Source organism: Ranitomeya imitator, chromosome 3 (assembly GCF_032444005.1).
Source record: "Ranitomeya imitator isolate aRanImi1 chromosome 3, aRanImi1.pri, whole genome shotgun sequence".
Classification (NCBI taxonomy): domain Eukaryota; kingdom Metazoa; phylum Chordata; class Amphibia; order Anura; family Dendrobatidae; genus Ranitomeya; species Ranitomeya imitator.
Genome location: NC_091284.1, coordinates 704,784,097 through 704,886,343, shown reverse-complemented (window position 1 = coordinate 704,886,343; position 102,247 = coordinate 704,784,097). Strand labels below are relative to the sequence as shown.

Sequence of the window (102,247 nt, the reverse complement as noted above, 5' to 3'; positions counted from 1 at the left end):
TCTTGGTTTTGCAGCAGTAGCAGGGCACTATCAGTGTCAGATTACGGCACCCCATGGACATAGGAGATAATAGACCGGCGAGGACCCTATCTGTAACATTGCAGCAGCATTAGCAGTGAGCTGGGCATGCCTCTGGGCTGCACAACTCACTGCTGTAGGTGTGACTAGCTGCCATTTATTATAGCCCTGTGCTCTCTATCTCAGGACAGAAGAAGCCCTCACTGCTCCTCTGTACTCCAGGCAGGCACATCCTCTGCTCCTCACATGCTGCCCTGTGTGCTTCTCCTGCTGTGTCTCCCCCTCCCCCTCACACACAGTCCCTGTGATCTCCAGTAAGCTGCACTCACAGCCTGCAGAGAGGGAGGTGACACCTGGAGGGAGAGAGCAGGGCAGCTGACAGGACAAGGATTAAGGTGGGGGAAGGGGGATGGCAAGAATGTTATTCACAAAAAATGCTGCTGAGCCCACTGTGTTCTGCTCCTCTGTAAACAAGCTGTGCCTCTGATGCAGTAACTGCTGGTGACAGCAGGTCACAGGGCAGTCACACACAAAATGGTGCTGCCCTGTGATGCTGCTCTTCATTCTTACTGTTGGAGCAGTAACTGCTGACATCAGCATTTCCCTCCCCTTTTGGGTGGTCTAATATCCCTGGGGCAGAGCTGCTAAATCTTACTATAGCTGCTTGAGGTCTAAAATGGAAAATGCTCCCCCTAGTGGTAAATATGTATATTTGTAGAAAAATATATAATATTTTTCATATAGAAATGTTTGCAAACAGTGCAAACATTGCATTAATACATTTTAATTACTATTTTAAGCTTAATTTCACAAAAAAACAAAATACAAGAAAACTGGTGGCACCTTCCCTTTAAGATACAAACAGAATTGTGCTTTAGAAAGGTAGTATAAAAAGGAATTACAAGCGTAGCTACCAGGTGGAGGGGGGCAGAGGGCCGCGCGCTCTGAGGGGTCCACCCGGAGCTACGCTACTGTACCGGTATGGGCATACGCAGCGTGCTCTTACGGTTCACTCTGCGACAGAGCAGGGGGGCTCGATTTCCCTGCATTGCCAACTGACCGCTATGGGATCGTTGAGCAAGAGGGGGAGGCCTGGTGTCAGCACATGTCCCCTGTCCATCATCCCAAGTTCAATTGTATTGGCTGGATAGTGATACAGTTGAAAGCAATTCTGAGACGTCGAGCAACATGCTCCCTCTCCCACCATTCCCCCTCTGCATCTGATGTTACTGATGAGTGGGCACAATGACATCATTACCTGTCCCTCGCTGTCCTGAGATGTACGGGTGCTCGGAGCAGCAGAGAAACGAGGAGGAGGTGAGTGTTGTATTTTTATTTTTTATGGGGAGTGCATTATACTGTATGGAGGCCAATGAGGAGTGCACTATATTAATTAGCATCATATAATCATAGAATATTAGAGTTGGAAGGGACCTCCATGGTCATCATGTCCAACCCCCTGCTCAATACAGAGCAGGATTCACTAAACCATCTGAGATATCTGTCCAGCCTCTGTTTGAAGATTTCCATTGAAGGAGAACTCTTCATCTCTTGTTGCAGCCTGTTCCACTCATTGATCACCCTCACTGTCAAAAAGTTTTTTCTAACATCTAATCTGTATCTTCTCCCTTTCAGTTTCATCCCATGGCTTCTCGTGGTTCCATGTGCAGATGAGCATAAGGATGATCCTTCTATACTGTGACATCCCTTCAGGTATTTGTAGACAACGATTTAGTCTCCCCTTAGCCTTTTTTTGAAGGCTAAACATTCCCAAATCCTTTAGCCGTTCCTCGTAGGACACAGTTTGCAGTCCGCTCACCATCCTGGTAGCTCTTCTCTGAACTTGCTCCAGTTTTTCAATGTCTTTTTTAAAATGTGGTGTCCAGAACTGCACACAGTATTCCAGATGTGGTCTCACCAAGAGACGTAGAGGGGGAATAATTACATCACATGATCTAGACTCTATGCTTCTCTTAATACATTCTAGAACTACACTGTGTGCAGAATTATTGGGCAAGTTCTATTTTAGAGGATTATTTTTATTATTGATAAACAACTATGTTCTCAATCAAACCAAAAGACTCAAATATCAAAGCTTAATATTTTTGGAAGTTGGAGTGGTTTTTTTTTTTTTTTAGATTTGGCTATCTTAGGAGGATATCTGTTTGTGCAGGTAACTATTACTGTGCAGAATTATTAGACAACTTAATAAAAACCAAATATATTCCCATCTCACTTGTTTATTTTCACCAGGTAAATCAATATAACTGCACAAAATTTAGAAATAAACATTTCTGACATGCAAAAATAAACCCCCAAAAAATTAATGACCAATATAGCCACCATTCTTTATGATGACACGCAACCGCCTTCCATCCATAGATTCTGTCAGTTGCTTGATCTGTTTATGGTCAACATTGTGTGCAGCAGTTAACAAAGCCTCCCAGACACTGTTCCGAGAGGTGCACTGTTTTCCCTCCCTGTAGATCTCACATTTTAGGATGGACCACAGGTTCTCTATAGGGTTCAGATCAGGTAAACAAGGGGGCCATGTCATTATTTTTTCTTCTTTGAGACCTTTACTGGCCAGCCACGCTGTGGAGTAGTTGGAGGCATGTGATGGAGCATTATTCTGCATGAAAATCATGTTTTTCTTGAACGATACTGACTTCTTCCTGTACCACTGCTTGAAGAAGTTGTCTTCCAGAAACTGGCAGTAGGTCTGGGAGTTGAGCTTCTGTAACGAATGGAAATGGAGGCACAGATGTAGAAGTTCACATTCACATATTTCACAGTCCGGGGGCTCCAAAGGGGGCGTTACTGCGTGAGCCCCAGACACTCGTAGTAAGTCCCCTCGAACAGGGACAGAATGGAATACCTGGAGGACACGGGTGCTACCTTCAGATAGACCCCATACTTGTGGCCACTGTCCCAGCAGAACAGATGGATCAGCAAGGTTAGCGGGTATTGCAGAGTTGACTGGAGGATACCGGGTGCAGAAGCCGGCGCCGGGGGTCCTGGCGTGGTCCGGAAGTGAGGCTGGCGGACTGGCAGGACTAGACGGGTCCAGCGTAGATACTGCGGATGCAGTCCAGAATAGCCGGGTAACTGGTAGCAGAAGATCTGTGAAGACAGACAGAATAAGCGGAATTCCTTGCAGATACTTCAGAAACAGAAGCACAAGATAAAAGGAACCGGAAGTTAGCAACAATAGATACTTGTTGCTCCGGCGCCCTCCCTATGGTGGAAGGGCTAGAAATAATAGACAAACACACGCCATTGGTTAGAGGCAACATTTGGAAAATGCACACTGTCTCTTTAAGAGGCCGGGAGCGAGTGCGCGTGCGACCTAAGAACCCTGCCAGGGAACCTGCTGGCCGCACGCCAGGAAGCAGGAGAGGAAGGAGGGGTGAGGGCTGCATCCAGATAGCGTGAAGCCAGTACAGAGCGAGAGTCCTGACAGAGACCCCCTGAAGGTACAGTAAACAGACCGGGTGTAACAGCTTCAGTCCATCCTCAACCCAAAAAGGTCCCACAAGTTCATCTTTGATGATACCAGCCCATACCAGTACCCCACCTCCACCTTGCTGGCGTCTGAGTCGCAGTGGAGCTCTCTGCCCTTTACTGATCTAGCCTCTGGCCCATCAAGAGTCACTCTCATTTCATCAGTCCATAAAACCTTTGAAAGGTCAGTCTTAAGATATTTCTTGGCCCAGTCTTGACGTTGTATCTTATGTTTCTTGTTCAAAGTTGGTCATTTTTCAGCCTTCCTTACCTTGGCCATGTCCCTGAGTATCGCACACCTTGTGCTTTTTGTTACTCCAGTAACGTTGCAGCTCTGAAATATGGCAAAACTTGTGGCAAATGGAATCTTGGCAACTTCACGCTTGATTTTCCTCAATTCATGGGCAGTTATTTTGCGCCTTTTTTGTCCAACACGCTTCTTGCGACCCTGTTGGCTATTTGCCATGAAACGCTTGATTGTTCGGTGATCACGCTTCAAAAGTTTGGCAATTTCAAGATTGCTGCATCCCTCTGCAAGACATCTCACAATTTTGGACTTTTCAGAGCCCATCAAATCTCTCTTCCGACCCATTTTGCCAAAGAAAAGGAAGTTGCCTAATAATTAAGCACACCTTATATAGGGTTTTGATGCCATTAGACAACACCCCTCCTCATTACAGAGATTCACATCACCTGATTTACTTAATTGGTAGTTGTCTCTCAAGCCTGAACAGCTTGGAGTAGGACAGCATGTATAAAAAGTATCATGTGATCAAAATACAACTTGCCTAATAATTCTGCACACAGTGTATGTTTGTATTTTTTGCTGCTGCATCACACTGTGATCTATTAGTATACACAGATCTTTTTTACACGTGCTGTTGATTAATTCTATTCCTCCCATTCTGTAGATGTAATTTTCATTTTTCTTGCAAAAAAGAAAAGCCAACTCACCTGCCATAGTTCGTGTGTGGAGCTCGGGTGTCGTCTTGGCCAGATGTAGAAACTGTAGAAACCAAGAGGAAAGTCCAGCTCCAGGTAAAACCAAAGCGTTTATTTAAAAAATAGATTTTTAAAAATACATCCTTGTCATGAAAAAATAGAAAGGTGGTGGGGAAGGGTAATGCGTTTTGAACGTGACACATCTGACTAAGAACGCTGGAGTCGTGTTTGAAACATGTTGAGCTTTCCCTCTACCCCACCTATTTTTTCACAAGGATGTATTTTTTAAAAATCTATTTTTTAAATAAATGCATTGGTTTTACCTGGAGCTGGACTTTCCTCTTGGTTTCTTCATTTATCTTGCCCAGATGTAGTCTGCCTATGGGTAGTGCATTATACTATATAGAGTCTGCCAATATGGAGTGCATTATACTGTGCTATATAGTGACCTATGGGGAGTGCAATATATTGTAGAGGCATATGGGAGTGCATTATACTATATATAGACCTATGGGGAGTGCATTATACTATATATAGACCTATGCAGAGTGCATTATACTATATAGAAGCCTATGGGGATTGCATTATACTTTATAGAGTCTGCCTATGGGGGTGCATTTTACTATATGGAGGCCTATGGGGAGTGCATTATACTATATAGAGTCTGCTTATGGGGAGTGCATTATACTATATTGAGAACTATGTGGTGCATTATACTATATGGAGGCTATCTAAGGGGCCATCATACAGTGTGGGGATTACAATGAGAAGGGCATCATACATTGTGGGAGATAATGTGGGGTCTCTATAGTGTTGGAGCCAAACGGTTTGGGGGCTGCTAAGGGGTCAGTATACTGTGTGGTGGTACTATACAGCGAGGAGGCACTATACTATGTTTAAAAGAGCATTATACTATGTAGAGGGGAGCTGTATGGGGGTATACTCGGCACATTATTAAATGTTAAGCAGGCCCTTATTGTTATAGGGGAACTCAGGTTATTGTGACTGTCAAAGGGGCACACAGAGGGCATTATTACTTTCTGGGGGCAAAATGTGGGCACTGTTTTCTAGCGCACTTGCAAACGGCATTACTATATTCTGAATGATTGTTTTACTATTTAGATGGAACACAGTACCACACAGTAGGTGCAGTAATAGGGACATAGATGGCAGCAGCTGCTTAGCTTTAGGGTATTGTTATTATACACTTTTTATGGCGCCATTTATTCCATGGCACTTTACATGTGAAAAGGGAATCAGCAGGATGAGCAGTTTGTGCAAGTTGGGAATAGATGGGGACGATGCCGGAAATGTGAGAAGTCAGATGTGTCTTTGTTGTAATCTCTGCAGACGAGTCCTGTCTGGAGAAGTTGCCTTGTCGGTCTGGGCCAGATGGAAAAGACAACAATTCCATCAGAAAGTAAACAAGCTATAAATCACTATCTGTAACTGTACTGTAGTCTATTGCATTTTCTTCAGGATTGATATCTACCACCATTGCGGTAATATCAATGTTGGTCTTTGTATAGAGATTATTTTCAGTAACAGTGCGGTCATCTGCTGAGGTTCTCCTCTACTAATAGGGTGCACTACCGTAGTCGTAATCAGGGATACCTGGTTAGGGGCCCACTCAGAAGTTTTGCCCCCCCAAACCAAAACCCTAGCTATATACCTCTGTACAAGCAGCAAAGAATAGATAACCAGCATGTCATTATTCACTGGACATTAGAAAGAGCAGAATGCATAGTTAGTGGAAAAATACGAGAAAATATGTTGGAAGATAAAAAGTTGCCAAAAATAGATAAAAAACTAAGAATAACCAAGTTACGTTTGTGTCCACAATTTGGAGCTATCAGTAAAATTTACATGGAACACATACTCATGTTATTCCAAGATAAAAATAAATCTTAAATCCATCTTATCCAAACTGATGTGGTTTGCGGTTAACTTGTGGTTAATTCTATTTTCCTAATTTGAAGGGTTCTTTCTAAGGGTCCTTTTTTTTTTGTTTAGTTTTTGCGCCACATTTTTTCTTACACTTGTACTGTTCCCGGTCAAAAATGACCGAATAGCATTTTAGCTAATTTCAGCCATTTTTGAGTAAAACAAATGAGTTATAATTTCTTTTGAGACTACGTATTGCATCTACTATTGTTTATGAAGTAAACAGTTACTTTAGGTGCAGATTTACACATGCAAACAATAAAATTAGCTAAAATGATATTCGGTCATTTTTGTAAAAAAAAAAACCCAAACCATATTGGCTTTCAGTACAGTTCTGTGCAAACAAGCCTGAGCTTCCACAAGGTATTCTCAGCAAAAGAGGTGTACATAGTTCCATGTTTTATTTCACTCAAGACACAACAGTGGTTTCTTATGTTCCAAAAAAAAAAATAAACAAGTGATACTTATGAGCACAATGATGATGCAATAAGCAATCGAGAAGATAGAAAGCCGGACATGATAATGGATTAGGCAGACATGTGTATTATTGTTGTCCTGAATGTAAACAATAGAATTATGTGAAGATTTTCTGAAAAAAAACTGATTTTTTAATTTTTTTTACTATTTTTTTTCAAAATGTTTGCACGCAGTTAAATTTTATACTATAGTTAATTTTAGTTATAGTTGTTATAGTAGTAGTAGTTGCTTTAGTTAGTTAAGCTCAAATTTGTAATTTATGTGCAGAATTCAATAAGCCCTTGTAACCTTTATAAACACAAAATAAATAAAAAAAATTGAGTTTTTTACGTATTTTTTTTAGAATGACCAACCATGCTGACATACAGCATAATAATGCAACAGGTATTCAAAAAAAAAAATTTTATGTAGCTAAAACAGCATTTTATTAGGCCCGGTCTAAAATGACCGGAGCAGTACAAGTGTATAGTGGAAACGAACAGAACAGCAGGGTTAAGAAAGTGCCCACTATCAGGATAGCCTGTCACCCAGTCTGAATTATAGTAAACCATTGAATTTTAATCAAACATGGTGGCCACTAAAGGATGGTACAAATGTGGACATGCTATTTGTACATGTTGTAAATACATGCAGAACACAAAATATGTTTCTTCCTCAGTGACCAATAAAACTTACGATATATACACGTCCAGGCTCCGACTGGCCCACTGGAGGATTCTCCGGTGGGCCTAGGCACTGACACCTGCTGGCATACTGGCCAGCAGCTGCCTAGGGCCCCCACTGCTCCAGGGGCCCCCTGCCAGTGGCTATGGAGCACCTGAGTCAAGGGGGCCCGCCCTGTGCCAGTAGCAGCAGCTGGAGACAGGATCCTGTCCCCGCTGCTAAAGCAAAATGAATATTCACGCTTCCCCATGCCCCTATGGGCGTGGAGAGGCGTGAATACCATTTATCTTTAATAGCGGGCAGCGTTAGCCGCAGGGTGCAGCTAAGGCTTCTTTCACACTTGCGTCGGTACGGGTCCGTCGCTAAGCATCGGCGCGACGTACCGACGTACGTTGTGAAAATGTGGCACAACGTGGGCAGCGGATGCAGTTTTTCAACGCATCCGCTGCCCATTCTAAAGTCCGGGGAGGAGGGTGGCGGATTTCCGGCCGTGCATGCGCGGTAGGAAATGGCAGACGCGACGTACGAAAAAACGTTCCCTTGAACGTTTTTTTCGTGCCGACGGTCCGCCAAAACATGACGCATCCAGTGCACGATGGACGCGATGTATGGCCATACGAGTGCCCACTAAAATTCACAATCCGTGGGCATTTATCAGATGAGGTTAATCAACTGCTGTTTAAAAGCTCGGCTGTGTCTAAGCATTCTGCAACATACATAAAACCTGATTTCCTTCAGGTATGAATGTATAGATGTAATCTATCATTACGAATAACAACTCCACCTAATCATGTCTCTCCTGTGTATGGAATCTCCTCAGCAATTGGTCTGATTAAGTCAGCTATTGTGTCCAGGATATGACAAAATAAGCCCTTTTTTATTCGGATTATTGCAATGACTAAGGACATGCGTCCGAAACACGTATGAATAACTTTTTAATGGTTGAAGGTGGTGGTGGGATAAGTTGATTTTTGACTTTTATATACCTTTTCTAATAAAATATTGGATTTTACCAGATTTTCCTGCTGCTGGAATTGTTTGCTTTTACTATATTAAACCCTATCTTCATCCGCCTTTCCTATCGAAACTAACATCTCCCCCATCTGACCACCATATAAGCACTTTCTTATCCCCTTCCTCCTCGCCTACCCCCCATGTCCAGCAACTAACTCCCCCCCTCCGCAGAAGCCTTGCACACTTTATACCTCTATTCTACTGCTGTCCTCCATATCTTCACTCCACAACACAGTGCTACCTTCTTCTACAAAGCCTAACTCACATCAAATATTGACTATGTTGTCCCTCTTGTGCATGGCAGAGTGTGACAAATGAATAGACAACTCTGGCACAACAGCCTCACTAAAAAGCTTCGGCAAGTGTCTAGGGTTGCGAAGAACCGCTGGAAGGAACGGCACTCACTAGATGACTTCACTGTCGGCCCTCAACTCTGCTAATAAAGACAACTTCACAATCATCATATGCTCTTTATCCCACAACCCCAAGTTATTCAACACTTTTAACTCCCTCCTCTGCCCCCATCAAACCTCCCTCATATCTACAGAAGACTTTCATTAACCCCTTCAAGACCCAGCCTATTTTGACCTTAAAGACCTTGCCGTTTTTTGCAATTCTGACCAGTGTCCCTTTATGAGGTAATAACTCAGGAACGCTTCAACGGATCCTAGCGGTTCTGAGATTGTTTTTTCGTGACATATTGGGCTTCATGTTAGTGGTAAATTTAGGTCAATAAATTCTGCATTTATTTGTGATAAACACGGAAATTTGGCGAAAATTTTGAAAATTTCGCAATTTTCACATTTTGAATTTTTATTCTGTTAAACCAGAGAGATATGTGACACAAAATAGTTAATAAATAACATTTCCCACATGTTTACTTTACATCAGCACAATTTTGGAAACAAAATTTTTTTTTGTTAGGAAGTTATAAGGGTTAAAATTCGACCAGCGATTTGTCATTTTTACAACGAAATTTACAAAACCATTTTTTTTAGGGACCACCTCACATTTGAAGTCAGTTTGAGGGGTCTATATGGCTGAAAATACCCAAAAGTGACACCATTCTAAAAACTGCACCCCTCAAGGTACTCAAAACCACATTCAAGAAGTTTATTAACCCTTCAGGTGCTTCACAGCAGCAGAAGCAACATGGAAGGAAAAAATGAACATTTAACTTTTTAGTCACAAAAATTATCTTTTAGCAACAATTTTTTTATTTTCCCAATGGTAAAAGGAGAAACTGAACCACGAACGTTGTTGTCCAATTTGTCCTGAGTACGCTGATACCTCATATGTGGGGGTAAACCACTGTTTTGGCGCACGGCAGGGCTTGGAAGGGAAGGAGCGCCATTTGACTTTTTGAATCAAAAATTGGCTCCACTCTTTAGCGGACACCATGTCACGTTTGGAGAGCCCCCGTGTGCCTAAAAATTGGAGCTCCCCCACAAGTGACCCCATTTTGGAAACTAGACGCCCCAAGGAACTTATCTAGATGCATAGTGAGCACTTTGAACCCCCAGGTGCTTCACAAATTGATCCGTAAAAATGAAAAAGTACTTTTTTTTCACAAAAAAATTCTTTTAGCCTCAATTTTTTCATTTTCACATGGGCAATAGGATAAAATGGATCCTAAAATGTGTTGGGCAATTTCTCCTGAGTACACCAATACCTCACATGTGGAGGTAAACCACTGTTTGGGCACATGGTAAGGCTCGGAAGGGAAGGAGCGCCATTTGACTTTTTGAATGAAAAATTATTTCCATCGTTAGCGGACACCATGTCGCGTTTGGATAGCTCCTGTGTGCCTAAACATTGGCGCTCCCCCACAAGTGACCCCATTTTGGAAACTAGACCCCCCAAGGAACTAATTTAGATGCCTAGTGAGCACTTTAAACCCTCAGGTGCTTCACAAATTGATCTGTAAAAATGAAAAAGTAATTTTTTTTCACAAAAAAATTATTTTCGCCTCAATTTTCTCATTTTCACATGGGCAGTAGGATAAAATGGATCATAAAATTTGTTGGGCAATTTCTCCCGAGTACGCCGATACCTCATATGTGGGGGTAAACCACTGTTTGGGCACTCGGCAGGGCTCGGAAGAGAAGGCGTGCCATTTGACTTTTTGACTGGAAAATTAGCTCCAATTGTTAGCGGACACCATGTCGCGTTTGGAGAGCCCCTGTGTGCCTAAACATTGGAGCTCCCCCACAAGTGACCCCATTTTGGAAACTAGACCCCCCAAGGAACTTATCTAGATGCATATTGAGCACTTTAAACCCCCAGGTGCTTCACAGAAGTTTATAACGCAGAGCCATGAAAATAAAAAATAATTTTTCTTTCCTCAAAAATGATTTTTTAGCCTGGAATTTCCTATTTTGCCAAGGATAATAGGAGAAATTGGACCCCAAATATTGTTGTCCAGTTTGTCCTGAGTACGCTGATACCCCATATGTGGGGGTAAACCACTGTTTGGGCGCACGGCAGGGCTCGGAAGGGATGGCACGCCATTTGGCTTTTTAAATGGAAAATTAGCTCCAATCATTAGCGGACACCATGTCACGTTTGGAGAGCCCCTGTGTGCCTAAACATTGGAGATCCCCCAGAAATGACACCATTTTAGAAACTAGACCCCCAAAGGAACTAATCTAGATGTGTGGTGAGGACTTTGAACCCCCAAGTGCTTCACAGAAGTTTATAACGCAGAGCCATGAAAATAAAAAAAAAAATTATTTTCTCAAAAATGATCTTTTAGCCTGCAATTTTTTATTTTCCCAAGGGTAACAGGAGAAATTGACCCCAAAAGTTGTTGTCCAGTTTCTCCTGAGTACGCTGATACCCCATATGTGGGGGTAAATCACTGTTTGGGCACATGCCGGGGCTCGGAAGTGAAGTAGTGACGTTTTGAAATGCAGACTTTGATGGAATGCTCTGTGGGCGTCACGTTGCGTTTGCAGAGCCCCTGATGTGGCTTAACAGTAGAAACCCCCCACAAGTGACCCCATTTTGGAAACTAGACCCCCAAAGGAACTTATCTAGATGTGTGGTGAGCACTTTGAACCCCCAAGTGCTTCATAGAAGTTTATAATGCAGAGCCGTGAAAATAATAAATACGTTTTCTTTCCTCAAAAATAATTATTTAGCCCAGAATTTTTTAATTTTCCCAAGGTTACAGGAGAAATTTGACCCCAATATTTGTTGTCCAGTTTCTCCTGAGTACGGTGATACCCCATATGTGGGGGTAAACTACTGTTTGGGCACATGCCGGGGCTTGGAATTGAAGTAGTGACGTTTTGAAATGCAGACTTTGATGGAATGCTCTGCGGGCGTCACGTTGCGTTTGCAGAGCCCCTGATGTGCCTAAACAGTAGAAACCCCCCACAAGTGACCCCATTTTGGAAACTAGACCCTGAAAGGAACTTATCTAGATGTGTGGTGAGCACTTTGAACCCCCAAGTGCTTCATAGAAGTTTATAATGCAGAGCCGTGAAAATAATAAATACGTTTTCTTTCCTCAAAAATAATTATTTAGCCCAGAATTTTTTATTTTCCCAAGGGTTACAGGAGAAATTGGACCCCAAAAGTTGTTGTCCAGTTTCTCCTGAGTACGCTGATACCCCATATGTGGGGGTAAACCACTGTTTGGGCACACGTCGGGGCTCAGAAGGGAAGTAGTGACTTTTGAAATGCAGACTTTGATGGAATGGTCTGCGGGTGTCACGTTGCGTTTGCAGAGCCACCAGGTGCCTAAACAGTAGAAACCCCCCACAAGTGACCCCATTTTAGAAACTAGACCCCCCAAGGAACTTATCTAGATATGTGGTGAGCACTTTGAACCCCCAAGTGCTTCACAGACGTTTACAACGCAGAGCCGTGAAAATAAAAAATCATTTTTCTTTCCTCAAAAATTATGTTTTAGCAAGCATTTTTTTAGATTCACAAGGGTAACAGGAGAAATTGGACCCCAGTAATTGTTGCGCAGTTTGTCCTGAGTATGCTGGTACCCCATATGTGGGGGTAAACCACTGTTTGGGCACACGTCAGGGCTCGGAAGTGAGGGAGCACCATTTGACTTTTTGAATACGAGATTGGCTGGAATCAATGGTGGCGCCATGTTGCGTTTGGAGACCCCTGATGTGCCTAAACAGTGGTAACCCCTCAATTCTACCTCCAACACTAACCCCAACACACCCCTAACCCTAATCCCAACTGTAGCCATAATCCTAATCACAACCCTAACCCCAACACACCCCTAACCACAACACTAACCCCAACACACCCCTAACCCTAACCACAACCCTAATTCCAACCCTAACCCTAAGGCTATGTGCCCACGTTGCGGATTCGTGTGAGATATTTCCGCACCATTTTTGAAAAATCTGCGGGTAAAAGGCACTGTGTTTTACCTGCGGATTTTCCGCGGATTTCCAGTGTTTTTTGTGCGGATTTCACCTGCGGATTCCTATTGAGGAACAGGTGTAAAACGCTGCGGAATCCGCACAAAGAATTGACATGCTGCGGAAAATACAACGCAGCGTTCCCGCGCGGTATTTTCCGCACCATGGGCACAGCGGATTTGGTTTTTCATATGTTTACATGGTACTGTAAACCTGATGGAACACTGCTGCGAATCCGCAGCCAAATCCGCACCGTGTGCACATAGCCTAATTCTAAAGGTATGTGCACACGCTGCGGAAAACGCTGCGGATCCGCAGCAGTTTCCCATGAGTGTACAGTTCAATGTAAACCTATGGGAAACAAAAATCGCTGTACACATGCTGCGGAAAAACTGCACGGAAACGCAGCGGTTTACATTCCGCAGCATGTCACTTCTTTGTGCGGATTCCGCAGCGGTTTTACAACTGCTCCAATAGAAAATCGCAATTGTAAAACCGCAGTGAAATGCGCAGAAAAAAACGCGGTAAATCCGCCATAAATCCGCAGCGGTTTAGCACTGCGGATTTATCAAATCCGCAGCGGAAAAATCCGCAGAGGACCAGAATACGTGTGCACATTCCTAACCCTAACCCTAGCCCTAACCCTAACCCTACCCCTAACCCTACCCCTAGCCCTAACCCTAACCCTACCCCTAACCCTACCCCTAACCCTACCCCTAACCCTAACCCTAACCCTAACCCTACCCCTAACCCTACCCCTAACCCTAACCCTACCCCTACCCCTAACCCTATTCTAACAGTGGAAAAAAAAAAAATTCTTTATTTTTTTATTGTCCCTACCTATGGGGGTGACAAAGGGGGGGGGGTAATTTATTATTTTTTTTATTTTGATCACTGAGATAGATTATATCTCAGTGATCAAAATGCACTTTGGAACGAATCTGCCGGCCGGCAGATTCGGCGGGCGCACTGCGCATGCGCCCGCCATTTTGGAAGATGGCGGCGCCCGGGAGAAGACGGACGGGACCACGGCTGGATCGGTAAGTATGATAGGGTGGGGGGGGACCACGGGGGGGGGATCGGAGCACGGGGGGGGGAATCGGAGCGCGGGAGGGGTGGAACGGAGCGCGGGGGGCGTGGAACGGAGCACGGGGGGGCTGGAACGGAGCACGGGGGGGTGGAACGGAGCACGGGGGGGGTGGATCGGAGTGCAGGGGGGGTGATTGGAGCACGGGGGGGTGATTGGAGCACGGGGGGAGCGGGCACGAGCACGGGGGGGAGCGGAGCACTGGACGGAGGGGAGCCGGAGCAGTGTACCGGCCAGATCGGGGGGTGGGGGGGCGATCGGAGGGGTGGGGTGGGGGCACACTAGTATTTCCAGCCATGGCCGATGATATTTCAGCATCGGCCATGGCTGGATTGTAATATTTCACCCGTTATAATGGGTGAAATATTACAAATCGCTCTGATTGGCAGTTTCACTTTCAACAGCCAATCAGAGCGATCGTAGCCACGAGGGGGTGAAGCCACCCCCCCTGGGCTAAACTACCACTCCCCCTGTCCCTGCAGATCGGGTGAAATGGGAGTTAACCCTTTCACCCGATCTGCAGGGACGCGATCTTTCCATGACGCCGCATAGGCGTCATGGGTCGGAATGGCACCGACTTTCATGACGCCTACGTGGCGTCATGGGTCGGGAAGGGGTTAACCTTCGTCCGGCTGAGGAGATACAATTGTAACTATTCCGTTTTAAAATTGTAATAACTTTTTTTCGAAAAGCCGTAGAGGGCTGAAATTTCGTGACATCTCTGCAGTTTTGGTGCAGAATATATTGGCCAAATTGCAATAAAATATATATGAAGGTACAATTGTACCTCTGCAGCCTGTTAACGTTGTAAAATTATGCAGCCTGACGAAGGTTAAAAGAAAAAAAGGGTTTGGTACCCTGTTAGCTAGTTGAAAAAAAGATTGCTCTCAGTGGGAAAAACAAGATAATCTTGTATTTATGATATATTTTACTGGCTAACAAAAATAAAATAAAAGATGTTACATGCAGAGGCGTGACATAATAAATGGACATTTAAATAAACAAACTGAGCTTAGAGAATTAATCCTCAATGGATTAGATTAGTGGTGTGAAATTTTTATAGTCCCAATATCCAAGTAAGATCAGAGGCCTGATGCCCTCACTGTCTCTGGAGCAGAGTCCTCAGATTTCATAGTGAGTCATAAATCCTCCTGACAGATTTAGTCCTGTGCAGAGGGTATCAAAGATGCTAATAAGTTTGAATTCCCAAACCCTTTTCAAAATGTCTTTTTAAGATGGGTTGTGTTCATCCCTGTCCATTGGGCTGGAACAGATATGATTTCTAAAGGATTTCCAGAAAAGAGAAACGAAGAAAGCAGCACTCACCTCCCTTGTTCCTGCAGCACCGCACTTTTATGGATATGTCCATTTGAATGAATGAAAGGACTTTTAGCCAACAAAAGATCGGATGAGTACTGCTTTTTTCATTTCTCTTTTCTGGACATTATATGCACTTACAATCATAGAATGGTAGAGTTGGAAGGGACCTCCTGGGTCATCTGGTCCAACCCCCTGCTCAAAGCAGGATTCACTAAATCATCCCAGACAGATGTCTGTCCAGCCTCTGTTTGAAGACTTCCATGGAAGGAGAACTCACCACATCTCGTGGCAGCCTGTTTCACTCATTGATCACCCTGTCAAAAAGTTTTTTCTAATATCTAATCTGTTTCCTCCCATTCAGTTTGATGCAATTTATTCTAGTCTTTCCTTGTGCAAATGAGAATAAAGATGATCCTTCTACATTGTCACAGCCCTTGAGATATTTGTAGACTATTAAAGGGAACCTGTCGCCTGAATTTGGCGGGACCGGTTTTCGGTCATATGGGCGGAGTTTTCGGGTGTTTGATTCACCCTTTCCTTACCTGCTGGCAGCAATATTGAAGTTCATTCTCTGTCCTCCATAGTACACGCCTGCGCAAGGCAAGATTGCCTTGCGCAGGTGTGTACTACGGAGCACCGATAATGAACTTCAATCCAATATTGCGCCCAGCATGCAGCAGGAAAGGGTGAATCAAACACCCAAAAACTCCGCCAATATGACTGAAAACCGGTCCCGCCAAATTCAGGTGACAGGTTCCCTTTAAGTCTCCTCTGAGTCTTCCTTTCTGCAAGCTAAACATTCCCAAATCCTGTAATTGTTCCTCATAGGACATGGTTTGCAGACCGGTCACCATTCTTGTCGCTCTTCTGTGAACTTGCTCCAGTTTGTTGATGTCTTTTTCAAATGTGGTGCCCAAAACTGGACACAGTATGCCAGATGAGGTCTGACCAAAGGAGTAGATGGTTATAATGATTTTGCGTCATCTAGACTGTATGCTTCTGTTAATACATACCAGAATTGTATTTGCCTTTTTTGCTGCTGCATCACACTGTTGACTCATGTTCAGTCTGTGATCTATTAGTATACCCAAGTCGCTATCACATGTGCTGTTGCTTAGCCCTATTCCTCCCATTCTGTATATGCTTTTTTTCATTTTTATTGCCTAGATGTAGTACTTTGCTTTTTTCCTTGTTAAAAACCATTGTTAGTTGCTGCCCACTGCTCTAGTTTATATCTTTTTGAATAATCTCTCTCTCTCTTCTCTAGTATTAGCTATCCCTCCTAGCTTTGTGTCATCAGCAAATTTAATCAGTGTACCCTCAATTCCTTCATCTAAATCATTGATAAAGATGTTGAACAATACAGGGCCCAGGACAGAGCCCTGTGGTACCCCACTTGAGACGTTCTTCCAACTGGATGTGCAGCCATTTACGACCACTCTTTGGGTCCGATCACTAAGCCACTTATGAATCCACCTAGTTGCCTTGTCCATTCCATATTTAGTCATTTTTTCAATAAGGATGGTATGAGATACTTTGTCAAATGCTTTGCTGAAGTCAAGATATACTATATCTACAGCATTTCCCTGATCCACCCAGTCAGTGATTCTGTCATAGAAGGAAATTAAGTTAGTCTGACATGACTTATTAGTTACAAACCCATGCTGACTCTGGTTAATCACTTCATTCTTATCCAGGTACTTACATACATGTTGTTTAATAATTTAAGGATCTTTCCTGGTATAGAAGTCAGACTCACCGGCCTATAGTTCCCTGGGTCTTCTTCCCTTTTTTGAAGATACGAAAAACATTTGCTCTTCTCCAGTCTTCTGGGACTTCTGTTCTCCAAGAATTTTCAAAGATTATTGAGAGTGGTTCAAAAATTTCTTCTGCTATTTCCTTCAGTACCCTGGGGTGTAATTCATCTGGACCTGGAGACTTGAATTCATTTATGTTAGCTAAGTGTTTCCTCACTATATTTCTATTTATAAATATCCTGGATTTTTCGATTCTTTTAATAGGACAGTAAAGATCAGTTGATGATACATTTCCTTTCTGAGAGAAAACAGATGCAAAATAGGAATTTAAAAGTTCGGCCTTCTCAACATCCTTTCTTACCATTTCATCAATTTCATCCTGTAAAAATCCTATTGCATCTGTGACTTTTATTTTACTTTTGACATATCCCCCAAATCTTTTTTTATTGTTTTGACGTCTCTTGCAAGCCTTAATTCATTGTCAGCTTTAGTTAATCTGATTTGTGCCCTGCAGGTTCTGCAGACAGCATTATATTCTTCTTTAGATATGCCTCCCTCTTTCCATTTGATAAACATTTCTTTCTTCCTTTTTAGCATGTGTTTGTTGTGTGTTCATCCATCCTGGTTTCCATAACTGCTTCATAATCTTCCCTCTTTTTGGAATTGTTAACGATTGTGCTTTGAGAATTTGATCCCTCCAATTCTCTTTCTGAGTCCCTTAAAATCTGCCTTTCTGAAATCTAACTTTCAGCATAGCACCACCCAATAGAAATCCTAATAAGAGGATTATCAAGAAATCCGGGAAATTAGACACATTAAAGATATAAAACTGGTGCCCCTTTATCTTCATTGACATACCTAAGCGATTGGTTGTAGATTATAGAATTTTTAATGTGTTTCACGAGGAAGCGGTCTCATCTGAGGTATGTGGGATGGTCAATTGGTTTCCGACACACCGATGTCTGGATTGAACCATTTTGAATTTTTATGGTGGTATCCAGAAAGTTGTTTTCTGTTTTTGAGTGATACAATGTTAAAGGGACACTGTCACCTGAATTTGGAGGGAACAATCTTCAGCCATGGAGGCGAAGTTTTGGGGTGTTTGATTCACCCTTTCCTTACCCGCCGGCTGCATGCTGGCTGCAATATTGGATTGAAGTTCATTCTCTGTCCTCCATAGTACACGCCTGCGCAAGGCAAGATTGCCTTGTGCAGGCATGTACTACGGAGGACAGAGAATGAACTTCAATCCAATATTGCAGCCAGCGGGTAAGGAAAGGGTGAATCAAACACCCAAAAACCCCGCCTCCATGGCTGAAGATTGTTCCCTCCAAATTCAGGTGACAGTGTCCCTTTAACTTTATGGTGGGATGAAATGTATTGAATTTGTCATGGAATTTTAGTTCTTGTTCGGACTCAGATCAGATTATTAAGATGTCATCGATGTAACGGAAATAGGCCAAGGGTTTCATGGCGCAGAATGCGAAAAAGTCATTTTCGAGTTTAGCCATGAAAAGGTTGACATAGGCTACGTTCAGATTAGCGTTGCGCGCCGCTGCGTCGGCGACGCAACGCACGACGCACAAAAAAACGCGTGCAAACGCACGCAAAAACACTGCGTTTTGCGACGCGTGCGTCGTTTTTTGACGAAAATTGGGCGCAAGAAAAATGCAACTTGTTGCATTTTCTTGCGTCCGACGCTAGCGTAAAAAACGACGCACGTGTCGGAAAACGCAACAAGAAAAACGCATGCGTCCCCCATGTTAAACATAGGGGCGCATGACGCGTGTGTCGCCGCTGCGTTTCCCGACGCAGCGTCGGGAAACGCTAATCTGAACGTAGCCATACCGGGGTGCCATTTTGCTGCCCATAGCAGATCCAGTGCGATAGCTATAACTTTACCAAAAGAGAAAAAGTCATTTGTGAGGATAAATTCGGGGAGTCTTAATACACTTGGAAGGGATCCCATTAGCTTCAAGAAACATTTGGCAGATGGATAGTCCATCTCCACGTCGGCGGTTTCAATATAGGAATTCCACATCAATGGTGGCTAAGATGGCGCTCTTAGAGGACCTATTGTTGTGACCTCGGACCCGTACTCTTCTCCATCTATACCTTTGGCAACTCATAAAGTCCCATGGCTTCCAGAACCATCTATACGCTGATGACACTCAGATCTACTTTCTGCTGTCCAGACTCCCAGGGTGTATCAGCCGTAGCCTCCTTCTCATCACGCTTCCAAAAACTTATTGTGGAATGGAACTCATTGCTGTTCCTCTATCGCGCCTACATCCTCTATCTGATCTATTCATCACGATAAGATGACATCACACTTTTTCCTTGTACCGAAAGTCCCCTGCCTCAAAGCAACCCTTGATCCTGTCGTCTTCAAACCACCAAGCTCTTGCCTCCTCCACGTCAAACAATACTTCCAAAATCCGTCCTTTTCTGAACCCTCAATCAAGTAAACTGTTAGTGCATGCCCTCATCATCTCCCGCCTCAACTACTGCAGTAGCCTCCCTGCTAAGGCTACGTTCACAGCGGCGCACAACGCAAATAAAAACGCACCAAAACGCACGCAAAAACGCTGCGTTTTGCGACGCATGCGTAATTTTTTGCCGAAATTTGGACGCAAATAAAATGCAACTAGTTGCGTTTTCTGCGCCCTACGCTTGCGGCAAAAAAAAGCATGCGTCGCACAACGCATGTCCATGCGTCCCCCATGTTAAATATAGGGGCGCATGACGCATGCGTCGCCACAGCGTTTCACGACGCTGCGTCAGGAAACGCTAATGTGAATGTAGCCTAACACACTCGCACCTCCCCTCTAGTGGCCCCCAATACTTCAGGATGGACCGTCTCCGCCATCTCGCGCCTCACTGCCGCCATCACCTTCACTCTATCATGTATAGGTGGTCTTTCCTATCCCCTGGTGCTGGCCAGCTGGTCCCTGCCGGATGAGCAGCTGCCGGTGCACCAGGTGTCACACCAGGTCAGCGCCGCCATCGGCCGCTCGGTGAACAGTTCGGGGTTTGCTTTCTGCTCCCGGCTGCAGTGATTTCCGTTCAGTAACGTTATCGACGGCAGAAAAATGACCTAAGATCCGCACTAACACCGAGCCGCGTGCAGCCTCGGTACCAGCCAAGAGGTGGCACTGGCCGGCCCTAGGTGCCATATGGAGCGGCGTCTAGACCGCGGCGCTGCCAGCTGGAGGAGGCAGGAGGCGCCTTATGTAATAACTTCCCGTGTGACATGCAATGACGTCACACCGCGAACTCCTCTGGCTACTCAAGCTCCCAGGCAGCCAATCAGAGGTAAGTTCCGCCTGTTAGCCCCGCCCACTGCCTGCCGCCTGTAGTACGGAGCGCTGCGGCTTCTCCCGGGGATGTTCGTGACAAGCTCCTGATTGGTGGCTGGCTGCCGAGTAGAAGGCGTGGTCTGCTGACGTCACGCTGTGCGTCGTGTCGGCCGCCGCCGCTGCTCCTGCTCTTTCCTCCATGTTGCCTTGTTGAGTCGGTTCGGCAGCTCGTCACCCGTGTCCTGAGGGAGTCGGCGCAGAGGGAGCCGGCCGCCCGGCGGAGGGGCCCCGTACCCGTCCATGCGCTGTGCAGGGGGCGCAGTCCACCGGGGCGGCTGCTGCTTCACGAGCACATTGCCGCTCTCCCTGTGATGCCTCCCCCGGCGCCCACCATGATCTCCTAGGACTCGTCCTCAGCCCTGGCATGTCCCGCCTCAGCGTCAGTCACCGGGGGCCGGCACACTAGTCAGGAGGCCGCACAGCTCTTCACTGGGACGTTTATTGTGACCTCCTGCGACGATGGCCTGGGCACTGAAGCTGCCGCTGGCGGACGAGGTGATCGAGTCCGGGCTGGTGCAGGACTTCGATGCCAGCCTGTCTGGGATTGGGCAGGAGCTGGGTGCCGCCGCCTACAGCATGAGGTGAGTGCGGGAGGCCCCGCCTGTGAGGAGCCGGCAGGGGGCAGCACACGCCCTTAGTGCAGGGACCCCTGACAGCTGCCGCATGGGGGGCTCTGTCCAGACTACCACTCCACTAGCACAGGGGACCCTGAGCCTCCTTTCCTCGGGGGTAGTTGGGGGTCTCAGCAGTCGGACTCCTACCAATCATTTATTATCTCTTGCAAGGTGCCGTCCTCGATAAGAGAAAGTAGATTTACACTTTACCCACCGGTGCAGCAGTGACCGGTGTTCAGGTGAATGATGGTCCTGCCAGCGCAGCCACGCGTACTTTATTGGCCATAGGGCCCGTCTGCTATTCTTGCACTGGGGCCCTTTTCTTTCCGAGTCTCCCAGGGGCCATTACGGCTGTGTCCAGATGTTTATAAGAATTTAGGATTAAAGATCTTTTGTAGGAACGAGTGCTCCATGAGATACTTCCTGAAAACGCTAAGGCCATATCAGCACTTACTTGCTTGGTAATAAGTCTTATCGCCCCTTTACCTTCTCATAAGTTCTGATAAATCTGCCCCATAGACTCTTTGCTTTTTGCACATCCTACAGGCATAGGTGGACAACTAAATACCCAGGTAAGTTAACCCTTTATTGCTTTGCTATTAGTAAGGGAGAACTCCCCAAAACGCACAGAAAGCATGAAATATGCTGTTACTGGGTATATAAAAGTAGCCTAAAGAGACATACAGAGCCGGCACCTCTCTTCCTAGTAGACCCTACCTGGCTGCAGAGGTTGGAACTGAGCACATTGGCCGCCACTGAGAATAGCTGATTGGTGGGAGTGTTGGTTGTAGCCACCCAGCAGATCAGCTATTGATGTCCTATCCTAAGGATGAGACATCAATTTTAAGTCTCTGGCAACCTCTTTAAGAATTACAGATTTGTACAGCACGGGATGATGTATAGCCTGACTCCGACACCACAGCACTGGAGGAGCTTCACTACTGAGCATGTGCAAATAGTGCAGCACAGATTCATCTCACCTCCAACTCCACAGCACTGGTCACTACTGAGCATGGACATAAAGTGCAGCACAGATTCATCTCAACTACGACTCCACAGCACTGGTCACTACTGAGCATGGACATAAAGTGCAGCACAGATTCATCTCACCTCCAACTCCACAGCACTGGTCACTACTGAGCATGTACATAAAGTGCAGCACAGATTCATCTCACCTCCAACTCCACAGCACTGGTCACTACTGAGCATGTACATAAAGTGCAGCACAGATTCATCTCACCTCCAAATCCACAGCACTGGTCACTACTGAGCATGTGCATATAGTGCAGCACAGATTCATCTCAACTACGACTCCAGAGCACTGGTCACTACTGAGCATGGACATAAAGTGCAGCACAGATTCATCTCACCTCCAACTCCACAGCACTGGTCACTACTGAGCATGTACATAAAGTGCAGCACAGATTCATCTCAACTACGACTCCACAGCACTGGCCACTACTGAGCATGGACATAAAGTGCAGCACAGATTCATCTCAACTACGACTCCAGAGCACTGGTCACTACTGAGCATGTATATGAAGAGCAGCACAGATTCATCTCAACTAAAAGCCAAGATCCATAGATCAGGAACAGAACAGACATTTATTTTACATTTCCTAACTTTCCCAAATTCTTATGAAAAATTATTCAGCACATCCTGCATTGTACTACTCTACCCAATTTATTATATATTTTAGGAGTCGCTCCATTTTATACCAACTCCTCAAAAATGGACACCAACTTCAACTCCACAGCACTGGATGACCAGTATGTCTGGCACATAAGCAGTGTAGTCTTCCTACTGGAAGATATGTATGATGTGAGTGGTGAAGGAGTGTTTTTCTATATAGACTTAGAAGCTCCAAGTATACATGGTCCAAACGGGTCCTGAAGAAACTAAATACTAGTAATCTGAAAGAGTGGTCAGATATGATTCAAAGGGGTTTTCTGGTGAAAATAAGTGATTGCTCGTTTGCCCGTTGGGTTCAACCACAGGGAACCACAAAGTCAGAATGGAGCGGAAGTGTGCATGTGCGACCTGCACTCCTTTCACTCCTTATGGTGCTGTGTTCAGCATTTTTCAACAGCCCAATAAAGAATGAATATAATAATAATAATCTTTATTTATATAGCGCCAACATATTCCGCAGCGCTTTACAGTTTAACAGTTGATATAGCTCCTGTCTGGCATCCTACCTACTGTGCCAGTTTGTAATTTGGGTAAAAAATTCCCTGATAGGTGCTGGTCTTATTAGGATGTCCACTGATCAGCACGTTATCGTCTTTCTTAAGTATAGGTGATGACTTTTGGCTAACCTCTGCACTAATCCGTACCTCCCACTCCCAACTCCAAGACTTCTCCCGCGCTGCACCAATCCTCTGGAATGCTCTACCAAAAGAAATTAGGACCATCCACAATTTACATAGTTTTAGACGCTCGCTCAAAACACATTTGTTCAGAGCGGCCTATCATATTCAGTAATCAAAGTCATGTTATGTTTGTGTGTGTGTGTAGCCCATTTACTATCTCCATCTATCCCCCACCCCCTGAAGATGGCTGGACCATGATTGTAAATACATCATTGTAACTACACACCTGTACTTTGTATCTCCCCCACCGCATTGTAGATTGTAAGTTCTCACGAGCAGGGTCATCTTATTTCGCTTTAATTATTGTATTGTTAACGTTGTTACTTATGTCTGTGTTTGATACTCTTAAATTGTAAAGCGCTGCGGAATATGTTGGCGCTATATAAAGATTATTTATTATTATTATTATAACTTGTTTTCACTGAACAACCTCTTTAAATTATTAGTTACCCCAGTATATGACAGTGCCAAAAAGCTGAAATTACCAGTAGCAATGCTTATAAGCACGTTGTCTAGTTACAGGCTTCCACATTTAGTCCAACCCTGCTATTCATGGGGCAATATATGAAATAGAATGTTTCCCGTAAAGGGAACCTGTCACCCCCCCAGGCGTTTGAAACTAAAAGAGCCACCTTGTGCAGCGGTAATGCTGCATTCTGACAAGGTGGCTCTTTTAGTTATTGGTGCTGTAAATGCAGAAATAATCAGTTTTGTAATTTGCCCGAAATACCGGTCTTCAGTCCTGGAGGCAGGTCTTTCCCCCCTGCTGCAGACGCCTCACAGCCGTCACTCAAGTCTTCTTGGCGCCGTGCGTCGCCTCCTCAGCGCTGTTTTGAAATCTGCTGGCGCCTGCGCTCTTTTGTTATGCCTGGGGCAGGCGCAGTGAGCGCTGCCCGTATGTCCTCATATGCAGTCTCACTGACTGCGCCTGTGCGGCCGCCCTGCCTGTGAATCCCAGCCCCTCAGTGTCTTATGATTTATTCACACTGCGGGGCTGGGATTCCTGGGCATTCGCACTGCGACCTGGGTGAGGGGCTTAGACACGCAGTGCGCATGCCCAGGAATCCCAGCCCCGCAGTGTGAATAAATCATAAGACACTGAGGGGCTGGGATTCACAGGCAGGGCGGCCGCACAGGCGCAGTCAGCGAGACTGCATATGAGGACAGAGGACGGACAGCGCTCACTGCGCCTGCCCCAGGCATGACAAAAGAGCGCAGGCGCCGGCAGATTTCAAAACAGCAAGAAGACTTGAGTGACGGCTGTGTGGCGTCTGCAGCAGGGGGGGAAAGGCCTGCCTCCAGGACTGGAGACAGGTATTTCGGACAAATTACAAAACGGATTAGGCTAGGTTCACATTGCGTTAATGGGTGTCCGCTAACGGACTCCATTACATTGCGAAATTGTCGCAATTAAAGGCAATGTAACGGATCCGTTAGCACATTGCAGTCAATGGGTGCGCTAACGGATCGTAACGCATCGCTAAACGTATGCCTTTTTTGGCATGCGTCTGCGATCTGCCGTTAGTTTCGGATGGACCTCGAATGCTGCTTGCAGCGTTTAGGGTGCGTTCCTCGCTAGTGCAGATCGGCCATCTGCGCTAGCGGGAATGCCGAACACAACTCCTTTTTCGACATTGCGTTAGCGCAATCCGTTAGCGTATCCGCTAAACGGATTGCACATACGCAATGTGAACCTAGCCTTATCTCTGCATTTACAGCACCAATAACTAAAAGAGCCACCTTGTCAGAATGCAGCATTACTGCTGCACAAGGTGGCTCTTTTAGTTTCAAACGCCTGGGGGGGGGGGGGGGTGGAGGTGACAGGTTCCCTTTAAGAGTGATTTACTGAAAATTGGACATTGATCTTTCTAGAAGAATGAATGGTTGCAGGTACAATTTGCCTGTGTCGCCCCTGTGAGCCAATATAAGAGTTACTGTGTGACATTTTGGGTTCTAGGACAGGGCTGATAATACACCAGACATATGCTGATTGAATGCTGCTAATTTTTGTGGTAAATTTCATTGATGTTTATGGGCGACTGTCTTCTGAGCTCACACATAGTACTTATTGTACACTGTGTTGTTCCTGCCAAGAGATGCAAATTTGGTGCAAAAATTTCTGCACCAAATACTTAATGTGTGAAAAGCCTGAAGCATATAAATTAAATTGTATGACATGTGTACAGCAGTCCGTGTCTCCTATACGATGTGTATACAGCAGTCCGTGTCTCCTATGCGATGTGTATTCAGCAGTCCGTGTCTCCTATGCGATGTGTATAGAGCAGTCCGTGTCTCCTATGCGATGTGTATACAGCAGTCGATGTCTCCTATGGGATGTGTACACAGCAGTCTACATCTCTCAATGCTTGAGTTATATAAATGGTTACATAAGCAGTGCTGAATTTCTCACTTTTAGAAGACAGGCAGGCAGTGACATATGTACCAGTGTGCAAGCCTTACTGCTGATGTATGTCCTTTAAAAACATACATCAGATAGTAGACTGTGCTTCAGACCGACGATGCAATCCTGGAAAAGCAGTTCATAATTTGTTTTAAATTTCCAAATGACCTTTGGCAGAAAAAAAGGTTTCCCATCCCTGATTTTAGAGAAAAAAAAAAAAGTTTTAATGCAACAATTTCTATGCTACCATCACCACAGATGCTTTTAAGACAATTTCATAAAAAACAGAATATTAACCCCTTCATGACCTACAACGTGTATTTATACGGCATAGGTCGTGTCTCACCCTTTGATGCAGGCTCATGTGCTGATCCCGCATCTCTTCCAGCACATGACAGCTGATTTGATCCACCCGCAGCTGTCAATCTCTGACAGCAGCATTTAACATAATCGCACCTGAAGCGCATCACAAACTACGCCCATCAGTGCCCCTGTCATATTGCAGGGCGCTGATGGAGTGGCATGACAACCGGAGGTCTGCAGAAGACCCCTGTGCTTGACATTGCTGATCTGCTATGAACACCACCCTGTGGCTGGCATTCATAAATGATAATCTTTGCTACATATAGCAGGGCTGAAGCTCTATGTGTAGCATAATCAGTCAGCTGATCGCAGCTTCAACTCTCCTAAGGAGACTACCGCAGCCAGTAAAAAGTAAATGAAAAATGTTTTTAAAACTATAAGTTGAAATCACCCTCCCTTTTGCCCCATTCAAAATACCATTAAAAAATACATATTTGGTATCGCTGCATTCAGAAACGCCCGATCTATCAAAATATAATAAAAATAATTAATCCGATTAGTAAACGGTGTTATGATGATGAGAAAAATCAAAATGCCAGAATTACGTTTTTTGGGCGCAGCAACATTTCAATAACCGGCGATCAAAACATTGTATCTAACCTAAAAAGGTATCCACAACAACGTTAGTTCAGCGCGCAAAAAAATTACCCTCACCCGACCCCTTATCCCAGAAAATGGAGACGCAACATGTCTCAGAAAATGGCTGTATTTTTTTTTTACCACTTAAATAAGATTTTATACATGTTTGGTATCTGCGAACTCGTAATGACCTGGAGACTCATAATGGCAGGTCAGTTTTACCAGTTAGTGATCATGGTAAAAAATAAACCCAAAATACACTTGTGGAATTGTAATTTTTTTGCAATTTCACTGCACTTGGATTTTTTTTTCCGTTTTCCAGTATACACTATATGGTAAATCCAGTGGTGTCATTCAAAAGTACAACTTGTCCCACAAAAAAACAAGTCCTCGTACAGCCATATTGACAGAAAAATACAAAAGGTTATGGCTCTGGGAAGAAGGTTGGACACAGTGTCCGATATGCTTTATTATGTAACAATCCTGGATACATTACATCACATTATCTGAGTCCATACCACTCTATGAATTTTTGGTCTGAATTGATGCAGTTATTCTATGTAATGTACGGTAGTTACCTGAATCTATAACCCGCATCCCCCAAAATCCTGTGTCTCCTTTTGTTTGTTCTTATATTTCCAACACAGTCCTGCAGAAATGACATTTTCTTGATCCTTTTTACTGTTAGCGCCTTGTACTTTTTTATTAGGTCATACTCGCCATTATTAATTTGTTAGTGCATATATGCTGTTGTGTCTTTATTACTCATTCCCCATTTTACATGGCTTGTATAATTTTTGCATTTTCCGTGAGCGCCTTTAGTGCCACCATAAGCCCTATGTTTTGCAATAAAGGCAACTTTTATCCCAATATTATTTATTTTATTTTTTTACCTTATCTCGGTATAATTTCTTTGGTTTATTAAACGTCCGTGTTCTGTCTGCATCGATTCTTATTTGCATACAATGTGGTAATTACAGGTATTTTATACACTGGCCAATGACCTGTATAGAGACAATGTCAGCATGTCCTGCTTTGATCCATGTTCTGGATTGGCCTTCCATAAGTCATAGGGTCTACAAATAGCGATCACATGCAGGTCACCATCTGGATGTCGTGCTTTTCACTATCCTGAACAATTGATATAGGAAACTGTATTTGTCCTATTTATTGTTCCGGTAGAAACCTGATGCCACAGGGATGAAGAATCATGTTTATAGGCAGAACTGAGGGTGTTTAGCGCAGGTGTGGACATCCCAGCCAGTCCGTTCTAGACCATGAAACCTGGATGTGTGAAATTGATCTTATCGGCTTCATGTTTTATTAATTAGTGGGGGCTTCGCAGGTCTCTTTAATGTATAAGTATAAGTGCAGTTTTGTTTGGTTTTTTTTCCATTGCATAAACGTTTTCAGTGCGTACAAAGCAAATCTGAACCGGCCCATGTCTCGCTGACTGGTGGAGTTTGCGCTGCTCCGATTTCAGCATAACTCCCTATCCTGCTTTGATTGTCACAGATCTGTGATGCCATCATTGTCCTTTGTATATCTGGTTACAAGAAAGTTCAGATCCACTTTTTCTTTGCACGCCGAGCTCCAGGGCAGCAGTACAGCTCTGGTGACGTTTCTGTAGCCCGGGCCAAGGCTCCCTTAGGTCATAAAAAGTTTGTCATACCAGTGGTTTCCATCCGAGAGCGCTATCCTGGTAGAATTAACAGTAGAACGTCTTGAGGCATCTGTTGGCTTCTGCAGATCCTGAATCTTTTGCCGGGGTGATTATGTGGGGGGCGCTGGATGGATCCTAGAGAACACACAACCCTTATGCATTCCATACATTGGTCTTCGTTACTATGGAAGTTTATTATTATCCGTTCTGCATTCGGATGACTGTTCCCATCTGTGAAGTGCTCATCAGACTGTAATTAATATCTGTGCTTGTTCATGGCCTAGAAAAATATGTGCAGTCGTCACTTTCATAATTGCCCGTGTGCCCACCCTCATCAACCTGAAGACTGAGTGACGGTCATTGAGCACCTAAAATATTAATAACTGTAGTATCTTTTTGCGGCCATTTCATACTTTTTTTTTTTGCTCCAATTTTTTTTTTTTTTTTTTAATGTGTGATGTGTTGCAGCAGATATATTGTTAGACAAGTCGGGGGCCTGATATAGCAGGTTGGCTTCCATTATAGGAGCTGGAATGGATATAACTGATGCAGCTGTCCTGTTTCTTTAAAGAATGAGCAGACCACAGTGTAGAGCGCCACCTTTTCCACAAATTGATGTCTTTCACGGTATGCTGGAAGTTGTGGTTCTTTAGTTGCTGTAGGTCTACAATTCGATGCTGCAGCCAGTTCGGTCTGTGTATCGGTGAGATTCACATGTGAACTTTTTTAATTCTTTTTGCCCTGTATGTACGACAATAAGACACTATCTAGCCAAGTGTTATCTACACATTTCAGATGTTCAGAGTGCTGTCCATTGGTGAGACAGCAGATGTGTAAGCGGTTATCAGGTTGTGTCCAGACGCAGGCCAGCGTATCCTCTGATGTGGACTCCACGGTATTGGTGAAGTGTCGTCCATCAGATCATGTAGATGCCAGAGTCCTGATGTGGCTTCACATGAAGTCGCAGGGTGCTTAAGGTACCTTCACACTGAGCGACTTTAGAACGATAACGATAGCGATCCGTGACGTTGCAGCGTCCTGGATAGCGATCTCCTTGTGTTTGACACGCAGCAGCGATCAGGATCCTGCTGTGAGATCGCTGGTCGGAGCTAGAAGGCCAGAACCTTTTCGTCGCTGGATCACCCGCTGACATCGCTGAATCGGCGTGTGTGACACCGATCCAGCTATGTCTTCACTTGTAACCGGGGTAAACATCTGGTTACTAAGCGCAGGGCCCCGCTTAGTAACCCGATATTTACCCTGGTTACCATTGTAAATGTAAAAAAAACAAAAAACACTACATACTTACATTCCAGTGCCTGTCACGTCCCCGGCGTCCGCTTCCCTGCACTCCTCCTGCATCCTGTGTCAGCGCCGGCCGGCCGTAAAGCAGAGCACAGGGGTGACGTCACCGCTCTGCTTTACGGCCATCGCTTACACAGGATGCAGGAGGAGTGCAGGGAAGCGGACGCCGGGGACGTGACAGGCACCGGAATGTGAGTATGTGTTTTTTTTGTTTTTTTTTTACATTTACAATGGTAACCAGGGTAAACATCGGGTTACTAAGCGCAGCCCTGCGCTTAGTAACCCGATGTTTACCCTGGTTACCCGGGGACTTCGGCATCATTGGTCGCTGGAGAGCTGTCTGTGTGACGGTCGCTTAATGTGACGGTACCTTTAGATGTGGCGATTGCAAAGGCCAGGGCAACATTGCTGAATCGACCTAAGACCATGGTGGATGTGTAGTTTGTCGGTAACTGGCTAGTGTGTTAAAACATTTGTTTTATTCTCTGGTCTAGGAATACTGACGTTGTACTTTTTGCACCATCCTGTTTGCATTGCCCTGTATTAGTATATTCTATTTTTTTTCTTTTCTTTTTTTTTTTTTTATGGCAAAAACACTTTAATATCCTAGAGATATTAGTGACCGTTCAGCCCTGTATTTAGGACATGAATCAGATTTTACCCTTTACTTGCTGCATCTTAGGTAATGGTTTGCTCTGTTGTAGTTGCCAGGTCTTGGGGGCATCTGTTGTTTACACTGTTTTTTTTCGACCATGTATGACCCCAATAGGAGTGCAAGAAAAGAGGAGGCTTTGACTCAAGCTTTAGTGACGGACTTGATAGATCTTTATAACGACTCCACCGTTAGATCAGTTTAGACAGCATGTCATGTTTTGGATTTGGACCCATATTGGCTATTGACATTCAGAGTATGTTCACTTATGTCCTACGTGCTTGTATTTCAGCTTATCATTAGTCCAGTGATTGATTATTCAACTTATGAATGAAGTTGTGCTGAACTTTGGCAGCTCTGACACTGGTGAATGATGTCAGTATGTCTTTGAAAGATTACCTGGAAGACTAATTTTTCTAAAAATCATACCAGAAATGACTAGATATGCATTCATTCTTGGTAATGGCCTTAATGTATAATAATAAATAATAATAAATAATAATAATAATGTGTCCTCATAAAGGGGACAATAATAATGTTACATTGCGCCATCATATTCTGCAGGGCTTTAAATTTGAGGGTGCATAAAAGGACAGCAAGTCTTCAAGGACTTTGTGTATGTTCAGCTGGAGGACAACACATATTTTCAAAAGATAAGAATCTGTATGTGGGGGCTGGGATAGCCTTCTCTGGAGATAAGTGGCACCAGACCATCTGGCAGCAGTTTTCCCAAACCTCCATAGGGTACTAAGCCTGTAGAAAATTGTACCCATTGGGGTCAAATTGTGCCATCAGCCCATGTGCTGGTTTTAGTAAATATTTCTTGCATCTCATGTGAATATCCAGCTGTAAATTATGGAGCCGGCTTATCGAGCCGTCCGTTGGACCAGACTGTGTAGACCTTTCTGATGGCGAGAAAGCTTTCCTTAGCGCATATCTACATAGTGTGATTTCATCAGGTGTGTTATGGAAACAATCGCTTGTTTTGGTTCTTGTTGTCAATTTTCTGTTTACAGTACAGATGTTCCTTCCATGCCGTGTCAGCCATCTGGAACATTCAGACTTGTTACTCCGGTTAGACATTTTGCATTTCTTTGTTTTTAAACAAACTGTATTTTGTAAAACAAAAGTGTAGTGCTGGGGAAAGAAATGTTGTATGTGAGCCATGGAGTGGCTTGTGCTTCCATAAGGCTACTTTCACACTGGCGTTTTTTGCAATGCGTCGTTTAGGGGAAAAAACGCATCCTGCAAAGTTGTTTGCAGGATGCGTTTTTGCCCCATAGATTAACATTAGCGACGCATTGCGACACGTTGCAACCGTCGTGCGACGGTTGCGCCGTGTTGTGGTGGACCGTGTTGTGGCTGCCGACGGACCGCTTTTTCCGACCGCGCATGCGCGGCCGGAACTCCGCCCCCACCTCCCCGCACCTTACAATGGGGCAGCGGATGCACAGGAAAAATGCATCCGCTGCCTCCGTTGTGCCTCCGTTTCACTGCTAGCGTCGGAACCTCAGCCCGACGCACTGCGACGGGCCGAGTCCGACGCTAGTGTGAAAGTAGCCTAAATGAAAAGTTAAAAAAAAGCGTTTCTATCTGGCCTTCGAATGGATGATCTTCCAAGATTAAGACGCTCCTTTTATCTCATAGATATCAACATAACAATTCGGTCTCCAATTCGGAGCCTTGGTCAGGTGGGAAATACTCCGGAATCTATAGATTGGAGACAAAAACCAGTCTGTGTAGCTTGAATTGTGATGCTGATATCCACAGTACTGTACAAATGTTTTAGGTGTGGGAAAAAATGCTGCAAAGTGAGAATGTTTACAAAAAAAAGTGTTTAGCCTTAATTATTTTTCTTCAAATAACAAAATGGAGCGAGCGAATAAATAAATCTAAATTATATCGATATTTGCTGTGACCATCATTTTGACCTTCAAAACAGCATCAATTCTTCTAGGTGCACTTGCTCAGAAATTTTGACTTAACTCGGTAGGAAGGTTGTTCCTAATGTGTTGGCGAACTAACCCCAGATTTGTGGATGGAAGCTGGGCAAATCTTTGTCTTCTCATATAATCCCACACGGACTGTGAGATGAGGGCTCGGCAGGGTCATATCATCACTTCCAGGACTTATTGTTTTTCTTTATGCTTAAGATGGTTCTCAAAGGGAACCTGTCACCAGGTTTTTCTTGTATGAACAAATACCACCACCTTACTCACGCAAGTGCTGCATTCCACAAAGTTGTATATTTTCTCCTGACTCTCCCTGTGTGATCCCCAAAAAAACCTTTAGAATTGCTCCCACACTGAAGGCAAATCTAAACGGTCCGGTCCGAAAGTCGTCATTGCTGCGGCGTGTCACTTTTCTCTGCCGCTAATCACCATCCCCCGGCTTTGATGTGTTCTGCGTCATCTACATAGCTGAACAAAATCTAGCATCTAATCAGGGACATCGCCGGCTTGCGCAGGTGCACTTTACTCTTCCCCACTGCGGGCAGAGCATAAAACATAACTGCGCAAAGTGCGCCTGCATGAGCTGGTGATGTCCCTGTGCAGGCGCGAGATTTTGTTCAGCTGTGTGGAGGATGTGTCATTCACATCAATCAAAGCGGGAGGACGACGGGGGATGGACAGATGCTGCAGCAATGACAAGATGCCCATTTGGCCGGGCATCTGGGTTTGCTTACAGTTTTTTTTTTTTTTTTTTTTTTTAGTTATACTGGGAGAGCTGGGATAATATACAACTTTGTGGAATACAGCACAAGCGCTGATGAAGGCAGTGGTATTTGTTCATACACAAAAAAAAATGGTGATAGGTTTCCTTTAATGAATTTGACTATTTGGGGTTGTTGTCCCGCTGAAGAATTAAGGTGGAACGACTCTGATGCCTCCCAGATGGTATTTCATGATTGCCAGTCTTCTCTGATCACTAGATGTCAACATCATCGACTATGTGGGATTGTATGAAGAGACAGAAGGATTTACTCAAATCTACATCCATACAAGATCTGTGGTTAGTTCCCCATGATGTTTGGAACAACTTGCCTGCCGAGTTCCTTCAAAAACTGTGTGCAAGTTTACCTAGAAGAGTTGATGCTGTTGCGAAGGCAAAGGGTGTTCACACCAAATTTTGATTTAGATTTTTGAATTGTTTGATCACTTTGCATTTTTTTAACTGATACAAATAGACTTTGCAGCATTTTTCCACAAACTTGTGCACAATAGTGCTTAACAAAAAAGCACTTTATCCTGGAATACTCTCTGATAATTATTCAATACAGTGCCGGATAACCGTGTGCCAACAAATCCTATGCTTTACTATATTAAAGCATATGTATTATTCAGTCATAGAAAAGACTGTTAAGATTCTGTCTCTCAAAATTGAAATGTACCTATGATAAAAAAATGACAGATCTCTCTATTCTTTGTAGGTGGGAAAACTTGCAAATTCGGCAGTGTATCAAATACCTATTTGTGTGGGTGGGGGTCCCACTTCATCATCATTCAGGAAAACTGCAGTTCCCTATTCATTGATGTTTCAGAGAATAGAAGTCCTTGTGGCCACTGAGCGGTTTCTATTGTAGTGTACTATATGGGTTTCCTGGCATATAGCACAAAGTCATCTTGATAAAAGAAAGGAATCTATATTTTAGCTTTCCCGCTCTGACGGTCTCCACTGGACCATAAAAGATATTTATTTCTCTGGGTCATAAAACATCACTTTTAGTCCATTGGAGACCATTGGATTGAGTCAACGCTTGTTTAACCCCTTAATGACCACCAATATGTCTTTTTACTGACCTGAGATATAAGAGAATAGCCTCCCCATACAGGAGACAATCCCGCAGCCGTTGGCTGTCCACTATAGCTGACAACTTGCTGCATCAGCCACGATCAGTGTTGGCACTGTCCATATTTGTTTAACCCCTTAGATGCCCTGTCAGTAGTGATTACATCATGTAAATGGTTGAGTGTGGGGGCTCCCTCTTTATTCTAATTGGTGCCCTCAGATCATGATTGTGTGGTCCTGATGTTTGCCATGGCAATTCACGGCCAAATAGCCTTAGGCTAGGTTCACATTGCATTAATAGCAGCCCGTTCAACACATGCGTTAATGCAAGTGCCGACAATCCATCGCGCTAGCGCAGATAGAGCTAGCAGATGCTCTATCTGCGCTAGCAGTGATGGACCCGGAAACGCTGCAGCCCGCATCCCAGAGTCCGTCACTCAATGACAGCACATCGCTAGTGCACGCCTGAAAAAGAGCTAAATGGCAGCGTTCATGGACTGCGTTACACCACGTTATGCCGCGGTGTAACGCAGTCCGTCTCATGGACTGCTGAAACGGTATGTGAACCCAGTCTTAGAGTCTGCCGGCTCTAGTAACATGTTCAGAAGTTAGGCTAGGGTCACATTGCGTTATGTGACCGCGTTTAACGGACTACGTTACACCGCGGCATAACGCGGTGTAACGTAGTCCGTTAACGCCACCATTGCCTGTAATGGCAAACGCATCGCTAGCGCATGCCCACGCCGTTCGCGGTCCGTTCGTTGCTAGCGCAGATCCGGGATCGGCTAACGCGATCCCTTTTGGGACATTGTGTTAGCGCAGTCCGTAGCGCTATGCGCTAACGGACTGCCCTAACGCAATGTGACCCTAGCCTAAGCGGCATTTAGGTGGTAAAAATACACTTTTTCCTTTCTGTCATGTCAATTTGCATGAATTCCTGAAAATTGCTTCAATGGTTAATACACTACCTGACTGCAGTTTTCAATATGTCGGGGTGCTGCTTTTAAAATGGTATCACTTTTGGGGGTTTCCAATATATAGGATCCCTAAAGTTACTTCAAACAACAGATAGCTCCCTTAAAAAAAGAAATTTAGTAAATTTCCTTGAAAAAATGAAAAATTGCTGCTCCATTTTTAAACCTCCTAAAATGCTAACAAAATAAAATAACATTTTACAAATTGTGCTGATTTAAAGAAGACACGTGGGAAATGTTATTTATTAATGTTTTTCTGTGGTATGACTATCTGGATTGAAGGGATAATCATTCAAGGTTTGAAATTTGCAAATGTTTTCACTTTTTCTTCAAATTTCTGAAATTTTTTTTTTGTTGTTGTTGTAAATAAACCAACAGTCTTTAGTCTATTAATCCCTTCACCCACGAAGGCTGTTTGCACCTCCATGACCAGTACACTGCTGACCAGTGTCACTTAATAGAACTCCCCCCCCCCCCCCCCCCCCCACCCACCCCACCCCCAGGTATAGACTGGTGTGCATGCAGCGTGTTAGGCTATGTTCACACTTTGCGGATTCCACTGCGGATTTTTCCTCAGCAGAATTCCAAAATCCGCAGTGAAAACCCGTTGCGGTTTTTACTGCGGATTTATCGCGGTTTTTACTGCGTTTTCTTCGGCGGATTATCATCTGCAGTTTTCTATTGGAGCAGGTGAAAATCCGCAGAAAAGAAGTGACATGCTGCGGAATGTAATCCGCAGCGTTTCCGCGCGGATTTTTCTGCAGCATGTGCACAGCGTTTTTTGTTTCCCATAGGTTTACATTGGAATGTAAACTCATGGGAAACTGCTGCGGATCCGCAGCAAAATCCGCAAAGTGTGAACATAGCCTAAGCACATGTTCACACTAGCCTCTGAACAGAAACATAATGATGAAATACCCTGCAGTAAATAAACAGCATAGTGCATGAAAATAATATACTGTACTTAGTTAACATGATTTTTTTTCTAAAAAAAAATGCAAAAGCCATCCCACCACTTCACGGTGACCGTAATTGGGACAGCCCTAACTCTAATACCAAAACCTTAGTGTTTGTCAAGTGGCATGCACAAGAGACCCCATTTTGGAAGTTATGCCCCTTTGGGTATTTGTGTACAGGTGTAGTGACGATTTTGACTCCATGGTTGTTTTCCAGAAACAAGCAGCAGTGGATGTTGCTGAGTGACAATTGCAAACCGCCGTTGTAGTGACCAGTACGTTGTAGTGACCAGTACGTTGTAGTGACCAGTATGTTATGCCTAGCTTTTGCTTCTGGAGACACGCACCCGCCGTAAATTAGGCGGTCTCTAATTACTACAGGAATGCCGAACAAGTGGACTCTAAATGGGGCTCAGAAAGGAAGGGGGCATTTGGATTTGGGAGCACAGAATTTGATGAATTTCTTTTAGGGAGGGCGAGGAGATATTTCTCTTTTCCAGACCCCTGCGATTGATATCGATCGTACTAATTAGTGGGTTAAAGTGCCCGGTGTCAGCTGACACCCAGCGACAATCACGCTCACATCCTCTGTGCATGCAAAATCGCCATGACGTACACATACGTCATAGGTCGGTAAGTACCAGTCGACCATAGGGTATGGATGTGTCCAATGTTGGGGAATGGGGTTAACTGTATATTTTCCTCTCTGTACCCTCTCAATAAAAACACACAAAAGTCCTACAAATTCACCATGTTAACACACCATTAGGCTTCCACTGCATTATACGAACCGGACACTCATTACAGCGGCTGATAAAGGATCTGTGTCCCAAACGTGCTCAGGTCCGTGCTGCGCAGGTTGCGTCTATACTTTGTTGGTTTTTATCCTGCATCAACAATTCATCCTGGTGATTAGATGCAGGTAGAGAGGAATGTAGTCTTTAATAGCTGTTGGCCTTGTGCAAGTCCTTGATATCTGAGCATTGGGGAAATCCACGTTCCTTTGAATTGGCCATTTCTGGTCTTTTTTTAATGATCTCTCAATTTATTCTAGTTCCCAAACTTATCAACATGGTTCCAGTTGATTATGTGAGATTCTGCAGTTTCCTCCTCATGCAGTCTCATTGGGCCGAATAGGAGATACTGACTACAGACTCTACAGTAAAGGGGTTATGACATCTTCATCTATCGATTGGTGGGTGTCGGTGCATGGCGCTCTGATAATGTCCTGTCATCATTGAAGGTTTCTACAGAGGAGCCTTTATTTTTTGTTTAACAGGTTGGTATGCTTTTTGTTGTTTGGCTACATGTCTGCTTGAGTTTTATTAGCGATTACACCACAGATGCTTTCATAGAAATGCTTGAGTCACACAAAGTTTGCAACACAGATGCAGTTGCTTTTGGTACGTGACTTACACCAGTTGTGCCACTTGTACTTCCAGTTGTGTGTTTTGAGGCAGTCCGGTGATTAACGCCCAGATGTGCACATTCATGTCTGGAGGAACGTACTTCAGTCACATGTGGCTATTCGAGGTGAATGACCCATCTCTACCTGGTACCTTTTTGAAGTCACTAATGTGGGGCTTAGGGTGATTTTGCATTGTGTTTAGGCACCTGTTCAAGTGGCCCGTTCAGGGGCTTATGTCCGATCCCCCTGAAAATTGAGATTCTGACCTACTCATAGAGGGCGCAATAGACTATAATTGTGCAGACAGAGTGAACGTGCCCTCTGCCATCTACTTTTGAGTGGTGTTCGCCTACTTTAGGCGGATGCCCAGATGTAGTAGACTCAGTCTGGGTGTTCGCCTCCAGTAGGCGTATATGCCCAAAAATTATGCACGGCAGAGTGCACATTCGCTCTGTTGACAGGAAAAGTCTATGGCCCAGTTGGCGCATACATCCAAATCCCGTTTTTTCGTGGGGTTCAGACGTAAGCCCTGATGGGGCCAATGAACGGGTGCCTAAACGCAATGTGAAATCACCCTTATGGATCTGCATTCATGTTCCTCGGCCATTGTAGCTTCTGCTGCGGCCCACCTTGTAGATAGGGAATGCAGAGCCTTTTCTCTGATCATTAGTTGCTTAGTTCAGACTGTTATAAAATAACGGGCTGCAGATGAGTTTCCTGCAGTGAACCAGTCTGTGTTATCAGCTAAATAACAGATTTGGATGACCATGAGGCCTTGCACTGTCTGCTGTTGGGTTGCCAACGTCTGTGTGGCAGCAATGTCAGACTGCAGACCTCGGGACCATCAAATGGCACCAAAGATTCTCAACCTTGCCATTTTCAAAAAATGTTTTTTTTTTCATTTTCAGATCATAATCTGTTCAAAAAAGTGTACTTTTGGACTAGTACACTTTTTTTTTTAAATCCCTGTTCAGTTGGTTCATTATCGCAGGCAGGGTTGCCATGAAAAGTAACACCTCTTAAATATATGCTCATGCCTTCTTTGCAATGTCGTTATCTATATCTATAGCAGTGTTCCTCAACTCCTGGTCTCAAGGCCCCCAGCAAATCATGTGTTGAGGAGGATGGAGTGATACCTGTGCTATGCTAAAGAAATCTTGAAAACATGATCTGTCGAGGGCCTTGAGATTTGGCGTTGAGGAACACTCTTCTATAAGGATGGTCAGGGCAACCATAATACCACCATGCACATAAAATAATTAGCTGCTGCTCTCATAATGGCTGGTTCGGCCAAATTTATTTTAGATTTCTATGGGCTTTGCAGCTCTGTTCTCATTTATAAGGGCATATGTTGGTGATCTACACCAGAAGAAACTCCGGACGTATGCTTCTAACAAAAAGCTGTGATGTGTCCCACTATATAGACCTAGGGTCCCCTATTGGGCTCCAATGGTAAAACAAAACGTTGACCGTGCAATATATTTTAATGGTAGTATGTTTGGTGAACCATAGCCTGCTGCGTTGCAGACGGAGCCTGTTCTACAGATCCCGAGCACAGAGATTTGTTCCGTTGTCTGGCAGATGAGTGGTAGGATGAGAGTTTAATGGCGGCTCCTGTGTCTTGCTGGATATTTGTGTTTTTGTTGCTGGACAATTTGCATCTGTTCCACTCTCATTTATCATCTGCCCGCAGCTACATCTTCAAAGCTCAAAGTTCTTTCCATGCAGATCTGCGTCTTGGTGTGGGCCGCCTCGCTAATAGCCGGCCAGTCACACACGGCTTGTTCTGATTGATCTTTTGTTTGTTTTGGTGGCACAATTTGCTAGGGCAACTACATGCAGTTGCAGACAAATGTAATATCTTTTTGTTTGAAAGGCTCTCATTGTGGGGTATCAAGCTCTGCCATGAACAGCGGCCAGCATGACGTTCTGTGTGCACCACGGCCCATCTTTTCTTAAGTGCTCTTTCATAACGTGTTATGTCAAATTTAGTACATTCCTCCTCTTATATCCTCACCTCATGACACCCCATTCCTAATGAATTTTTTTCCTTCAAAAGTGTGTCCTGGTCCTGAGATTTCTCAAAAGACTGGTCTGAAGCGCTGGTCAGCGGGCAGCAGCACCCAGCCCCTCCATGTGCAAATGCATAACTTTCTATGGAGGCAGTGTGCTTGGTGCTCGTGAAGGATCCAGGTGCTTCAGGGCAGTTCTTGAGCATTTGGGGCTTGTAGGTGGTGGGTTATCTCTTAAAGAGCAAAAAGATCAGCAATACAAAATCGGATATGCAGAATATTTATTCCTCCCCCAACCATCTTCCGGGGAAGAGTCGGGTGGCTCCTCCATAAACATTAGACTGTTGTCCAAACTCGATGTTGGTGGGTTCAGACAATGTTGGTCTATTTTGTATGGAGGCATTCCAAAAGTTGCCTGTTATAAAGACCCAATAGTGCCTTATGTAGCAGGTACCATGATGTATATTGCCACATGGCTGACCCTACAAGCAGTTCCCATACTTCTATCAGCTGATTGCTGAGATGTCTAAATTGTCATTTTATGTTTTGGAATTCTATTCTAGGTGTTACCTTCCATGCCTTGCTTATAATTTCCCTGAGATCTTGTGTCCTGACACTACTCTTGAGGCTGTGTTCACACATCCTTGTAGCATGGTGCAAGTACAAGTCTGGTCATGGGTCTCCTAACCTGAAAATTACAGACTGGCTGTAGATTCCAGGTTAGGAGACCTGTGGCCAGGCTGTATTGTACCATGTTACATGGACGTGTGAATCCAGCCTAAAGAGCCGTACTAGGACATAAGCTTGTGAGGCGAAGTTCTGGCCGCACATCGCCATGCATGCGTGTGATCCCGGCTTCATTGTAATGTGGGCCTATACCTCAGTGATGAGTATTTGTATGGAGGCTGATTACTTCCCAAGAGAAAACTACCAATGCAACTAAAAAATCTTGGATTTAATTTAAAAAAGTTTACACCGGGGTTGGCTAACTCCAGTTCTGCGGAGGTCCAGTTACCCGTCTTAGAAAGGTCTGACCGCTTCCTTACCCCTGACGTGTGCGGTTTTCCTGTATCTTCAGTGATCTCTTGCTCTACAGTCATCTTGTCTGCTTTCTTCCAGTGATGTACTCGCCCTGCCTATCTTCAAGCAAGAAGAGTCGAGTCTGCCTTCAGAAAATGAAAACAAGATCCTACCTTTCCAGTACGTGCTGTGTACGGCTACCTCCCCCGCTGTGAAGCTTCACGAAGAGACCCTTACCTATCTCAATCAAGGTGACTTCAGGGGCTAGCATTACTTTAACTGCATAATTGCCACGTGATGAACACCGTGTCAGCAAATATATAGATTTATATACTTTTATATTTTTTTGAGTTATAGAAAATTGTCCTATTTTCTAGTAATTCGTTTCACCTTTTACTAGTAAAAACGGCATCTGGTCAAATGTGGTAACAATCTAAACTATTAATATGGGTATACAGGTTATAGACTGCTGAGGAGAGTGGTACCTGTGTGTCTCATCGGATTCCTTGATGAGGATAAATCATGTTTTATCACTTTATATAAGTTACCTCTTCCAGGCTCTGGGAAGGTTGATGCGTGGAAGATAACTCTGCCTCCAGAGATTATTTTACATGAAGAATAACCAGTGTGATGGCCGCTTTCTGCTCTCCTGATCTCCCTGCAAAGCTGTATGTGATTATACCTGACACATCTGCGGGCTCCTCTCAGCTTCAGCTTCCATTTCTCAGGCAGACAGGGCTGCAATATTGTTTCATTACAGCAAAGCCAGTCGGCTGCTATAGGGCCCGTGAGTCATGGGGGGCCAGCTCAGACGCGGGCCTCCCTGCCAGCATTGCACTTTCAACTGTATTGGCATTGCAGATAAAGCTTCAGTACGCTCCCTGCCGAGACCAGAGCTGCGGGGGATCGAGGAGAGTTGAGTTTTTTTTTTTTTGTTTAAATCAGTACACGTTGGCCATACTACTACATGGATGATTATATTATATAAAGGATGTGGGCTGTCTATTACACTAACATGAAGTGATTATGGACAGTGCATTATATATGGAGGTGGATTATACTATATGGAGGACTATGGGGGGTGCATTATACTGTATGGAGGACTATGAGGATGCATTATACTATATAGAGGACCACGTGAGTCATTATACTATATGGTGGACTTTTGGACTGAATTATGCTATATGGAGGACCATGGGGGGTGCATTATACTATATGGAGGACTATGCGGAGTGCATTATCCTATATGGAGCACTATGCACTGCATTATACTATATGCAGGACTATGGGGGGAGTGCATTATACTGTAACGATGACAATGGGGGGAGCACATTATAATGTATAGAGGACTATGGGGGAGTGCATTATACTGTATGGAGGACTATGAGGGAGGAGTGCATTATAGTATATTGAGGACTATGGGGGGGGGGGGAGTGAATTATAGTGTAAGCTGCCTAGCAGTCAAAAAATAGTGCTGGAATTGGGCAGGTTAATCTTTGTGAAGGACGTATGAATCAAGCCGCATACAAGGTTATCCTAGAAAAACAGTTGATTCCTTCTGCTCAGGCAATGTTCCCCAAATCTGAGGACTGGTTTTTCCAGCAGGACAATGCGCCATGCCACACAGCTAGGTCAATCAAGGTGTGGATGAAGGACCACCACATCAAATCCCTGTCATGGCCAGCCCAATCTCCAGACCTGAACTCCATTGAAAACCTCTGGAATGTAATCATGAGGAAGATGGATAATCACAAGCCATCAAGCAAAGAAGAACTGCTTAAATTTTAGTACCAGGAGTGGCATAAGGTCACCCAAAAGCATTGTGAAAGACTGGTGGAAAGCATGCCAAGACACATGAAAGCTGTGAATAAAAATCATGGTTATTCCATAAAATATTGATTTCTGAACTCTTCCTGAGTTAAAACATTAGTATTGTTGTTTCTAAATGATTATGAACTTTTTTTTTTTTTTTTGCATTATTTTAGGTCTGCAAGCAATGCATTTTTTTGTTTTTTTGACCATTTCTCATTTTCAGAAAATAAATAAAAAATTTATTACTTGGAACTTCGGAGACATGTTGTCAGTAGTTTATAGAATAAATGGACAATTTACATTTTGCTCAAAAATATACCTATAAAGAGAAAAATCAGACAAGCTGAAAATATTGCAGTGGTCTCTTAATTTTTGCCAGAGCTGAATATATTTTTTTGCTTAAAATACAAAGGAATTGTCATCTTTAACTTTAGACCTTTTAGAACTTGTTTAACTGTCCACAGCAACCGTAATTTTGACCAGGAGTGCCCAAACTTTTACATGCCACTGTATATGGAGGAGTATGTTGGATGCACTATACTATATGGAAGGCTATGTTGGGCCCATTCTACTATATAGAAGACTGTAGGGGCTATTACAATATTTGGAGGGCCTTCGGTTGTGGTACCCCATGACTGCTATGTATGCCCCTAAGCAGAGCTCAAGAGAGCTGCAAAAAATGTTAGCAAGAAGACAAATTTAATTTCTCCTGTTCTGCGTTGGTTACTTGTCTCACTCTGGTAACTCTCCCTTCATATAAAATAAGCTCTGGAGGCAGCGTCCTCCCCATAGCCTGGAATAAGACATCAGATTACAGATATCAAGGTATCATTGTATTCCGCCTTCTATGACATACATGTCTATCTAGATGGCTTAGGAGGGTTGATTCCACTGACAGATTCCCTTTATGAATACGTTTGGCTTTTATACTATCTTGTTATATTTTTGCTTGAATTACATTCTTGGTGAACTGTACAATTTTTTTTAAAGGGTTTTTCTGGCTTGCATTCTTAAGGAGCACACTCCTCTCCTGCCTCACAGCTTGTGGATTGGCTCTCCGCTCATGTTCGACGATTTGGCCTGCTTGCAAGAATGAGTTGCTGGTCCAAACTGCGTGCTCACCAATGCTACTACAATGTTAGAGGCAGCTTTGGGGAGCACTTAGGCTGGATGGATCCAATGTTTCAGTCTGCTTCAAAGCAGCACTTGCAAGCTCCACAGCAAACAGCTTGCAAGAGCTGCACTCCTTGCCTAGAAGACTGGTCACTTCTAATAGACTGCAGGGAATCTAGGCAGCGCTCACAAATCTGTGGAATTTAAATATCCTTCTGTTCTTGATTGAGAAAAAGAGGATTTTTGATAACAAGTACAGTTTAGTAACAAGTAAATTGCAAAGGCTTTTTTATTCCCCGCAAACTCTTTACAACTTTAAAGGGGTTTTCTGAGGCTTTTATATTGATGGCCTACCTTTAGCCTAGGTCATCAATATGTGATGTGTGTGGGGTGTGACAGTCGGCACCCCCCACCAATCAGATGTTCTCGATGTGACTGGATGTTAGGGATCTGGAGCAGCACAGCGCCGTCAACTGCATAATGGTTGCGGCCGGGTACTGCAGATCCACCCCCTACTTGCATAACTAAGAGGTGTATGTGCAGCATCTGGACACCGCCACTATACAGTTCACAGAGCGGTGCTGCTCTGCAACTGAGCACATCCGGCCAGGGCCGGAAACTGATGATCTTCACCTATCTGAAGGATGGGCTTTCAAGCATTGGACACTATAGTACGTTTTTGGTGAGAAATGCTGCAGCCTATTGTAACATTTTGTCTTGGGTGTTTCTTTTTTCTTCTTAATCTCCTTTATAAATGGCTTGGAGAAGCCAGAAATAAATGCATATTATAATGTAGCAAAGAAAAATACCATAAATTAGCATTTTTGTTGGCTTACTAACAGTGTAAGGCTGCTGAACAAAAAAAAATTGCTTCTGTGAAAAAGAACTTATGGGTGGGTTCATGATTGGCTAATGAGTTACTTGCAACCCAGCAGAGTCAGCCGCATGTGCACATATATTATGATGGACGATATCTCCATCAGGAGCTGTCACATTCTTCCTTTCCGGGGGATCACGTCTGTAAGCCATTATGTGTAAACATGAATTCTTCTGTGCATGAATTATTAGCTCTCCTCCTCCCCAGTGTGGGGCGTTCACCCCTGCTCCTGTTGTACTCGTTCATTACCTCTACCTTGGAGGACTGCGGTTAAGTGTTGACATGTGTTTTCTATGTAGGGTTGCGTGCACGAAGTCACCGCAGGCAAACCTAATATATCTGGGAGCCCAAGGCTACGTGCAAAAGTGGTGGATTCCTCTACAAGAATGCAGTAGCATGCTAGTGAAAGACTACAATATATTACACGTTCTCTAGGGCCCCTCCAAAACTAAGAATCCATTCTGGGGGCAGCGGGAAGCTTGTGAACAACTCGAAAGTATGCAGGAAAACCGTAACAGTTACTTTGCGGGCCCCAGAACCAGTGCCGCTAAAAGTTATTTAATAGTCCTAAGAAAGTGAATTTTAAACGTGGATTTTAGAAATTTCCTCTTTGTATGCCATTTAATGTCATGTGGATTTATAGGGGCTTGGTCCTAATTACATTTATTGCCAATTCACAGGCAGTGTGTTCCATGTACAATCATTGGTGTGGTTTCTGGGGTAGTGCACATGTGTGACCACGGCTTCACCACGTGGCCTCACCAGCGTAGCTGTAGCTTTTTCTTTTTTTAAACTTCAGCAGAGCTAAGCTAAAAAAGATGTGGGGCCCTGTGCTAGGGGCCATGTGAGTGTTCCATGGCTGTCAGACTACAGCCCTTCTACCTGCCGGCACTTGATTATTATACTATAGGCACGGTCCTCATTGCAACACAGCGCACCAGGCCTACTGGTGAGAAGAAGCGCCAGGAATGTCGGGAGGTAGGAGGTGGATCGTCGGGCTCTCACCTGGTAGCCATGGAATACATACATGGCCGCTAAGCCAGGGGTCTGCAAATCTTTTTGCTCAACTCTGCTTTTGAGTGATCCTGAGCAGATGTCCATAATTGCTGTTTTTTTATAATAATCCCGATAACCACTTATTTCCTACAGGCCAATCCTATGAAATCAGGATGTTAGACAATAGAAAACTAGGAGAATTGCCAGAGTTGACTGGTAAACTAGTCAAGGTAAGAGGCCTGTCGCTGTCATTCTTTTTGTCTGCATATATACGGTAGATCTGTATCTTGTTACACTCCACATACGGTACTTACACTTTAGTCCTGCACATCCTATTATATAGGAGCTGATGGGTATATGACTAGACATAAGGAAAGAGCTTTTCTCCAGATACATTATTGGAAGGCAGTCATAATTGTAACTTTAGGTTAAAGGTAATTTTAGATAAATTATAAGGTGGTGGGCAGAGGATTGCCACATTTAATGTCTCCAGAAATGACTACTCGATAAGCAGACAGTGTGTGTCTTAGTATCAGACAAGAGATATGTCCTATGTCTCGTATAAGAGAAGTAGTAGTATGCCCATTGCTTAGGATCATGTCCTCTTCAGGTAGTTTCCTCGTTTCTCCCCTTGTAGAGCATATTTCGAGTCGTGTTTCATGACCGGCGACTGCAGTACACGGAGCACCAGCAGCTGGAAGGATGGCGGTGGAACAGACCTGGAGACAGAATACTTGATATTGGTAATACGATGACTAAAGATACAAAAGCAGGGCCACAACATACTGTCTGGACATAAGTATTTGGGACCCACACATTACACTACAGAAACGATGGCATTCCTGTCTATATTCATAGGCATTGAGGTGGTGGTCACAGCTAGAACAGCTTACACTATACTGGAAAGACTTTGTGAGGTCAGACACCGATGGACGCGAGGTCCCCGCTCATAATTTCCATTTTAGTTTATCCCAAATGTGCTCGATGGTGTTGGGCCCAGGACTCAGTGCGGCCAGTCAAGTTCTTCATTGTGAAACTCGCCCATCCATGCTTTTATGAACCTTTCTTTTTTTTTCACTGGGGGCACAGTCATGCCGAGAGCAAAAAATTGACTTTTCCAAACTGTTCCCACAAAGTTGTAAACTCATTTTTTCTAAAATCTCTTGGTATTCTGAAACATTAAGATTTCCATTCCCTGTATTTAAGGGGTCTAATCCAACCTGTAAAAAACAACCCCATAGTATTATCACTCTTCTGCCAAATTTTACAATTGGCATCATGCAGTCAGGCAGGTAACATTCTCCTGATATTCGCCAAACCCAGACTCCTCCATGATCGTGCCAGACAGAAGAGCGATTCCGCAATCCACATTTCTTCTCCACGTCCAGTGGCAATATGCTTTACATCACTACATCTGAAATTTGGCATTGTGCTTGGTCATGTAAGGCTTGCATGCAGCTGCTCATTCTATGGAAACACATGACATTAAAGAAGCACTCCCAATATTATTTTGATTAACTAAAGTTTGTTAATATACTTACCAATCACCGACTTCCTCATTCTGACGATCCACAGCTTTACCTTGGCGCTGTTCACATCTGTGTTAAGGTTCTCGTTTATTACAATGCAGTGGTGAATCCTGGATTCTATGGATTTGTAAATTATTTTGTTTTGGTCTAGCAACTGATCTTGACCAAAAAGCCAAGGGGTACATGCAGCATGCATTTTTCTTGTCAATTCTGTAAAAACTGTGATGGGGTCTCTGATGCAGTCCTGGGCATAATAACATTGATTGGGACCTGCACAAGGAGCAGGGATCTCTCGCATTTTCCCCTTGCACAGTGGTTCTCTCGTACCCCCATTGTGCTGCAAAGCTACAGTCAATGAATGTTGCTTTATTGCCGTTCCCTGCGCGGCGGGTAGACTGGAGTACCGCTGTTTAGGAATATACCATTATGGGACCTGCAGACTTTTTAGTTTGAGGCGTGCTTACCAAAAATGATTGTTTTTGTGCCTCTTTGCAAAATATCTCTTCCCTTTCTACTTCTAACATTTCTAGATGTCCCCATGTCTGTGGGTATTATTGACCCAAGAGCGAATCCAACTCAGCTCAACACTGTAGAATTTCTCTGGGATCCTTCCAAGAGGACGTCTATCTTTATACAGGTAAGGGGGGATTCCTGCTGCGTTGCTGGCTTATGCATACCACACTTGATTGATACCACATTAGATGAAAACGGACTTGGATTTTCACCGTCTCATTCAGCCAGTGTTTAGCAGCTGAAATAAGTAACACTCAACCAATATATGTAATTGTATACAGCAAAAGGCAGTATGTATCAGCTGACGATCACGCGTTATGGTCAGAAGTAGCCATTCTGTTTGAATTTTATCCAGTGTGCGTGGGCTCCATTAATCCCGTCCCTTTCACTTCTTTTTGCCATCCACACTTAGTGTGCACAGAACAATAGTCACCACGATCGTTCTGTGCAGATAAAATACAGAGCATAGAGCAGCATGTCGGCTCATGACCTCTATCTGAGGGCTTTATTCCATCTCGGTCCTATGAATGGCGTGTTAGAGGTCCTTTGCACCCATGCTGCTCCATTTGGTCCTGACTAGTGATGACGAGCGAGTATACTCGTTGCTTGGGTTTTCCCGGGTGGTCTCCGAGTATTTGTAACTGCTCAGAGATTTAGTTTTTGTTGACGCAGCTGCATGATTTACAGCTGCTAGCCAGCCTGAGTACATGTGGGGGTTGCCTGGTTGCTAGGGAATCCCCACATGTATTCAAGCAGTCTATTAGCTGTAAATCATGCAGTTGAGGCAACGAAAACTAAATCTCCGAGCAGTTACAAATACTCGGAGACCACCCGAGCGTGCTCTGGAAAACCCGAGCAACGAGTATATTCATTCATCACTAGTCCTGACCACACTGAGTAAGAATGGAGGATTAGGACTCCCGTTCTGGTGATTGATGCAGGTCCCAGGGCCCCAGCAATGAGACATGGGTCAGTATGGATAGATAGTAGATGTCGGTCATAGGAAAAAAACCTCCTGACATCCTGAAGCATTGAGCTCACATTTCTCATATCTTTTGCATCCGGCGATGGGTTGCTTGCTCAGTTTTGACCATCTAAAAATCGTGGTGAAATGGGTACATCTAAGATTGGGGGGAAAAAAAATCAGAATATTTTGATATGCAAGAAAAAGTGCAATTCTGACTAGTTTGCAAAACGGCGCACTCTATCAATTAATAATTACGTTATATCTTACTGGATTTCCTGCATTATGTCTTCAGGTTCATTGCATTAGTACAGAATTTACCATGCGGAAACACGGGGGTGAGAAGGGTGTACCTTTCCGAATCCAAATTGATACTTTTAAAGAGAATGAGAATGGAGAATATACAGAGCAACTGCACTCGGCCAGCTGTCAGATCAAAGTGTTCAAGGTATGTTGGTTTTTGTAGCCTGCAGCTACTGTAGGGAACATTCCCATCTCTGCTACAATTCATGTTTGCTGATTCCAGGACACGTAAATGACAGCGCTGATCTAATATCCGCATGCATCCATTTCACAAATGATTCAGACTTATAATGTGGAAGCGTTCTCACGGTGAGAAAGTGTCTGAGTTCCTAGCCTTTTAAACCCATTTAAAAAAAAAAAATATATATATATGTATGTATGTATGTATGTATGTATGTATGTATGTATGTATGTATGTATGTATGTATGTATATATATATATATATATATATATATATATATATATATATATATATATATATATATATATATGTGCATGTGTATATGTGTAATCTCGGTTAATCAACTTTCTTCAACTTAAAAGTAGACAGGAATCGTATGCAATTATTTTTTTGTGGGGTTTTTTGTATCTGCAGTACCCAAATGACATATATGTGCTGGCTTAGTTATCAATTTACTGTTTGGTTTTGTTTGTTTATTTTTAAAATTTACCAATGCATTACACTTTCTATATCTGCAGTCACGGTAGTTGCCCACCCCTGTCCTGTGCTGCCTCCAGTTAGGGTAGTATAGAGGACCTGATGGCTGCCTCCTATTTAAGAATAGTAGTGCTTTGCAAATGACAAGTTTTGCAAAAATACAAACCAGTAATACTGTATATATGGATCATACATTCAGCTCTTGGGGCACATAATCTTGGGTTTCCGCTGCAATAAAGGGTGATGAGGTGGAGGGGGGTTACGTCAGTGATAAGACTTTGCATGATGTTGCACCAAGGGGGTTTGGTCCCTGTGAATTTTTGTAGTCAAAGGGAAAAGAAAGCTAATTACTATGTGCCTCCTTGGCCTATGCCTGTAAACTCCGATCATGTTTATTTACTCAATTTTAATCATTGTTCATTGCAGAAACACACAAAGGCTCATTCTAGGAATTTCACTCATGTACAGGGCCACAACTGGTTTGACTGCTACTCTCCCACAAAGACTCTTTATGTCAATCTTGGGCTTTTTGTGCCTCAGGTGGTTTCCCTTCATTTACATGTAAATGGCAATTCTCCAGTTGTGAACCTTCAGCTACTTCTGGCTTGTAGTAAATTGTAATAATTTGACTCTTATCCATCACATATTTAGAACAATGGCCCCGTACAAGAGTTAAGGCCCCTTCACATTAAGCGACGCTGCAGCGATACCGACAACGATCCGGATCGCTGCAGCGTCGCTGTTTGGTCGCTGGAGAGCTGTCACACAGACCGCTCTCCAGTGACCAACGATCCCGAAGTCCCCGGGTAACCAGGGTAAACATCGGGTTACTAAGCGCAGGGCCGTGCTTAGTAACCCGACGTTTACCCTGGTTACCATCGTTAAAGTAAAAAAAACAACCACTACATACTTACCTACCGCTGTCTGTCCCCGGCGCTCTGCTTCTCTGCACTCCTCCTGCACTGGCTGTGAGCACAGCGGCCGGAAAGCAGAGCGGTGACGTCACCGCTCTGCTTTCCGGCTGACCGACGCTCACAGCCAGTGCAGGAGGAGTGCAGAGAAGCAGAGCGCCGGGGACAGACAGCGGTAGGTAAGTATGTAGTGTTTGTTTTTTTTTTTTACTTTTACGCTGGTAACCAGGGTAAACATCGGGTTACTAAGCGCGGCCCTGCGCTTAGTTACCCGATGTTTACCCTGGTTACCAGTGAAGACAAAGCTGGATCGGTGTCACACGCCGATCCAGCGATGTCCACGGGAGATCCAGCGACGAAATAAAGTTCTAGACTTTGTTCAGCGACCAACGATCTCCCAGCAGGGGCCTGATCGTTGGTCGCTGTCACACATAACGATTTCCTTAACGATATCGTTGCTACGTCACAAAAAGCAATGATATCGTTAACGATATCGTTATGTGTGAAGGTACCTTAAGGGCTCATCGCACCGTCGTCCACCGGCTGATGTCATCGTACCGTGTTTGTCTTTCACTGTTAGTTATTGAAGACCACAAATACTCAGTACATATGTACCCGGAAAACATCCACCTCAAATTCAGGTGTCTTGTGGATTTTACCACTGATGCTGCTGTGGTATTGTTTTGCATTGGAAGAAATCGATGGCAAAATGGCAACATAATGAGGTGTGCTGTAGAATTAATCTGCAGTTTTTGGAAAACTATTCACGGGCTTTGGACATTAAAATCAACCGTTGTTGGTAAAATGTACTTGTTAACTATATGTAATGTTTAATAAAAGAGCAAATGGCTGACTAAAGATCATCGCTGGTATATGTATGACTGCCCAAGCGGGAATAAAGACCATCGATGGTATATGTATTACTGCCCTAGCGTAATAAAGACCATCACTGGTATATGTATGACTGCCCAAGCAGAATAAAGACCATCGACGGTATATGTATTACTGCCCTAGCGTAATAAAGACCATCACTGGTATATGTATGACTGCCCGAGCGGATTAAAGACCATCGCTGATAAATGTATGACTGTCCAAGTGGGCTTGGGAACAAGCAGTCTTAAGTGGATTAGTATTTCTACTTTTCATCCTATAAAGGCCGGAGTGTAAAGCAAATACTTAAAATGTGAACACATCCGTGAAGTAGAGACCGGTCTTGGATCGGAAGACCCCGCCCAACTGCAGGGTCTCCTGACTTGAGCTCTCTTCCTGATGTTTATAAGGCAATTGGCTCAGGTCAGGAGACCCACCGGTGAGGACAGGTTTTTCATCCAAGCACAGACTGTGGTTCCCAGATGTGTGACTCCATCCTTGGAGTATGTTGGCATGGATTTTTTTTTTTCTTAACACTGGATTTTGAAGCAGATCTGCTTCAAAATCCACATTATGAACCTCTTTAAGGCCACGTTCCCACAATGAATTTTTTACTTTGCGTATTTTCGGGAAAAAAAATGCAAGTAACATATTTTACTTAATCGGTGCAGAAAATCTGCAACATGAAAAGCTCATTGTGGGAACATAGGCTAATATACGTTTGCGAGTCAGTTGCATTCAGTGTGAACATATCCCGTATTAACCTCCTATATCTGCTGTGATATAGACCTCTGTACACCTGTTCACTGGTAGTGAGGGCTCCATTCATCACACTGAGATTGGGGAAAAGCTTGAGGGGAGACTGGATCTAGCCGCTGTTTTTTATTTATTTTATTTTTTTTTAAGGTAAACATTTTGTTAAACTTGGCGCATGTTGTGAAGTCCGGTTGATAAGTTTAGGTTCACGTTTCATATGTTTTGCTCAATGAGTAAAATTCTGATTTGAGTATATAGGCATTACAGTAGTAAGTCTGTCACCAGTCACTCTGTTAATGCTGCCCAAACCACGGGTAGCATGAATCAGAGCCTAGCTGCACAATTGAAGCCAGGTATGGGTTTATCTGAAATGCTATGGTCTGAAAGATGGGGGGGGACAAAAGGAGAGAACTGACTTGTCCAGTGCGACTTTAAATCGGCTTCTTCCTGCAGCTGGCGAATGACAGGTCTCTACCTATGTACACCATTGGAAGAGAACGGTTATTCAGTTAGTTTGAAGAGCCGGCCCCGATGGTTTCCCACAGCGCTTTTGTTTTCTATGAAACCTTGGAGCGTTTTAGAGAGAAAATCTACCTGGCTACAATCGTGGCCAGGCTGTGATCCATTCTGCCTGTGGCGCTACAATCATGGGCAGGCTCTGATTGATGCTGCCTGTGGCGCTACAATCGTGACCAGGCTCTGATCCATGCTGCCTGTGGCGCTACAATCGTGACCAGGCTCTGATTGATGCTGCCTGTGGCACTACAATCGTGGTCAGGCTCTAATTGATGCTGCCTGTGGCACTACAATCGTGGTCAGGCTCTGATCGATGCTGCTTGTGGCTCTACAATCGTGGTCAGGCTCTGATTGATGCTGCCTGTGGCGCTACAATCGTGGCCAAGCTCTGATCCATGCTGCCTGTGGCACTACAATCGTGGCTAGGCTCTGATTGATGCTGCCTGTGGCGCTACAATCGTGGTCAGGCTCTGATTGATGCTGCCTGTGGTGCTGCAATCTTGGCTAGGCTCTGATTCATGCTGCCTGTGGTGCTACAATCGTGGTGAGGCTCTGATCCTTGCTGCCTGTGGTGCTACAATCGTGGCTAGGCTCTGATTCATGCTGCCTGTGGTGCTACAGTCGTCGTCAGGCTCTGATTCATGCTGCCTGTGGTGCTACAATCGTGGTCAGGCTCTGATTGATGCTGCCTGTGGTGCTGCAATCGTGGCCAGGCTCTGATTGATGCTGCCTGTGGTGCTGCAATCTTGGCTAGGCTCTGATTGATGCTGCCTGTGGTGCTACAATCGTGGTCAGGCTCTGATTGATGCTGCCTGTGGTGCTACAATTGTGGTCAGGCTCTGATTGATGCTGCCTCTTGTGCTACAATCGTGGTTAGGCTCTGATTGATGCTGCCTGTGGTGCTACAATTGTGGTCAGGCTCTGATTGATGCTGCCTGTGGTGCTACAATCGTGGTCAGGCTCTGATGCTGCCTGTGGTGCTGCAATCTTGGCTAGGCTCTGATTGATGCTGCCTGTGGTGCTACAATCGTGGTCAGGCTCTGATCCTTGCTGCCTGTGGTGCTACAATCGTGGCTAGGATCTGATCCATGCTGCCTGTGGTGCTACAATCGTGGCCAGGCTCTGATCCATGCTGCCTGTGGTGCTACAATCGTGGTCAGGCTCTGATTGATGCTGCCTGTGGTGCTACAATCGTGGCCAGGCTCTGATCCATGCTGCCTGTGGCGCTACAATCGTGGTCAGGCTCTGATTCATGCTGCTTGTGGTGCTACAATCGTGGTCAGGCTCTGATTCATGCTGCCTGTGGTGCTACAATCGTGGTCAGGCTCTGATTGATGCTGCCTGTGGTGCTGCAATCTTGGTCAGGCTCTGATTGATGCTGCCTGTGGTGCTGCAATCTTGGCTAGGCTCTGATTGATGCTGCCTGTGGTGCTACAATCGTGGTCAGGCTCTGATTGATGCTGCCTGTGGTGCTACAATTGTGGTCAGGCTCTGATTGATGCTGCCTCTTGTGCTACAATCGTGGTTAGGCTCTGATTGATGCTGCCTGTGGTGCTACAATTGTGGTCAGGCTCTGATTGATGCTGCCTGTGGTGCTACAATTGTGGTCAGGCTCTGATGCTGCCTGTGGTGCTGCAATCTTGGCTAGGCTCTGATTGATGCTGCCTGTGGTGCTACAATCGTGGCTAGGATCTGATCCATGCTGCCTGTGGTGCTACAATCGTGGCCAGGCTCTGATCCATGCTGCCTGTGGTGCTACAATCGTGGTCAGGCTCTGATTGATGCTGCCTGTGGTGCTACAATCGTGGTCAGGCTCTGATTGATGCTGCCTGTGGTGCTACAATCGTGGCCAGGCTCTGATCCATGCTGCCTGTGGCGCTACAATCGTGGTCAGGCTCTGATTCATGCTGCTTGTGGTGCTACAATCGTGGTCAGGCTCTGATTCATGCTGCCTGTGGTGCTACAATCGTGGTCAGGCTCTGATTGATGCTGCCTGTGGTGCTGCAATCTTGGCCAGGCTCTGATTCACGCTGCCTGTGGCTTGGGCAGCATGAATCAACTGAAAGGTTCCCTTTTAGATCAGCGACTCTGGCCTTCCTTGTTCCATCCTCTGAGCTGCATGAACTAAAAAGATTCCACTTAAATAATTTTTAAAACAATATTGCAGCTTGGAAAGGAAAAAAAGAGATCCTGGAATTAATTATGCAAGTACAAAAATTGAATAATTGGGGTAGTGTGTAATAGAGAAGGTTAAACAAATTTTAGTTCACAGCGGTTCCGCTCCAAAGGCTGTGACATATTTTGTGGAAAATACTGTTCATGTTTACTGTCCAGGCTGCATTTTCGGTTGTATTCACATCTGTTTAATGTTTTTTCATTTCTTTTAAGATTAACCAGAACATTTAATTTAAATTTAATGTCAATCTTCAGTTTTAATACTGCCATGCCAAGGGCATGCATGAGTTCAACTCGTGTAGTAGTAATCATATTTTCACTTTACATTCATAGAAGACTGTAACACAAGTGTGTATGCCTTTAAGGACTTTCTGCGTGTGAGTCTTAATTTTAAGACTAAGATATTTCTTTTGTGCGACCTTGGGTCAAGGACAACGTTCGCAGTTCCTTGAGGAATTCATTAGGCATGCTGGCTGGAGTTATTAATGTAAAGCCTGCCTGTTAATTTAGTTGCTTGTTTAGCACCGTGGACCTGCTTTGGAAATGGTTTTAACCATTTGAGCGGACAAATATGATCACTGTGTTGCAGTACTCCAACCCCCATCATTTTATGTACGGAGAGATTGTACCACGTATATCACAGATACAGCCATTGTATGGCTATGAGGGTTGATCCAAAATGAATGCCTCCTTTTTACTTAAATGGACACTACAAGACAGTTGAGTAAGATTTCAGCAACATAAAGTGTTTTCACCAACATTGAACAAGAGCCTGCATGCCACGCTCGTAAAAATCTGAACCAGCAGAGGCAAGCCATGATTTCTTTTACACTTGCGATGACGGCTTTATTGTCTGGGAGTTGTTACGCCTGTAATCCATCTTTCATTGGCCCAAAGAGTTGGAAGTTTGAAGGCGCCAAATGCGGACTATATGGCAGATGTGGTAGGACAATCCAGCCCAATGTGCAGTGTGCTCGTCTGTCCATCAGGTGCCCATAGATTTGCATTCGATGCTCTTTCGGTTCCAGTACTATAGCAGGACGTACCTGGCACGTTTTGCAATACCCAACATTGCCAACATCTTTTTATTCAGTCGCCATGACAGCACAACGAGAGAGGGGATCCGCCCTTCAGGGACAGGAAACCTCAGACATAAAAGGGCGGCACCTCACTCACCCGCCAGTTGGTTTCCTGTCCCTGACAGTGGAACCTCTTCAGACAGGCCCCGAGAAGAGGGTCGAAGAAAGAATTTATCCCACGCCTGACAGACCGATGCAGGTAGCGGGGTCCCCCTACCTCGGCCTGGTCAGGTAGATGGAAGCACCACACGGCAGGGGTACTGTTGGTGTAGGTGTCGGCAGGAGGAAGCGGCCCGAGGCATTAAGGGCCTTGCTTCTACGACAGCTGCTTTTTACCTGGGGGTCTCCAGGGTGCCGCTTCTGCTGGGGCCTCCGGGGTCGGTCCGCCGCTTGCGCCGGGGTCTGCGGTGGCTAGGGAGAGCTGCCGTCCTTGTCCGGCGCGTCCGCTCTCAGCGCCGCAGCGGCGTCCGGAAGAGGTGTGTCCGGATGACGTCGCGAGCGGCGCGGGGCGATGACGCGGCCGCGCATGCGCGGTAGCGACTTCTTCGGGCTAATGGCGGCGCCCGGCGTCTGGGGAGGGATTTCCTGGCCACGAGGGGTCCAGCGCTTTAAGCGGACGCCTAGCGGTCACGACCCTACCAGCGCAGTACCGGTCGTCGGCAAGTGATTTCCCTGCTGGCCCCCATCCGGGGGTGGTACCCAGGGGGAGGAATTTAAACGGCGTACTGAAGCCACAGCTTGTTCCTGTCCACCATTTCCAATATGGAGTCTCTGGAAGGAACACCGCAGCTGGGCGGTGAGCAGCAGCAGCAACCTGAACAGCCTTTGAGCAGCTCCCAGCGGCGTTCTAGTGGCAGTAGTCGCGCTGGTAGAGCTAAAGAGGCTCAGAAACCAACTAAGTCCTCAGGCCGTAAGAGATCTCCGGCTAAGAAGGACCCCCCGATCACGGTACCTTTCGCTGCAGGGATGGGTAAGTGAGCTTCGTGAAAGTACGTTTCTGATAGCTGTCCCTCCTTGTATTCCCTCTCTCCTTATTACGGGAGGAAATCTGTGTCCAAATCCAAACATAGGGAGTGTGCCATCTGTACGGAGCCACTTCCAGATGGACATGAAAAGAAATTGTGTAGCATCTGCATTCAACGGTTAATTGAGGACGAGGCCCCTGACCTTACGTCTACTCTTAGGGATCTGGTTAGACAGGAGGTCAGAGATTCCATGAGGTCTCAGAAGTCAGTTTCAAAAAAGAGGAAGGAGATATTATCCCCAGCCTCAGATGTGGATTCAGACACGGGTGGTGTAAGCTCGGATTCTCATCCGTCATCATCATCAGAGGACATGGAATCTAGTCGAGCCTGTCTATCACTTGATAGGATTAACCGCTTAGTCAAAGCTGTCAACAACACCATGGGCATTGAGGAGACCCAGGCGGAATGTTCCATTCAGGACATAATGTTTAAAGGCATAGATCGCAAATCCAAAAGAGTATTTCCGGTAGTTGATAAAGTTAAATCACTGATTACGAGAGAATGGAAGAAACCCGAAAGGAAGGGGTCACTCCCACCAGCATTCAAAAGAAGATATCCCTTTGAGGAAGAGGCTTCTTCCTCCTGGGACAAGGTCCCGAAGCTGGATGCGGCGGTGGCCAAAGCTTGTAAAAAAACGTCTCTCCCATTTGAGGATCTGGGAAACCTAAAGGACCCGCTTGATAGGAAAGCTGAGGTATTCCTTAAAGGAGCTTGGGAAACATCAGCAGGTTCCCTGAGACCGGCGATTGCGGCCACCTGCACTGCCCGGTCGTTGATGGTATGGTTGGGTAATCTAGAAGACCAGCTCAAGGATAAGGTTCCTAGGTGCGAGATCCTATCATCTATGTCTATGATTCAGGATGCAGCAGCCTTCCTTTCGGATGCGTCAGCCGATTCCGTTAGGCTAGCTGCAAGGTCATCAGCACTGTCTAATGCGGCACGTAGAGCTCTTTGGATAAAAGGCTGGCCAGGAGACTTACAGGCCAGATCGAAACTATGTGGCATCCCCTGTGAGGGGGTTCATTTGTTTGGCCCAGTCCTGGATGAGCTTCTAGAAAAAGCAGGTGACAATAAAAAGCGATTCCCTCTTCTAACAAGACCCTTCTATAGACGAGACTACAACAGAGGAGGGCTGTATCGCCGAAGATCGGACAGAGATTCAAATAGAGATTCGACCAGATATAACTCTTATAGAAGAAGAGGTAGAGGTTATATGTTTAACTCCTCTAGAGACTCTAAAAAGCCTCAATGACTGGCGGACCAGGTGGGCGGTAGGCTGTTGGCCTTCTACCCAGCCTGGTTGAAAATCACCAATAGTCCATGGATACTCAGTATCATTAAAGAGGGGTTAAAGTTCCAATTCCACCATACCCCCCAGGACAAATTTAAATTAACCCCTATCCGTTCTTCTCCCGCAGAACAATTGGCGTTGGAGTCAGAAGTTCGAGATCTCCAAAGAAAGGGGGTTCTCGTTAAAGTACCTACGAAGGAACAAGGTACGGGGTTTTACTCCCCTTTATTCCTGATAAAGAAGCCAGATGGATCATATCGTACCATCATCAATCTAAAGGGCCTGAATGTATTCCTGCGGGTCCCATCCTTTAAAATGGAATCTGTGAAGTCGGCAATAAAGCTTCTTTTTCACAATTGCTTCATGGTTGTCTTAGATCTGAAAGACGCCTATTACCATGTCCCGATACATGCAACTCATCAGCGCTTTCTCAGGGTGGCGGTTTCTCTTGCCGGCACAGTAGAGCACTTTCAATATCAGGCACTCCCCTTTGGTGTTGCAGTCGCACCTCGGGTTTTCACTAAGATTATGGTAGAGGTTATGGCACACCTTCATGAGCAAAACATACTAATAATTCCCTACCTGGATGATTTATTGATTGTTGGGCGTTCAGAGTCACACTGTAAAGAGCAGTTGGAGAAAGTGATAGCAGCATTACACAACTTAGGATGGATTATCAATCTCAAAAAGTCGCGTCTTCAGCCCTCAACGTCACAGCAGTTTTTGGGTCTTACGGTGGATTCGGGTCAGCAGGAATGTCGCCTGCCAGACTCAAGTCGATTCTATTCGTCGGCTGGCCTCCAGAGCAATTAATAATCCCGTAGTCTCCTTAAGAAATGCTATGTCACTCTTAGGTTCACTTACTTCTTGTTTTCCGGCGGTGATGTGGGCACAGTTTCACTCCAGGTCTCTGCAATGGGATGTTCTGCATAATTTTCGGCGGCTGGGCGCTAACCTTGATAAAAAATTTTCCCTATCTGTAGACGCCACGGGTTCCCTAAGTTGGTGGACGCACATCCCTAATCTTCGTAGAGGTGTACCTTGGACAAATCAGATAACACGGGTGATAACAACTGATGCTAGCCCCACGGGTTGGGGGGCACACTGGGAAGACAATTACATTCAGGGTCTGTGGTCCCAATCGGAGCGAGACACGTCCTCCAATTTGAAGGAATTGATGGCGGTGGAACGCGCCTTAGATAGGTTCCTTATACCTCTGCAGGGTAGACATGTTAGACTACTCTCTGACAACCAGGTGACCGTTGCTTATGTGAACCACCAAGGAGGTACACGGTCTAGGTCATTAATGAACGTTACAAATCATATTTTTCAGATGGCCGAAAATCACCTGCTCTCCCTTACGGCCCTTCATATAAAGGGAAATCTAAATACCATGGCCGATTACTTAAGCCGCAACGAGCTCAAACAAGGGGACTGGTCTCTAAAACCGGCTGTCTTCAATCAGATCGTACGGTTGTGGGGATGTCCAGAGATAGATCTGTTTGCCAGTCGAGGAAACAAGAAACTCCATCAATTCTGTTCCCTAGACCCAAGGGACAACCCGTACGCAGTCGACGCTCTTCTGATCCCCTGGAATTTCAGTCTCGCCTACGCTTTCCCTCCTCTGAATCTCATTCCTATAGTTCTGAGGAAAATTCGGGAAGACGGAGCCCGAGTGATTTTAATAGCCCCGTTCTGGCCCAGAAGGTCATGGTTCCCATGGTTGAGAAGCATGTCCATTTCCCAGCCATGGATCCTCCCAGAAATACCGGACCTCCTTTCCCAGGGTCCAGTCTTGCATCCACGAGTAACCAACTTGCACCTGACAGCGTGGAACTTGAGAGGTCACTTCTGAAAGGAAAGGGATTCTCCCAAAATCTTGTAAATACTCTACTTAAAAGTAGGAAAGCCTCCACGACTAGCATTTATGTTAGGGTATGGAGGAAGTTCCTATCAAGTTCAGGAGCACAAATCAATCAAAAACCTGATATTGCTCAAATCCTAGAATTTTTACAGAAGGGCCTAGAGTTAGGCTTAGCCACCAGCACCCTTAGAGTTCAGGTTTCAGCTCTAGGGGCACTATATAATTCCAACATAGCCAGTAATCACTGGATAACAAGGTTTTTCAAAGCGGTCACCAGATCCAGGCCGGTTGTTAAACAAAAGATAGTGCCATGGGATCTAAATCTTGTGCTCTCGGCTCTAACACAAGCTCCGTTCGAGCCTATTGACTCTGTTCCAATCAAGATCCTGTCGGTCAAAACAGCCCTCTTAGTTGCCCTTACATCGGCAAGAAGGGTTAGTGATCTTCAGGCATTATCCAGGCAACGTCCATATATGCAATTTTTGGAAGATAGAGTGGTGATGAGGCCTGACCCTCTTTATCTTCCAAAGGTTGCCTCAAAATTTCATAGATCCCAGGAGGTGATCCTACCTTCATTTTGTCCTAATCCCTCTAACAATAAGGAGCAGAGATTTCATTGTTTGGACGTACGTAGGTGCCTTCTCAAATACATTTCGGTAACAGACACCTGGAAAAAAGACCACGCTTTATTTTTATCCTACCAGGGGGTTAGGAAGGGACTTAGAGTATCAAAAAATACCCTAGCCAGATGGATTAGGGAGGCGATATCTCTTGCTTATACCGCAGGTGGCGTGGAAATTCCAGAAGGTATAAAGGCACACTCCACTCGTGCGGTAGCCACATCCTGGGCTGAGAGAGCAGAAGTATCGATTGAGGACATCTGTAAGGCGGCCACATGGTCTTCTCCATCCACCTTTCTTAGACACTATAGATTAGATCTAGGTGGCTCCTCCGACCTCACGTTTGGGAGAAGGGTGCTGGAAGCTATTATCCCTCCCTAGTCACTTTTTCACTTCTCTGAAAGTCTCTCGTTGTGCTGTCATGGCGACTGAATAAATACGTACGCTACTCACCTGGTAGCAGTGTTTTTTCAGGAGCCATGACAGCACCCTTATATTCCCTACCCTCTTTGTTTATGGGTTCAACACTTCCTTTAGAAAAATTCCTAAGTTTATTCACTGGGTGAATTGTACCATATATTAATATTGTTTATGTGCTACTAACCTAGAAGGTCCTTTCATACTCTGTAAACCAACTGGCGGGTGAGTGAGGTGCCGCCCTTTTATGTCTGAGGTTTCCTGTTCCTGAAGGGCGGATCCCCTCTCTCGTTGTGCTGTCATGGCTCCTGAAAAAACACTGCTACCAGGTGAGTAGCGTACGTATTTCAATACATTAAAGCCAGCATTAAGCTCTGTACGCAGGTCATAATCCGCCCATTTGTACGGGTGAGCTGATCAAGGAGCTCTTCATTTTGAGAGCTCTGCAGGATGCCGGGACATGGCTTGTTTTTCACCAGTGTTGAAGCACATCACCCACTGCCTCACTGTTCTCCTCACATCCACTATATTGTCTCCATAGACCTTCCAGCCTCAGTGGAGCTCAGTGGGTGCACTTCTGTTTTGTATGCCCATCTATGTCAGGTGCCATTTTGATAAACTGGCCATCCGATGCTATCTCGCTGACTACAATGAAATTAACAGGATATCAGCGGGAAGGTTTAACCTTTATTAACACATCTCCGATGTTGTTGTAGGTCAGCACAAATAAAAGTCCTTGCTTTCGAAGTAGCTATATGCAATAGTGTGTGTTAAGGTTTTAATATTAGAGATTGGTAAGGCCATCCCAATGGGTACACCTTGTCGTAATGGCTTTTATGCTTATTTGATCAAAATAGTGTTAATATTTGGCATGGCTGTGATGAGGCCGAAATTGCCCACATCGGAAAAGCTTGTTGATTGACTGACTGTGCTGCAAGCTGTATTTGGGCTGCCGAACCCAACCGGTAACGCAGACTTCCAGGAGAAGTCAGTGTTCTGGTTCGCCCATCACGATCAATGACCATCTCTGGAATAGCATCACTGTAACGTACAATTAATCAGCAGTAAAACAGTATTTTGTGTGTTTAATACTCTTGTAGCCTAAAGGAGCAGACCGTAAACAGAAAACGGACCGGGAAAAGATGGAAAAGCGAACGCCACAAGAGAAGGAGAAATATCAGCCCTCCTATGAGACCACCATTTTAACAGAGGTGAAAGGATTATTACAATGTTTCCTATGCAGTTGTCAAATAGTCTCTGTTCTTTCCTGGCTCCTAAATACATCTCAGCCGCCATAAACATTAAAATTGTATGTACAATGTTCCAGTATCCTTTCTCTCTTAATTCTTCATGATTTTCAGGATCTCTGCTTTTTGTCATTTAGTGTGAACAGTGTGTACTTCCAGAGAATACAGTTCTGTCCTCTACATCACATCACATTACCGGGACAGATGTGTATCCTATGGAAGTACACAATGAAGGTTCTGGCTGAATGGCCGCAGATAACTCCATGGCTTCAGTTGTGATCATTTCTACTGGATCTTTGTGTTTTTTTAGTGCTCGCCGTGGCCTGAGATCACATATGTCCCCAATGCTCCCTCGCCTGGATTCAACAGTTCACACAATAGTTTTACAATTAGTGAAGGGTAAGTTTTCTCCTTCTTCCATTCTACATATGACTAAATGCATCTATGTAGTTGAAAATGTTGATTTACCCCTTCATCCAGAGCCGCAGCCTGGAATAGAAGAACGAGCGGGATCAGCGCTGTGCTCAGTGTTGCAGATATCCTTTCAAAGTTTGTCTTTAATCATTTCTCCTTTAAAAGTGTATCAGTGTACCATCACAAGACACAGTATACACTTGCGCGTTTTGAGGTAGAACACAGAGCTCTTAATAGACACAGGACCGGATTCATCACTGTTTAGTATCGTAAAGCACTTTAAAAGGTTGCAAAATTTTTGGCAATGTGGAGATGCCCCCAAAAATGTTGCTACTTTTGGCACTTCCACAGTGAACGGGGTGTGGCGCCCAGCGAATTCATCTTTAGTCAACACCGTTTTAGTGGTGTAACTTATGTCACTAATGTTACTCTAGTCACTGACTAGTTGTATTTCAGATGAATACCTCACTCATTAATTGCCGTGCATCCCTAGCCTTAGAGTGAATGACTGACTGTGACTTTGTGCCCTATGTGACTTGTGAATCTTCACAATGTTCCAGGCGCAGGCAGTCGTGATTGCAAGCCTGCAGTTTGCATACCTAGCCACTTTTCGAGTAGATTTGTCCAGCCTCGCTCAATACACTTGGTTTGAGCGAGGCTGTGCATGTCTCGTTGGCACATGACTGCATGTATTCAAATCGCATATTTACGGACGATTGGCAACGGGGAATCCTTAGTGCGCAGTGCACACATACAGTGTTTGTCCTCTTCTTGATTTCCAAATCTTTTGCATGTTTGTCACACTTACCGTAAATGTTTCGGATCACTAAACAAATTTAAATATTAGACAAAGATAACACACATAAACATAGAATGCACTTTTTAAATGTAGGTCTTTATTATTAAGGGAAAAAGAAATCCAAACCTACAGGGCCCTGTGTGAAACAGTTATTGCCCCTAAACCTAATAACTGGTTGGGCCTCCCTTGGCAGCAACATCAAATGTTTGCGATAACTGGCAATGAGTCTTTTACAACACCCTAGAGGAATTTTGGCCCACAAATCTTTGCAGAATTGTTGTAATTCAGCCACATTGGAGGGTTTCTGAGCATGAAACGCCTTTCTAAGGTCATGCCACACCATCTCAATCGAATTAAGGTCAGGACTTTGACTAGGCCACTCTAACGTCTTAATTTTGTTTGATAAACCATTCAGAGGTGGACTTGCTGGTGTGTTTTGGATCATTGTCCTGCTGCATAACCTAAGTGCACGTCATCTTGAGGTCACGAACAGATGGCCAGATATTCTCCTTCAGGGTTTTTTGATAGACAGCAGAATTCATGTTTCCATTTACCACAGCAAGACTTCCAGCTCTTGAAGCAACAAAACAGCCCCAGACCATCACACTACCACCACCATATTTTACTGTTGGTATGATGTTCCTTTTCTAAAATGCTGTCTTACTTCTACGCCATTTCTAATGGTACATACACCTTCCAAAAAGTTCAAGTTGTGTCTTGTCAGTTCACACAGTATTTTCCCAAAATTCTTGGGGATCATCAAGATGTTTTATGGCAAAACTGAGACGAGTCTTTATGTTCGTATTGCTCAGCAGTGGTTTTCGTCTTGGAACTCTGCCATGCAGGCCATTTTTGCCCAGTCTTTCTTATGGTGGAATCATGAACACTGGCCTTAACTGAAGCAAGTGAAGCTTTCAGTTCATTGGATATTGTTGTATGGTGTTTTGTGACCTCTTGGATGAGTCATCACTGCGCTCTTGTGGTAATTTTGGTCGGCCAGCCACTCCTGAGAAGCTTCACCACTGTTCCACTTTTTGCCATTTGTGGATAATAGCTTTGACTGTGGTTAGTTGGAGCCCAAAAGCTATAGAAATGTCTTTATAATGTTTTTCCAGACTGTTAGATCTCAATGACTTGGATTGCGGAATGATGTTTTCATGACCTTTTGGTCTAGTTCACTTTGTCAGGCTGGTACTATTTAAGTGATTTCTTGATTAACAACAGGTGTGGCAGTAATCAGACCTGCGTGTGGCTAGGGAATTTAAACTCTTCTTCCCAAAGATGTGATAAACCACAGCTAAATTATTTTTAAGTGGGGGTGGGAATCACTTTTTCACAAAGGGATTTGTAGGTTTGGATTTCTTTTCCCCTTCATTTAACCCTGCTGTTCTGTTCGGTCTGGGGAGACCTATTTTGAACTTTGGTATTTTTTGGGGTGTTCAAGATGCGGTTCTGAAACTTGTGGTTGATTGACTTAAATGAGGATGGGTCGGTCGGCCACGGGTTTCAGAGCCGCATCTTGAATATTTTAAAGAATATTGAAGTTCAAAGTCGGTCATTTTTGACCAACAGAACAGCAGGGTTAACCCCTTAGTGACCGAGCCAAATTTTTGAAATCTGACCAGTGTCACTTTATGTGGTAATAACTCTGCAACGCTTCAACAAATCCCAGTGATTTTGAGATTGTTTTTTCGTGACACATTATACTTTATGATAATGGTAAATTTAGTTCAACATTTTTTGTTTATTTATAAAAAATATAAAAAAATTGAGAAAAATGTTAAAAAAATTAGCAATTTTCTAAATTTGAATGATTATCCCTTTAATCCAGATAGTCATACAACAGCAAACCATTAATAAATAACATTTCCCAGATGTCTGCTTTACATCAGCACCATTTGTAAAATGTTATTTTATTTTGTTAGCATTTTAGGAGGTTTAAAAATGTAGCAGCAATTTTTCATTTTTTCAAAGAAATTTACCACATTTATTTTTTTAGGGACTTATCCATGTTTAAAGTGACTTTAGGGGTCCCATATATTGGGAAACCCCCAAACGTGATACCATTTTAAAAACAGCACCCCTAAACATATTGAAAACTGCTGTCAGGTAGTTTATTAACTCTTCAGGTGCTTTACAGGAATTAATGCAAAATGGCATGACAGAAATGAAAATGTGTATTTTTACCACCTAAATGTTGCTAACTTCTAAACAGATTACTATAGCCGGCAGACTCTAAGGCTGCTATTTGGTCATGAATTGCCATCGCAAACATCAGGACAACAAAATCATGATCTGAGGGCACCAATTGGGATAAAGAAGAAGCCCCCACACTCTGTTAACCATTTATAAGGATGTAGTCACTATTGACAGCAGCATCTAAGGGGTTAAACAGATTTAGAAGGCGCAAATACTGATCGTGGCTGGTACAGCAAGTTGTCAGCTATAGTGTACAGCCGACAGATGCTGGATTGTCATCTGTATGGGGAGGCTATTCTTATATCTCAGGTCAGTTAAAAGACGTATTGGCGGTCATTAAGGGGTTAAAAACTGCATTTTATGTTTACTTGTGTTATATTTGTCTAATATTTAACCCCTTAGTGACGGAGCCAAATTTTTAAAATCTGACCAGTGTCACTTTATGTGGTAATAACTCTGCAACGCTTCAACAAATCCCAGTGATTTTGAGATTGTTTTTTCGTGACACATTATACTTTATGATAATGGTAAATTTAGGTCAATGTTTTGTGTTTATTTTTAAAAAATATCAAAAATTTTAGAAAAATGTTAAAAAATTAGCAAATTTCAAAATTTGAATGATTATCCGTTTAATCCAGATGGTCATACCACAGCAAACCATTAATAAATAAAATTTCCCACATGTCGGCTTTACATCAGCATCATTTGTAAAATGTTATTTTTATTTTGTTAGCATTTTATGAGGTTTAAAAATGTAGCAGCAATTTTTCATTTTTTCAAGGAAATTTACTAAATTTATTTTTTTAGGGACTTATCCATGTTTGAAGTGACTTTAGGTGTCTCATATATTGGGAAATCCCCAAACGTGATACCATTTTAAAAACAGCACCCCCTGACATATTGAAAACTGCAGTCAGGTAGTTTATTAACCCTTCAGGTGCTTTACAGGAATTAATGCAAAGTGGTATGACAAAAGTGAAAATGTGTATTTTTACCACCTAAATGCCTCTAACTTCTGAACAGATTACTACAGCCGTCAGACTCTAAGGCCGCTATTTGGTCATGAATTGCCACGGCAAACATCAGGATCACACAATCATGATCTGAGGGCACCAATTGGGATAAAGAGGAAGCCCCCACACTCTGTTAACCATATATAATGATGTAGTCACTATTTACAGCAGCATCTAAGGGGTTAAACAGATCTGGACGGTGCAAACACTGATCGTGGCTGATACAGCAAGTTGTCAGCTATAGTACACAACCGACAGATGCTAGATTGTTAACTGTATGGGGAGGCTATTCTCTTATATGTCAGGTCAGTTAAAAGACGTATTGGCTGTCATTAAGGGGTTAAATATATTTTTGATCTGCAACATTTTAAGTGTGACAAACGTTCAAAATAGGAAATCATGGAGGGGGCAAACACTTTTCTCCTACGCCTCATTGGGGGACACAGGACCATGGGTGTTATGCTGCTTGCCAATAGGAGGACACTAAGTAAACACATAAAGAATTAACTCCTCCTCTGCAGTATACACCCCCTGACTGGCCAGTAATGACCCAGTTCTTGCTTAGTGTCTGTAGGAGGCACTTGAGTCTGTTTTCAGACCCCACCGTTTTTATTTTCTTAATTTTTATTTTTTAATTAACGGAGTGAAGGGGGCGACTGATTCCTTTTTAGGGTCTGCTCTCCCCCGAACCATCAACAGGCGAGCATGGCGAGTATACCTCCCCGTACTTCTCCTGTGACGACTGGGGCACGCCTAATCTACACTAGGGCGACTGTTCCTATACGGTCCCGATCTCCCCACTGTAAGATGGCGAGCACATAGAGTATGGGCTGTTATGTGCATCTCCCGGGCTCCACCGCAATCAAGCCCTCACCTCGGCATCACGTAGTCCCCACAGTAGCCGTAAGTCCCCTGCGGCATGCACAACTGTAAGTCTCCTGCGTCGGGCACATATGAAGATGGACAGAGGGCAAAGGGAGGACCGATTGAGCTTATTCCCTCGCAGTGGAGGCTGCATTTCTGCTTGGTGGTAGTGAGTACTTTCCTTCCTCACGCTGCCTGCGTGGGAAGGTGCGGTCCGGGTACCTGGGGAGAGGTGCCGCAGCCTGGTCGCCAGCGGCGAACATTCGGCACTACGTTGCAGCCCGCCGGCGCGCCCCACCAGCAGGCACTATAAATTTAGTCCCCGGCTTTTTCAGCCAGACTAGGCCGCAGTTGAAATCCCTGCTCACCGCCGGGGCCCCGCCCACTACTCAGGCGCTTCTCGCTCTGAACGAGAAGAGTCCTGCAAACCTCGGCCGCCATCTTGGGACTCCGCTTCTGCGGGGTAATCAGCCGAAAGCGCTAGCTGAAGGCGCAATCTTCTCTCTTCCTCCCTGGGGACACCAGCATAGGACCGTGGGTAAGCTGCTCCACAATAGGGAAAAGCTTAACCCCTTCTCTGCACCCATAGCCCTGTTATTGCAGTTTATTGGAGAGAATAGACATACACTATGTCTCAATCTAAGGAGGCAAAAAGGAGCAATAAAAAGCACACTGTTTTTTTACTTCATGTGCCACTTGCAATTCTGCTTTGCCACGTGCCTCCTTTGTGCCAGAACTGTGACCCGGCCTGTGCGCAGCCGCCTTCTGCCTCCATCTCCAATGTCTCCACCGACCCCCGCCGAGCATAACCCTCCTGAATGGGTCGCTTCCTTGTCACGATCTATGAATTCTTTGGCCAAGGCGGAATCTGGCGCTGGTACGGGGCTGTCCGACCACAGGGGGCGTACTCTACTAAGGGAATCTCGGGGTTCAAGGAAAATAACCCATGCCTCGCCCCCCGTACACGCTCGAGCTTCAGCATATACGAGCTCAACTTCTCGCTCCCCTTACCCCGAGGGTCGCAGCGTACATGACTCGGGATACGAGTCGGAGGAATCTTTAACCCAAGACTCCAAGATCGGTCAGGAGAAACTTGACTCCCTTGAGGCAGTCACCAAAACGCTAATGGTGGACGAGGAATCTGTATCCACTCAGGAACACGCCGTGTCTTTTAAAAAGACTAAACGCATCCAAAAGATGTTTGGTAATCACCCTGAATTTCAGGACATTGTCCAAAAACACAGGGAACACCCGGATAAGCGATTTATGGCTCAAAAGGCCACGGAAGCTTAAATATCCTTTCTCCAAGGACCTAATGAAGGTGTTGCTTCTCTCTCTTTCTGTGGATCCTGCCATATCGCGACTCACATCCAAAACAATCCTATCTCTGTCCGACGTTTCATCAGTCAAAAACCCTTCTGACCGTCAAATTGACTACCTGGCTCGCTCAGTCTTTGAGGCCTCAGGAGCAGCACTCCTTCCATCTTTCGCTGCTACCTGGGTGGCTAAGGCAATGGTTGCCTGGGCAGAGGTGTTAACCTCTACCGTCCACGACAGTAATCTTCCCCCAGAAGTGACCAGACTCGCTAACCACATAGCTCAGGCCGGAGACTTCGTAGTTAACGCTTCCATTGATGCGGGCTAATTGCGCAGCGCAAGCGGCTGCAAACGCAATCTCCATCAGGAGGGCCTTGTGGCTCCGGGATTGGCGAGCAGATTCTGCTTCTAAAAAGTCGCTGACTTTACCTTACCAAGCTGGTCGTTTATTTGGATGGAAACTAGACCAAATCATTTCTGATGCCACCAGAGGGAAGAGTAAATTTCTTCCTCAGCAAAAACCAACCTAGGCCCTTTTGGAATCAACAACCGTTTCGGTTCCGGTCCTTTCGTAACAACTCCAGTTGGTCATCCACTTCCCCTGGTTCTGGACGGCGGGGAGACAGAAATCCCCAGGTCTCATACAGACCTAACCGTTCCTGGAAACCCAGACCGAGACCTCCTGGCCCTACGGCATCCGCATCCCTTAAACCTTCTACACAATGACTGGTCGACGTGTCCGGCAGACACCGACAAAGTAGGCGGACGTCTTCTTTCGTTCCGTCAAAATTGGTGCTCGGTCGTTCACGATGAGTGGGTCAGAGAGCTCATGTCCTCCAGGTACAAAATCAAGTTTTCCTCCATTCACTCCCCCCCCCCCCCCCTTACGCTTCTTCCAGCTCTCTCCCCCCATATCAAGAGCAGCAGATCTTCAGGCCATACAGGCGCTTCGAAGGGACGGTGTCATCGTTCCGGTCCCTCGAGACTAAAGGTTCAGGGGGTTTTACTCGAACCTATTCGTGGTCCCAAAGAAAGACGGGACTCTACGGCCCACACTGGACCTCAAGCTGTTAAACAAGTTCGTACGGATTCGACACTTCAGGATGGACTCGCTCCGTTCCGTTATCGCGTCCCTGGAAAAAGGAGAGTTCCTTGCATCCATAGACCATCAAGGATGCTTATCTCCACATCCCGATTTTTCCCTCTCATCAGCAGTTCCAGCGCTTCGCAGTGCAGGACGAACACTTCCAGTTTGTGGCCTTGCCCTACGGACTCGCCACTGCCCCCAGAGTTTTCACGAAGGTCATGGCAGTAGTCATGGGCATTCTCCACGCTCGGGGAGTGGTAATTCTTCCGTATCTGGATGACCTATTAATCAAGGGTCCGTCCCATTCTGCCTGCGAGGAGTCTAAGTATCACCGTGGATTCTTTCTCGCCTGGGTTGGAAAATCAACTTCGAGAAATCATCTCCAGTGCCGGCTCAGCAAATCTTCCTGGGCATGATTATGAACTCTTCCTGCGGGTTAGTCATTCTCCCTCCAGAGAAGGTCTTGTCCTTACAACAGGGAGCGCGCAAGCTCTCCCACCCAGTCCCTCACTCCATTCGCTTCACGATGCGCACCCTCGGGAAAATGGTTGCGCAGTTCCATCTCCGTCCCCTGCAACAGGCGCTGCTGTTAGCCAGGGACAGAAGTCCATTTTCCCTCGACCATCATTTTCGCCTCTCCCCACAGGTCAGGCAGACCCTCAGGTGGTGGAGGCTACAGTCCTCCCTGAACCAAGGGAAGTCCTTTCTCCCGGTGCGCTGGTTAGTGGTGACCACTGATGCCAGCCTTTTGGGCTGGGGCACAGTTTTCAATCACCACACGGCACAAGGTTGTTGGTCCACGCGAGAGTCGCGTCTCCCAATCAATGTCTTGGAAATTCGAGCAATCACACTTGCCTTACGCAATTTTCACCACCTTCTCGCAGGCCATCCCATCAGAATCCAATCAGACAACGCCACGGTGGTGGCGTATATCAACCGGCAAGGGGGAACCCACAGCAGGGCGGCCATGCGCCAAGTCACCCACATTCTACGCTTGGCCGAGACCAATAATTCACTCATCTCGGTGATCCACATACTGGGTGTGGAGAATTGGGAAGCGGACTTTCTCAGTCGCCAAGCTCTTGCCTCGGGCGAGTGGTCCCTCCATCCGGAAGTCTTCCAGCAGATTTGTCTTCGCTAGGGGACGCTGGATGTGGATCTCATGGCCTCAAGGCTAAACAACCAGGTTCCCCAGTTCATTGCTCGGTCCCGCGATCCTTGCACCATCGGAGCAGATGCTCTGGTTCTGTCGTGGCATCGGTTCCAGCTGCCATACTTATTTGCTCCTCTTCCTCTGCTACCGAGGGTCATCAAGAAGATCAGGGCAGAGGGGAGACCGGTGATCCTTGTCACGCCGGATTGGCCGCGCTGAGCATGGTACGCAGAACTCGTCCAAATGGTCGCCGACGTCCCCTGGCGGCTTCCATATCGCATGGATCTTCTCACAGTGCCCGATTTGCCACCAGAACTCCGGGGCCCCATCTTTGATGGCGTGGCTGTTGAATCCTGGATTTTAGCCCAAGCCGGATTCTCTCTAGGGGTTTATTCTACCACTATTCGTGCTAGGAAACCCGCATCCATGCGCATTTATCATCGCACCTGGTGCACCTTCTTTTCATGGTACAATGCGCATGGACGTTCTTCTCTGGTGTTTTCCATTCTGTCCATTCTGGAGTTCCTCCAATCAGGTTTAGAGTCCAGCGTTGCCCTAGGCTCACTCAAGTGTCCGCATTGTCTGTTCTATTTCAACGAAAGATCGTTTCCAGACTGCCGGTTAAGACGTTCATCCAAGGAGTCTCCCTGGTGGACCCTCCCTATAGAATGCCATTGGCTTCATGGTATCTCGACTTGGTTCTCGGAGTTCTTCAGGAGGCCCCTTTCGAACCATTGCAGGACATCTCTCTGGCCCTTCTTTCGTGGAAGGTGGTCTTTCTAGTGGCGATTACGTCAATCAGGCGAGTCTCTGAGTTGGCAGTTCTCTTGCCGACCCCCTTTTCTGATTTTTCACCCAGACAAGGCAGTTTTGAGGACTTCTCCCTCTTTCCTACCTAAAGTCATCTCCTCTTTTCACCTAAATGAGGACATTGTCTTGCCGTCATTCTGTCCGGCACCAACCCATCTTATCGAGAAAGCTCTCCATACTCTTGATGTAGTTAGGGCTCTTCGGCGGTACATATCTCAGTCGGACGTCGTCTTCGTGCTTCCGGAGGGACATAGGAAAGGTCTAGCTGCCTCAAAAGCCACTCTAGCCAGGTGGATTCGCTCAACTATCCAGGAGTCCTACCGCATCAGGAACACTCCTGTCCCAGCAGGGATTAAGGCGCAAAGCTGCGACTTGGTCCAGTCTGCATACTTTTACGAAGCACTATCACGTTCATACCCAGGCTTCGGCAGACTCTGTCCTTGGCAGGCGCATTCAGCAGACAGCGGTACCTCAGTAAGCCAGTGGTACATGGGGGTTTTAGCATTGCAATTGCTCCCCACCCAGGGACTGCTTTAGGACTTCCCATGGTCCTGTGTCCCCCAATGAGGCGTAGGAGAAAAGGAGATTTTTTTGTATACTCACCATAAAATCTTTTTCTCCGAGCCAATCATTGGGGGACACAGCACCCACCCGGTTAGCCTATTGGCTTGTTGTTGTTTGTTCCTCGGTTTTGACATAGTTTGCTTGTCTTGGTTTTCTTATACTCCTACTGCTTTACTACCCAACTGGGTCATTACTGGCCAGTCAGGGGGTGTATACTGCAGAGGAGGAGTTAATTCTTTATGTGTTTACTTAGTGTCCTCCTAGTGGCAAGCAGCATAACACCCATGGTCCTGTGTCCCCCAATGATTGCCTCGGAGAAAAAGATATTACGGTTAGTACACAAACATCTCCTTTTTCACACCACTGTATAGTGATTGCATTCTTGTACCCGAAGGACGAACAAACCCTTCTAATGAACTTAGCATCTTTTTCACCACTACACCCTTCATTAACATTGAAATGTTCTACAAAAATTGTAATAAATCTGAACATACGGGGAAATGCTAAATTTATTGATCATTCCTAGAAGCAATGCTTCCCCATACTAAACGGAGGTAAGGGACAGGTGTGCATCTTGGAATAAGTAAAATAGACAAATACAGAATTAAAATCATAAGCGTGGCAACAATATCAACATGCGGAGAAGAGGTGGAGGAGACACAAATGGTGTAAAAAAAAAAAAAATCTACTATGTCCAATAAACTATTCAGATAATTTGGGATCAATAATATAGAATCCAGTAAGCTACTCTCTTTGGAGGACTCACAAATTCGAATCCTTGAACATGTAGGTGCGATGTTTCACCCCAGTGTTTCGGGATGAAATAAATGATGAAGTAATTGTGTGCCCACACGTAAGGCGGCCTTGACTTTGTAGCTAGGTAGGAATCGCTGGCTTTTCCCCCCACAACTAGATAAAATAATTGACCAAGAGTGGGAGTGCTGGGGTACATAGATCACCCCCGGCCCAATTATGATTCGGATATAGGGTTGCTATATAGAATTGTAGAATTGGGACATTTTTCTTAACTACCGTATATTGCATATTCCATAGAAAACTGGGTAGGAAAATTAGCAGGAGATGGACTTCCATGTTCATAACCAGCAGCTGTTATTATCATGATATAACAATTGCTGACCCCCTGGTTTTACAGCTTGCCATAGTCCTCGCACAATTTAGTATCTTAGTCTTTGGTAGAAAAATGATTTCTCTTCCTTGACACCCCCCCCCCCCCCCCCCTCCACCACATTCCCTAAAAAAAAAAAAAAAAAGTAAAAAGTAATCTACTGTATATAGCAGCCACACAAGACCACACGTGCTTAGACTCTAATATGAATTGTGTTAAATAGTCACCATTACAAGCACCATATAGAGGAGCTGTAGGTCAGTCATTGTGAGCTGTCGTACAAATAAGCTGACTTTCATAAAGCACCCATTAAAGTGAATGTGAGCTGAGCTGCAGAACAAGAGGTGTCCTGGCTCCATACGCTGTACTAGCTGCTGCGGGAACCTCCTGGATTGGTGGGGGTTGATACCCAGGACCCCCATTAATCTGATATTGAAGACCTCTAAGGATAAGTCATGTGGATGTTCCCTCTATGACAAATATTCCACAGTACCTAATGTATGGGTGGTTTTGGGGTGGCAATAGAGCCATTGAAATGACATTGACTTTATATTATAGAGCCACAGTGGGTTTTCTGCTCACTGTTTATTATTTTTTTGCGTATAGTCCATTTTTATGAAGAAGGTATCTAGGTTTAATGATCCATAAGGATAATTTCTTCCTTGTTTTCCAGTAATGGTTCGCCAAATCACCAACCTGAGCCCCCTGCACCCATCATTGATGTAAGTTCACCGATAACCCCTACTCAGGTACGTATTTGACTAATATTCGACTAGGCCTTAGATTGTGCCATGGCCACCTTGTTACACAGCACCTATGGTGAAATACAGTTTTGATGAGATCTGTAATACCACACTTTGCCACCAGAACCCAACTTGTCTAGAAGCACCGTTGTGTAGGTCTTATAGAATTACATTACAATCGTAAGCCGGTTTCACACATTCCTGTTTCACAGTCCAAGTACAGACCGCTATGCACGGGCTGGCTGCAGGTCTCCTGACCCGGTCTCAACAGCTTCATATATGCCTATGAGGCTACTGAGTTGGTATCAGGAGACCTGTGGCCATTCCTTACTCTCTTTGTGAGGCCCAGAAATGGGATATTGGTCTTAGGCCAGTGAGGATGAATCCATTACGATCGGGCTGTGAGTTGTATTGGAAGGGTGGCTTCCCAGAATAGTTCTGAACAGATATGTCTGCTTGCTGATGCTTTAACAAAAATATTAGCTAGTAAGCACCATTATTTCCAGTGCTTTCTACACTGGAAAGAGTTACATGCATATAACATATATAAAACATACATACAAGCTTACAATCTATAGAATATTGGGGAAAATTAAGTGGTTTCTTAGTGCATCAAACCAGTGGACAGATTGCTGTCTACTCCATTTAAAGATTTCACTCCATTTGACCAATTTTTTTCATGTTGAATTAGACACCATATGTAATGGTGGGTGAAGAGCGACATAAACCCTTTTTTTTTTTTTTTTTTTATTTGCGTAGTAGCATTTGACACCTAGTGAGTTAGTGTTTTGTTAAGCCCAAGTGAGTGTTGGCAGATGGTTTTCACTGGAGGTGTGTATTTCTTCTCCCTGTATGATTCTGACCAATCATAAGCATGCAGCAACACAGCTGAAAACTAACACACCTATAGCTTAGAGCATGTTTGCTCAGTGTGTGTGAGATGTAATCACACTCATGTCTGCTGTGCTCAAGCAACTAACATTTGTTCTGCAATGTATCTGCTCTCCCTACAGAGCGAGTGAAAGTTAAGGCCCCGTCACACTTAACGACGCTAAAGCGATCCCGACAACGATACGACCTGTCAGGGATCGTTGCTGCGTCGCTATGTGGTCGCTGGTGAGATGTCAAACAGTGAGATCTCCCCAACGACGCAGCAGCGATGCGGCGACCTGTAGAACGATGTCACATGGCAGCTATTTCATGACGATTCAGACCTCAATGAGGGATGTCCTGTCAACGAGGTCGTTGGTAAGGTGTCAAACACAGCGATGTGTGCTACCCAGCGGGACCTCAACGATCAAAAAAAGGTCCAGGCCATTCCGACACGACCAGCGATCTCACAGCAGGGGCCTGGTCGCTGCTACGTGTCAAACATAGCGAGATCGCTACTGAGGTCGCTGTTGCGTCACAAAACTTGTGACTCAGCAGCGATCTCGCTAGCGATCTCGCTTAGTGTGAAGCACCCCTTACTTGAGTACAGCAGACAAGAGTGATTACATCTCACACACTGAGAAACCTGTTCTGGTTCTATTTCTGCTGTGTTGCTGCCTGCGCATGATTGGTCTGTGTGATACAGGGAGAAAACCATCCGATAACGGTTAAGCCCAAGTGGGTATTAACTTACTAGGTGCCAAATACTTTGATTGTAAATATCTCTGCAATGGAAAGGTGAAAATAAAATAAATGATCCCACTCTACAGCCACTGTTACATCGTGTGACCAGTTCAACACGAAAAATGTACTGAAAGGTCCTTTTTTAATTATTTTTAAGCATTTGTCTAATTTTATTATAATAAATGTTTTTATTTAAATTATTTTATTTTAAATGTTCGGTTGAGTTTTCCCCGATATAAGTTCCTATTGTGGGATGCCGATCTTAAGAGTGAGAGGTTATAATACTGCCTATCCACCTTTATTTATAGGCACAATATATTGTAGTATTTGTTTGTTGCATTATCACTCGTTTGGGTTAAGGTCCATTTTATGGCTAAATTAGAGTGATGTAGAAGTAGTGTATAACTTTTATGGGGTCCACATGTGTTGGATATGCTGCAGACTATTTCTGCAGGAACCTCAAAGACAAGTCTCCTGGGGAGGGAGAGTTCTTGCTTCATATTGCAGGTAATCCGCAGCACTAGATTACTTGCAGATTTGATTGTATATTATTTAGTTATTAAAATCCGTGGAAAATTTGACGTAGTTTGCATACTGCGGATGTTAAAACCTGCACTGAGGGGACAAATTCTGCACGGGAAAGTTCTGTAACATCTCATCGGTTTGCTTTTTACTGTGTTCCTCTGTGGATTTTATCTGTGCAAGTCCACAGATAAAATGGGCAGCAGTTCCTTCATATGGCCAAGGCTGGCTTTATTAAAGGTCTGACACTTGCTCAGTGAACAGGCATAACATAATGAGCAAATCGGCTGTCCTCCTGCCCTAGTACCGTTCATGTGTGAGAAGAAATGCGGTCTGCCGTGTAGGCAGCATCTGTCCACAGAAGCAGGCACATGTCCAGAAGGTGTGTAGCTGCATACTTGGCCTTGACGACACGTGCATTGTTTAGGGCCGGTGGGGTTTTGGTTTGCTCACCTGTGTGTGTATACTAATATGGATTAATGGACACATGTTGTATATGACATTTAGTGAGAACCAGTGAAGGTGTGGCGGCACACACAAGAACCTCTCTGCAGGTTAAACAGTCTTCTAGAAGAGGAAATGCCCTTCTCAGTGAGACACTGATTTGTTACATAATGTATAGAATGGAGTTTTGTGGAGCTCTCTTTATGCATTTCTCTTGTAGAACCTCTTGCCTACATCAACCCCTCAGGAGGCACAACAGTGGCTACATAGAAATAGATTTGCTGCATTCTCGCGGCTATTCACAAATTTCTCAGGTAACTCCCTAGGAGGAAAAGTGTTAATGCAGTGCTGTTTCACATTCCCTCAACCTGCAACCTACTTTCTCTTCCTCACCAGCTCCGTACACTTGTGTATACTTCTGTCCCATATGGGTGAAAAAGGCTGAGCATAAAAAAACTACTTCATGGGGGTGGTAGGGCAAATACTGAACTGATCCTCAAGCCGTAGATGCTCTATACGGTGACCAGAAGCGGCTCCTGTGTGTCATGGCTTACGTAATGTTTAGCCGATGCTGGTTCTTTATATTTGGTGATTATATAGAAGGAATAAATATATCCATTACTGGACGATTATTAATGGACTCAGAGGTGACAAAATATAAAGTAATATTGATCCTCCCCTTCCATATGGGCATTGCAGCCCCTATTGGTCTGCTATGATCTACACATGGGCCCTCACGATGGCCTACTGCCAGTCAACCTACAGCAGATTAGCGTCCACTGATGGGCCACCGCGCTCATATGATGCTCCCAATCAGTGGACATTGATCGGCTGCAGCGTTCACATTTTGTATGAGTGTAAGAAACACTGGCTGCAGTGTTCATGTGAGGAACCCCACTGAAAATGGTGCTCTCCTAAAGAGGTAATGCAAGTGTGTCCCGATGGTGGTGCCAGGATACTAAATATTGTTGGAAAAGTATATAGAATTTTTTTTTTTCCTGCGCTTTGTAAATTTTCTAGCACTTTTCTTAAAAGCCTGCATCCAGTAGGCACCTGCATATTTAGCATGTCTACTTTTGCTCCTGTGTAACCTTATTGTCTTCAAAAGGTTTTCTCAAATATCGCGATAGCTGTTGTTTCTTTTTTGTGCTCAGCTTTTTTTTTTACCAACACTGCACTCATCCATCCGCTTGTCACAGCCCGTAATTCATGGACCAGCCATGGGTCTCCCAACCTGAACTCTACAGCCTCATAGGCATATATAAGGCAGCCAAGTCTGGGTCAGGAGACGTGCGGCCACTCTGTGCATTGCAGTCTATACCGCAGATGTGTGAATGCGGCCTTAGAAGTATACAGAATTACAGAGCTATCCAGCTTAGCAGATCCAACCAAATCTTTCTACACTTCTAGACTTTATATTCTCTTGTTTAATTACTGTGTTAAGCTTCACAAAGCACGGCGCTTTATTGTTGTATTTTTGTGAAAATCCCTGATCAGGCATAGGTTGGCTGGTTAATATCATTTTTGCTGCAGTGATATTGTGCTGTTCTACACAAAATTACAATTTTACTTTGCTTCCAGATGTTTCCTCCACAACTTTGTGGCCACTTTTATAGAGAGGAAGTAATCTTTTGCCCAAGTTTAGCCCTCTATATGGTCAGAGGCTCACCTGCAGTGAAGGTCTGAGCCATCTTCCTGAGCTTGAGGTGCCTTCTGTGCTAAAAGCATGGAGGATTATAATATACATGAATACAGTGGGGGAAAAAGTATTTAGTCAGCCACCAATTGTGCAAGTTCCCCCACTTAAAAAGAAGAGCGAGGCCTGTAATTGACATCATAGATAGACTACAACTATGAGAGTCAAAATGAGAAAAGAAAACCAGAAAATCACCTTGTCTGATTTGGCAAAATTTATTTTTCAAATGATGGTGGAAAATAAGTATTTGGTCATTAACAAAAGTTCATCTCCATATTTTGTTATATATCCTTTGTTGGCAATGAAAGAGGTCAAATGTTTTCTGCAAGTCTTCACAAGGTTGGCACACACTGTTGGTGGTGCGTTGGCCCATTCCTCCATGCAGATCTCCTATAGAGCAGTGATGTTTTGGGCCTGTCGCTGGGCTACACAGACTTTCAACTCCCTCCAAAGGTTTTCTATGGTGGTGTGCTTGGGATCATTATCATGTTGAAAGACCCAGCCACGTTTCATCTTCAATGCCCTTGCTGATGGAAGGAGGTTTGCACTCAAAATCTCATGATACTTGGCCCCATTCTTTTATGTACAGTACAGACCAAAAGTTTGGACACACCTTCTCATTTAAAGATTTTTCTGTATTTTCATGACTATGAAAATTGTACATTCACACTGAAGGCATCAAAACTATGAATGAATACATGTGGAATTATATACTTAACAAAAAAGTGTGAAACAAATGAAAATGTCTTATATTCTAGGTTCTTCAAAGTAGCCACCTTTTGCTTTGATGAATGCTTTGCACACTCTTGGCATTCTCTTGATGAGCTTCAAAAGGTAGTCACTGGAAATGGTTTTCACTTCACAGGTGTGCCCTGCCAGGTTTAATAAGTGGGATGTCTTGCCTTATAAATGGGATTGGGACCATCAGTTGTGTTGAGCAGAAGTCTGGTGGATACACAGCTGATAGTCCTACTGAATAGACTGTTAGAATTTGTATTATGCAAAGAAAAAAGCAGCTAAGTAAAGAGAAATGAGTGGCCATCATTACTTTAAGAAATGAAGGTCAGTCAGTGCAAAAAATTGTGAAAACTTTGAAAGTGACCAAGAGTCACCTCTGCTTCTGAGGATAAGTTTATCTGAGTCACCAGCCTCAGAAATCACAGGTTAACAGCAGCTTCGATTAGAGACCAGGTCAATGCCACACAGATTTCTAGCAGCAGACACATCTCTACAACAACTGTTAAGAGGAGACTTTGTGCAGCAGATCTTCATGGTAAAATAGCTGCTAGGAAACCACTGCTAAGGACGGCAACAAGCAGAAGAGACTTGTTTGGGCTAAAGAACACAAGGAATGGACATTAGACCAGTGGAAATCTGTGCTTTGGTCTGATGAGTCCAAATTTGAGATCTTTGGTTCCAACCACCGTGTCTTGGTGCGACCCAGAAAAGGTGAACAGATGGACTCTACATGCCCTGGTTCCCACTGTGAAGCATGGTGGAGGAGGTGTGATGGTGTGGGGGTGCTTTGCTGGTGACACTGTTGGGGATTTATTCAAAACTAGATGGTGGCCCGATTCTAACGCATCAGGTATTCTAGAATATGTATGTATGTATGTACGTTGCGCTGTGAGTGGGGGTTAAATACCGCGCCAATATCGCTGATTGGTCGCGGCCGGCCGTGAGCTACCAATCACTGAAGCGATGTTTAAATACCGCGCCAATATGGCTGATTGGTCGCGTCCGGCCGGGCGCGACTAATCAGCGAAGCGTGCTTTAAATCCCGCGTCAATTCGCGGCTGGACTGGGTCTGTCGCTGATTGGTCGCAGGATGTCGGGGGTTCGGGGCGCTGGATGTCGGGGGTTCGGGGTGCAGGATATAGTACAGCCATGTAGTATATAACACAGCCACGTAGAATATAGCACAGCCACGTAGTATGTAGTATATAGCACAGCTTACGTACTATATAACAGACAACCACGTAGTATATAGCACAGCCACGTAGTTTGTAGCATCCACATAGTATATAGCAGCCACGTAGTATATAGCAGCCACGTAGTATATAGCAGCCACGTAGTATATAGCAGCCACGTAGTATACACTATGTTCTAAATTATTATGCAGATGACATTTTTCTCGGATTTTCCTAAATGGTCGGTGCAAATGAGTCAGTCTAATAAGTCATCACCCGTTAGAGTATACATCAAATTTTATTGAAGAAACCTCCCAATGATAACAGTATAATCTCCAAAATGAATAAAAACTCAAAATGCACTGTTCCAAATTATTAGGCACAGTAGAATTTCTAAACATTTGATATGTTTTAGGCTGTGTTCACACGTTGCGGTTTTTTCGCGTTTTTTTCGCGATTTTTCCCGATAAAAACGCTATAAAACCGCAAAAAAAAAACGCATACAATAAGCATCCCATCTTTTAGAATGAATTCCGGATGTTTTGTGCACATGATGCGTTTTTTTCCCGCAAAAAAAACGCATACCGCACAAAATCCGGACATGCTCTATCTTTTTGCGTTTTTTTTGCAGATTTCCCACTCCAAAATGCATTGGGAAGTGTCCGGAAAAAAACGCGGCAAAAACGCATGCGGTTTTCTTGCGGATTTCATGCAGAAAATGTCCGGAATTCTCAGGAATTTTCTGCATGAATTCCTGAACGTGTGCACATAGCCTTAAAGAACTGAAAATGCTCATTTGTGGAATTTGCAGCATTAGGAGGTCAAATTCACGGAACAAAAAAGCTATTTAACTCCAAAACATCCTAACAGGCCAAGTTACATGTTAACATAGGACCCGTTCTTTGATATCACCTTCACAATTCTTGCATTCTTGAGTTTTTGGAGAGTTTCTGCTTGTACGGCTTTACATGAAATCAGAATAGCTTCCCAGAGCTGCTGTTTTGATTTGAACTGCCTCCCATCCTCATAAATCTTGTGGTGGATGATACTCCAAAGGTTCTCTATAGGGTTGAGGTCAGGGGAAGATGTTGGCCACACCATGAGTTTATCTCCTTTTATGCCCATAGCAACCAATGCCTCAGAGGTTTTCTTTGCGGCATGAGATGGTGCATTGTCATGCATGAAGATGATTTTGCTCCTGAAGGCACGTTTCTGCTTTTAGACCATGGAAGAAAGTTGTCAGTCAGAAAAGCTATTTACTTTACAGAGGTCATTTTCACATCTTCAGGGACCTTAAAGGGCCCCACCAGCTGTTTCCCCATGATTCCGGCCCAAAACAAGATTTCTCCACCTCCTTGTTGACGTCGCAGCCTTGTTGCGACAAGGTGGCCATCCACCAACCATCCACTACTCCATCCATCTGGACCATCCAGGGTTGCTCGACACTCATCAGTAAACAAAACTGTTTGAAAATTAGTCTTCATGTATGTCTGGGCCCACTGCATCCGTTTCTGCTCATGAAAACTGTTTAGGGGTGCCCGAATAGTAGGTTTATGCACCACAGCAAGCCTTTGAAGGATCATACACCTTGAGGTTCGAGGGACTCCAGAGGCACCAGCAGCTTCAAATAACTGTTTGCTGCTTTGTAATGGTATTTTGGCAGCTGCTCTCTTAATCCCATGAATTTGTCTGGCAGAAACCTTCCTCATTATGCCTTTATCTGCATGAACTCTGTCTGTGCTCTGTTTCAGTCAAAAATCTCTTCACAGTATGATGATCACAAAGTTTTTGTGAAGTATCTAATTTTTTCATACCTTGTCCAAGGCATTGCACTATTTAACACTTTTCAGCAGCAGAGAGATCCCTTTTATTTCTCATATTGCTTGAAACCTTTGGCCTGCTTAAAAATGTGGAACATCATTTTTAAGTAGTTTTCCTTCAATTAGAATCACCTGGAAAACTAATTATCACATGTGTTTAAGATTGATTTCAGTTATCTATTGAGCCCTGAGACACAAAACCATCCACAAGTTTATTTGAAAAACAAAACAATTAAATCTTTGACACTTAAATCCAATTTGCATGATAATTTAGAACACAGTGTATAACATAGCCCACGCAGTAAATAATACTGCCCACGTAGTATAGATCAGTCACGCAGGGGGGGGGGGGGGGTGTATGGAGGGTCACTGACTGCAAGGGAGTAGGGAGCGGCCATTTCACAGCCGGACTGTGCCCGTCGCTGGCCGCGACCAATCAGCGACTTGGGATTTCCGTGACAGACAAGCAGACAGAATTGCCCCTTAGATGACTATATATATATATAGATTAAAGGTATACTGAACCAGCATGGCTACCACTGCATCTTGTAGTGGCATGCTATTCCATCCGGTTTGCGTTTAGTTGGACCATCATTTATTTTTCAACAGGACAATGACCCCAAACACACCTCCAGGCTGTGTAAGGGCTATCTGACCAAGAAGGAGAGTGATGGGGTGCTACGCCAGATGATCTGGCCTCCACAGTCAAAAGACATGAACTCAATCAAGATGGTTTGGGGTGAGCTGGACCGCAGAGTGAAGGCAAAAGGGCCAACAAGTGCTAAGCATCTCTGGGAACTCCTTCAAGATTGTTGGAAGACCATTTCCGGTGACTACCTCTTGAAGCTCATCAAGAGAATGCCAAGAGTGTGCAAAGCAGTCATCAAAGCAAAAGGTGGCTACTTTGAAGAACCTAGAATATAAGACATATTTTCAGTTGTTTCACACTTTTTTGTTAAGTATATAACTCCACATGTTAATTCATAGTTTTCATGCCTTCAGTGTGAATGTACAATTTTCATAGTCTTGAAAATACAGAAAAATCTTTAAATGAGAAGGTGTGTCCAAACCTTTGGTCTGTGCTGTACATGGATCAGTCATCCTGGTCCCTTTGCAGAGAAACAGCCCCAAAGCATAATGTTGCCACCCCTATGCTTCACAGTGGGTATGGTGTTCTTTGGATGCAACTCAGCATTCTGTCTCCTCCAAACACGACAAGTTTTGTTTCCACCAAACAGGTATACTTTGGTTTCATCAGTCCATATGACATTCTCCCAATACTCTTCTGGATAATCCAAATGCTCTCTGGCAAGCTTCAGACAGGCCCGGACATGTACTGGCTTAAGCAAGGGGACACATCTGGCACTGCAGGATCTGAGTCCCTGGTGGCGTAGTGTGTTACTGATGGTAGCCTTTGTTACAGTGGTCCCAGCTCTCTGCAGGTCATTCACTAAGTCCCCCGTGTGGTTCTGGGATTTTTGCTCATCATTCTTGTGATCATTTTGACCCCTCAGGGTGAGACCCTTGTGGAGCCCCAGATCAAGGAGTGGTCTTGTATGTCTTCCATTTTCTTATTATTGCTCCCACAGTTTATTTCATCACACCAAGCTGCTTGCCTATTGCATATCCAGTCTTCCCAGCCTGGTGCAGGGCTACAATTTTGTTTCTGGTGTCCTTCGACAGCTCTTTGCTCTTCACCATAGTGGAGTTTGCAGTGTGACTGTTTGAGGTTGTGAACAGGAGTCTTTTATACTGATAACTAGTTCAAACAGATGCCATTACTGCAGGTAATGAGTGGAGGACAGAGGAGCCTCTTAAAGAAAAAGTTACAGGTCTGTGAGAGCCAGAAATCCTGCATGTTTTTAGGTGACCAAATACTAATTTTCCACCATAATATGCTAAATAAATCTTGCCAAATCAGACAAGGTGATTTTTTGGATTTGTTTTCTCATTTTGACTCTCATAGTCGTGGTCTACCTATGATGTCAATTACAGGCCTCTCTCATCTTTTTAAGTGGGAGAACTTGCACAATTGGTGGCTGACTAAATACTTTTTTTCCACACTGTATGTCCCAGATGTGTATTAGTATTCACCAACATGGCACAATTATTGCTCTACTTGGCCATGTTCACCTATCTCCCACCTGCCAAAATCTGAATTAGGTCTTGCAATGCAGATAATTGGGAGGTTGTTTGATTTGTCAGAAGTATAGGTCAATTACCTTTTCCTGTGAGGGCTTGTTCACACTGTGCAGCTTTTCCATCCAGAAATGGGAATTGAAAAATCTGTGATTACATTATCAGCATAATGAATGAAATCTCAAAAATCTCATCCACACATTGCAAACAATTTTTGTGTGGAATTTCAGAGCCACAGCATGTCAATTTTATGTGTGGATTTCAGCCTTTGCAATGTGAAGGGTCGATGTAAATACTTCTACGCCCAAAAATGACAAAAGTATTGTAGGGCTGATACCTTTATTAGCTAAACAGAAAAATTGTTTGCCAGCTTTCAGAGCACAGAGGCTCCATCAGGCCTGATGGTCCTCTTTGCTCTGAAAGCTTGCAAAATTATTTTTCCCTTCATTCATGACAGCACACCTGAGAGGAATCTGCCCAGCTAGGACAGGAAACCTACTGAAGTTAAAGGGCCATACCTCTCCCCCACTTTAGTTGGTTTCCTGCCTTTGATGGAATCCTCGTGCTGAAATCTGCAGTGAAGAGAAAAAGGGAATTAGGCCTGTCCTGGCGGAAAAACAGGCTGCATACCTGTGGCTCCAGTCTTCATGTGACTGGAAGTGACGTCCACGTGTCCCCTGGAGGCTCAGTACTGGCTCTGACCGCTGCCCCGCCCTCCTCCTGCCGCTCTCCCCACACCTGCTCTCCGCTGGTCACAGTGTGGTAGAGATCAGGACGCACATCCAGAAGTGGCGCGCACCGCTGACGTCAAGGGCTCAAGGCACGCTGGGTATAGGTGTGCACGAGTGACGTCAGGGGGCATGCTGGAAGAATATGGCGGCGCCCTATGCGTCGCCATCCAAAACACTCAGGACAGCGTGCCCGGTCGACTTTTGTGGGGGAGAGGGGGAGAGGGAGGGCAATTGTTGGGACCGGAAAGGAAGCTCCACAAGATGGCGCTGACTACCCCTTCATAAGAGCGAGCAGCAGGGCAGGACCAAGGCAGCAGCAGCCAACAGCCCACTATCAACGTGGGCACAAGGGAGGCAGCCATTCGAGTGGCAGGAGCAGCTGCCATCCCAGTCAGAGGACTAGAGCATCTCAAGACTTCTCGGTGTCAAGAGAAGATGTGGTACATGTCCCACCACAACCTCCGAATCCAGTACTTTAAAGTGACAGCGGGTGGTGAGTGATCTTCGTGAATGTCACCATTTGTTAATTGGCCCCTTTATTTGTTTAAATCACTAGGAGAGGCCTAGGAAATCTTGATCTAAGAAGAGGAACAAGGAGTGTGTGCTATGCAAAAACCTGCTAGCAGTGGGCTGGAAGAAGAACCTCTGCTCTGACTGCATCCACAGGACCATTAATGAGGAGACCCCTGACTTTGCAGCAAGCCTTCGGTCCGTTATGAGATCCGAAGTGGAGGGCTCCCTTAAAACCTTGTTTAAAAAAAAAAAAAAGGAAGACAAACTCAGGGAGGTCTCTTCTAACTCTGACTCCTCTCCAAAATCATAGAAAAAACAATGCATAACGGAGTCCTCATCCTCCTCCTCGGACAGTGACACAGGGAGCAGATCGTGCTTTCTGGGGGAGGAAGTGAATTAGCTGCTTAAAGTCATTAGAACAACTATGGGCCTAAAAGAGGAGAACATAGTTAAGTCTCTTGAGGATGTGATGATTGGAGGGTTAGAAGAAAATAAGAAACACACCTTCCCGGTCAATACTAAGGTCCAGGCTCTCATTAGCAGAGAGTGGAGATCAGATAAAACTGGTGCTTTGCCCTCATTCTCAAAAAGGATTTGAGGAAAAGGATACAGACTTATGGGATAAGGTCTCTAGGGTTCATGGTGCTGTGCCAAGGTCATCGAAGAAGTCAGCACCACCCTTTGAAGATTCAGGAGTACTCAGGGACCCATTAGATAAGGCGGACACTTATCGAAGGCACACATGGGAAGCAGCATCGGGAGGTCTGAAAGCGGCAATCGATGAAACGCTGAAACTTGTACTGCAGGTTCCCTTATGATTTGGCTACAACAGCTGGAGGAACAGCTTAGGTCCAAAACACCAAGAGATAGAATCTTATCCAACAATCCTCTGTTGCACGGAGCTGCAGCATTCTTAGCAGACACGTCCGCTGACTGTGAGGCTAGCAGCTAGGTCTCCCATTTTATCGAACACAGCAAGACGGGCCTTGTGACTCAAGGACTCTTCGGGAGATCTGTAGTCAAAGAACTAGTTGTGTTCCATACCATGTGATGGGCAATTTTTGTTTGGGAAAAAGCTGGACGACATCCTGGAAAAAGCCTGGAAGAAGGGCTTTTCCTGGTTCTCAGGAAAGTCAAGAAGGTCTTCCTTTCGGTGGAAAAAATTTAGTAGGGGACATCCTCCGGGAGAGAGAAGGGAGTGGAAAGGTGGAAGTAAAGAGAGTCCAAATTCATGTTCGGTAGTCCCTCCTCCGCTTCCAAGAAGTCCTTTCAATCATGCCAGACCAGCAGTCTGGAGAAGGCTTTCCCTCTTCATTCCTCATCTCCACCAGCACCTTGGTCCTGGATATAGTAAGGGAAGACCTGAAAATAGAATTATATCATCTGCCGCGACAGTCATTTGTAATCACACCATCAGAAGATCAGCCAGAGAACAACTTGCCCTAGAGACAGAGATCTTGGGCCTAGAAGAGAAACGGGTTCTACGCAAGGTTTTGTGCAAACAAAAAAAAAAGGGGGGGGGGGGGGGATTTTATTCCCTCCTCTTTTTGATATAAAAAGCCATATGGTTCATTCAGGACCATCATAAATATGAAGGGTCTCAATCGCTGGATAAAAAATCACACCTTTTAAGATGGAGTCTGTGAGTACGGCCATAAAACTTCATCAGAATTGTTTTATGGTGGTGGTCGACTTAAAGAATTCTTACTATCACATCCCGGTCCATCCGGACCACCATAAATATCTAAGAGTGGCCCTATACATTCAAGGAGAAGTAAGACCTTTTCAATTCCAAGCTCTTCCTTTTTGGTTGTAAGTAGCTCCGAGAGTGTTCACCAAGTTGATAGCAGAGCCTTCTTGCGCATCCGGAACACAGTCATCGCTCCTTATCTGGATGACTTTCTCATAGTAGGAAGATCGAAGGACCACTCTGCTACGCAGTTGGAGGTTACAGTAGTTTTTCAAGATCTGCAAACCTTCTTGGGCCTTGTACTGAACTCTGAGCTGCAGACTTGTTTCTTGCCTGAGGACAAGGTAGAAAAGGAGTTGAACCTGACCTCGGCAGCTATTGAGCTTCCAGAGATGTCCCTGAGGAAAACCCTAACGTTCTGCATTCCAGCAGTCAGATGGCCCAATTCCACACCATGTAGCTGCAGTGGGAAGTCGTGTCTGCACAGAGATCACTAAAAGAGTGTTTGGAAGGGAAGGTAGATCTTTCTTCAGAGGTCAGAAACTCCCTCAGATGATGGGCAGGCACGGCGAATTTAACATCAGGGGTCCCATGGGTGAGGCCAGTAGACAACATAATTACGACAGACGCGAGCATCTCAGGTTGGGGGGGGCACACCTGAGGGTCATGCAATTCAGGGGTCTTGGACACTTTCCGAGAAGGGAAGGTCATCAAATTTAAAAGAATTGTGGGCTGTGGAAAGGTCTCTAGAAAGCTTTCTTCCTCTCCTCCTGGGTCGCCAGGTTTGCATTATGTTAGACAACCAAGCCACGGTGGCGTATATCAACCACTAGGGGGAACAAGGTCCCACTCCCTAATGGAAGCAGCAAACAACCTCCTACAGATAGCAGAGCAGCATCTTTTTTCCCTTTACAGCACTACACTTAAGGGGAACGGAAAACTTCAAGACAGACTTTTTAAGCCGCAACAATCTGAAACGGGGAATGGGCCCTAAACCTCAGGATGTTTCAGCAGATAGTTTGTCTGTGGTTGTCGGAGATAGATTTGTATGCCAACAGACACCACAGCAAGGTAAAAAGGTTCTGTTCACTAGACCCCAGGGAAAACCCATTTGCAGTAGACTCCCTCCAGATTCCCTGGGACTTCAGCATTGCTTACGCCTTCCCTCCAGTAACGATGATTCCAGCAGTCTTTAAAAAGATAAGGGAGGGTCAGGCAAGAGTGATTATGATTGTCCTTAGCAGGGAAATCCATGGTCCTTTTCTCCGAAAGGAGCAATGTGTCTGTCAGATCCATGGATCCTGCTGGAGATCCCAGACCTTCTTATGCAGGGGCCAATATTCCACACTCAAGTAAAGGGCTTCCATCTAGCAGCATGGAATTTGAAAGGGCAGTACTTAGTAACGGGAATTTTGCCAGAGTTCGTTTCCACCTTACCTAAATGTAGAAAAACCTAACAACGAAAATGTACGGCAGGACATGGAAAAAATTCTTCTAGGTTTTAGGGAAGCCGTTGGGTCAAAAGCCTCCAATCTGTCACATCCTAGAGTTCCATCAGACAGGGTTTGAACTGGGGTTGGCTACTAGTACCCTTAAGGTCCAGGTATCGGCTTTGGGCGCATTGTATAATTGTAACCTTGCAGATAATACTTGGATAGGAAGATTCATAAAATCCTGTCATAGGTCCAGACCAGTCCCAATTCCATGGGTTCCCCCATGGGACCTGAACCTGGTACTAGAAGCTTTGACCAAAGAACGGTTTGAACCCATGAAAGAATTGTCAGCAAAGTATCTTACACTCAAGGTAATCACATTAGTGGCTCTGACATCAGCCTGTAGGGTGAGTGATTACAGGCCCTTTCTATAAATCTTCCTTCTATTCAAATATATGAGGATAGTAGTGTTAAGATCTAATCCGGCTTATCTTTCTAAGGTAGTGTTGAGATTTCATTGAAGTCAAGATATTGTCCTACCCCCCTTCTGTAATAGCCGTAAGAATTCGGGGGAGATGAAGTTTCCAGGGTCGTAGGAAGGGTTACGGGGTAACAAAAAGTACCATTGCCAGAGAGATTAGAGAGGCCATCAGTTTAGCTTACTCTGCTAGTGGTGCTCCGATCCCTGACTGCATCAAGGCTCAATCCACCAGAGCTGTGGCGACCTCCTGGGCGCAGAAAGTGAAGGTATCGATTGATAAAATTTGTAAGGCCGCTACCTGGTCCTCGCCATCCTTCTTCTTTTAGGAACTAGATTGGATCTATCCTCCTCTGCTGACTTAACCTTCGTCAGAAGGGTGCTGCAAGCGATGGTCCCTCTCTTAACGTGTTTCAAGTTCTCCAGAAATCTATCATGTGCGTGGTCATGGGTGAAGGGAAAACACCAATGTTACAATGACATCACCCGTATAATCCCCCCATTTACACCTTATAGGTGTTCACTATAGTTTGGGTGTTTTATATTGTGGTGTTAATTAAGTGTGTAAATTAACCTGGAGGTCCTCTCATGCTCTGTAACCCAACTGAAGCTGGAGAAAGGTACCGCCCTTTTGTTTCAGTAGGTTTCCTGTCCTTGCTGGGCAGATTCCTCTCTCAGGTGCGCTGTCATGGGTTCTGGAAAAACTGGATACTGGTAAGTAACCTTGGTGTTTTGGGGTTAGCCAATAAAGGTATCACTTCTAAAATACTTTTTTTTATTTTCGGGCATAAAAGTATTTACGTTGATTTTTCTGGCTAACACTGTACCACAATATGATTTTTTTTTTTTTTTTTTAATTGTACGTCATAACAATGTGAAGAGTAAATTCCACACTCAAATCTGCATGGAATCCGCACTAATAATAATTTGTATTTTTTGTCACTCTTGAACATACCCAAATGTAGAGGGAGAGAGCTCCACATCACACAATACAGTTTAAGGTGTGTGTGATTTATTCTTCCAGATTTTTATTTCAAAGGGGTTTGACAAGTCCATAGTATTTTTCATTGGACAACCTTTTGTTGAAATATAAGAAACACTGGCTTGGGATCTGGAATAATTGAAAGATCTAAAATATCCTAATATCTCCTAACTAAATTAGCAGTGTACTTCACAATGGCACTAGTGGAAGTCATTGCCTGCACATAATCTAACCCAGCGGCAGCATAGTTCTCCCTTGACTTTTTTTTTTGTTACTTTTCGGATGTTCCTATATAGGTTTTATAGATGATGGCTCCTGTACCTTCACCAATTAAGTTGTTTGATTAGACCAAGTTTATAGTTGCTGATGATGCTAAGCCAACATAACCATTTGTATTTGTTTCAGGTGCGGATTTATTAAAGTTAACTAGGGATGATGTTATTCAGATTTGCGGACCTGCTGATGGTATCCGGCTCTTCAATGCACTGAAAGGGAGGTGAGCTGATGTCCTTGGCTTTAGAATCACATTGCGTATTTCTCCTGTACACCTATATTTTTTACTCTACCCTATTGTCATTCTAATGTTTGAAGCCCCCCAATCAGCAGGGTTTTTTTTTTTTTTTTTTTTTTTTTTTTACAAAGTTTGGTGAAGTCTTGTTCAGTCTCTTTGTACATTAATAGGCCACCAACCTTTTACCCCCAGAAAACCCTATCCTTTACAATAATCAGAACTATTGGGGGTGAGCTGTAGTACCAGACACAACTGCGAGTATGGATGAGTTGTCTGGTTTAACCCTAAAGGGATCACAGCGCTTAAACATCCTTATTTTGCTAATAGCTCAGATTCCCCTTGATTTCTCTGGCCTTTTATCTGATCATTTTCAGCCCAGCATGCTCTAATGACTAGAAGCTGCAGCAGCTTCTCTATGTCTCTGCCTCCGTCTCCCTCCAGCTTCTCCCCCTCTCATCTACATAAACGTTTATAGGCAGCAGTTGTAATATGATCCCTCAGTAAAAACAGATCTTACCCATTTTTGTGTGAGCAGTGCAAGAAACTGTTGTGGGGGAACTGATATCTTGTAAAAAGGGCATACGATATTAAAATACTGTTCAAAGCTGCTTATCTTTGCTTTTAATATAATCTGCTTACATACTCTTTAATTTCTCTTTCTCTCTGCCCATTCCAACTAGAGTGGTACGGCCAAGGCTCACAATTTATGTATGCCAGGAGTCGCAGCAGGCAAGGGAGCATCAGCAGCAGAAACCTGAAAACGGAGAGCAAGGAAATAGTGCTTTTTATGGTAACTACGGAATAAGTATTGATGGTGTAGTTACCTCTGTGATTGAGCTTGGGCAGTACTCGCACATGGGTGTGCACAATTTTCCCTCTAGTGAATGGTGGTATATATTTTATGCTTGTTGCATTTGATTAGTACAAAGTATATTCGCTCAGCATACTTTTTTTTTTCTTTCACAGTGTATCATGCCATCTTCCTGGAAGACCTGACATCTCTGGAATTAACTGAAAAGCTTGCCCAACTTTTCAACATTTGTCCTCATCAAATTAACCAGGTCTACAAACAGGGGCCCACGGGCATTCATGTTCTCATCAGTGATGAGGTTGGTCACTCAGATACAGCATTTCTGTAATCTCCGTAGGGAGCAGCACTTCACCAAGGCGCCTAAAACCAGGCGTTTCTCAGGACTGATCCCGACTCCTGACAATCGGTGTTGTCACTTGTCCTATAAAGAGGCTTTCCCACACTATGGTGTAACTGGGTTCATTTTTGCACTGCTGGCCAGTTAGACAGCCATAACTCATTTATTTCACATTCTTTGTGACACAAGCTTCGATCTGGTGCATAGTTATAATCTTTGCTATTGATGGTTTTTTTCCCTCCTATGCCATATTAATATGTACTACATATATAGGGGATCACCCTGAGGAGTGAGCAGCTCAAGACAGTAGTGCACATCTCCCTGCCAGAGCGTGCACACAGTTCGTTAATTGGGGATTTTTGATTGTTAGATGTGGGTCTCCAGACCAGGACCTCCATCGATCTGCAGAAAGTTAAAGGGACAACACCATATACAATTTTGTAGCAAATGTTTAGATACTCTTTAAATCAGAATCTATACAATACAGCTGTCCTATTCGTTCCTGTGGTTAGTCGTACTCGTGAGACTAGTACTGAACGTCCTTATCTTTATGGAGTCTTATCTCTGTGCATTTACAGGAAGACAAAACAAACACCATTTTATACGGTTTCCTTGTAGTCTGTAAATGAATTCTTCTTGACCTTGACCCTTACTCGAGCATTCAGTACAATGCAGCACGTCTGCCTTTTAATAGCCCGGCCAAAAAGCGTCTAGTTTGAAGGTCTTTTATGGCTGTAAACGCTGCTAATATGTCTGATTTATGAGGCTAGTACGTAAGAGCGCTGAATTATACAGGCTACTCCCTCATCCTTAAGTGGCTGCTATAAAATCTCTAGTGCACTTCCTAGGCCTTATCTCTTCTACATCTTAGTAACAGGTAATTTGTTGCAGTGCTACTCTTTAGTAATCTTTTTAGATTTGAGTATTTTGCTTGGTTCGTGTGCTTAGTTTTGTAGTTATTCCTTGTCAATAGTTTTGAGGGTAACTTCCCAATCGCTGGGCATCTGACCACAGGGACCCCCAATGATCCCAAGAAATGTGGCTATGAATAGTCTCGTATGAATGCAGCGGCGGATTGAGCATATCCAACTCTGCTCCATTCATGTCCATGGGAGATCGCCTAGTACAACGCTCGGCTACCTCGAGCAGTCCAATAGGATGTATATTTGGAATGACAATCATTCAACCATTTTTACAAACAGCAAAATTAGCAAACTTTCTGCTTCTTGCAATAACCAATCATTTAAATTATTGAATTACTTCAGCACATCTAATATAACATGGTTTCTTCCAAATCAACACAAAATGCCACTTTTAACTCCTTTTTCACAAAAGGATATAAATCTGAGGTTGGGTCTGTGTGTGCTGGGAGCTCAGGAGCTGAGCCCGCGCCATGTATAGTAGATGCTGGCTGTTACATAACCGGCATCTGTCTAGATGCAGCTGGCAATTTCAGACAGCTGAATTTAAAGAAGCCCTCCTATGACTAATTTTTTTTTTTTTCATTAAATATCAGTGTGTGTATTAAAACTCGCCTACTGCCCCTCTCTGGGATCCCGCACCATCCCGCTCCTCTTGAGTAAAGAATGCGTCACTTCTCACAAGAACACAAAGGCAAAAACAATAAACACTGTGCAGGAAGCAAAAATAATCAAAAACAATTAGTGGGTCAACCAATGATGTGCTTCGAAGCCAATAGCAAAATGCGCGTTGGGTGTGTCGGTGTGTGAACCTTTCCTTTTTTTTTTTTTTTTTCTTTTTTTTTACTTCCCAATCATGTGCTGCTCAGTATTCGTGTTTTAGGCTTTTCCATCCTCTTATACTACAGATTCATATACATTTCCATTTTTTACCTATTCATGCAGTCGTAACATCATTTCTGCCTATGCCTGCCTGTGACATCATATTTACACTGTTGTGTTTACTTACGGTATATATTTATTCCCTTTTCTAGCTACCGTATGTGTCTCCCATGTATTCACTCCTTTTTCTCACCTAATCATCAGTACGTTATTGGTTCAGCCACCAATTGTTTTCAATCTTCCCCACCATCACACTTTGTCTTTTTTAATAGAAGCAGTTCTTATACATTGTAAATCAAGTAAACCAGTAGCTGCTTTATTTTTGTCCTGCAAATGTGATACAGCGGGGAAAACAAGTATTTGATACACTGCCGATTTTGCAATGAAGTTTTTCCATCTACAAAGAATGGAGAGGTCTGTAATTCTTCTCATAGGTACACTTCAACTGTGAGAGACTGCATCCAAAAATAAAAACCAGAAAATCACATTGTATGATTTTTACATAACTAAATTGTATTTTATTGCATGAAATAAGTATTTGATACAACAGAAAAACAGAATGTAATGTTTCGTATAGAAACCTTTGTTTGCAATTAGAGGTCAGATGTTTCCTGTAGTCCTTGACAAGTTTGCAGACACTGCAGCTGGGATTTTGGCCCACTCCTCCATACAGATCTTCTCCAGATCTTTCAGGGGCAGTTGCTGGGCTTGAGCTTCAGTTCCCTCCAAAGATTTTCTATTGGGTTCAGGTCTGGAGACTGGCTAGGCCTCTCCAGGACCTTGAAATGCTTCTTACAGAGCCACTCCTTAGTATCCCTGGTTGTGTGTTTTGTGTCATTGTCATGCTGGAAAACGCAGCCATGACTCCTCTTCAATACTCTTACTGAGGAAAGGATATTGTTGGCCAAAATCCTACAATACATGACCCCAATCATACTCCCTTCAATACGATGCAGTTGTCCTATCCCCTTGGCAGAAAAGCACCCCTAAAGTTTGATGTTTCCCCACCATGCTTCATGGGTGGGACGGTGTTCTTGGGATTGTGTTCATCCTTCTTCCTCTACTCGCACAGTGAGTGAAGTGATAACAAAAAATTCTATTTTGGTCTCATCTGACCACATGACCTTCTCCCATGCCTCCTCTGGATCATCCAGATGGTCATTGGCGAACTTCAAACGAGCCTGGACATGTGCTGGCGTTAGTAGAGGGACCTTGTGTGCCCTGCATGATTGTAATTTTTGACAGTGCAGTGTGTTACTAATAATGTTTGAGATTGTGGTCCCAGCTCTCTTCAGATCATTGAACAGGTCTTCCTGTGTAGTTCTGTGCTCATCCCTGACCTTTCTCAAATCATCCCTACCCTACGAGGTGAGATCTTGCTTGGAGTCCCAGACAGCATAAGATTGACAGTCATCTTGTGTTTCTTCCATTTTGCAATTGCACCAGTTGTTGCCTTCTCACCAAGCTGATTGCCTAGCTCATCCCTGCCTTATGCAGGCCTAGAATTTTGTCACTCGTTTCCTCTTTGGTCTTGGCCATGGTGTAGAGGTTGGAGTGAGATTGATTGTGTGGACAGGTGTCTTTTATACAGGTAATGAGTGATGAGTAGGAGGGCTTTTTAAAGAAAAACTAACAGGCCTGTGAGAGCCAGAATTCTTGCTGGTTGGTAGGTGATTAAATACTTTCTTTATACAATAAAATGCAGTTTAATTATTTAAAAATCATACAAAGTGATTTTTTGTTTTTTATTTTTAGATTCGGTCTCTCACAATTGAATTGTATCTATGATAAAAATTACAGATCTCTCCATTCTTTGTAGGTGGGAAAACATGCAAAATCGGCATTAGTATCAAATACTTATTTTCCCCACTGTATGGCCAGACACCAGATCCTGGCAGTATGCCTGAGGAATTGTAGTTCCTTTCTCACTGGCATATGCTTCAATCTTCTTCCTTCAGACATAGCTACAGGTCAAAGAAGGTCGACTTTGGTTTCATTGCTTTACAGAAAAAAGTCGCAAAACTTCTCTGGCTTCTTTAAGGGTACGTTCCCATGTTCAGGAAATTCTGTGCAAATTTATGCAGCGTCAAACCCGCAGTGGCCATTTGTAGAAATCCTATGTCCACTATGCGACTCTGTGCATCTACCCAAACAACCGGATGACAGATCCACAGAGAAACACCATACAGGAGGTAAATTATAAAATGCCTTTATTTTATAAAGATGGCAGTACCATTAATCAATGTCACGTGCGCAAAATAGGACTAAAAGCCAGCCAGTATATATGCTGTGATACGTAATGACGACCCAGTTTACAAGGGGGGTATGTAAACAATATAATATGCTGAGTATTACCTTCAAAGGTCACCACGTCCTAAATAGCGCACCCCGACGCGCGTTTCGTCAGGGGGACGAAGGACAAAAGGTCCGAAACGCGCGTCGGGGTGCCCTATTTAGGACGTGGTGACCCTTGAAGGTAATACTCAGCATTTTATATTGTTTACATACCCGCTTTTTTTGGCACTTTGCACTTTATTTTAATATTGTCATGTGTTAGTTTTTACCTTGATCTGGCACAAAGCACTTTTGATTCTCATATGATACACATCATTTGTGGTTATGCTTTTTATCAGGTTCTTTGCACTATTGCACATTTTGTATATTGCACTTCTGTAGTAATTACTATATGTAAACTGGGTCGTCATTACGTATCACAGCATATATACTGGCTGGCTTTTAGTCCTATTTTGCGCACGTGATATTGATTAATGGTACTGCCATCTTTATAAAATTAAGGCATTTTATAATTTACCTCCTGTATGGTGTTTCTCTGTGGATCTGTCATTCGGGTTTTTGGGTTGTTTCTCTCTGCTTGGGTAGTACTACCCGTTTTTCACAGAGCACTGATACTACGGTTTTATAGTTACATATTCTACATACACACATTTATGAGTGTATACATATGTGCATATATATTAATATATATATACATTTTTTATTGTTTTAAATCTGCAGTGCATCTGTGATTTTTAAGACTCTGTGCATCTGTGGATCACCTGCAGAAACTGACATGCGGCACATTTTTCAAGTTCGCAGCATGTCAATTTCTCTTGTGGAGACGCTAGTCTCCGCAACAGACGTTGCATGAATAGAATGTATTGATCACGGTAAATCTGCATGATTCATTAAACACATGAGGATTTACCTGCGTTTAATAGAACACAGCGAAAGTACGCTGCGTCCAAAGCGCTGCCACATCCGGAACGTGGGCACATAGCCTAAGTGGTTTTGAGCACATTGAAGCAGATTATCTTGTCCCTTTGGGTTACCAGAGGTATGCCCTCCAGTTCAGGCTTATCCACCTTACTTGTTTAGTATGTGACTTGGGGCTCATGCAAACGACTGTATTATCTGAGTGCGAGCTGACAAAACAGTGGATCACACTTGAACTAATGTTATTCTATAGGATTGTGCCCATGTCCGATTCACCTCCCTCCACCCGAGGAAAAAATCGCTGCATGCTCGAGTTTGAGCTGAAGTCTTCAGATCGCTTTCAGCCATGCAAGTCAATGAGTCTGTTTGAGCGATAGGACTGCATTCGGATGACATATGAGAACAGTCCGATTTTGTCTGGTCATCCAAGAGTATCGGATCACACTATGCTCACACTCTGATCAACTCTTTGATCAGTGTCATTTGCATAACTGATGCAATTTTATTGGATGGCAAAAAATACTGATCTACAGCCAGCCTAACTGTGAAAACTGAAATCGCAGTGTCTGTCGACATTAAATCTTGGTACAGGTTTTCGACCTCAGTCTGCCACATCTAGGTATAGTGTAGCCACGGTTTCTTTACTTTTGTACCTGTAAAATATAATTCCAACTGTATTTCTAGGAATATTCAAAGCAATGAACTCTTCCTTAAAGGGAACCTGTCAGCGGGATTGCACTCAGTAACCTACTTTCTTACGATGCTAGTGGGGATCTCACCGAGGTCACCGCAGTTCATCCTGGCTGGAATGGAGCCTGAGTGACTTGACCGCTAGTCACTGAGGCTGCAAGCATCGTGGCACTGTCCAGGTTGAAAAATAATAATCCCCCAGACATGGATTACGGCATGGGACAGAACAGAGAGGTGAGGGATATTGTTGTTTTTTATTTTTGGTTTATTACAGGAGAATGAGGGCTTCAGTGGAATTAGGCGAGGTCGTAAGTATGGTTTAATTGAGATTATTTAAGGAATCTGTGTCATTCTTTCAATTAAAGGACTTTATTCTTGGTGTGTGTGTGTTTTCTTACAATGTGACTATGGGGTTAGTAATGGGAGGAGTCTTATTGATGCCTCTCCATTACTAACCTCGGGGCTTGATGTCATTGGACAATACAAAGGTGACATCAACCGCGCAAATATGAACCCACTTGCCACGACTACAGGGCAAGTGGGAAAAGCCGGTCAAAGCTCCAGAATTGGCGCATCTAACAGATGTGCCATTTCTGGGCGGCCGCAGGCTGCTATTTTTAGGCTGGGGTTGGGGCAATATCCATGGCCCCTTACCAGCCTGAGAATACCAGCTTTCTGCTTTAGCAAGGCTGGCTGTCAAAATGGGTGGGGACCCCGTGCTGTTTTTTTACATTATTTATTTAAATAATTTAAAAATACGGCATGGGGACCCATCTATACTTGATAACCAGCCTTACTGAAGCTGACAGCTGAGGGTTTCCTCCCCCAACTGTAGATTTGCCTGGCTGGTTATTAAAAATAGGGGGGGGGGGGGACCGACGCAGGTTTTTTTTTTTAAATTATTATTATTTACAGCACAGGAGCAGCAGATAAATACTCCTTTCAGCCGCTTCTGCTCTCACTGTTATTAGCAACAGCAGGTGTCGGATGATGGGAACGGTAGTCCCATCAGCTGACACCAGTGACCGGAGGTAAACTGCATGCCTCCGATCACAGCTGAGCACTCCCGCTGTCTTTTGACTCCCGCTGTCTTTTGACTGCGTGGGAACCGCGGCTCTCTGACCGGGAATGGTTTCATGCATGTGACTGTGTCAAACACTGTATTGTTGGGCCCCCCATTTAAGTGAATGGGGTTTGGGACCGCTCTGCTGGATGACAGGCTATATGGACGCAGCATGCAGCCTGCCATCTAGATGTAGCGGAGCTGACTGACGTCACATCCGGCACATAAGCTGCAAGAAAAGTCAATCTGCGTATTTGCAGCATATTTTTCACCATCCATTCCTGTCAATGGGGAAAAAAACGCTGTAAGTGACATGCTGTATGAAAAAAAAAAAAAAAGCTGCAAAGCACAAAATCCTGATGACCAAAAACCAATGTGTGCATGAAACTTCTGAAATCTCATAGGCTTTGCTGGTACTGTAAAAAGCAGCTGAAAATTGGCATAAAAAAAATGTAGCAAAAAAAACACCCAGTGTGAACTTACCCTTAGGAACCCCTAAATTATTAATCAGACCAACATGTGCTGTTATGGGGGATTCTATTCAGGGGGTTGAATAAATCTGAGTTGCAGTGGTCGGTAATGTCGTGCTGTATTCGGAGAAGCCACTTATTGATTGTGGTGAAGCAATTCAGTTGTTCTCGTTTCTTTCATTTGTTTCAGACAGCAGAAAGTTTGTGCCTTTCCTAATAAACCTAATTTGCAATATGGAAGGGGGGTGCTGAATCATTAATTTTTACTGTACATGTACAATCAGTGCCTCGCCATGAGGAGGTACTCATGTTTCTGTCTTTAACATTACTTTTACTTTTTTACCAGATGATTCAAAATTTTCCGGACGAGTCATTCTTTGTGTTGGACACAATGAAAGGTAGGGCAGCGACCTGTGTGAATGTCGTAGCTGAGCACTTTGTTAGGAACGAGCATTTATGCATTATGCATTATTATGATGCATTTCCTGCCGTTTACACAACTCTCCGTATTGTAGTTCTTAGAAGGCGCCTTTTTACCTTTTGCCAGTATCCGCATTTATTCCAGCGTTGATCAGATACGAATACGTGACTATAAAGAGGACTAGCCATAAACTACTGCAATTTACACACACAGAAATACAATAAAACTGGTTGTCGGAAGTAGTGGAAGGGGTTAACATCAACTCTATAAGGGTGCAGGTGTAATATCATTGTTGAAATAGACTTCTAGTGGTCATTTCTGGAATGGCAGCCCTTATTTTTCTAGTGCTGTATCTTGGTATTGCCTGCAAGATGATATTCACAATCACATCTTACCAGTGCAGTTTTTAGCTTTTCCTGCCTTTAGTATGTCACTATTTATACGGTCATCTTTGTACCCAGAATTTTTCTTTTGTATTTTCATTTTCTCATATCATATAGTACATGTAAAGAGGTTTTACTCCCTTTAACAGAGCTATGTACTCCAAGTTTGTGTATGGCCCTTATAACTTGTAACGGCTGTTTTCAAATGAAAAACTCAACAGTCCCGATCATGTCGTCCAAATGTTGTGGATAGGGTATAAAAAAGATGCTGTCCTTCGCCCGGTGTCATTGAACTAGTTTATGTTACTGTAATGCGATTGTGGCTGTGTCAGTGAAACGTTCATTCACTAGATTGATCATTAAATGTCCAACTACGAACCCCACTTAGTCTATACGGCCACCTTGTACTCTGTCATCATTGCTATGACAGCTGTAAATTCACATTTTAATAGGATTGACCCAATTGGTCCAATTGTAGCATGTTCACAGAAAATGCCATAAACGTCTGACAGATGTGAGTCTCGCATCCATGGCTATATATTGTGGATACACCATTGGAATAGCCCTTTACCTTGCGGCACGGTGAGAAATGCTGGATATGAAATTGATGACCCCTTAAACATTACAGAAATGAATTCAGTAACGCTGTAAAAGTGATCAATATGATAATGGCCACTACTGCATCCAGTTCCTGACTTTTTTTCTTGTTTTGTTACAGCAGAGACTGATACCTACCACATCATTTTAAAATAAGGTTCTGCACAAGATCCACCTTGTCCCGTCATCACTGAAGACCAAGAACCAGTCTCTCAGCGCTCCCCCATGGGCTCACAAGACTTGAATGCACTGGAGACAATTGCATCTTCAGCGAGTCGCCACATTCTGGCAGACCACTTGACTCTCGCTTCTTCCAGACGGTGACGCTGCTCCAGCTTGTGCAGACGCAAATCGCGTCCATGCGATGAGACAAAGAGCTTACTGCAGTGATTGAGCTTCGGACTGCTTGCATTTCTCATGGAGCGGGTTTTCTCTGCACAAGAACGAGCTGTTCTACTTCACGTGAACTCGGATGGTGTATGCTCTGGCCATACCACTGCATTGGCTGCCATCATTTTATACTTAAGAATACAAAAAGCATTTTAAGCTTGTCTTGCCGGCTGCTGGAAGATGTGGATACAATATTCTTGAAGCATATTTGTGTATGTTATTGGTTACCCCATCAAACTATACTGTCTTACCTAGATGGTTAAGGGGGTTAGTATTTTTTTATGTAGCATGTGTCTTTTTGTATGATGCTTTTTGTAACACCAGCCATCTTCCCCAGCTGTTCTTGTTATCAAGCCCTCAGATTTTTACTTGTCTTTTTTACTTTCTTTTTTTTTTTTTAATGGACTGCCATTGATGGAGATGTTCAACAGGTACACTTCTGCATACTGATCAGATGAATTACTTTCAATGCCTATAATATGTCATCTTCATGATCAGTCCTACCAGTTGTCTTCACCCTTTACCCCTCCGATTCCTGCATGCTCCGGCTTGTCGGGATTGATGAGTCTTTGGCACACGGTCAGTGACCGATCCATTATATAGTCATTGTATCACCTTGTCAGCCCCTTCTCGAAGCCACCATTCATTCTGATATCATTCTATTGGATCTCTGGTCTTTGGAATTTTTTTTAAATTTCAGCCTTGTTTTTTGTAAACTTTTTTTTTTCTGTCTTTCTCATTGTTGCACATAATTTCCATGAGATTTGCTCCTCTTTCTGGAGGCATCTGTGGCGCTCTGCAAGTCTTGTGGGTTGGTGAATACCTCTAATAAAAACACCTGCTGGCATTTCAACAATCCCCACATCCTTCTCTGACAAAAGGTGTCCTTTATTTCTTCTACGCTGAATCAGGTCGGAAACCGTGAGAACACAATGGGTGTGAGTGAAGGTGTAGAGAAGTGTGTTCATTTATTTCAAACAATTTCCCGAGCCGCTTCGTATATTTTGTGGTGGTCATTTAACGACTTGCTTAACATGTCACAAGCACGAAAATCTGGTGTAATTGTGTTTATCACATGAGTAGGAGCAAGAAGGAATACTGTCTATCGAAGTTCATAATAAATGGATGGTTGTTTTAGTCTTGGTAGCAATGATTACTTTATAGGTTTAGGTTTGGCTGTCATTGATTGAGACTACATGACACGTGTAGTCCATGCTATACACATAAGCAAAAATGAGGGCCCGCACACCTGTTAGTATAAGTGAATGTGTAGGCGCACATTCAGGCTATGTCCACACGCTGCGGATTACTCTGCAGATTTTTCCAGACTGATTTTGGTAAATCCGCAGGTAATCCGCACTGCAGAATTA

The 102,247-nt window shown here is 44.3% G+C and overlaps 1 protein-coding gene across 2 annotated transcripts; it reads left to right on the top strand.

Annotated features, from left to right (window-relative positions):
- Positions 1 to 20,546: 20,546 nt before the first annotated feature.
- TFCP2 (transcription factor CP2) lies at positions 20,547 to 101,739 on the top strand. 2 transcript variants are annotated; one of them, XM_069758621.1, is made up of 15 exons: positions 20,547 to 21,063; positions 40,691 to 40,842; positions 45,543 to 45,619; positions 46,027 to 46,132; positions 47,449 to 47,555; positions 48,691 to 48,843; positions 61,982 to 62,092; positions 62,439 to 62,527; positions 74,148 to 74,223; positions 77,018 to 77,111; positions 90,595 to 90,685; positions 91,381 to 91,490; positions 91,667 to 91,809; positions 99,433 to 99,484; positions 100,609 to 101,739. In XM_069758621.1, the coding sequence occupies exons 1-15, from the start codon at positions 20,942 to 20,944 to the stop codon at positions 100,641 to 100,643; spliced, it is 1,518 nt and encodes a 505-aa protein (XP_069614722.1). In that variant the 5' UTR covers positions 20,547 to 20,941; the 3' UTR covers positions 100,644 to 101,739. The 2 variants fall into 2 exon arrangements, with proteins under 2 accessions (XP_069614722.1, XP_069614723.1); XM_069758622.1 differs by having other exon boundaries at positions 20,558 to 21,063; positions 100,612 to 101,739.
- The last annotated feature ends 508 nt before the right edge of the window (positions 101,740 to 102,247 follow it).

What these genes read in the sequence shown, in the direction of transcription:
- TFCP2 (XM_069758621.1), top strand. Translation starts at nt 20,942, where the DNA reads ATGGCCTGGGCACTGAAGCTGCCGCTGGCGGACGAGGTGATCGAGTCC. An exon ending in AGTTTTACAATTAGTGAAGG is followed by an intron (nt 62,528 to 74,147) that starts GTAAGTTTTCTC and finishes CTTGTTTTCCAG; the next exon opens with TAATGGTTCGCCAAATCACC. An exon ending in TGTGTTGGACACAATGAAAG is followed by an intron (nt 99,485 to 100,608) that starts GTAGGGCAGCGA and finishes GTTTTGTTACAG; the next exon opens with CAGAGACTGATACCTACCAC.